Here is a 144,179-nt window from a genome sequence, read left to right as displayed (position 1 = left end):
ACTCAAAAAGACTTGACAAAAGACAAAAGGGTGTTTCAACAAAGTATTGAGCAAAGGCTGTAAAACCTTTGTACGTTATTTGTTTTTCTTTCATTCTTTCATTTTTAATACATTTGCAAAGATTTCAAACAAACTTATTTCACATTGTCAAAGTTGAGTATTGTTTGTAGAATTTTGAGGAAAATATAATGCATTTTGGAATAAGGTTGTAACATAACAAAATGTGGAACAACTGAAGCGCTGGGGATGTTTTCTGAATGCACTGTATAATGTTTCGTTTTAGAAAATGTCATTTCACTGACTGCTTTTATGTCTTTGTCTAAGAAAGACTTAACATTTTATATACGTTGCTTGCTTCTTAAGGAGTGATATACATGTCACCTCAGGGGTTGTACAAGGACAGCTGTAGGTTTGCTAAGGTGACACATCATTTGGGCCTTTTGTGCTGATCTGAAAAGCTGGATTAGTTTGAGTAGAGGACTAAAGTGACAAATGGGAGGGTGTAAGTGTGTGTGTGTGTGTGTGTGTGTGTGTGTGTGTGTGTGTGTGTGTGGGTGGGTGGGTGGGTGGACAGCAGATGGGTGGGTGACATATCCAGACAGGGCTCCCTGATACTTAACACCTTCAATTCTGTGTGTGTGTTTAGAGAAGGAAAGTGTGTCAGGTGTTGGGATACAGAAAAAGACAGAATGATGAGCTTCTTTGTTGCCTTCCCAGTGCATTGTGTTTTGTTTTACCCAAAGTAAAGCACAACACAAATAACCAATATACATGTTTGAGTAATACAGGTGCTTTTAAGCTGCTATATCGTGGATATCCTTAGTTAATGACCAGCAACAGACAATTAATTGACCTTTATCATGTTTAACAGACAAGCTAGCATGTTTTTTCATTGCTATTTAATGTTCCTGAGTTTCATGGGTCATGAGGGCACTCAGCTCATGCTACGCACTTTCTATCTTCACCGTGGTTGTGTTAGTTTATTTGTTTGTTTAATCATATTACAATAATATGAATGGAAAATATTATATACGTGACCAGTCTTCATACAAGAAAAAAACCTCAGTGAAGGACGTTAAATCTTACATGCAAAAAGTAGCAGAAAGCCAGTGACATCCTCAGCCTCCAGAAATCCTGTGACAAATTCAAAAAAGGCTTACTAGACAATTTGTTATGTTACTAGTTATATATTTTTTTAATATTACCTAAGTATTACTTTATACAGGATTTTAGAATATTTGTATGCAAACAAGCAACAAACTTTGCATTACGGCATCATTTGCACAGTAAAGTATATGATATAAAACTAGGGTTCTCAAACATTGTTAAACTAGAATTCCCTCTATTTTTGGAAATAACCTCTAAGTGCAAGTTTAGTTTTTGAATTATTCAAATATTCGGTTCATTATTCAAATTTGTACAGTAATATTCTGCCTATTTATTAGTATCATTGGGATTTTTTTTCTTGAAGTTCCCACAGACCATGAGAGGTTTGAATTAAAGATCTTCTACTCATTGAGTAGGCAGTCAAATGGGAGGGTGGTTCAATTTAGCTAGAACAAATTGTTGCCACTTGCTTAGCTTTTGCCATTTGCTTTCATTGTCATTCCAACCAATGTTCCTCCAGGACCAAGGTGCTAAATAGGACAACATATATGAACAAAAATAAAACTAGACACAAAACAATTTAGGACACATTTTAAAGTGCATGTGAACAACAGCACAAGACAGTCAGACTGTAAACACAGTAACAATGCAGCACCAACCAGTACAGTAGACTTGTACTGTAATGAATGGACATGACATAAGATAAGATAAGATAAGATAAGATAAGATAAGATAAGATAAGATAAGATAAGATAAGATAAGATAAGATTATAGGCATAAAATTATACATCATTTCATATAATTCTGAGACAATGTTCATTGTTAAAAAGTGCTAAAAATAAATTGAAGTGAATTGAACTTATTATAGTGCAATTTGTGTTTGTCACTAGTCATGTAATGACTTTTTTCTTTTACTTATTTTTTATCTTGTAACTTTTGATGCTTGTACTTCATTCAAAAACCTTACTTTTGCCTCAGCCATCCAAACACCAATAAATAAAGCCAAAGGCAGGAATCAGGTTTACTGATCTAGCATCAGGCTTAATGCTGTGATTGTGCTCAAAACAGTTATTTATACCTACATTGATTCTACCTTTATTAAACCTAAAGTCAATTATCCTGCTATAAAAGAAGATTCGAAATCAGTCTTTACCGTTGCCTAATTTCATTTTCATAATTTCGATTAGTTTTTAGAAAAATTAGTTCATTTTCTCTATTAGGCTGCATCTGCTGCAGGATTAGTGGAAGGCCTAAGTTGGGGTATAAAGGAAGACATTTGTACAACAAAGAGCAATTATTGAAATTAATGCAAGGCTCGGTTTGTACATATAAAACATTTCTTGCTTTAACATGAAAAAATAATTAGTGTTTTAGGATGCATATTGCAAAATACATATTAATATAATTAGCTCCCTGTGGATCTAATGAGTTCAAAAAAGACATCTGTGTGTGTGTGTGTGTGTGTGTGTGTGTGTGTGTGTGTGTGTGTGTGTGTGTGTGTGTGCTCTGAATTAACAAGAAACTGAGATCAGCACAGGATCACAGCAAGACCATTTCTCAAAGCAGGGGGAGATCAAAAGGAACATTAGCATGCCGAAGTGCAGCATATACAATCTCACCCCCCTAAACTAGGACTCTCTCTCTCTCTCTCTCTCTCTCTCTCTCTCTCTCTCTCTCTCTCTCTCTCTCTCTCTCTCTCTCTCTCTCTCTCTCTCTCTCTCACACACACACACACCCCTCTCAGATGCTTCCCGAAAAAAGCTGAATGAACACCATGACCTTGTTTATTCTGTTATTTAAAACTGTAAAGCTCAAAATGGTGTTAAACCGATATTCAATTATTCATGTGCCGACAAATAGATCACAACCAAATGCTGAATGAAAGTGCTGATTCATCCAAGGTATCCCTATCTGGAAATAGGTTTAAGATTGCTCACAGGCCTGCAAATAACACAGAGAAGTCAATAATGTGTCATGGTGATAGAAATGTGAGGTTACAGCAGTTGTTTATAATAGAAGACCTTTTAGAGGAAAACAGGCAAATCAGAAAGCAGCGAGCCATGCGTGTTTAAAATGATCACCTACACAAAAGTCAATTCCTATAGGCAGATCAAATGAATAGATTTTCAATGTTTTGGATAAATTACATAATAAATGAACCAGCTTTAATAAGAACACGCTTATTTTTTGCCACAGTCTTCTGGAAATCCTTTATAGAATAAATGAACTACAATGTAAAGCACTCAAATTGCATTAAATGCTTTTAATTCATAAAAATGAATGACTAGTTGATAAATTAAGAGGTTTTTATTGACAACAAACCACGTTTATGGTATTTCAGGCTAATAAATGTTAATTTGTTCAATATTACTCACTAAGGGCCAGTGTCCAAATGGCTATAAACAAGACAAACAGCTGCTTGTTTGAATTAAAAAGCTCTCTCCAAGCCAATCTTTTGCTCATAAGAATGAATAACTCTGCTCTAGCAATATGATCAGACTTATATAGCACAGATTTTAAGCTACTATTGCATTAAAAATTTGAAAATGTTGAAAACCAAGCAGCCAAGGATTTTCTCCTTTCCTTTAAAACCTGGGCTAATTGAATCAATATAAAAACTTCAGTAATTCAATTCACTTTAATTTTTTTTTTGGACAATTCTGAAATTAACAAGGCTATAGCGAATTCCCATACCCCCCCTTCTCCTTCATTTGGAGGCAGAGTGCGGAGTGAGGGAGGATAAAAGTGTCCTTTTGAAGGCCCATTCTGCCCATATGAATATGCAAATGCATTTCTCATCCTGCGTCTTCCTCACAGCTATTTCAATGTTGTGTTGACCCAATTTCACACCACATATTGCATTTTGGCACCTGAAGGGAGAGGTGACGGGAACTCGGAGTGACAAGCAACCCTTTCCCTACATTAAAAAAAAAAGACATTAATATATATTTCTTCGCTAGCCGGATACATTTCATACCCGAGCACGCATTTGGATTAGCCTGAGACAGCAGGTGCACTGGAACATGTGAAAGAAAAGATTGCACCATTTCATGCAACTGTGGAGGCTCAAGCTCTCAAGGTTGCACAGTGGATCACACAGTAAATACATCCTGAATAAACAAACTTAACAGGCACATGTCTAGCTTTTGTGACTTGGATGAACTTAATTACTTACAGGAATACAGCAAAATGCAACCAGTCTGTATCCGATACAGTCTGTATCCTAAACAATATCTGTGGCAGTAATTGTAGCCTGCTGAATGGAGCCATAATATAAAATCCCACACATTTACTATTATACTACTGAATAAAAAAACAGTGTTCTACCTTCTTATCCTATCCTATCCTATCCTATCCTATCCTATCCTATCCTATCCTATCCTATCCTATCCTATCCTATCCTATCCTAGTCCTTAGCTCTGTGTTTTCTGTCTTCTGGAATTGTTGTTGTATGTAGCACCAGGGTTGAGGAGGAACATTGTTTTATTTCACTGCGTACTGCGTCAGCTATATATAGTTGAAATGACAATAAAATCTTCTTGACTCTTCTTGACTTATGACTATCCTATCCTAGCCTACAGTATCTACCACCATAGCCTAAAAAAGTTATATTGCTCTATGCCACATATCTATTAATCATATTAAATAGTAACCAAGTGTATATTCTGACATACTTCTTAACTCTCTTTTCTATATTGCACTTAGTTCACAGTTCTCATGTTCTCCGAAGCCATATATCACCATACTAAATAGTATACAAAATATGTTCAGGTCTGTTCTCTAAATCCCGCTGAAATGCAGTCTCTAAGGGCCCTATTCCCATTTCTTGACAATTTTAGTCCAAGCCCCTAGAGGGCCTCCTCTACCTAGGGGCCCTATGTAGTCAGGTTCAGTATTCCCTCATCGGTTTGTGTTGCATGAATTCATTTGACAAATTGTATAGTATAGCAGTATGCAGTTCTGCAGCCAGTGTGTGGGATTGTGTGTGTAAAGGAGGCGGAGGTTGCAAAAGTTCACACATCCTTCACTCAAGTTAAAGTAAAGAAGTTTGGGCTCTGACATGTACCTCAGTAATAATTACTACTAGTGTCATGCTGGTAACTGGACCTTACATCATATTAATATATATATATACAAAAGAATTTCACATTTTGTTATTTAATGAACGTATCCAGGCTGAAAAACACCATATAGAACACAAGCAGAGAAAAGATTATAATCAGGATTATTCATGTATTTATTCAATTCAATTAGTTTTTATTTGTATTGCGCTTTTAACAATGAACATTGTCTCAAAGCAGCTTTACATAGATAATGTGCTTATAAAAAATGAATATGTTCTTTATAAGTAAGTTTGTCCCTGATGAGAAAAGTCGGTGGCGACTATGGCAGGAAAAACTCCCCGAGATGGCATAAGGAAGAAACCTTGAGAGGAACCAGACTCAAGAGGGAACCCATCCTCATCTGGGTTGCACCGAATGTCCATTTATAGCAGATATACGATGTTGCGGGGTGCAGTGATGATGATCAGAAGCGAACTGTAGTCCTGAGTCAATGTAGCAGACTGTTGACATTAACTACAGTCCAAATCCATAATCAAAGCTCCTGTTCTTACTTCGTAATTTCATAGAACCACCCAAGACGTTGAAGTGTTTATCTGACGTACTTTATGGATTTTACATCTACCTTTATTTTAGAGACATATAATCATGCACATATAATATCAGTGAAACACGAACGGAATATATCTCTATATAAATTTTATGACAGTGCAAATAAAAGTGCCCTTCCCTGAATGACCTCTAAGCTTTAATAAATAGAGCCCATAGCCTGATGCAGTCACTAGATGGCAGTAGTAAGCAAGGTTTTGGCCGACCAGAAAGACAAAGCCTAGCAGCAGTGTAGGCTTATAAAGGCAGAATAAATGAGTGAATCACATTAATGGCAGGGGGGGAAGAAAAGCACAGTTGCCGCTTTACATTTTAGGCTCATTGATTTCATCAAAAGCTGCGTAATGTACGATTGATTTCTGCATTTTACTTCTTCTTGCAAAGCTAATACAGTGACTTGGCCAGACACCATTGTCACATAATTACAGCTATTATAGTAATTTATGGGGAAAAAATTGTAACAATTTGACTGGTGCTCAGTATATTGACGAACAGTCCCTGCTATTTCCAAAGACGAGAAGACAGATTTGTGTTTTCTTAGCACTGTGATGAATTCGAGGTCACATGTCTTGCTCTAAATTCGTTCATTCTTTCATTCCACTTTAATGATCCTGGTGAGGGTCAGGAAGAAGATGACCAGAAACAATGGACATTGTTTCTGACCGCCAGTCTCAAGTGCATGCACATTCCCACATAGGGGCAAACTGTCAGTCAATCTACTTACATAGCATGTTTTTTGGGAGGAACCAGAAAACCCTAAGGAAACCCATGCAGACATAAGAGGAATGTGCTAAACTCTATCCAGGTGTTAACTCAAATCAAGATTAGACCCAGGACTCTACAGCTGCTGCCCTTGCTCCAAAAACAAAAAACCTCATTTGAAGTCAACATGCCCGGTGCCCATTTTGGAAAAAAATCTAGAACCCAAAATAGTAACCATTTATCTTCACTATGTGCAGTTTTCCATGTGCAGTTTTTTGGAAAGCTTGCCTTAAATATGCAACAGCATATCACAGCCATCACTCACAAAGATTTTAATATCTTCACCTCTAGTGCCTTGGGGTCTTATATATCCAAGAAACCCTCTATTGAATTTTAAGGCAAAACACATAACCTCTCTTTAAAGCTTTAGAAAAAATGATTCGTCAGGAAATATTCTTCAACTTCTGTTGCATTAAATTGTTGTTGATGTAAGCCACTTCATAAAAAAACGAGTGCTAACTCTCATTCTCATTTCCCCTTTTGTTTCCCGACCAACGAATTCTCTCATCACTAATCCCCTCGCGTCCCTAAGGGCTAGCTAGCCACCACCTTTGGCCGACGGCTCTGTTTTTCCTTCTTCAGCTCGCTGATCATGGAGCGCAGAACACCGCCAGAGGAACGTGGCATAAATCCTTTCTGTGGCCCATAGTAGCCACTCCATCTTGCAAGCATCCCCAGAGACTCTGCTCCTGCCATAACAATGGATGATGCTGTCGCAGGCTCTCTGTAGCACAGCCAAGCAGAAGCTGGAGGTGTGCTGTGTGAGAAGCAGAAGTGTTGTTTCATTGTTAACATGCTCTCCATAGGGCCTTCATTGGAGGGAGGTTGAATGGTAAAGACAGGCATTGTGTAAATGCTATCCCATGGCACAAAGAAGCAGATGTGACGCCCTTATGGGTATCAAAAACTTTCTTTAATGGCAGATCATCAAGGAAATGTAATATATATGCGACATGCGATTTATACACACATTCGAGATATTGTTTATACACACAAGTCCAGGTGTCTGCAATACTGTTGGAATGAATGTAATACAAGAGAAAGTTGTAAATAAATACCCTATTGATACATGACATTACTACATGTCCACTTAGGATCCATAAATATGGCTTTGGACTGTAATTGATATAAAAATAGTTTGCTAGAAAGGCTTAGGATTGCCACAAGCAGGTTTTGAACAGTTGATAACCTCAACAACTGTTGCCACTGTTGCCTCTTGCTTGCTTATTAAACATAAACTTGAATGTATATCAATCTATAATCTATTTATTACCATAAAACTGATTTGTGAAAAATTCCATTGTTAAAAGCACTATACAAATTAAATAAAATCCAAATCTACTAATAGCATGGACATAATAACGGTTGCGTAATGTGTTATGTCACAATGCAAACTGTTAATCACATTCACACGCACTTAAAAGCAGATCATCTGCATATGTGCTTTTAATTTTTAAGTGCTTCTAGTAACCATCTATAATAAAAAATAACAGCCATCATGTCGCACTGGGATGTCATTTTCTCCTCTCATGTTCAAATAGACATTAATCTGTCCTTTTGTGTAATTTGTACATTTTTTGCAATCTGACAGCACGTTTTAGCCTTTTTTGTTTTGCCTCCAATGTATTTTGTCAGGAAAGGCATGATAGAGTACATCCTGATATAGATGATGTAAAGGCTTTCTAAATCAACTCTGACGGCATGATTTACTGACTTATCGGAGAAGCAGGATGAAAAATATCTTGGTCAATTGTGAAAGGAACTTTACTAGGTGTTATCATTAGACTTGACTGACACTGATAGGCTTTTTGTAATTACAGAATGGGCTAGGAAAAATCAGCCCTGTAGCCGCACTTCTTGAAACCATTCTCTACATTTTTCTTCTGACCATTGATGGAGCTGTTGCATTTACAACCAGCAAAAATTGTCTACCAACAATTTTTTTTACCAGTTATAAACTTTCTTTCGGCTTCTCCAGTCAGGGGTCGCCACAGCGGATCATCCGCATGTTTGATTTGGCACATGTTTTTATGCTGGATGCCCTTTCGACGCAACCCTCCCCATTTATCCGGGCTTGGGACCGGCACTAAGAGTGGCTGGGGTTGGTTCCCTGACCGGGGATCGAACCCGGGCTACAGCATTGAGAGCGTCGCATCCTAACCACTAGAGCACCAACTATTTGTTTTTTTAAAAAAAATAAAAAATGCTGGAAAAATACTAATACTTATATCTTTTGCAAAAATAAATCTCAAGTAAAAGAGTAATTTATATAGGCAGTGTGCGTCATTGCTGTACATTAAACTGTCGTTTTTTTGCTTAAGAAGTTGGTTGAACATGCAGTTCACAATTGGAGAAGTTGAACAGTAGAATGTGCAAATAAATGATCGAAACACTTCCACAGCCTGCTACATAATGGCAGTTTCCTAAAATATAATGCTTGTTCTTTCAACAGCAAATCACACAAAAATCGTGACCTTTAAATACCAGTGTGTGAGCTTTTGCCGTAATGATAGACCTGGAAAGCTACAAGCGTCTTATTTGGTATGGGTAGCGAGGAGGTTGGGGGCGGGGGGTGGATGCAGGGGGTTACTTCTTTCAAATCTGTATCGAGACACTTGGAAAAGAAAAATAAGTCAATCACAAATGCTGTAGCAAAATTGGTTCAGACAGCTGGAGGTAATAGGGATGGTTCAGATATTCTGCAGAGTGAGAAAGAAAAAGATTGCCTGCGGGTGGTTTTTAACGCCTAGAACTATCGTCTTCAAGCTGTGGGAGCAAGCGATACAGTCTGGCTGGCAGGCTGCATCCTGAATGTCATTGAGCATGTGTTGCTGAAAGTGTGGAGATGACGTTTCTCCTCACACCATGTGTTTTCATCCTAAAAAGAATGCACTGCTATGCACAAGGATTAGCTTGGATTCTGGAAATTTCTTAATTTGTATTTGCCATACACGTACAATTTCTGTATTAGGGAATGTCATAAACAGATCATGTCATAAACAGATGCAGATCATGGCTGGCGCCCTTTCCCCCTCCCATAAAAAGAGGGGGTAAATACAATAATAAATGCACCACATGCAATGGTGCCCCCATGCACTGCATATACTGCATACCCTAGTTTTGCACCTCTGCTGGTTCACTTCAGGTCAGCCAAGAACAGAATTCTGATGCAGTTGGAACCTGCATCTCAAAACGTAAAATAAATATATTGAATGACATTAAAATGTTTGTGTTCATGCACATTAATGATATAAAACTTTCTTGCAGCTTCTCGCTTTAGGGGTCGCCACAGCGGACCATCTGTATGTTTGATTTGGCACATGTTTTTACACTGAATGCCCTTCCTAATGCAACCCTCCCCATTTATCCGGGCTTGGGACCGCCACTAAGGCTTGTGCAACCCTAATGGCTGGGGTCGGTTTCCGGACCGGGGATCGAACCAGGGCCGCCGCATCCTAACCACTAGACCACCAGGGAACCTATGCACATTAATATAAATTGTTAATTTTCATTTATCCTAAGCATTCTTCCTAACTAGATGAAAAGATTTAGTTCAAATTCAATTTCAGTTCACAAATTAGTGAAGGTATAACACCCTTGCTGATGTTCTGCACTGAGCATAATAAGGTTTTCTCAGACAAATATTCACTATATGGACAAAATATGGACACCTGACTTTTACAGAGCTTTCCTGCTACAGAGTTCTGACCTCAACCCTATTAAATACCTTTGGAATGAATTGGAATGCCGACTGCACCCCAGGCCTCCTCACCTCACCTACATCCGTACCTGATTCTAATAACACCCTTACGGCTGAATGAGCACAAATCTCCACAAGCACTAAATCTAAATCATCTTTTCAGAAGAGTGGAGGTTATTATAACAGCAAATGGAGACTAAATGTGGAAAAGCACAAATAAATCCTTTTGGTCAGGTGTCCACAAGCTTTTATCCAAATAGTGTTTAATGGATGTGAATAAAGTAATTCAATCAGCAATAATAATGTAAAAAAAATAACGGCTTTATATAGAAATCCAAAGATTCAGGTGGAACGATGAGCTTTTCTACCGCAGAGTGCAGCTTAAGCTGTCTAATTCAAAGTAATCAGTTGATAAGCTTTAGTTTTAATAAAGCATTAGCCGTCCTCTATATCTCTCTCGGTTCAATAATTACCTTTTTTTTTTTCTTTTTTTTTTTTAATATAGAAAAGCGTCTTATCAAGAGACAATTCTCATGCTCTGTCTTTTTTTTATGTCCCAATCCTTAATTAAATCAGCTTTTAAAAGTCTGATCTGAAATAATGAATTGTTCTAATGGCTAATCTTAACTGAGATAAATCCATGTTAAGGGGGAAAAAAACCAAAACAAAAACAAATATGAATTAATAAGGATTAGCTAGTGTAATAATTTAATTTCTAAAATCCCATCATGGTCTGATCTGACCTAAATGAGGTCAGGCATAAACATCAAAGGCTTAGCGGATAAAAAGCATTTGCCATCTACATGTTCCAGTCTATAATTAGGGAAAGTAAAAGATTGTATTGTGGTTAAAACAACCGGATTATGCTTGGCTAAATGAGCTTTATGCTCCCTCATTGCTGCTACTACCCCCAACCCCACCCCCCCGCTTTTTCCTAGATTTAAACTAATTAAATTGATGCACTCTGACAAAAAAAATAAAAAATAAAAATCACACCACCCATGTAATAACAGTGCCCTTAATACTCTAGGTCTTGATTTCTCTGCGTTTGCTCTATACCTAATGTGACCGGCTGTTAATATGTTTCCTACGTGCACCCTCATGAATGATCTTCGCCCCGTTATCACTCGGAACACATGTCTATTCAACTCCTCTGTGATGTTGAAGCAAAAATGCTTGAAGCGAGGACTAATAAATCGATTGAGTTGTTTCCTCAGAGATTCAGATCAGGGATCAGGGACTCTGGGCTTGGATCAGGCCTGATGCCCTCGGGCTCTGTTTAGGCTGAAGATCATAGGCTCTGGCCTTGGATTCTCTTTGATTTCATTCCCCAAGATAAATGCTTTCTTCGGATGCTTTTCTAATTTGCAGAACTTGGCCATATTTGAAAGTGGCTCAGAGCATTCAGAACATGGCCCTTTGCTGTCTTGAATACAAATATGGCAATCGCCCCCCTACTGACATGCTATATTCGCCTCTCTATGCAAATGGGTTACAAAAAAAAACACAGAATCATACCAGATTTCAATCATCATTGAGGGTCTCAGTGTATTAATATAACAATACAGCAAATTGAACTTGATTCCAATTGTCAGGTCAGGCGAATGTGACAGACTTGTCATTATGCAGCTTTTAGGAGGTGTGAAATGTTCTCACAGGGCTAGATTTGATGCTGTATGTGTGTGTGTGTGTGTGTGTGTGTGTGTGTGTGTGTGTGTGTGAGAGAGAGAGAGAGACAGAGAGAGAGAGAAAGAAACGTGAGCAAAAGAGAGAACAAGAGATTAGCGTAGAGGTACACTGGCTTGGAAAAGCTTTGTGTCCTCTGTTCACCCACTCACCCCACCCCACCCCCAACCCCACCCCTAATTCCATCCCATCCCTTTTGTGTGTGCGCAATTCTTGTGTTTCTCAAGAACCTCTCATCACGCACCGACCAATTTCAGAGATTGAGCGCAAACGGAAAGAGCTCTTCACCGCAATCACCAGGCCACTCCAGCTACACCAGTGATTATGTGACTAACTCCATTAGGTCTTGGTCATGTTGTGAAGGACGTCCATTTTTCGAACGAGTACCTACTGAATAGGGGAAAGAGCTTTAACCCATTCTGAAGATTAATTTTTTCTTTTCTTCTCAGTCCTTTTTCAATGGAAACTTGATAAAGAAAAAAAAGCCCTTCTGTTTCTTGAGTGCTGGATATTTAGCCCACATACTCGTCCCTTTCAAAAGTCTCCACTCTTAGAGAGCCAAACTCGAGGGGTGAAAAGATTTCATTAAATGCCCCACTTTCAAATTCACACTTCTGCTAACTGCTACTAAAGCTTGTTTCTGAGTGGGTGGCTGAATATTGTGATCTTTGTCCCAGGACATCGCCTACACTCGAGGAATATGGAAAATATCATGCCGTGGCTCGTGAAATTCATGGATTTATTCATGAGATGCCATAGAAAAATGGACAGATAAGATAAATCACATGTTCTTAGATGGTCGTTTGGAGAAAGTCTACATTTGCCACTGAGGTTAAGCCCAACTGCATCTTAGAAGCAAAGCTGTAGACTATAAAATTCCAATGAACCTTTTTTTTTTTTTATCTAAATGGTGCCTGAACATATTGCAAGCGATTATTGCATGTCTTGTCTATGTGCACGGACTTTTGAGGGAGAGCAATAAAACCAGAGAAAGAGAAATGATAGATGGATTGAAAATCTGCTTTTCGATGTTTGTGTGTGAAAAGCAGGGCGAGAGAGCGAAAACACACTGACAGGCTGAGCATGTAGGCAATTAGTTGGTGTTATCTTGCTTGTGTAAGGGTGTGTGGGTGTGTCACATGGATTTGAGCTTGTGTGTGTGTGTGTGTGTGTGTGTGTGTGTGTGTGTGTGTGTGTGTGTTTGTTTGTAGATATGTATGTGTGCCTTGTACACACATGCTGGGTTCATGTGCAAAGTGGAGACAGACTTGTTTTTTTTTTTAATCAGTAGGAGGTTGAAATCGCCCCAGGGTCCTCCTAGGGACTAATTAGTGCATGTGACTTGAGTTGAATAAATAAGGTGGAAAAACAGACACAAACCCAAGTGCTAATGACTCATAAATACACAAATTTGTGTCATTCTGTCCAAATGAGAGATGGCCTTTTTTATGCAAAGCACGCACGTTCATTAAAAATTATGTAAAAAAAAAAAAAAAAAAAAAAAGAGCAAGCAAGGGCCAGACTGCTGATACCGAATTGGAAATAAATACAGAACAGAACACCAGCAGTGTTGAGAAAACAAGCTGTTGAAGCCATATATCTGTAAAACCCAAAGGAGACTTGGTATTATGTGAAAAGAGAACTAATTGCAGAGATGGGGATGCACCGTTTATTATTTCCAGCAAGTATTATGTTTATGTAAAAGATGAATAAATATCCGAAGACACGATTCGATTATGCTAGACATGGCTTCGGGTCCCGTTGTGAACGGTATCCATTAAAGATGCTTGTCTTATATCCAGAAATCTAGAAATCTTCTTCTAGTCCGGTATCTTTAATTTAAATGAGCTTTGGGGATCTTTTAAAAGTGCAGTGCAGCATCTGGGCAGAGCCGGAACTCGCGTTCAGTGCATTTATATGAGAACCATTTTAATGGTTTCCAATTTCAGTCTAACAGGCCACAATAATTCCATAGAGGGCTTGATAATTATCTAACACGTTATACCAAGGTGTCAACATCGCTAACAAGAAAATCCAAGCAGGCAGAGAGTAAAAAATTAATCTTTACCATATAAAGCATACTTGTTTTTTTTAGGTGTGCGCCAAGAAATAATAAGAAAACGGCAAGTCAAAGGTCTGGTGTGAACTAAACTTAATAATAAGTAACCATAGAGGCTACAGTTTTTGCCTCTTTAAACCAAATTCTTATTGGCTCAAAGATATTCACAAAGTTCACTGTAATAAAGTCAGGACAAAGCAAAAGTAATTAATAAATTGCACTTTAATTTTAGTCAATTAGCTTGTTAATGTGTCAGGATTTCACTTAGAGCTACAGTGCTAGGTCTCCCATCAGCTTCTGCATGTCACATGACCTAGCCACATGTCAATAGTGACTTATACCTGTTCCTTGTCATCCTCATATATAGTATTGAACGCATATACTATATATACTATAAATAACTAATACGCCAATATAGCCATGCTTAATGCTCCAGCTAACCCATAGGTGTTGGAAATGCAGCAATAAAGTATTTATTCAAAAAGTAAAAGATTCCATAATTGCCTGCATAATCATGATCTTCGTAAATACATTACGCTGGACTTAAATGAACTGCTTACAAATTCGTGCCTCAAATGAATCACGCTTTTCATAAATCCCAAATTCAATTTCCAGCACAGTGAAGATAACGTATGTTTCTTTCAACTGACGTAATTAAAATTTCATGCAACATCCTGCCTTTAATCTTAAATATCTGGTTTATATATATATATATATATATATATATATATATATATATATATATATATATATATATATATATATATATAGTATATCATCAAGCATTTTAGTTTCGTGACCACCTCTAGCGTCGGTGCAGCACAGCATGCAGTGGCCTTTTAATAAATAAGCACACACCAGGGTGACTGTCACTGGTCAGGGAATGTGTATGTCAGTTTTTGTGTGTGTGTGTGTGTGTGTGTGTGTGTGTGTGTGTGTGTGTGTGTGGGGGATGCTCTTTAAAGCCTACAGTTTAGGTGTTAATATTTAAACTTACCTTGGCTGCATAGGGTACCTGAGGCAGCAACCTCACACACACACACACACACACACACACACACACACACACACACACACACACACACACATTGTGTCAGCCTGTCAGGAATCGTGAGGCCGTGTTTTTTTGCTCAAAAAGGAGTTGTTTGTGTGTGTGTGTGTGTGTGAGAGAGAGAGAGAGAGAGAGAGAGAGAGAGAGATTTCGAGTAAAAGAAAGACAGTGAAAGGGAGTGCATGAGACTCTGACAGTTGCTGCTCTCTGATTTGGTGTGAATTCCAGCATGTTTGTGTGGGTGTCATTAAATTCATGTGACAGGATACGTGTCCAATCCTATATGTCGGAGTCAATGTGTGTCACTGTGCATGATTGTCCGCGTCAGTATTCGAGAAGCCGATTTAGGGAAAGAGAAAGGCCCCGGTAGGACGGCTACAAAAATACTTTCTGGCAAACGAAATTCCTTCTTGAAACGAAAGCTCTACGCAGCTTCAGAACGTTTGAATTTTTTACTTGTGAACATACAATTAAGAAACTTGAACTGTTCCCACAACTGATTTGAGTTCTGAAGCGAGTCTTTTTCCTCTCCCTGCATCTTTGAGGCCATTATGTCTAGAGCACCGAGGCATTATCTTAAGCCTAATTGCTACTGATAGACAAGCCTTTACAAAATGACACTTGAGCTAGGATTGTGTTGGAAAGCATTTGGCTCTGATAAGTTGGCGTGGGACACAAAAAAAATTAACAACGACATATGTGACATTGGAGGTCAGCACATAGTGAAAGGAACAAAGGGCCAGAAGCACAGGACTGATGAAGAGAGGCGAAATTTCTTTGACAACTGGCGAGTGGGAAGGCAAGAGAACTTCACATCTAAAAAGGAAAGTGTCAGTGTAAAGAGGGTGTAAACAGTATATGCAGAGGAAGCAAACAAACAACCCTGTAGGACCAAAAGACTTTGATTTTAATATAATAACGTCGAGTAACAGGCTGATTAATAATGATAGTACAGCAGAGTGATGTTACATAATATATGCTACAATATATAGACAACAGTTTGTGGATACTTGATCATAAGAGTCATATGTGTCTTTTTGAAAATCCCATTGCACATATAGTCTCTATTTGCTGTTATAATAACCCCCACTCACCTGGGAAGATGTTCCACTAGATTTTGAAGTGTGGTTGTGTATATGTTGCTCATTCAGCCAAAACAGTGTTAGTAAAGTCAGGTACTGATGTGGGGTGAGGAGGCCTGGGGTGCAGTCAGTGTGGTCAGAGCTCTATAGCGGGCAACTCAAGATCTTCCACTCCAAACTTTGTAAAGCATATCTTCATGGAGCTGGCTTTGTCCAAAGTGGTATCATCATGCTGGAAGAGGTTTGGGTCTCATAGTTCATATGAAGGGAGAATGAAACTCTACCACATTCAATTTGGAAAGAATTACATATGGCTGGAAAAATCAGATATGCCTAAACTTTTGTCTATATAGTGTAACATGTTACACTGGTGAGAACAATTTCATTTTAAACTAAAGCCATGTGATCAGTTCACTAATCAGAGAGGATGAAGAAAAAAAAATCTGTGAAGTGATCTTTCTTTCTCAGCTAATGTCTCTAGCCCTGTAGCTAGTCACAGGTGCTGTCTGCTAAGTACCTTACATAAATGCATGTGAGTGGATAATCTGCTATCTGAAGGATCTGCTATAGAAACTATAATGTGTTATGATTAAAAAAACATTTCCTTTTTCCAAATCATAGGCTAATTATTGTCTTTGTCTATGTGCTTCAGTCTACTGACAAACCCGATTCCAAAAAAGTTGGGACACTGTACAAATTGTGAATAAAACCAGAATGCAATGAATGTGGAATATTTGTGTGAATATTTTGTTCAGAATACTACATCGATGACATTTCAAATGTTTAAACTGAGAAAATTTATCATACACAGCCATGATGTTGTAATTGATGCAGTATGTGGTCTGGCATTGTCATGTTGGAAAATGCAAGGTCTTCCCTGAAAGAGACGAAGTCTGGATGGGAGCATATGTTGTTCTAGAACTTGGATATAACTTTCAGCATTGATGGTGCCTTTCCAGATGTGTAAGCTGCCCATGCCACACGCACTCATGCAACCCCAAACCATCAGAGATGCAGGCTACTGAACTGAGCGCTGATAACAACTTGGGTTGTCCTTATTCTCTTTAGTACTTATGCACAGCGATTGTTCCAGATTCTCTGAATCTTTGGATGATTTTATGCACTGTAGATGATGATAACTTCAAACCTTTTGCAATTTTTCTCTGAGAAACTCCTTTCTGATATTGCTCCACTACTTTTCACTGCAGCATTGGGGGAATTGGTGATCCTCTACCCATCATGACTTCTGAGAGACACTGCCACTCTGAGAGGCTCTTTTCATACCCAAACATGTTGCCAATTACCCTAATAAGTTGCAAATTGGTCTTCCAGCTGTTCCTTATGCGTACATTTAACTTTTCTGGCCTCTTATTGCTACCTGTCCCAACTTTTTTGGAATGTGTAGCTCTCATGAAATCCAAAATGAGCCAATATTTGGCATGACATTTCAAAATGTCTCACTTTCAACATTTGATATTTTATCTATAATCTATTGTGAATAAAATATAAGTTAATGAGATTTGTAAATTATTGCATTCCATTTTTATTTACAATGTGTACAGTGTCTCAACTTTTTTGGAATCGGGTTTGTACATTGGGGTCCACATACCAGACTGCTAAATTAGATAGAGGCGTATGCTTGTTTTTTTACCTCATGTATTTTCACAATGCCTAAACAAATTTATAATTAGTTTTTCCATTCAAAAATATTGTTGTTGTTTAACCGGCTTAGTAAGCAGAGAATGGAACTTTTGTGTTTGCCTGCCCCTTATTTCATTGCCTTGGTTACTTTGTTAAATGTTAAATTGGCAATAAATATTAAATAATGATAAAGTGCACCAGTGTACATATGTATTTGACATAAAACCAGGAAAAATAAAGATTAATTCATTTCCAAAAATGAGTTCAGCTGGAACTTTTGCTAAAACCTGGCAACCGTTGATTTGCTTTTAACCCCAACAGATGTAAAAAAACAGCAAACCAAAGGTGCAAACAATGCTGCAAAGACAGTATATTTGCAAGACAGACTGCGACTACATATTGACACACACTCGGAACATGGATGCAGAAGGGAGTTTGCCTGAATTTGTAAGGTTTGGTGGAGAAATGTTATCATATTTTTTTATTAATTTTTTATTCATGTTTGTGGTATTATATCTCATAATGAATTGATTGAAAGAAAAGCACATGAATGCTTTGTCTGAAATCTCTCCCTATCTCTTATATAGTCAAGAAATTAGACTACTGTAATGCTTTACTGTCTGGGTGTTAGAAAAAATGCATAAATAAGCTTCAGTTAATTCAGAATGCAGCAGCAAGGGTCCTCACTAGATCTAGAAAATGTGACCACATCACCCCTGTTTTATTTAGTCTACACTGGCTCCCAATTAACAATTAACGGTCTCGCGCCGCAGTATCTGAGTGGTATGATCCTCTACGCCTACTTAGATCAAAAGGTGCAGGCTATTTGTTGGTACCTCAAATAATGAAGACTACAGTAGAGGGCAGATATTTCTCTTATAAAGCCCACAGTTATGGAACAGCCTTCCAACCAGTTTTCGGGACTCAGACACAGTCTCAGTGTTCAAGTCGAGGCTGAAAACGTATTTATTTACTCAAGCCTTTTATCAGCAGATTTGTCTTAGGTAAAGGAGCAGATCTGGAGGGATAATGGATGTAGAGTGTTCAGTGAACTGGGATATATTTGTATGCTGTCGCCCCCTCACTCTTACAAGTTCACTCAGGTTTGTTGACGGTGGTGTGGTGGGTCGTCTCTTATCCCAGAGATCCCTCATGTCTGTGTTACCTTCTGGTTCTCCCTTTCAGTTACGCTGTCATAGTGAGTCTTGCCAGAGTCCCCAACAAAGAACTCAGTGTTCTTAACTATCATACAACAATAAGGACACATAATAATCCATATCCTTCTCTTCCTGTCACCCCTCTTCTCTCTCTCTTCTCTCTCTCTTTCTCTCTCTCGGTCAATGTAAACATGCTCCTGAGATTCCACTGTCCACTGTTCCTGCCCCTCTTTCCTCTGTAGCTCTTCCACTTCATCCAGGGCTTCCTCTGGATAGTGTCCTCTTCAAATAAAGGCCACTCTGTGCAGCTGGGGACAGTTTCTCATCAACGCCTTGGGTGGTTCCATGAAATTCCAGAGTTAGAACGGGAGCTTTGATGATGGATTTGAAATATAGTTATTGTCAACAGTATGCTACACTCACTCAGGACTACAGTTTGCTTCTGATCACCATCACTGCACCCTGAAACATAGTTTATCTGTAATAAATGGACATTCTGTGCAACTCAGATGAGGATGGGTTCCCTTTTGAGCCTGGTTCCTTTCAATGTTTCTTCCTCATTTAGGGACAAACTTACACTTATAAAGAAAATCTTATATCACCACATTATCTGTGTAAAGCTGCTTTGAGACAAGGTTTAAAATGTTAAAAGCGCTATATAAATAAAAAATAATTGAATTGAATATAGTGCACTATGTAGGGTGTCGGCCTTTTTGTAGTGGTGTCTAAATTTTGAGTGAACAACATTCGCTCATTAGGTTGTACCCACAATGCACTCTGATTTTGAGTGAACGTTCCATGAACACTCAATACCACATTATTTCCTATAATGCCTACACAGCGCAAAAAAACAACATCTCCTCAGGAAAAGAAGTTTCACCAAAACCAAAAATTATCTAGACCAGGTAGATTTGATGGTGTGTAGCTGTGGAGTTTCCTCACACTTCTCAACAATGTTCTGTACAATATTACATTGTTTATATGCTTGTGTTTATTCTGTTTTTTTTTTCTGTTGTTAAATACATACAATTACTGTGACTTAATTATTTATATATTTATTGTATTTTTGTTAAATATATCACTGCTTTAACAACTTAAAATGGACAGAAATAACTCATAATTTTTTATATATAAACACCAATATATAAATGATTTCCTTTTTATGATTCAACAGCATATTTTTCACCTTTCAAGTCCAGATCTGTAGCAGCTTAATCTAACTGTTTTATATAATCATCACCCAGCAACATATTTCTCTGATCTCTGGTCTCTTTGCTAACTGTTCCTACAGACAAGCGTTCTTATTTCATCTATGTGAGGATTATTAAGCATAAATTCCAAAACCGAATGTTATTCTTCTTAGATTAAATTGAAATAGGAGGTCTGTAAGCACACATGATATATAAACACAACACAATGATTAGTACTTAAATCTACAGTGTGCAACATTACTGATTTGGAGGAAAAATACATGATGTTCCTGAGCTGCTGTGAGTCACTCTGGCAATTACACAGTAATTCACAGACAGAGCTATCAGGTCTGAATTGGCAGCAATTTTCAAACACATGTGCCATTCAACCAGCTCACATACGTCCTAAATCACTGTACCTAAAAGAAGTAGCGCTGAAAACCTGTCCTTTAGATTTCTGATATGGCTTTACACGAGCCATAGGCATAGTACCATAGAAGTCTTTCCAAGTTTATTTCTGGCAGATAGCCTAAAGACACACAAAGTGCCATAGAGAGCTTGTGAACTCACTTAACAGACCTGAATTACCATTGGAACACAGAGGCTTCAACAAATCCTTAAGTAGTATCAGGAATACTAGCATTCTCCGGCTAGATTGCTTTGGCAATGTCCTGTGGTCTGAGCTTGCAAAACATGTTAATAGACACCGTTAGCTCTTGTGATTAAGCTGGTAATCTTTTAATACAGTGCTAAAAGACGGAAAAAGCCAAACAAGCATATTTTCATTAATAGTTGAGGTATGGGTCAGGCTTGAAAACGAAATAAAAACAATTCAATGTCAATGCCTTAATTCACAACTATTAATAATGTATATATGTTTGTGTAAATAATTATGTAAAACCTTTTGCACATGAACAGAACCGAACAGAAAATAAATCTTTGGAGAGGGTCCCCATGCAATCTACGATGCCCGTAGTGTCTTTTCTGATCAGGGACGAATCACACAGCACAAAGAATGGCGCATTTGTTCCTCTTCAGTTTTATGCAGATAACAGACAAGTATATACACACAGTGGAAAAAACCCAGAGCCCAGACAAAGACATTCTTATACCTTACATACTCATATCGATATATAAAGATCCTATAGACACTGAACAGACAACATAGGAATGTGTGTTTAGAGATCTAGTGTGAGGCCCATTCTAATACTAACAGTTACAAAAAGGTTTACGTTTCAAGATGAATTAATTTGATGTTATACCTGTTGTTCACCAAGAATTGTTTCATACCTGGTAATTGCATGTTTCTTTCTCTTTTGCGCTTGTCTGAGGGGGCTGCTTGTTGAAACTGTGCTGGTTGTTGCATACCATCCTGGTATACAGCATACAGCAAAATGTTATTTCATTTGAGAAGAAGATTTTAGGTTATGGTCTGGTTTCTGGTTTAAAATCTAAAAGTACGGGTCAGGTTGGGTCAGTTCAAATGATCTTTGGTTTGGGCTGAGTTTTCAATTTATTTTGTATACAGATATCTAGTCAGCACACAAGCTAAAAAAGAGTAGCTTGCAATACCATATTTTTTCAATGAAGAACCAAAAGCTTATAGCAAACAAAATACAGAAATGTCAAAAGCCTCACTTTTGAAGCCTGTCATTAAACAAAACAAAAAAATTAAAAAGGGAATAAATGTATTTGGGTGCCTTCCGGAGAACAGGAGCATCACAAAATGGTTATAAGTGAACTCAATTACTGCAGCATTTGGCCATAACTACTCCTTCCACTTGAAATTCATTGTCAACTGGATGCTTTACTGCTAAGTTTCAGGATATCTCAATTTAAAACAGGTTAAAATGAAATCCGTTTTTTATCTTTACTAACATATGACTGTAAAATGAGATCATGATTGTACGAAATCACAGTGATGTTAAAAAATACTTCACATACCTATATAATATGGAGAATGCATGTGAAACTGTGTGTTATACATTATATACAGTGACCAGTGATTAAAAAAAAGTGTTTGCCTTAGACTGCAAAAAAATTGCTTTTCCACAAATGTGATTTCTAAAGTGTTTTGTTTAGGCCAGAAATTCCAGGTGTTAGCTTAATGTCAAGTCAAGTCAAGTCATGTTTATTTGTACAGCGCTTTTCACAACAGACATTGTCTCAAAGCAGCTTTACACAAATGCCAACAATCTAACAGCTAGGCCATTTATAACATTAATTCAAAAAGACAATGAGCTAGCGGGGGTCAGGCTAACACTGTTTCCTGTCAGAAAACCGTTTTAAAGAAATCAACCGGGGGATATTTTTAGGAGACAAAAAACCTGAGTCAGTGCTGTTTTATTTATCAAAAAATAAATCAGTGTTTATACACATTACTTATGCACTTGTGTATTTGATTGACAACTGATTCTGGGACTGAGAGTGTGCACCGTGGAAGCTCATGTCTGTCAACAGAGTCCTCCTCATAGCCTTCCTTGGATAGAAGATTCTCTGTCTACAGCAAAATAGACTACTGGGAGTTTCTTTCTAGGTTCAGCCCTGATCTCAGTTGCCTCCAAAATGCTAACTCAGCACAATCAAACCTATAACATGGTTGCATAGCATTTAAGTGTATAATTATCATGCCAGGAAAATAAACAATGATAATTAAAAAAAACCTAGAAAAAGAAATCATTAACCATGTAGGACTGCAATATATGGTGTATATAGTAAAAGTCATTATTTCAACCCATTAAAAAAAGTTGTATTATTAGAATGAACTAAAAATCCTTGAAAACAGAGGGTCCTGACCATGCTGTATATGTAGATCTCACCCTCCTTTTTAATTTTCCTCTGCTAACTGCGATCATACCAATCAAATTAAGAATGTGGTTATTCTTTTTGGAAGAACTCTTCCAGCTCCTTTTTTTGTAAAGGTGAAAAAAAAAAAAAGATCTAAAGCAAACCCTTCCTCCCATGACAGGAACTGGGGACTTAAGCACACCAAGGGTGTCCTCGAGATTATCCCTGGCTGTGTGCATTCCAAAAAAAAAAAGAAAAAGAAATCTAAAAGCTTTTCTATTTCAATTGGACAACCTTTAGCGTTTTCAAAGTGCTGGACTACAAATGGTGGACTGGGGGAATAAAAGGAAAAGTTTTCTGCTCCCCATTGTTTGGCGATTTGTAGAAGAATTGTAGAAGAATAGATCTTATAAAATTCTGCTTTATCTATTGCTCTAATTCTGTACACGAGGGGTGCACTGCAAAACGTATAGGCCTACGCCATAATTAATGGCTCAAAGAGCTTAAAAATCCAAACACAGCATTTTTTTAACCCTCTGTGTATTTCTACAATAGCACAGGCAAAATCAGTTGCACCATTAACTACATTTTATTTTCTATATGCACCATAAGGGTCCTTGGTTTCAGGAAAAGGCTCAGTGCCCTCAACGTGACACATTTGGTCAATTAATGTCCAAAATGATTTACTACACTGTACAAAACTAGCCATGAATAGCAATTGAGCAACTGAGGGCCAGGGAGGAGGGGGTAGTTGTGTCTTCCAGACTGTTTATTTGAGAATGGTGGAGGTAAAAGCGAGGACTTTGAGGCAACATATGGCCAGGGTGAGGGTCAGACAGATAAAATGTTGCCAGGCCAGGACAATTGTTAACCACAGCACGAATAAAATTCTCTAACACATCCACACAGAGTTGCAGATAGATGTCAGGAAGGCGGGCCTGCCTTTTTTCTATGTGCAAGGATGTGGGGAGAGCAGAGGTGTGTGTGAGAGAGAGAGAGAAAGAGAGCGAGGTTTTGAAATGGCCAGACACTCCCCTTTCCCTTCCAGCTCATTGCTGCCTTTGTGCTGAAGCAGAATGTGGGGTTTGTCTCTGTCTACCCCGCAATCTGTGCCTCTCCGCTCTGCCAGCTTTCTAATGATTTTCCAATGATTATTTAGGGGTGTTTCTATGTGTATGCATGCGAGTGTGGCGCAGCATTTATTGCACGTCCATTCTCGGGTGTCTTCCTGACAATGTGCTCCCATTCACCCCCCAGTCAAACCCTTTCTCTTTGTGTTCTTCCAAGATTGATTCAGTTCCTCCCAACAACCTTACTGACTTAACTCACTTTAACACATTAGAACGTGTTAAGGTTTGTGTATGTCTCTACAGAAATGCATGTGGCATGTTATAGACAGGCATTTAGTTAATATTCATAGCCTGGTGGGCATGCCAGATAAGCGAGCATGTGTACGAGATTTCAACCCTTGACATGACGAGTGAAAGTGTTTACAGTTCCCCACCCCCTACCTCTACACACAGAGCTCATAGGGCTCACATTTCACACATTGCACTGCTTATTATGAAGAAAAAAATCAGCATATATTATAATATATTTTCGTGTGCTTTTAGTTCATTCAACTTTAATTCAAATCCTGAGCTTTTTTTGCTTCTATAATGTAACTGATGCTATAAAAAAATCCTCACCTCACAATTCACTGGCTTGTCCTTATTTTCAACCTGATTGCATGTTGCTTTGCGCATTTGTGCCTCGTTTTCACATTGTCAGTATCAGCAACAATATTAACATGCGTCCAACTCTAAACATTGCCTACAATCACTTACATGTGCAACACGTGTGAAAAAGCTTCTGAATCCTTTTGCACCAGCCATCCATCATTTCTAAATTCCCTGTTACACAATCAGGATTTTGAGTGACGCTCAACTTTGCCTCATTTTCCGAAACTTTGACCTCTGATAGTATTCTGAAGCTCCTATCATACTTGCAGGATATCGAATTGTCAGGTGTATTTGCTGTCAGACTGTGGGGCAGATAGAGGCTGCAATCATGTTGTTCGCATTTGTGTGTGTGTGTGTGTGTGTGTGTGTGTGTGTGTGTGTGTGTGTGTGTGTGTGTGTGTGTTTGTGTATATGTGTGTTCTTCTGCACAGCATATTCACCGGGCTCCTGCAGAGAGCTAGGAGTGTAAGTATGCGGCACGATGAAAGATTTACAAAGTCTCACGTATGCTACTGCATTACAAAAGCCTTCCATTTAGTTGCCCCTTGCATCCCTAATTGGCCTCATTTCCCCCAGTGCTGGGAAGGAAGCAGACAGCAGGAGGAGGGCCGAGGTATGTTCGCTTGCATCTCCATCATATGCGTGAGTTGTTTTCCTACTTAGTGTTCTCTCTTTCTTTTTTTTTTACACTCTTTCAATCTTTTTCTCTTTGTTTTCTATTTATCCCCAACTAAACGTACTATATAAGACCAAACTTTTTTTTTTTTGTAGATAACTTGGGTTGAAATGCCTCTTTTGTTTAAAGTGTATGATCATTCTTAGCATCGAAAAGCAAATTTGCCATATTGCATGTACTCAGCCCGGAATTGTTCACAGTCCAGAACTTCTTTCTTCTGCTGAAGTGATAAGAAGACATGACTTTGAACAAAAAAATGGTATATCTCTTTGAAATATTCAAGATTAAAAAATGATGAATGGATTTCTAAGACAACCCAACAGAAGTTCAAAGGGCTGCAGAAACCATGATGGGGAGGGTAAAAAAAGAGAGCACGAGGGAGAAAGGAGTGCAATACGAACACTCCACGAACCAAAAGCTTTAATCAGAACCTGTGACCCCTCCACCCCACCACCCCCCAGAGAAGGAGTGATGGATTTTCCCTCCTCTTTATACATGGGCCTCCTTTATGCTCTGCAGTATACCAAATTTTCATTGTAAAGCCAAGGCAATACTTTCCTTACCTTTAAAAAAGTCTATTCAGAGCCTGAGTGCTGGGAGGGAAAACTCTGTACCTGGAGACCATTTTTTTTCTTGACAGCCTTCCATAAATTGCCCTGCTCGTTCAAGTCTACCCTTCCAGCCCACATCAGGTGCCCTGTCAACCACTGAAAGCATCTGAAGTCTAATTGATATCTTTGGTTTTTGTCCCAGGGATAAATAAATATATAAAGCCAACTATAAGTGTATGTATTAAATTGAGAAGCCTCAGTCAAGCAGACTCAAACTGCAAAACAGCACTACAGAAAAGAAAAGGGCACCTTTTTTTCCCCTTCACGCATTAATCTTACACCATAGCTTTCAATCCTAAATCACAGGCCAGCTTATTACTGTGTAATAATGACAACATTCTTAATAACCTATCTTAGATATCCTAGTTTAGTATGTTGGCTGTAATCATTTTAGTTCATTTGTTGATGCTAGTAAATGCTAGTTACTTACATGCTAGACACTGCTAGCTACTTACTGTTACTACTAGTTACTTACTTGCTAGTTACTGCTAGCTATTAACTGCTGGTTACTTATTGCTAGTTAATGCTAGTTACTTACTTGCTAGTTACTCTCTTTATAATGCTGTTTTTATCATCTTTATCATCAATGGGTCACTTGGTACTGGGCCGCACAGAAAGAATGCATAACTTACATTATTTCTGTTTTATTTATTATCTGATTTTGAGCAATGTTTTATTTTGTAAAATTACCAGATTCTCTTCGCCACATCTGTCTATTACTCGCTCTTGATGCATGTCATGATGCCTCGGTCACATGTCTTACCTCCATCCGCTACCTTTTCAAAGGGGCTGCTCCGGCCGCTAACACATAATACATTACCGCTAAATTGAAACCCTCAAGTTAGAAAAATGAACAAAAAACAACACAGTGTATTCACGTTTGTTATTATATTTAGAAAATAGCAGTTTTTATTCCGATTGTATCATTTTATTTTGTTGTATTTATCCGCCACACCTTAAAGGCCGGTCCGTGAAAATATTGTAACATTAAACCGGTCCGTGGGGACCGCTGCCCTAGACCACCCCCTCACCCCTTCACCAGACTCTCACAATCTAGTGATGAACACTCCTTTACACAAGTTAGAAATTATACATCTTTCCCATTTTTAAAAAGAAAATAACTTATTTTATGAAAGAATTTTATATACATATTGATTTAAAAGTAATTTCAAAAAGTTTTAAAAGAATGAGGAACAGCCGAAGATATCTATGCTGCCTCAACCTTGGTGCCAATGATCACCAGCTGACTTCCAACCTCGTATTCTCATTCATTCTTGCTGAGGTAGACCAACAGGGGATGCATATTAAACATACGCACTATGTCTGGCATTAAGTATTCATGCCTGACGTGAAGTCCCCGAATGAAGGTGGGCTCAGCATCTCCAGAAAGATTGACAGGTTCTAAGCTGGGACCTACTGCCTCCTCTCAAATATTGATGCTAATGGGAAGCGGTGGAGGGATACATGTCAGCGGGACATGCCACAAATCTACACCGCCTGTCAGGCTTGCCAAGCCAGATGGGACAACGCACTGACAGATGAAGGTCTGTTTTGTAAAAGCATTTCTGTCTCGGCCCTCTACAGTTGCCTTGACCTCGTTGAAGTTGAAGACCTTGGAGAGTGGGGCAGTAGTCAATTCGTGTCATTGATTCTTCCGGTGTGATTGTTGGTTGACCTTATACATGGTAGTGACAATAAAAATGGAAATACAATTTGAAAACATGTCTACATGTATTTTTTTTAAATGCCTGAAAGTCAGATCATGATGATGAAATAAAGCTTGTTTGTATATCTCAACGGATTACTTAGGTCAGCTTTAAACAGGGATGCCAGGCCATCGTTTTTACATGAAATCATACTACTATTGGGAAACATTGGAAGTATGCATGCAGACATTTTGGGTTAAGCTTAAAAAGGGCCACAACCACCAAGCTCTTGTTCTAAGGAAAATAATGTAAAAAAGGGAACGTGTAGACAGTGTAATTACAAATGTACAAATTAATTGCTAGTATATTCTGTTTTAGGCAGTGATTAAAAGGCAGATGCCACAAATCAAATTTTTCACAGCTGTTTTCCACATAACAACTGATAGAAAAAAGAAAAGATTCCCCCTCTGTTTGATATCCCAATTTTGGTGGTATAGTTTCAGGCCATCTGGCAACCATTCTGCCAATTTATTTGACCTTCTCATGTACACATACCAGTTTCATCTCAAGCTGCTATATCTTAAAATCTTCAACATGACCTGATTATATATAGATGAAGATGAATGCAAATAATGATATTGGTCCATAAAGCCTTCACATGTTCTGAAAGGTAACATTTAATTGCAAGTCAACGTGTTTACCCTGAGACATCTGTAGACATGTTACAAACATGGTTACAGGAAGTCTTCTGAAATACTGGCTTAATGTCACACTCATACCTTCTTGTGGCGAAGCAGGTCTCGAACAAGCCGAGACCTGCGTATTTCGTGTGGGCAAGAAAGCCCATTCAGTGGGAAGTTGCTTTTCTTTTTTTAAATCTAATTAAATGAGGTGCCACAAAGACGTGAAGATTAGCTGTGCAGTGAAAGTGCAAATCCCTGGGCAGTCAATTTTGATGAAAATTCCAGAAAATCACATCTATTGCCAGGAGCAGAAAACTGCTTGTTAGAGCTGCTTGCCTGAAGTCATCCAACCAAATGCCCCCCCAACACCAACACACACACACACACACACACACACACACACACACACACATATACACACATATACACATACACACATACAATATTGAGAATGTGTTTGACTGCTACAATTAATATTCTTATATTTGTCTTGTTTGCTTTGAGTTAAACCATTAAGTACAAGTGAGGATTTGGATTTGGACTGTAGTTAATGTCAACAGTCTGCTACATTGACTCAGGACTACAGTCACTGTACCCCTTAAAATTGTTATCTGTAATAAATGGACATTCGGTGCAACCCTGATGAAGATGGGTATGGTTCCTCTTAAGGTTTCTTCCTTATGCCATCTGGGGGAGTATTTCCTTTACTCAGTCGCCACCGGCTTGCTCATCAAGGACAAACTTACACTTATAAAGAACATACTCCTTTTTATCACCACATTATCTGTGTAAAGCTGCTTTGTAGTAGTTGTATTTTTCTTTGTCTTTCTTGTAGCCTCACTCAGCATAAATTGTAAATTTATTAATAACCTCTTCATAGTATCTCTTCATGAATCTATTTTTGTTTCTTTCCACATTATTGCACTGCAGAAAAAAAAATCACTTTTTAACCCAGTTTATATTCTTCTAAATATAAAGCATGGCCTGCTTTGTGAAATGAGCACCTCTGCTATGGTATAAAAACAATATTTGAAGGAAATTAATCATTTGTTTTAATTAGATTAATAAAAAAAATGGTTATATTTGATCTAGGAAAGTGTTCGCAAATGCTTTCTTCAGGGTATTGAAATGGGTCTAGATGTTGCTCATTGTTTAATACTCAGTCCATATATTACCATAATATTATATTTCTATTTCAGTAGATTACTTCTTAAACACAGGATGGTGTGATTAACCTCAGTTTTCAAATGTCGCTGAAAAGTGCAAAGCATTTGATGATTTGAGTAACACCCCTTCACCATCATCGCCAGATAGATGTAAACAAAAAGTCACTTGTTTACACTTTTTCAGTCCCTGCATATGAGTTGTAATGATTTTCTGTCAGGTTCTGAAATAAAAAAAATACATCACAGCAAGCCCAGAACCATATTGTGAAATAAAAAATATACTCTGTCATGTCATGTGTAAGAGTCGTATATAGTGCAGCACTGTTTAAAAGCCGCACCTGAAATAATACAACCATAATCACATAATGACTGTGGTAATTAGGCTGCTCTTGTCAGTAATTTTCAGTCATGTTGGTCTTGAATCATATGTTTGTAAAGCTATTTGTCATGCTCAGGCAGGGGGATGACATACATTTCCTTATAACAAATTATTTTCAGCTAGAATTCCGAGAAAACCAAAGTTGTCTGCCACTGATAACACACTGCGCCCTTGGTTTTTATAAGGTTCTATCTGGTTTATAAATGAATAAACCCCCGATGTTTAGTACTAAGGTCATGCAAACCACAGTAACATTTGTATTCCAAATCTTTCATTTTCTCTTGACTCAAAATGTAAAGCGATTCCTTGTTCACCTATTATGAAAATAAAGTGTGTGTCTAAAGTGGTTTCTTTTTTCGAACGGTTGGATAATTACAGAAGCTTGTGTGTAATCCCATGGGTAGCTGGTAGCATCTCACTCCTCCAGAATCCTTTGTTCAATCCTGCACTCAGATTACTATCTATGTGGACTTTCTAAATATGTGTTGGTTTCCCCAAGGTTCTCCGGTGTCCTTCCACCTCCCAAATATGATGCCGATATACACTATGTACATCGGATAGACAGAAAATAGAGGGAATGGTGTCCATTCAAGGTGTGATCCCAGAGGAGGCTCAGATCTATTGCAGTCCTGATCAAACTGAAGCACTTAATTACAATGAATAAATGATGGGCGACATGGGAATACACCCTGACTGGGATGCCGGTCTATACACACTCATTGAGAAGCGGTTACATGCAGCCAATCTTCTGGCATGTTTTGCTAGGTAGTTAGAAACTGGAGAACCCAGAGGAAACACTGGACAGAGGGAAAACCAAGGAACCCTGGAGCAACAATGGGTCAATGCTAGCTGCAGCACCTCCATGGTGTCTATTATTCGGCATAGTAAAAGTACATTTATCTCAACAAGATTTCCTAATTCACCTAAATGTTATATTTTGTTCAAAAGCTATGGCTGACTATTTGTTTCAGTGTCTGAGCATAAGTATGCAGTCCCCAATCAGAGACAAAGCCTTAACCATTGTTCCTCTGGATTGATGAATGAAACACATTAGTTAATATTTAACCCCGATAGGACTGAAATGGTGGATGAGTGTGTAGGCAACTTGTAATTTGTTGCTGTGACACACAAGTCGGCATGCAAGAACAATGGGACCATATTTATTCCCATTCCAAAAAAAATTTAAAAATAACCTAACTGACTAAATATTCTCAAAAAAAGCACACCTTCTACATGATGTCTCTATTCTACATTTTACAAAATTTTACATTTTTTTCAGTTTATTCATCATTTATGTACGCATATATATTTCTTTTTCAAAATAGCATTAAGAATAGCAGTAAGAAATCATTCCTGATCAGGAAGCTGACACAGTTTTGGGATGGGCATGCATAACGGGTTCCAAATGAATAGGCGAGACAACCATTTCCCCATGTATAAAGAGTAAAGGGACCCTCTACAGTTTATTTAAATGACCATCTTAGCTTCCCACAAGTCTGTTTTTTGAATAGCCAGCCCAAGTCAAATCAATGCTTATGCTGTATAACAATAATCCAAGCAGAATTAATAATTTTTCTTAGTTGCTTGATGGAAATTGGATTAGTTGTTCATTTAGAGGTCAAACAATTACAAAAGGCATTCATGAAATTTTTTTCCAATAACCTATTCCTTGAGGTGGGTCAACCTCATACATGCCCACCACACAAAAAAAGTCGTCTTCTATCTTCTATGTACCCAATACTTTCACCATTATGCCTGCAATTTCAATAACTCCTTTCAATTCAGAAAGACTTCTTCTAGGTTCACGAATACCTTCTCCGCATTTTTAGGCTTACCGTGCTCTAGGCCTTGACATGAGTCAACTCTCAAATACCTACCACAAAATGGTCACCTTCTATCTCCTACTCGCCCAATACCTTCACCATTATTCCTATTACATTTCCAGTTTGCACTCTTTTCAATAAAAAGGCAAATACTTTCTCCAGGTTTATAGATTCAACCTGCTCCTGAGGCCTTGAGATTGGTCAACTTGTAAATACCTACCACAAAATATCTTCTATTTACTACGTACCCAATATTTCCACCGTTCCGCCTATGACAATTTCAATAACTGGTTTTCACTGTGTCTGCGTTTCTATTTGCATTTATACTCTTTACTGTGGAAATGTTGCAACGTGCACACAGGCGAAGCTTTTTCTCAACGCGGATTTGACCACATTTATAGAAAAAAAGAGCCTGTAAATGGCATCAGACAGCCATTTATTTATAGTAATATTCCATAAGAGCAACACTAAAACAAGGACATGATTGGTTAAATGATTTCTTCAATGACTTTGAATCATCCCTCTTAGTCACAAAGCATGATGATGATGATGATGATGATGATGATGATGAAGTATTATGAGTGGTGGTGCCTTAATATGTGAGCATTTAATCAACATGCAGTTATTGTATTAAATCATGAGTAATTAATAAGAACATTAATGGAAATGCACAAGACGCTTGAATCCCATCCATACGTATTGTTTGAAATATTCTAGTGGCTCTAGGGGTTACTTTTCTTGGAGGCTTTGCTAGTTGGGGGTCTCTTAAAACACGTAATTAGGTTCTAAAAATCCTTTGACGGCTTTAATTCAGACGTTAAGTGGGCCAGTATTGTTGAAAGAAAAGCGATACCCTGCGGCTTTGTCCTTAAACGGCTGAAAGCGCGGTCCATGTGTCTTGAGTGGGGAGAATGAAGCTCCACGCTGCGCGCGCACACTGGACGCGCAGCACCCGCGCCGTCCCGCAACGCGCTTTTGTGCGCGTTAACGTGGACGAATGATAACCACGGCGACTAAACGCCTCAAGGCAGAGCTCATTAAACGAGACTAAAGTTCACCTGCTCGTCCTCTGGATTGTTAGTAACTAGATGTTTCTCCTCAAACACAACCCCCCATACACACATACACACATACACACACACACCCCGTGGTGTGCACCAGCAAGACATCACGAGCACGCTGTTGCTAAATGGTCTCACAAATATGTCCAAAGAGATGTGCACAGCCCAATATCTTACTATAATAAGCAAAAGCTCCAACATTATCTCAAGATCTTCATAAGGATCTGCATGATCATCAAGTGGTTATTGGTATCCAGAAAGAAGACAAAAGGTCATAAATGGGTTTCTTTAATAATGTGATAAAAACATTAAAAACACATTAAAAATGAACGTTATATGCAATGCATTATAAGAAATAGTTTTATCCAATTCAGGATGCACTTTGATTCACTAATATTTAGTGCATATAATATTTCCTGCTCTCAACTACTCTTGAAAATGTCACTGGCATTATCATAGCCATTCAAGAGCATTTACTAAAGAAAAAAAAAAGATTATGTCAGAATAATCACCGGATTTGGAGGTAATCTATGGCTTTGTCATGCAGGGAAAATAGAGGTTCTCTTTTTTAGAACTATTCCATCAATGCGTCATGAATATGTCCACATGAGGCCTTTCATGTCATGGGGTAATTCATGCAGTAATGACCCAGTGGCCTCAGAGAGCCGGGGCAATAAAACGTGCATTATTGTTCCTGTTGTTGACACGGTGCATTACTGATTTTACGCTCCATCTTGACCGGGGTTCTCTAGTGGAACATGTGGACAGAGGGACTCTGTGTGTGTGTGTGTGTGTGTGTGTGTGTGTGTGTGTGTGTGTGTGTGTGTGTGTGGAGGGTTGCCCCCAAGATCTCGGTCCATCTGCCGAAAAAAAATGCTTCCCATCACATGGAGCTCGATTTGCATAATTGCATTCAGTCGTGCATGTTTTCACCCAGCTATTTAGGTGGCAGAGGAAATGCAAACGAAGCAAATCAAAGCTAATCCCTCATCATATGTTCAGCACCAAGTTTCTAAGATTTATAATGATTTATTTTCTATACCTGATTTACACAACTTTGTGCAAAGTCCATACTTTTACCCATCCTGTACGCACCTTGTGCAGCTCTCAGCATCGTCGAGACTCACTTTGGGATTGTGGATGAACCCTACAGCAGGACAGGCTTTAGACCTACGTATGCGTCTTAAATTCCCATCATTGAGCAGATTCGAATGGAAATGACTCCGAGACCCAGACTGGATGCAATCGACATCACTAGACTAGACAGCAGGAGTCTGTGCAACATTACGTCATGCGCGTTGAGGACAGAGGGAGGGAATAGTGTGGGATGGAGAGCTACATGGTCATGATCTGTTGTTGAAAGGAAAAAAAAGCGGTGAAGGTGTGGGGGTGTTCGAATCATGCTTAGAATCTTTGAACTGCAGTAAATATTAAACGAACCTATAAATCAGGGAAGAAAACACAAAGTCTTGAATAGATCTGGATAAAGATCAACTTTGATTCCTCCTTGGTGGGGAAATGGAAGTGTTAGAGCAGCATGTGTTGCAGATAAGATAAATAAATATACATATTACAGCAGTATTGTGAAGAATACCAAACGAATGGAAGCAAGGTGAAATGAAGGGCGGTGAATACCGTATAGGCTTTAGCAGCAAACTTTTTAGTGCTAGATGCTTAACACAATTAGCAGAAAAAGGAAAAATGGCCAGAATGATTTAAATTGATAAAGTAATTTAATATAGAGTAGCTTTTTCCCTTTGATTTCTTCAAATGCGTGAATGTTGTTCCAGTCAGTGTTGATGGATTCAAGGAAGTGATGAGAAGACTATTGCATTATCCATCTATACGCTTTTGAATTATTGCGAATTCACCCTTGCGAATATCAGTCTTTATAGCTTTTTCCTTAAACACTTCGCTGCAGCAAACGGTGGCACAGGAGGACGCAGGAGTTTCATTCCTGCTAATTTATGACCAATTGATTTGTTGCTAAGACCATTAAAGGCTTAACAATCTCCCATTTGTAAATGGCTCAGTCCATTTATTTGGACAGGAGTGTACATTGAAGGTGTGCAATATGTACACAAAAGTGCATGCTTCTAATTGAAAAATGCTGATTCGACACTTTAGTTTTAAGTCGAGTCAAGTTTATTTCTATAACGCTTTCCACAACAAACATTGTCTCAAAGCAGCTTTACAGAAATTAACCGTTAAGGTGATTGGTGTGTATGTATCCCTGATGAGCAGCCATGGTGACTGTGGCAAGGAAAAACTCCCTTAGATGTAATTAGGAAGAAACCTTGAGAGGAACCAGACTCAAAATTGAAACCCATCCTCATTTGGGTGACATCAAGATTGTGATTATAGTTTATTCAGTGATTATTTAGTTTTGGTACTTTATAAACCCAGCTTAGGCCCTGGTCTGTTGAGAAAGACTTTTGGTCATTTATTCATATGAGAGTTTTGGATGTTGTCTTGCTTCCCTCTGTGGCAAGCAGTAGACAAAAAAAGGAGCATTGGGTGGAATCCACTCAATTCAAAGGCCTTGTCAAAGAGTGAAAAGAGATGAGAAGGCAACTAGGGCTCCCTTAAATCATCGTTGGAAAGTCATTAGAGATCTGGCGGGGAGGACCGCACAGCTTGCGGTGCATCACACAATGTGCGGCGCTCTCTTACGCACAAAGCCTCAAATGAAGCGAGAAAGAGGAGGGAGTGGTTGTGGGACAGCTTCCTTAGGGCCCAGCAAGCACATAAAGTTTCCTGCTCATTCGCATGTGTGAAGTTATATTCATGAGTTGTTAACTGTTTTGGGCCCTTAATGGGGAATTTATTCAAAGTGATCTTTTGGGCTGCTGGGATGGCCAGATGTTTGTGAAACATTACCTAGTTTTGGGTTTGGGTTGGTTTGGTTTATTCCAACATGAAGAATCCTGGCTCTTTTTTTATCATCCATCTGAATAATATCATCCACGTGAAGGTATCTTTAGCAGGATTATAGCTTGCAAGATAAAATGTGAGATTTAATAAGTATTTTAGACACTCTATCAGAGGTCACCTGAGATGTTGAGATGAATCTGAGACAAAGAGACGTTTTGTATGAAGTAGAGGGGATTCTTGCATTTCTTTTCAGAAGTAATTGGGGTCACCGTTTTCCTTTGCTCCACACTTTTCCAGAGGACTAAAGAGCACAGCCTGTTATTTAATTACTTGGAGATGTTTTTTTGGTTACAGGTCACGGGTCAGGAGCTGTTGATTAAACAGAGCTAAATTACTCAGAATACACGAGAGGGTAAAAAAAAGGAAGAAAAAAAACCAGGATCCGCTCGAGGGGCTTTTCATCTTTCTCCAAACTGCGCCAAATGTCTGCAATCAAACCAGATTTTCTTTGCTGTGATGGTGCGGGGGTGCGGTAACGAAGGCGCTCTCGGATCCGCATCAGAGAAGGTCGGACTAATGACTTGTGAATTGCGTTGAGGGGGCAATTAGTGAGTGGAGTGATGGCACGCGAGGCGAGAGGGGGATACGGACAGGTGCGCGCGTGCGTCAGGGTGCGAGCGCGCGTGCGTCAGGGTTCGAGCGCCAGAGACTTACTTACCCTCCTTTCCTACTGTCCCCCAACACACACACACACACACACACACACACACCATCCGCGATAACCGCCAAGCAACCCCGACACACACCCACACAAATACGCACATACACACATCTCCCTAAGTTCCCATCCCCAAAATGCAAGAGGACAGAGGCCAAATCCCCTCGTTATCATACGAAAAGACTTAAGCCCTTGCTTAAAAAAACGACTCAAACGACCAACTTCACACAACAACGACCAGGCGTTCATGAGAACAAATGCCATGACAATAGCACGGCCACTCCGCTTTTCTCTTTCGCCTTACAAAATGCAAATAACAGCTCACCGAGATGGGATTTTTCGCAGCTCTCACTAATTCCACCTTTGTTCAGCTCGCGTGCAGGCGCCCAGACTGACACGCAGGTCACGTGAAGGTCCACGGCTAATTCTTTTTTTATTTAAAAAAAAAGGGGGTTTTAAAATACACTTGCAAATGTCCATTAAAAAAAAAAGCCCATGACAGCCTGAAGAACCTTTTAGAAGAGTCTGGTGGTAGGTTCAGTGCTGAGCATATCAGTAAAGGATTTGTTTCTGACGTCATAAAATCCTCGAGATGGGTGGTAATGTGCAAAGTTATATATAAAGAAATTGGATGCATTTCTTACTAAAAAAAAATAAACAGCATTTCCTTATTTTAAAAAGTTACAAGGTAGATTTGGGGGTACCGCCATTTCTGCATTAAAGGTAGGGGGTACCACTATTTCCATGTTTAGATTACTGGAGGTGCCACTTTTTCAGAATTGAAGGTACTGGGGGTTCTGGGGGAAACCAAAAAATATATATTTTTGGAAGTGAGCTTCAGTTCATCTTTATATGTGTGCCTCTGAATCTACCACACCTCTGATTCCCCCTTTATATGAGAATGCAGGGAGAAAGAATTGTCAGTATGATAGGTCAAAAATCAATTCTATTTAAAAAAGAAAGCTGCAAGAGTGAAATAGTTCTAGTGATTTTTATTTCAATGTAGATAAAAGCTTGGATTCAACCCAACACCATAACCATAACTTTTATACAAGTATAAAACGATTTGGAGAAAGCATTATAGGGCTATATATATACACACACACACACACACACACACACACACACACACACAGGAATGTAAAACTTTTTTGTCTATAGCATGATGGTGGCAGATGGATTTACCCTCTTTGTCCTTCTGTTGGACGGCAAGTGTTTGTTCCGCGGATGGAAAAAAAGCACAGAAGAGGAACAAAATCTCTTAAATACCCGTGACCAACCTCATCGCTCCCTAAACGCATTTTAATACGAGGCACCCCAAAGCCCCCCTCTACAAAGCCCAATTCATCGAGCATCTTGGTGCGGTGAAAAGAGTTATATCGGTGATCGTGGCATGCACAAAAGGAGCGCATGCGGAGGCGCTTCATTATGGTCCACTTAGGCGCGGCAGTGTGTGTGAAAGCGCTGCTGGATGCCTGATGTCTCCAATGGAAAACCCTGCCATGCCATTATCATCAAGGCGTTAACGAGGCCTTCATATGCCTTTGATATAATCTGACTATACAGATCTTTTATTTTTTTTTTAAATCTGCTCGGCCTAAATCCTATTGGTAACGGGGTATTTTTGTTCACCTGGCATAGCAGGCGAATGGGCATGAGTAAGAGTAAGGGGAAAGGAAGGAGGAGGCGCGCAGACAGCCACATGCTTCATGCATGCTAAACGAGTCCAGAGATTTCGAATTACAAGTCAGCTCACACGACATCTCGTGAGCTGAGGATTTCTAGGAAATAAGCATTTCGTTCGAGATCTTCTGGATTGACGCACCTGACGCTGCGCAATGTTTACAACGTCTGCGCGTTGGCACACACCGAAAACATGCCCAATCATTTGTTAAACACTTTCTAAAAAACAAAAACAAAAATCTGTAAACAAAGCAAGACTGAAATCATTATTAAATCTGCTCCTTAAGTGAATGCGCTTCACCTAAAAGCGTATAACCTTGTGCGCATTTTGGAGAGCTGGAGAAAAGGTGAAAAAAAGATCATATAGTAAAATCGAGCGTTTGGTACTGTTGTGGCAACTCGTTTGCTTTTATGCAACGTCTAAATAAGCTTAGGTGTCTTTTTAAAAGTCCTATTTTCTCCGTCCAAGACGCGGATTGGTCACACTGGAGCTCATTTGCATGCGCGCGTCTATAAACGGGGCTGTGCCACTGCAGGTTTCTCGAGTTGCTTATTGGAAAAGCGGGCGCTTGTGTCTGAGCGCGCAGAGGAGACACACACTTTGTCCTCTCTGATTTCAGGAACCTAATGATAAGACAATAGGATCAAACTTTCGATTTTTTGTGTGTATGTCTGGTTTTATTACATTTCAGTGAAGTGGAGTGACAGATCAGATCATCATGGGAAGGAGCGCATGTGGGCACTGGTGGATGCGCTTTTTCACCTTGCTGGCATTGCGTGTTCTGGTTGTGCGTGCCGCGGGAAGGACCATGAAATATGAAACGTACGAAGAGGACGCACCGGCTACCGTGATCGGAAACCTGGCCAAGGACATGTCCTTAAGCTTGTCCGCGGGCTCCAAGACTAATTTCAGGATGATGAAGCAGGTCAACGCGTCTTTTGTTCGCCTCCGAGAAAGCGACGGACAGCTGACTGTGGGCGAGAAGATTGACAGAGAGAGAATTTGCAAGCATGCTCTTCAATGTGTTCTTGCGTTCGACGTGGTGAGTTTCTCGAAAGACCAATTCCGACTGATACACGTCGAAGTCGAGGTGAAGGACATCAATGACAATGCGCCTGAGTTTCCCAGGAAGGAGTCCACTCTGGAAATCTCGGAAAACACAGCACCAGGGACCCGAATCCCACTCGACGTGGCTGTAGATGAAGACGTGGGCACGAACTATATACAAAGCTACCAGATTTCAGTAAACAGTCACTTTACGATCGACGTGCTGAGCAGAGCGGATGGGGTTAAATATGCGGAGCTGGTGTTAATGAAAGAGCTGGACAGGGAGACCCAGGCGTCCTACGCGCTGGAACTGGTGGCTACGGACGGCGGAAATCCGCCCAGGTCCGGCATCACCAAGATCAATGTCAAGGTGAAGGACTACAATGACAACAGTCCGATTTTCGAGCGCAGCCACTTTTCCGTGGAGATCCCAGAAGACGCGCCGGTGGGCTTTCTGCTATTGGATCTCAACGCAGTGGATCCGGATGAGGGTTTGAACGGTGATGTGGTGTACGGACTCGGTAACCAAGTGCCTTCGGAGATCAGGCAACTTTTCCGCGTCGACCGCAAAAGCGGCCGCGTCACACTCGAGAGTCCGATGGATTACGAGAGCAAGACGACGTATGAGTTTGACGTCCAGGCGTCCGATCTGGGTCCGAGTCCGAGTCCGCCGGCCATCTGTAAAGTGGTCGTGCAGGTGCAGGATGTGAACGACAACGCGCCCGAGATCACCATCACGCCAATGACGTCTATGGCAGCGGGGGTCGCGCATGTGACCGAGGCGGCCGCCAAGGACACTTTCGTGGCTCTGATCAGCACTTCGGACAGGGACTCGGGGGTCAACGGACAGGTCCACTGCACCCTGTACGGCCACGATCACTTCCGGCTCCAGCAGGCGTACGAGGACAGTTACATGATCGTCACCACGGCGCCGCTGGACAGGGAGAAAATAGCCGAGTATAATCTGACAGTGGTGGCGGAAGACCTCGGCTCTCCGCCGTTTCGCACAATCACACAGTACACCGTGAAGCTGACGGATGAAAACGATAACGCGCCCGTGTTCAGCAAAACCTCCTACGAAGTGTCGCTTGCGGAAAACAACGCACCGGGGGCGTACGTCACCACGGTGGTGGCGCGCGACTCGGACGCGGGGCAGAATAGCAAAGTGAGCTATAAACTCGCGGACACCTATGTGATGGGCTCTCCGGTGTCGACATTTGTCTCCCTCGATCCCTCCACCGGCTCGCTTTACGCGCTGAGAAGTTTCAATTACGAAGTGCTCAAGCTCCTCGAGCTGCGCGTCCACGCGAGCGACGGTGGCGCACCTCCGCTGCACGGCACCGCCACGATCAACCTCAGAATAGTCGACCAGAACGACAACGCTCCCGTGATCGTACATCCGGTGCTCACTAACGGCTCGGCGGACGTCCTTTTGCCCAAAGACGCACCGTCGGGTTACGTTGGCACGCATGTCAGGGCGCGGGACGCCGACGAGGGCATCAACGCCGAGCTTTTGTATCAGATGAGCTCAGCCGAATCCAGCGCGCTTTCGATCAACAAAGTAAGCGGGGAGATCTACGTGAGTCGGGAAGGTGCGCACGAAGTGGGCGAGACCTTCAAGGTCACAGTAACTGTGAGCGACCACGGCAGACCTGCTCTCACTTCGACAGCCACTATCCGCTTCACGGTGATCGCCGGAGCTCCTAAAGGTGACCGCATCCACTATAGTGATCCTGAGGTCCACGAGTGGGATCTCTCTGTGGTTATCATCGTGGTGCTGGCTGGAAGCTGCACGCTTTTGCTTTTGGCCATCATTTTGATTGCCACCAGCTGCAACAAGCGCAAACTAGAAAAGAGGCATGATGAATTCGGGGATGAAAAAGAAGAGGACGTAAATTTAGATGTAGAGAAAAATAACAGTGACCCGCTCATTCCAGTTCACAATGAAAACGTGTTTGATGTACAGCCCTACACCAGTAAACCAGGCTTTACAGGATCTGGTCAAGTGGCCAATGATGAGTGCTGCGGCTCTGAAGAAGGGCTCGACACCGGTTACGAGGCAGAGGACAAAAGCCATGGAGCAAAATTAGATGTAAGTCTTGCTTTTTGTATGGGTTGCACTATTCAAGCTTTGTTTTTATGTGCTGCACTCCAGTCTTAAAGTGTTGATATTTCTTCTGGTGTTTGTAAAACTGTACTGGTGTGTAATTCACCTCTGTTTTTGTCTCCAGGGATATCTAACACTGCCTGGTTACGGCAAGGAAGCAGTCAGGCCGATCACAATCTGGAAGGGCAACTCCTATACAACTATTTCAGCACGAGATCCTCAGTTCAGTGGGAAGGACAGTGGGAAAGGGGACAGTGACTTCAACGACAGCGACTCGGACATAAGCGGAGACGGCCTGAAAAAGGAAGGACATCAAAACAGTGCTCCAGACGGTAAGGCCAATGAGTTTCTTGTCAAATCCGTCATATTCAGATCCATATTTTTGTATATATTTAATACCTAAGTCAGGTAAGCCACCTTTACCTGGTTCAGATTTGTGAAATATGTATGGATGAGATATCACATGGACTGAAATGGCTAAACAGAGCTTATATGCTGCGGTTAAAAGAAAAACACAGATTGCTAACCGAGCTTTGTGCGGTGTTCATTGCAGCTCTGTGGGCATGCACGAGCGAGTGCAGGATCCTCGGCCATTCAGACCGATGCTGGAGTCCAAACGCCACCAGGATGAACAGCGGCTCCAGACAACATCTGTCCACGTTCGCTAAGACAGGCTCACTTCCAAGGGACACTTTGAGAAGAGACACCTATTACCAGGCAAACATCCCTAAAACAGTGGGCTTGCAGAGCGTTTATGAAAGAGTGCTGCACCAAGAGTATGTCATCGTCCCCCCGCCTCAGCCGAGCAGAGTGCAAGACATCAACGACGTCACAATCCCAGTGTACTCTCCCACAACAGCACGCTGTTCCACAAAAGAAGTCTAATGGGTCCAACATAAGACATCTCCCTCAAATACATCTATATGGCCAGATGAAAATGTATTACTATAAATATTTGTCTATTTAAACAAACAAAAAAACATTTTCAGTCTGTGTTGGTCTTAAATTTATGACAATTTGAAGCAATCACCTGATCTTGTCAGAAATCATATATATATATATATATATATATATATATATATATATATATATATATATATATATATATATATATATATATATATATATATATATATGTATGTGTATATACATACACATATATGATGCAAGTTTGTAAATACAGAGTCTATTTTTTATATTATTAATAAGTAAAACAAAAGGTTATTAAAGATTATTATACTTTATATTAAAAGCATGTCCTTTATTTAAATAAAGACCCTTTTCGTGGTCGGAAATCCTATCAAGTTGATAAATGTGCAAACACCGAATGTATGTACGTTTTTTTTAATTGATTTTCTCTAACTGTGTTATAAAAATAAACATGAAAAATTGATTTTTCTTTGTCCCTTTTATGCTTACTGAAATAGAAAAAAAAAAAAAAAACAAAGAAAGAAAGAAAGAACAAAACATGGTATTTTTATTCAGGGACAGAAGGTGGCGCTGTTTGCATGATTTGAGGATAAGAGCATGTAAGGGCTGGAATCAGGGGTTAAAATAATCTTTATATCACAGCACATATACATTTCTATTTCCAGTAATGTAAATGTCACCGAGTTGAGGTGTGTAAGGGATGTCATTAAGTATTTCTCTCTCTCTCTCTCTCTCTCTCTCTCTCTCTCTCTCTCTTTCTCTTTGTTTCTCACTCACTGAATAAACAAATCAATGAATCAATATTTGGTTCATTCCCTCACACCAGCATTACACTCGTTCTAACCTCAGGTGCATTAAGGCATTAAGGCGATAAGACGTTAGTTAAACGTTCCGTCGTCCTGTTTGACCTTGGGCGTCTGTGGATGCTTGAAAGGCATATCATTCAAATTTGCCTTTGACCTTCATTTGCATCTCCCTCAGCATAAGAAAATCGACCAGTTTCCAGATTGTTATGATCACAACCAGAGATGAGAAGGCTACATGGAAATGGCATTTGGGTTTTGTGCATAAACAGCACAATGACCTTAGGGAACAATGCAAGTTCATTCTACACACTGTAACTGGTGTTTATTCAGCACTGCGTGCCTTTATGATCATTCAGTACAGCTGGTTTTTGCTTCTGTGTTGACAGCCCATGACAGCCTATTTGCTAACAAACAAATGTTCTGAACTCATAAAACAATCTAAGGTTTTTCTAAAAGATTTGTCCCCTTAAATTGTTGCATTGATGCACAGTTAAAAAGTGACTCTACCTATAAAACCCTTACAGCTTGCTATATAAACTTTTCTTTTTAGTTTGCTTTTATCTGTGTTGTGCAAATACCCCTATCAGTAAAACACCCAAAACTGAATATATATATATATATATATATATATATATATATATATATATATATATATATATATATATATATATATCTGACTAGAAATGTGCAATAAGTGCAATAATCTCAGTTCAATAACTGCTGCCACACATTTCACTTAATATATACCGTAATATGTGTATTTACGTATACATTATTTACATTTTTTTTACTTTAATTCGAACTTTGATCCTTTACTGTGAGCAACTGCAACCAAAAAATTTCTGTATAGGATCAATAAAGTATTCTGATTCTAAAATCCAAATGCTCAATGGGAGGATTGTTGTCGCGGTGCTTTCAAACATTTTATTAAATCCTGCAAGAGGGCATTCCCAAGCATGTGTAATCTTACACCCTTCCGTCACAAACCCTATTCCTGACTTTTTCCCCCTCTTCTTGCTAAAAGTGAACAAGTGAACACTGTGACAGAAGCTTACAACCAGCCATGGAGGATACTGAGAAGATTCCTATTGCTTTGGCCGGACCTGAGGATTTACAACAATTCATGCCACCGGTAAGTCGACTAACATGCAATAATCCCTTTGAATATATAGAATAATGGAACACATTATATATGAAATGTGTACATATAGTAAATATCTCATTAGAAGAATGCATTTTTGGGGGGAAAGGTAAAAACAGCATAAAAAAGAGTTATTTTTAAGTTATAAACTAAAATTCCTATTTCCCACTATATATTTAATACTATTGCTATGCACCATACTGTTTAACCTGAGTTGCTGGGCAGATAAAGTTCTGTGGTTGCTTTAGTGCTCATCCATGTAGGTGCATTCATGAGTCATTCATGTGTAGTTACTTGTACTTGTCTGCTATTAGACATTTCTCTGACTGGAATGCCAGAAGAGCTTGGATAAGTGTTGTGTGGCATTTGCAGGCGTACGCCGCTGTCGCCATGAAGCCCCCGAGCTCCGTGCGAACGCTCAAGATCGCCGTAGCCGCGCTCAGCATCGGGGTCGTGCTCCTGCTGCTCGGAGCCATGGGTGCCTTTTACTATTGGAACAGCAACAGCAAGCAAGTAAGAGCATCGATCCAGTTTATCACCTCATAAACTTTTTCTTCTCATTCTTCTTCTTTCTTATTATTTACATTTAAACTCACACAGAAGGAATGATTTGCAGTTTGGTTGGATATCAGTAGAAGGGGCAAGGTCTAGCTGAAGCCCAAGGACCAAGTGGTGGAGAATATTTGGGATTGTACACGCTGTAGTGTTTGGCTTTACCTTTCTTTAGCTTTAGAGTCAAGATTTCTAATAAAACGAAAGGTCACTGCTAACATTGAAGCCTTTAAGTTTACTGATAATTTTATGTAGAACACTCATAGTGCTGAACTCTTCACTTTGGGATCGAATCTAGTGAAGTGCTGAATTTACTCAGTCTCCTAAAACAGTGATTGAAGATTTGTGGCCTAAATCAAACTCGAGATGGAAAGGGTGAAAATAAAACGGCATATTTGACAGTTTTTACTAGTGAATATCTGATGTTCTTTATATATTTTCGAATTTTTTTACACGTCAAACTTTAACATCATTAGAATTATTTCAGTTTTATTTGGAGAGCACTTTTAACAATGGACACTGTCCCAGAGCAGCTTTTACGGAGTTAATGAGGTTATAAAGTTGGACATTTTAGTGCTCCCTAAGATGGTAAGAAACCATTGAAAGGAACCAGACTCAAAAAGGAAACCATCAGTGACGGTCGCTTCAATGCAGAACTGTTCATGCAAACTGCGGTCCAAAGTCCTAAAGCCAATGTAGCCTACTGTTGATATTCTTTTTAGAGTTTAGTATTTTATTCACTGTGAATGAAATTGTTGTAAAACAGTATTTCTTGTTAATATAAGAAAATGTATATATAAATGTAAAAATTTGTTTTAGGCTATTTTCAGGATAAAATATTTCACAAAACCAACAAATATTAATAATTTCAAGGTTTGATAAAAAAAAAATAAAATCCACAAATACATCGCAATAACCAAAACGTGTTTATATCAGGATACAAGCTTTTCACTTCTATACAATATGTAATGATGTGAGTGTGAGCAGAACTTCATGCCTTAATGCCTGGTTATGGAAAAAAAAAAAAAAAAAACCTGTGAAACAATCATGTTGAGGTTTGACATTTGAAATAAGTTTAAGAGTAGACATTCCAAAGATTGGAATTGAAAATTGTACAAAATGACTGATTTGGGAAAAATGAACCTTTCTGTCTCTAAATTCTTGCAGTAATTAAACCCTCACAGTGTTAATTTCCTTCTTGTTCATTTGTTTCCATCAGTATATACGCAGTCAAGCCACTGTAATGCCAATTCAGCACTGTGAGGGATTCACATTTACCAAAAGCGAGACCAATGTTCTTATAGCTCTGCTCAGCAGTGAAGCTAATGGTGTGGATAAGCTATCTGCTAATATTTTAACAGGGAAATATCGATTTTGGAGTTGCTTTATACCGTAAAATGTTGACCAGATAATAGCTTTAGTTTTAGCCGCCTTCCAAGTTGGATCCTCGCCAATAAATAATGGCATGAGTCAATGATCGTTTTATTGGCAACTCAGAAGTTTCAACTTAGAAGCAACCATCTGCATTTCTTGCTATATATCATATGGATGGTGTGAAAGGACCCCTTTATGTAACTACCACCATCCGTTGCAATAACACACAAGCCACCCTGCCAAGGAGAATGAAAAGTGAACTAGGCTTCATTCAGCTCTAAAAATCTAGCTTCAAACTTTGGTCAGGAAAGTATGCGGGTTTGGTTTCCTCACTTAGCAGAGTTACAAACACACAAGGCTGAAGGATAGCAGTTATACCAATATACACCCAAGAATTCAATGAATGCAATTAATGGAGGAGTGAAAGACGGTAACTGTTTCTCACTGCCGGTGTTCATTATTTACTCATCAACCTCTGTTTGACTTTTCCAAGTGCAGAAAACATGCAAGCAACCATTAAAAATGCATTAACCTACTGTATCTCCGGCAACAATATCTCACAGGAGATTCCTTTGCTTTTAAATGAACAAGAGGTTTCATGGAAGTTAGAGAAAAACAAAATGCGGTTAATGAGCATCCATGCTAATGACACGAGGACATTAGGGACATTCAAATGATCTAAATCGAATTTTCATCTAAAAGTTAATCTAATTATTTAATATCACAATATCATTGAATACTAATGAGAGAACATACTTTACTTTTTTTTTCCCAGGGTGGCTCATAGAAAAGGGCGCTTCAATGCATTTGTTAATAGGATTCCAACAATAATGCCAAACAATTTGAATGAATACAAAATATTTTCAAATAAACGTATATTTAATGATTTGATTTAAAGATAAGGTGTAGTTCACTGTATTTTAGACAAGGACAGGTAAACTGGGTTTTCTAAATGCTGAAGATATGATTTGTTAATGATTTTGCTGTACATTGAGATAAATACACTAGAGTTTATGTTGAAAGATTTTTTTTTACCTCTACTGTATTATCCATTACAGGTGTACAATATCCACTATAGCATGAGCATTGACGGTAAAGTGGAGAAGGGCTCCATGGAGATTGACACGGTGAACAACTTGGAGAGGTTCAAAACAGGAAGCAAAAACGACGAGGCAGTTGAAGTCCACGATTTTCAGATCGTAAGCTTTCAGAAATCCTTTTCTTCTATTTTAATAAACGCTAAAATCTATGCAGCTCTTTTGCATCTACATGAATACTATTCATTTAGCTAATTAGAATTACTTCTCCCAGGACTGCGAATTTCCCACAAAGACCTTAAAAGTACCCCTGTCCTCTTAGTTACCTTTCAAACTAAATCAATCCTTACCCAGTCCCTGACCACTGATGAACAATATCCTCTATCCTCTAAGGTATATAGACTTAAAACAATTACAGAAATGAATGATTTGAAGACACCAATACAAAATAAGTTCCATTTTACCTGTAGAACACATAAGAACTGGATCCCAAAATGCAATCCCCACAAAGATAAACAGTGGTGGTAGAACGACCGTAAGTTACCCCTGGCCTATTAGTTACTTCACACACTAACTCTATCTTTAACAAGTCACTAACCATTGGTTGACAAAATCCTCTATATATGGGTGTCGTAAGGTGTATGGACTAACAACATTTTTCAGAAATTAATGATTTAAGGTCACAAAATGAAAAGAAATCCTATTTGTCCTAAAAGAAAAACCCTGTAGAACTCATAAGAACTTTGGACTGGAGTTAAAATCCAATCTCTACAAAGAAACATGGTGGCGGGAGAATCACCTTAAAAGTCACCCCTGGTCTGGTAGTTACTTTGCAAACTAAATCACTCTTTACCTCGTCACTGATTATCCCATTGGTGGACAACATCCACCATTTATCTGTGTGAAAAAACTGATCATAATGTATATAACAACATTTTCAGAAATGGATGATTTAAGTTCAGCAAATCAAAATAAGTTTAATTTTGCTCCAGAAAATACCTTTAGAACAGATGAGAACTGTGGACTGGAGTCTAAATCCAATCTCTCTAGAAAAATGGTGGTGGTAGAATCACCTAAAGAGTTACCTCTGATCTCTCAAGTTACTTTGCAGACTAATTGACTCTTTACAAATAGTAAATGACCATTGGTGGACAACATCCTCTATGTACAGTTGTTAAAAAATTGCAACCATAAGGTATATAGACTAACAAAAATTTTAGAAATTTATGATTTGAGCACACCAAATCAAAAGTAGTTACATAAAAAATGACCTGGAGAATTCTGGACCTGAGCTAAGAACCCAATCCCCACAAAGAAAGATGGAGTTACTCCTGTCCTCTTAGTTACTTCTCAAACTAAGTCACTTTACATTTAGGTCATTTATCAGACACCCTTATACAGAGCAACTTACAATTGATCTCATCCATAACCACCTTATGGGGTTAAGGGCCTTGCTTAAGGGCCCAGGAGTGGGAGCAAATTTGAACTCAAATCTTTTGATTTAAAGCCCAAAGTCTTAACCACTAAACTACGACCTCTCCAATCACGTAATCACAAAAGAAGTCAATAATTTAGGCTGCTACATTAACACATTACTTCAAAATTATGGGCTATTTTATATAATTTAGATAATAACATCCATTTCATTTCAAGGTTGAAGTCTTTCAATTGGTTTTTTGTGTTGTGATTAAGATTAGCAGCTACTGACATTTTTATTAACACAAAATCCATCAAAAACTGTAATGGAATACTTTGTTTCCCTATTTGCCATCTCTTAACCAGTATCTTTTATACTCAGGGAATTACTGGGATCCGTTTTGCCGGAGAAGAGAAATGCTACATCAAGACCGAAGCCAAAGGTCACCTTCCAGAACTGGAATATCTGAACAAGGAGACCCTGAGCTTTGACTTGGTACCTTGAGCCACCACACTGCACACCTGAAGCTTTTCCCATATATATCACTATGAGATCAAACCCATGGTGGTGAGCACTTAAAAATTCAAGGTCTTAAAAATAATGGCTATGGTTTAATGATAAACATTTGTGGCTTGGAGAGGAAGAGTATTTGCTACCAAAGAACTGACCAAACCCCCAGTAGGATTCCGTTCCTGTTTGTGCTCTGCTTCATCCCTGCTCCATATGTTATTTTTTATTGTGAGAAGACATGAGAATAAAATTGACATGATTGAGCACACACACGTGACTATCGATTTTGGCAGAGCCCACCAAAGGACCGGCAGTTAGTGCCTGAGGCGCTTCCATCCAGTTTTTCAAACACGAACAACTCCACAGCTCGGGAGACCCCTAAAAAGCCACTCACGGCTCAATTGGGAGTTCTGCCAAGACCGGGCTCCAAATTAGAGCGCCGATGCCCTCTCACCTCACAGCTGCAGCATTCATTTTTGCATCGCACATTTAAAAAAACGATACTCTCAAAACAGCCGTGACTGTGAAGTTGCTTGGTTTTTTTTTTCATTCTTTCTTCAAGCACACATCCATCTTTAAACGATTTAATGCAAATGGCCACTTGAATATTCATGTGGCGTATGTGTTTTACAACGTGCTTGCTGGGCCGCGCTGATAAGGGTGGTCCTGTCAAAAGCGACGCTTTGCAGCATCTGAGAGCTTTATGTGTGCGGCTGGGAGGAAAGTATAAAATGGATGGGACACAGTCAGGGAAATGAATGAGGGACAGTGTGCAACTGCTAGGTACGATGCATGCTGCTTGGCACATCGGTTTTAGTGCCTTTTGAAGAGCGATGGAAAGAATGTTTCACAGTATGGAATCCATGGTCAATTCGAAACAGTCATACAAGTCACTGCTCACTTATTCACGTGAGACTGATACTATGTTTTTTTGGTACGTTTTGATACTGACCCTGACACTTGATTATGTCTAATCACTTTTAATCCCTCAGCAGTCAGGGAACATGCCATTTAGCCTTTTTCCTGTTTGGATAGTGGCTATAAAAAGCATGGGTGCAACAGTCAAATCAGTCAGTAGAGTTGCAGTGGATTTTGTCTGTACAGCTGTAAGTAAAGCATGTGTCAATGGCGCCAATGTATCAAGATCCCTTGACTTAAATGATCCATGGGATATGACTTTCAAGAACGATATGCAGAGTAAAAGCTGATTAGAGCATCAGACTCTATACTTTTTATGTTGAAAATGTTGTATCAGGTTACTTTTGCACCAGTTCATTAATGTAATTATCCAGTAAAAGCAGAAATAATGAGAAAGTCCTGCAGATAAAGGAAACGAGCTAAGAAGAGGAAATGTTCACATCAGACTTCTAAATCGAGGAGAAATATGATCTTAATGACTTTGACCATGATTAATGGTAGCTAAAGAGGCTGGTTTTCAGTATTTCCTGAAATTACACTTTGCAAAAGTTTGCAAAGTATGAGCGTTGGAAGATGTTGGAAGAGATGTTGGCTTAAGATGACAAGAAGACTAGTATTTCAAAGAGCCACTCTTTTCAACCATGGTGAACAGAAAAGCACCTTCAGATGATGGGGCACAATAGAAGAACACCGAACTGGGTTTGATTCCTATTTTAACAAGAAACAACAGGTTCAGCAAAATTAGGCAGAAGATAACAAAGTGGACAATGAGTGTTCTGTATGAAAGACAGTTTTATGAAGTATTGAAACATTCTAACAATTCTAGATAAGGAGAAATAAATGAGCCCCTCATACCACAATTTTTTTAAATGAGAGTAAACAAATCTAATGTAGCCTTGGGCCTTGAACTGCAAAAACAAAAGCTATAATGAATCGCATCTTATGCTCAAATTTCCACAGGTGGAAGAGGTCATGCCTGCCAAGGTTGAAGACTCTCTAATCTGGGTCGCTGCCGATCAACCTCTGAAAGACTACAGCATCCTGAGTGACAAAATTTTGGACCTCTGCAAAGGAGTGCCTATCTTCTGGCTGCGTCCTACCTACCCTAACAGTACAACTGCCTCTTATTGTCTTGACTCTTTGCTATCCAATTTTTGTCTAGATATTTTTTTAGATTTCCTAGGCTTAAACGGCAGCCTGGAAGCCTTGAGAAAACACAACCCAATGACATAGAAAAAGGACATGCCCTGATGTTAAACAATATTCTTTCTGACAGTAGTACAGGTACCATAAAATCTGCTGCCCTTGCTCATAAGTGAAGTGACTATTCAGTTAATTGGTCTGGAAATGAACAGAAAACAGCAGCGGATCAAAAACCGTGCCAGAAAATACAGCTTCGCCTGACAGAACAGATTGCTTTGACTCATTTCAAGCAACTTTCAAGGCTGTTATTTATTTTTATTTATTTTTTTTACATATCAGTACAGCATTACATAAATTATATATTTAATCTTTTCTTGTAATGGCTCCGTGCCATAACATCACAGAGTCTGAAAAAACTGCATAGATAGATAGATAGATAGATAGATAGATAGATAGATAGATAGATAGATAGATAGATAGATAGATAGATAGATAGTGACAGACAGAGAATGCATGCTGGAGGTTAAAGATGTCATATACAGCATTTATTATGGAATATCTAACTTTATTACTTTATTGGAAAACAAAAATGGGAAGACAGCCAGACAGATTGATTTACTGACAGGCAGGCAGAGAAAATAGATTTATAGACAGACAAACAGAAAGACAGTAAATGCATGCTGAAGGTTTAAGATGTCATGTAAAAAATATATATATATATAGTAAAATATAGTAAGGGTACATAGCAATTAATTGCATCTAGCAGAAGCCCCTGTCCTCTAAATTTGGCTCTTTCACCCCAACTACCTGCATGTCTTCCCTCATCACATCCATAAACCTCCTCCTTGGCTTCCTCTTTTCCTCCTTCCTGGTGGCTCCATCCTCAGCATTCTTCAATCGATATACCCCATTTCCCTCCTCTGAACATGTCCAAACCATCTCAATCACACCTCTCTCACCTTCCTCTGCCCTACAAAAATTACCTGTAGAACACTTGAGAAATCTAGACTGGAGATGAGAAACTACCAGATCACAAAAAATTATGAGAGAACAGTCCGATCAGTCAGCATCATGAATTGACAAGCCGCCATTAATCGCGATGCGACGTTCGCTGGTAAATTGTGCTATCACTTCACATAATGTAGAAAGATGATGACATTAAGCCACAGCGCTGGCAGGTCACGTTGTAAATCATTTGGCTAAGGAAAGTACTAGGTACCAATATACAGTACAGACCAAAAGTTTGGACACAACTTCTCATTCAAAGAGTTTTCTTTATTTTCATGACTATGAACATTGTAGATTCACACTGAAGGCATCAAAACTATGAATTAACACATGTGGAATTATATATGGAATTATATACATAACAAAAAAGTGTGAAACAACTGAAAAATGTCATATTCTGGGTTCTTCAAAGTAGCCACCTTTTGCTTTGATTACTGCTTTGCACACTCTTGGCATTCTCTTGATGAGCTTCAAGAGGTAGTCACCTGAAATGGTCTTCCAACAGTCTTGAAGGAGTTCCCCGAGAGATGCTTGGCACTTGTTGGCCCTTTTGCCTTCACTCTGCGGTCCAGCTCACCCCTAAACCATCTCGACTGGGTTCAGGTCCGGTGACTGTGGAGGCCAGGTCATCTGGCGCAGCACCCCATCACTCTCCTTCTTGGTCAAATAGCCCTTGATGCCTTCAGTGTGAATCTACAATTTTCATAGTCATGAAAATAAAGAAAACTCTTTGAATAAGAAGGTGTGTCCAAACTTTTGGTCTGTACTGTATATCCACACAGGAACATCCAGGTTCAGCGGTAGAATCTGCATGTCATATGTCCATCACAAAACAGAAAATGTGATCGATTTAATTGCTGAAATCTCGCAATGAATCACGTTCCCTTTCTGTTCCAGGAGAGCAAAAGAAACAGGTTCCCAGGGCCAGACGACAGGCTCCGGAAGACAACGTCGACAGCCCTTCATTCAACCCTAACAACCCGTACCATGTGAGTGCCATTTGGCTCGAAAAGTTTTACCACATGGTTGTGTTTTTTTGCACAGATCAACCAGACGGAGAGAGAGAAAGAAAGAGAGAGAGAGAAAGAGAGAGAGAGAGAGAGAGAGAGGAGCAAAATGGGAGAAAAAAGTCTCAGAAAAAAACGAATTAACATGCACAAGTCACATCAGATTTCAAAAAGCGACTTGTGCGTGATTGACAGCTTTAATGTAATAGTAGCTGTACTGCCTGCAGCCATACTTAACATGGCAGTAATTTCAATAAAATGTGACTATCCATTTGGCAAAACTGTCCATCCCAATTGTAATCACTCTGACCCTGAAGGCCCGATTGCAGCACAGCAATATTTCAGGACTGTCAATTCAAAGCTCACCAGTCGATACTCATCTACATCAACTGTGGACCACCAAACATGCTATTTTCTTTTATTTATTTATTTTATTTCACTATTTCTGGCCCATAGCTGTTTTTCTTTTTCTTCACCAAGGAAGAACATCATCATGTTGAGATTTGTTTTATTAATTTATTCTTTATATATATATATTTTTATATATATTTGAGTGTCCACTTACCATAATGTGCCCAATTGTATGTTCTGAAACACTATAATAATTTGGGTTTATATACTTATATATATGAACTAGTGTTTTCAATGGTCATATTTTAAAAAACACTATCTTATAAGCTCAAATTATTCAGTGTATTATTGTGGTCCAGAGTATTTATGTAACTCTTGTAACTGGACACTCCTTTTGTGAGAAAGAAGAGGGCAATATGCCCAGACCTGAAAGCCTGGGCAGATGTTAGGGTCACTGTAGGAGGCCATGCCTGTCACGCAGCATCTAATCTCCCAGATTTCCTTTCTAAAGAGCCAGAATCCTCTCATTGAACCTCTCTTTCCCCTTTCAGAACAAAAACCTTCACTATTCTGTCCATTTGCACAAACCTGAAACCCGATCTGAGGCTACATCATTACTTTTGAGTTTATATAGACTTACGAAGCTATAAACCCTAGCTTTGAGCATCCAGATGGTGCATAGTCGCATGAGATAATTGTTGTGTAGTGTTTTTTTTTACTTCCAAATCGCAATATTCTTAAAATGTGAATAACGGTAATATATTTGATTGGTGTGTATTCCTAAATAATATATATATATATATATATATATATATATATATATATATATATATATATATATATATATATATATTAACCCATAACACCCACCGATCACCCATAACATTATGACCACCTGCCTAATTTTGTGTTGGTCCCCATTCGCTGCCAAATCAGTCCTGACCCTAAGCATTAACAGTATTTTCAGCAATTTGCGCTACAAGGAGCTCGTCTGTTGGATCGGACCACACAGTTCAGCCTTCGATCCCCACGTGCATCAATGAGCCTTGGCCGGCCGTGATCCTGTCTTTGGATCCTGTTCCTTGGACCACTTTTGATAGACACTGGGAAAACCACAAGAGCTGCCGACGGGGTCTGGTTGCTAGTCCAATGCCCACCCTTCTCCTTTCGCAAACGGGCTTAGGACTATTAATGGTAGAGTACTTTATAACCATTCCCACAACTGAGCACCGAAGAGGGGTTAAGGGCTTTGCTCAAGGGCCCCAGAGTGGCAGCCTGGTATGACCGGGACTCAAACACACAACCACAAGACCAATGTATTAACCACTAAGCTTTGAATTGTAACACCAAAAGTGTGCCAATCATCTTGTTCCAAAAATCTAGTAGATAGCCATCCCAGATTAGTCTAGTCTGTTATAGCAGCTCCATAGTAATGCCGATAGTCGTGGAATAGATTGTTCAACAAGCACATCATGGGGAAAAGATGCCCGGGTGTTCACATACTTTTTGGCGTACCGTGTGGGTACTTCGAAAGCATTTATTACCTTATTTTTGAGGATCACTCACAGCATTTTCTTTACACTCGCCTAAAATTGAACACTATTCAAAAGTTTGTTTAGGGTCTGGACTGAAGCCACACAAATGCACAGAACTCTTGTGTAGTTTCTCAGGTTTTCCCCTTGATAAATTGTGTTTGGACAAAAAAAAATACAAATTAATAAACCATAATATTAATGATCAAATATGATCTATGAATAATGTGTTCTGCCCCAACTGCAGCGTCGTGAGGACGGTGAGGACGGCCCTATGACTGTAGACCCCATGTTGGACCACATGGGTGTGTGCTGCGCCGAGTGTCGCCGGAGCTACACGCACTGCGTCCGTGTCTGCGAGCCTCTGGGGGGCTACGAACCATGGCCTTACCACTACAGAGGCTGTAGGAAAGTCTGTCGTGTCGTCATGCCGTGCAGCTGGTGGATAGCTCGCATCATGGGCGTCGTGTAAACGCCCCATAGTGGAAGAGAGGATGAACTTCAACCGAAGAACAAAGAAGCCTCATCATGAGCATCGACATTGTACAAAAATACAGAAATCATACCATTAATGTGGATGCTGTTAGAATACTGGTCGTATTGCATCTTATTGAGGAAAGAGTTTTTCCTGTCGTGTAAATATGTGTTAACGTGCTCCCGGACACACCAGAGACGTCTTCGAATAGTCACAAACGCCTATATGAGATATTTAAGATATATACTTGCCATTTTGTTTTCCTGGATTTTGCTTTTTGATGAAACATTAAACGATGTCTGGCTTTTCTTTTTTCATGTGGGCTTTAGACAAATACTGCTGCTTTCAAAGTGCCTTTTTTTGTTTCGTTTCATAGCCAAAGTGTAATAAAGGTTTTGAAATTTACATGTTACATTGCTTCATTATGCTTCACAAACTCTTTCAATCAGTGGTGGAAAAAAATTTATAAATATATTTATATATTACTATACACACAATATTTCCAAAAGTATTGGGACACCTGGTCATTAGTTTGTGGTTTTTGAGAATTAAATTCCACATTTAGTCCCAATTTGCTCTTATACTTCCTTCCACTTTTCTGGGAAGATGTTCCACTAGATTTTGGTGTGTGCTTATTGATATTTGTGTTCATCAGCCACAAGGGTGTTATGAAAGGCAGGTACTGATGTAGGTGAGGAGGCCTGGGGGGTGCAGTCAGCGTTCACATTCATCCCAAAGGTGTTCAGTAGGGATGAGATCAGGGCTCTATAGCAGGACACTCAAGATCTTTCTCTCCAAAGCATGTAAACCAGATCTTCAAGGAGCTCAATTTGTGCACAGGGGCATTGCCGTGCTGGAACTGGTTCGGGTTTCCAAGTTCAAGTAAATGCAAAATTTTATTGTAGCGCATCTAAAGACGTCCTGTACAATTGAGTGCCTTCAGCTTTGTGGTAACAGTTTGGAAAAGAACCACATATAGCAGGAAAGAGCAGGTGTCCCAATACTTTTGGAATTATAGCGCATGTACACACACACACACACACACACACACACACACACACACACACACACACACACACACACACACCCATCACTAGAGGTTAATAAACAAGCTTTATTTATTTTTTTATCGCTTGGTGCTTTCACAGCTTGAGATCATACCCATAATGCAAACGGTTGAGTTCCTTTTGATGTCTGAGTGGAGACGCTTCATAAAAGGAGAGCGGAAACGACTGCGAAGTTTACGCTCGCGCCAGGAAACGGTCCTGTCTGATTAGCTTCAGAGATGAATCGTGGGACGTGAATTTATCATTTACCGTGTTAATGAAAAGGCTGAAGGGTTTTGGGAGATTCATATAAAATATTTACTAAACTATATGGAACAGAGATTTCTTTTCGGAGCCCTTTTTTTTTTTTTTTTTTTTAAACGGAATGTTCAAAGCAGCCGCTTCATGAACCGAACACTATTTCCTTCGTGAAAGATTTGCGAAACATATTCCATGTGTGACGGAAGAGATATTTTCTATCCGCACGAGGCGGCGATGAATACGGAAAATAATTAATAACTCCCATTTACAGGGCAAGAAAATCTTTATTTACATGTCTTAATATTTAAGGAAAAAAATACAACCCCTTAAAAATAGATTGCAAAATGACCTGATGCATGCCGACCTGAAGTGATGAGGGATACTTGAGAAGGTAAATAATGTCAAAGATAAGATGTTTCAGATGCCAGTGTCACGGCTAAATAAAAAAAAAATAGGTGTAGTACACATCTATAATGACAGGGGGCGGTCCTTAGACCAGCTGATCTTTCATTCTAGGCCAATCATCTATCAGCAGTGAATAGTTATGGGAGATAAAGATGTGCAGTTAGTCCCAGCTTGTGATTATGCAATTAAGTTTGAAGAACAGGACGAATAAAAAGAACAAGGCTGTCAGGTGATTATGGAACTGTACGTGTGTTGATGTAAAGTTCCTTCAATACTGCTTAAATTCCATATCATCAGGGGGATTAACATCTACTTTCCTTTTGCTCACGTCCATCCAGTTGGTACTGAGAACTGTGCCTCCCGATTCCATCTGTGAAAAGAAAACGAGAATATAAAACGAGCCGTTCATGAGCGTCTCAACAAACAAGCAATGGATGTTTTATAAACAAAGCGAGTATTAAAAAAAACTGACTATAATGACTTTTCCCAGACAAGAGCACCGTTTCCTCAGAGATCACACATGTGTACGATATATGTTTAAAAGGGAAGGGCATTCAGCATAAAACGTGCCAAATCAAATATGCGGATCACGGATCAGAAATTCACACCGTGGTATTGTTGTTAGCCGACAGGCTACTTTTGGCCAAAAGAGGAGAAGGAGAGGAGGAAGACGTCTACAGAGACAGTAGGAAAAGGAGCAGTGTAGGAGAGTGGAGGTTAGTATTGGTACTTTAAATGTTGGTACTATGACTGGTAAAGGGAGAGAGGTAGCTGATATGATGGAGAGGAGAAAGGAGGATATGTTGAGTGTTCAGGAGACTAAGTGGAAAGAGAGTAAGGCCAGGAACATTTGAGGGTGGGTTTGAACTGTTCTATCATGGTGTGGATGGAAAGAGAAATGGTGTAGGGGTGATTCTGAAGGAAGAGCACAGTAAGAGTGTAGTGGAAGTGAAGAAAGTTTCTGACAGGGTGATGAACGTGAAGCTGGAGCTTGAAAGGGTGATGATAAATGTCATCAGTGTCTATGCTCCACAAGTGGGTTGTGAGATGGAGAAGGAAATATTCTGGAGTGAGTTAGATGAAGTGGTAGATGGTGTACCTAGGAATGAAAGATTGGTGATTGGTGCAGACTTTAATGGCCATGTTGGTTCAGGGAACAGAGGTGATGAGGAGGTGGTGGGTAGGTATGGACTTAAGGAGAGGACATGTAGCTAGACAGCATCGGATGGTGGTCTGTAGGATGGTTTTAGTGGTGAAGAAGAAGAGGAGGAGAGTGAGAAATGAAAGAAGAATAAGATGGTGGAAACTGAAGGAGGAAGACTGTAGTGTGAGGTTCAGGGAAGAGGTCAGACAGGGGCTCAGTGGTGGTGAAGAGGTGCTGGCCAGGCAGAGGGACCAAGCAGGGAAGGATGTGCTGCATATTAGAGCAATAAAGGATGGAGATGGAAATGTGTTGACTAGTGAGGAGAGTGTGTTGAGAAGATGGAGGGAATATTTTGAGCAGCTGATGAACGAGGAAAATAATAAAAAAAACGAGGCAGCTGATGAACGAGTAGCTGATGAGCGAGAGGTGGGTGTGGGAGAGTGAGGGAGGCACGATTGAGGGGTATATCGGTAGGGGAATGCTGAGGATGGAGCCCCCAGGAAGACGGAAAAGAGGAAGGCCAAGGAGGAGGTTTATGGATTTGAAAGAGGCAGATGTAGAGGACAGAGGGGTATGGAGACATGACAGTTTTCCATTTTCTTTGGCCTCAAACCACACACACAAAAAAACCCCCGAAAGTTTGGCTAATTCCGACAGTTTCCTTGTAATTCCGAGTTTGCTTCTCGTAATTCTGACTTTTTTTCTCAAAAACATCCAACATTTCTAGTGCATCCACCAGCAACCATGTTGTGGGCCTGAAGTTTGAAACTGTTGGTGTATGAACGAGGCTCCTCTGCTTCATCTGTCTTGTTTCGTCTCCTACAGGGATCTCTCAATCAGTTCTCTCCAGGGATCAGAGGCTTAGTTTTTCTGTATACCATGAGATCTAATGATTTTAGCCCATTTCATTTTCAATGTGTAAAACTTTCTGGCACTACAGAGGGAGTGACTTTATTCTCACAATGCTGACTTTATTCTTTAGCCAATCAGGCAAAAAATAAAAATGTATATATATATATATATATAAAATAAAAAGTCAGCGATGCAAGCAAAAAAAAAGAATTGCGAAAATTAAAGTTGGAATTAAGAGGCAACTTTTTTGTGTGGCAGAAACAGGCTTCCATATGAATCTTCTCCTCACCCTCTGTGTTTTCTCGCAGGGATTACAGGGTGGTGTGTCAGTAATAATGGTCCGTGGGAAACACAGTGATCCGTGTGTAGTTAAACAGATTAAACAAAGCATCATTTTGCCTCTATGATTTTTTTTGTATTTGAATTACTCAAGGAATCGTTTCAATCCTAGTAGTAACTGACACACTGCTTTTACATACAACCCCTATATGACGAGTATCTTATACATACTGTGAAATGACTGTCTCAAAAATATAAGTGTACGCTTAAGACCTATATCATAGCACATAGCTGGAAAATAAAATCCTTTTCACATCTGTGGCACAACCCGAGAAGAGATTCACCAGCATGCACCAGTAACAGAAAGCTGATTGGCTGCTGCCTGTTGGCTTTATTTGTAGTCGTAATACAGCGAATTATATGTGGACTAGCGAAAGAACGAACTGCAACACGGCAGTAACTAACAAGCGAAAACGTTCAAAAGTGCTGCGAGAGCATTTCATTGGGCGCTGCAAAATTAAGATCCGTTTGAAATGATTTAATACTCAAAACAGCGAATTTAAGACTTTTAAAACGCCTAAAATTAGACTTTTTAAGACCCTGAGGAAACCGTTATAATTTTTTAAATTAATTTATAAAAAAAAAAAAAGTAGCATCAAGCCAACACACCTTCATGACCAGCAATATAATTAATAATAATAATAATAATAATAATAATAATAATAATTTAATACAATGGCAGAAACCTAAAGTTCATAGGAAAATGTTACTTAGAGACTACAAACACAATATGCTATATCAGATACATTATCAGGAGTGGCTACACAGCTGCCTGTTCCTCAGGATTCCTTGGCAATCCGAGTACTTGCCAACGCTATTATTAGTACTAATAATATTTAAATATAGCTGCAGAACAATCAAACAGCTTGTATCGAAAAGCCTTTACTTACAAAGGACTTGTTCATGGCCTTCTTGACCTCATCTGAGCCATCCGAGTAGATCTGCTGGAACAGCTTATTCAGTGCTGCATCCCCCTCCAGCTTCTCATTCTTCTCTTCCTCCTTAATATCACCCACCAACTTGTCCCAGTTGCGAGTGTAGTGGGAGGATGACGGGTATTGGTCTGAAATGAGAACGGAAATAACAGAGAGAAGCCGAAATTGAGAGCGGGGAATTGTCAGGCTGACTTTCTGTCTGAAGAGGAGATATGGGCTTCTTGATACTGACTCTGCGAGGGAGAAAAGTGCTTCAGGTCGGGAAGGATGCCTTCGCCTTCCAGCTTCTCCCACCGGATGGCTTCTGTCTTCTTCATTTTTATCTCAACCTGAGGGAGGTAGAGGAAAAAAAAAAAGCAGACAATGAGCCGTTGTCAAATCCAGTCACCTTGACTTGTCGTCGAGGCGTGTAAAATGATCGAGATACCTGGAAACCTTCACAGGCACAACGAGAAGATTCTGATTCGAGCACAATGCAGAACCGGTGCGGCACGACAGAGCTGTGCGCCACAATCGCCAACGGAGCTTACAAAAAAGCAAGAAACATACTGCGAGAAAAACCATACAGGAAATGTTTTCATATATATGGTAGCAGGAGACGAAATTCGAAATGGAGACGCCAGGGTAGGGTAGTTGTTTGGATTATTTTTTTTTTTAGGATCAAAAAGAGAGAGAAAAAAACAAACATCCCATAACTCAGTGATATGTACTCGTTCTATTTCAAGCAATTTTTCAGGTGAAAAATATATTGCATCATCAATATACACTATAAGGTTTGAAGACACCCGACTTTTCCAGCCATATGTGGTTCTTTCCCAAACTGTTGCATGACATTTTATTCACTTCAACTAGAAGACCCAAACCTGTTCGAGCATCACAATACCCCTGTGCACGAAGCAAACTCCATGCAGATATGCTTTGCATGGGTTGGAGGAAGATCCCCTGCAATAGAGCTCTGGCCTCAACCCTATTTACCACATTTGGGATGAATGTGAACGCTGACTGCACCCCAGGCCTCCTCACCTCACCTTCATCAGTACCTGAGTTTACCAACACCAGTGTGTCTGAACCAGGGCATATCTCCACAATCTTCCTGGGAGAGTGGAGGTTATTATAAGAGCAAATTGAGACTAAAATGTGGAATGCGATCGTCAAAAAGCACATACTATACTTATAATCAGGTGTCCGCAAACTTTTGACAATATAGCGTATTCTCTCGATATCCCCTCCCCCCACAAGTCATCCTTTAAGACCAGGAACAGCAATAAAAACCGGACTAAATTAAAATAGGTTCCGATAGCGCTCCTAAAAGCACTAAAGTGTCTTAAATAGTGATTTAGATGAAGGCAATCAAGCTGTAAATTAAAACCTCAGCCGAGTGGGAATGTGTAAAAGGATGGAGCAAAAAAAAAAAACCCACTATAAATAAATGAATAAATAAAGATGGATCTTCGGTGAATCGGATAAATTGGAGATGGAGGATATGGGGGTTGGGGTTGTGAGGGTTGCTCTCCGAACAGTAGGTGAACATTTTTTTTTACACCTCTCCTGCTTTTTGCAGCTTTGAGCAGTTACCAGCACTGCCATGGATGATGATTTTGAGGACTGGCTCGTTTTTTTTTTTTCTTCACTCACTCTGTGGGCTATGCAACATTAATCTCCTTCCCATATCTGTTGGGGCTGGGTGTAAGGGGAGGCGACAGGCACAGCACAACTGCTGAGAATCCTGACGGGCATCAGCGCAGCTGCCTGACAGTGCCATTATAGGACCATGAGGGGTGGCAGGGGGAAAGAAAAAAAAAAAAAAAAAATCCCACCATGCTACCTAAAAAACTGCCTGCCTGTCATCGTCACAGCCATTAGAGCAGCCAGCGGCCATCCCTGGCATGTCACGTATCCTGAGCTTCTTAAACTCGCGCCACCCGAAATACCCGAAAAGAGGTGGATGGGGGGTTGGTTGGCGGGGAGACAAAGTGTCAATGCGCAAGACACTGATGGCTGGCTTTGGATTAAAAGATATCTAATTTTAAAAAAGAGACGGGCGAGGAAATGAAAAGGGGATAGATCTGTTTGCGAGGGAAATGATTAGCAACAACAGCGCAGCCTCTGAACGTGCCCTTTGTCTTCTTATTAAGGGCGCTCCGATTCATCGGTTGGCGATCGTAATCGGCCGATAATTGCGTTGGGATGTTTGATCGCCGGTGGTCTCTGTAAAGGCAGATCGATTAAGGTCGTTTTTTGTGGTCTTCATTAATCTTTATTTATGATTTCCTTAAATGAAAATATAGTTCACACTCAAAGCAACCACAAACAAACAATTAGGTCATTGATGCAAGTAAATTAAAACATACCTAACACAACTACACTTTAATTTTCTTCATTTTTAAACTTGATGCTATTTGATATCATAAATAATTAAATGGGGGCTGCAACAACTAATCGTTTAGGGCTGTTATGGCGGAGTACAGGGTCAGCAAGAAAAAGTGTGCACCTCAAGTCATCCAAGGCATGAGAGGATTTTATATTCAACACAACAAAGAAAACTGTACCTGGAAGTTATGCAAAGCAGAGATCGTGTGGGATGGAAGTACCACAGTGATGCACGAGCACGTGAAAAGAAAACACACTGGTGTAATCTAACTAGCCAGTCTGTCCACTAAGGCAGAGACCGTACACTGAAGAAATGGAGTCTTGTGAGTGGTTAAGACAGTATACTATACAATACATCTTTAATGGGTGTTTAAAAAAAGGTAAAAGAGCACAGAATTACATGTTTTATGCAGAAAGCAAACTGATTTGTTTACCCAGTTTCATAGAACACCACAAAAAATCCTGACACACTTGTATAAAAACATGGCGGGTGCCATGCACAATGCAGTATGCTCGCATTAACAAGATTAAGTACGAAAGTCCAACTTTTGACATTCTAATTCCCCTCCCACTCGAAATGCCTGGGGCTCTCGGTTTCTTACAGAGAGAGAAAAAAACTCCTATTTGCCAACTCAGAATTCCATGTTGACATTTCATTTGAGACCATGTTCTCCTGAAAGTGAAAACCAACCCCAAGGCACTTTATTAAAAAAAAAAAAAAAAAGGAAAAAAAGAAAAAGCTTTTGCTTTAAGAGCCTGGAGCTTCCATCATTTCCAAGCTCATGATCTGTAGAGAACCACTGACTTAGATCAAGGACTAATTACACAGCTGATACACACAATGCATAGTTTACTGTTTACCTCAAACAAAATCGGTACCAAAGTCTTGCAACTTCGAGGCAGCAAACTCTTTTTATTGTTTCAGGTATATTTAAGAGCAGGTGGGACGACCCTAAAAATACATCCCTATAAATTCTTTAGATTTTTGACACGTGCCGCTTGTCAAACTCGCTCAAATCCTTACGCACGCCCATTTTTACTTGCTGCCTAATAAATCCCACCCACTAACAGGTGCCCTGATGGAGATATAATCAGTGTTATTGACTTCACCAGTCATAATGTTATACCTGGTTGGTGTATATTAAACATCATTTCCACATTAACAGTAATTGTTATTGTCGTTAAGCTAATCAGCAGGTCTGATGAAACAAAAGGTTTGTTTTCTCAAGATAACTAATTAACGTGTCAGTAGGCGACCAGACGTTTGCGTGAGTCAATCGGCTACAGGTCTGACCAACGTTCGAGTCTCATTTTGCAGGCTCGGTTGGTGCACTGAAGTGCGAACTAATGAAAGACAGTATGAGGCATTATGAATTTTGAAATGTACAGAGGCGTGCATGTTACAGGACCACACGGTGAGTGCTCTGTGCATGTTTCCATGTGAAATTAAACACTGAACACAATGTAGGATCTGAAAGCGACTGTGTGGCCAAAAAAAAAAAAAAAGAAACCGACAGTAGCTTCGGTGAAACTGCATTACAACGAAAGCAGAGAGATGATTCGGATTTGCCGTGCCGTGTTTAAAGATCGTGGGTAAGTGCTGAGCAATGCACTGTGCCAGTGTTTGCTAAAACCAGGTGCTCCTGAGGGGCCCGGCAGACCCGTGGACAAGTGGGGCTTTGTGAAGGCTTGGGTCCAGCGGCCAGGAGTTTTTTGTGTGTGTGTGTGTGTGTGTGTGTGTGTGTGTGTGTGTGTGTGTGTGTGAGTGAGGCCGAGAGAGTAAGTTGCACCTCCTTCTCCTCTTCGTCACGTTTAAACAGGGCCCTTGTTACACTAATCTATAAAGGCACCCGTGGTATGCACCTTAGTCCACTGTTGCCATGGTACAGGGTTCAGGGTGGAAGTGAGGTGAAACTGGTGGAGCAGTTCTCAGAGTCTCATATTTAACAAGCGTGTGTGTGTGTGTGTGTGTGTGTCACCAAAACAAGCATTTGCTTGCCATTTACCAGGATTTGCAAAGTGTTTGTTCTTCAGAGACTAGAAATTCAACAGCTGGTCAGCAGCAATGGCTGCTTGTTTGATCGAAAACAAATATCCGTTTAGTTTTCTGTTGCTAATTTTGTAAAAAAAAACAATGAGCAGCACAAAAGTGTTTTTTCGTGCTCGTTTGAACACATTATCCAAACTACTGCCCTTTTTAAAAAGCAACCATTCAAAAATATGATAGAGTGTGTATCTGTAGGCCAAGTGTCTAGAGAAGCTGTTAAATGTTACAGGGTCCGAAAGAGATGGCCGTTTTAATACTGGCCACACGGAAAACCTTTTAAAGTAATAATCGGTCATAAATCAATCGAGAGAAAAACCTTTTAAAACGGATATACGCATTCAACCTAACGCACATTCCCCACATTTATGGAGCAAAAGCTGCTATATTACCCATCAATGATGTTTTTCTAATGATATTATGACCTTAGAGTTAACAAAAGGTGGGCAAATCTAATTTATTAGCAGCCCGACAGGCAAGGAAAAGCTTTAATGTGCTACTGAGTCTCATGTTTGGGCTGCCCAGGAACTGGCTAGATTAAAAAGCTGGAATCTCATGAAATGATGTTTTTCTATATTATGTATATTCTATATCTGGTTTGCAGGCTCAGTGCATTAATATAGAGTACGTGGAAATGAAAAACTAATTTCAAATCAATAGGAATCTCCCCTCAACTTCTCCTCAACCACCCTAAACCCCGACCCAAACTGTTATCTCAAAGCTGAAGGGAGACAATTGTACAGGTTTTTATTTTTTTGGGATGCAGTAATATGAGATTTTCCATTCAAGTGAAACTAGAAGACCCAAACCTGTTCCAGATTGGCATTGCCCCTATCCACAAAGCAAACTCCATGAAGATATGGTTTAAATGGGTTTGGAGTGGAAGATCTCCTACTCCAGAGCTCTGACCTCAACCCTATTGAACACCTTTGGGATGAATGTGAACGCTGCTGAAGGAGCACAAATCTCCACACGCACACACCAAAATCTAGAAGAGTGGAGGGAGTTTTAAGAGCAAACTGAAACTAAAAGTGGAATGCGATATACTTATGACCAGTATGATGGCGATGTTGTGCGTGTTATGTAGTACGTTGCTTTAACGCAACACGGACTACGCATTATTACTATAAACATCCACTGAAAATATCGTAGGTTGAGACATGGCCTACACAGGAGTCTTAAAGAGTGGTGATCGGTATGGGGTAGTGTACTGTAAAATACATATTTAGCAAAACAGAGCAATTTACATTACCCTATTGTTTTAACAATACGAGGTGGTATCAGTTTTGTAACATGCCAACAGATGGCAGCACAGAGCCGCACACACGGTCACAGAGAGCACCGACCTTCATAAGTCAGTTTGCCAAAAGACATGTACATCGGCAACTGTGCAACTCGCGCTATTCTGACCACGTGCTCCCCTCGCACGTGAGTTTCTCTGGCCCGGAAACAACACGATCTCACTTTCGCACCCGAGGACTTCAAAGATGAAATTTGCCGTTTCGAGAAATTATACTTTGTTTCTAGACGGAATAATTGGCGTGCAAACGGTGACAATCGTTGTACCGTAGGGGTGTAAAGATGCATCGTGAGATATTCGCACTCTTAATTATGCATCCCCTGCAATTTCACCGGAGCACCGGAGGTCCCAATCTGCACAAACCCACGGAGTTCAAATATGTAAAACCTCAGAGCACGCTGGCATCGTCCTCATGCTCTTTTGAGGCGAGCGTGCGCGACTACCGGGAATCGTCTGCACTCTAATTGATGGCATGTTGCGCTGATACGTGACCACGTTAAAGCGGTTAAAAAAAGAGCTTTTAACGTTTTGTTTTATTGAAACATTTTGGTCAGCAGGTGAAATAAATGAAATGTTACTTTTACTTTATGAAACTGGTCACAGCCACGTTTCATTTAGTTGTAACAGTCAAGTTTACAGGAACAGACTGATACTACAGCTGTGTGTTCAAATATACGGTTTTCATCATATACATTATAACCCATCATTACCTTAAATCAAACTAAAGAATATAACTACTTAAAATAGGTTGTAATGGTATCAATTAGAGATCTTTCATATTAGGACATACATAAAAATCCTTTACTCCAAGATTATAGGACTGCATATGCATTGCCCATAAATTGGTAACCAACCTCTTTATTGCAGCAATCCCTTGGTCATGGCAACCAATAAGACAAATAACAACAAAACTGACTCTTTGTGATTCACCTATCAGTGAACTAGTACCTAGTAGAAGTCTTGAGTGACTAAATCAGAACATGCCTTGATTTGAAACCATAAAAGACGCATCGATTTTGCTTCTGCCGTTTGTTTGTGATTGATAAGTTTATTAATGGTCTGAAGTCTGAAGGTGGTATTTCACATTCAGTTATTTCTGGATCCTGCGCTTTCCTGCCAGCCGTCTCTACTCTCTCACCGCCAGTCGAACCAATGGGATGTGGAACCCGGAAAAATAAATATTCAGACGTTCCATCTTAAAATGGTCTTATGTAGTTGTTATAAATTCCAACAATTATAGGGCGGTCGGTCTTTAAGTGCTTGAGGACGAGACTGTGAGTAGGCAGAGCTTTTATATAGAAAAAGGCTTTATGATGTACCTTAGTGGAGAGGATCTTGTATGTGCTCTGCTCAGGAACCACAGGGTGTAGTAGGTGGATATTTAGGCTGCAAACCTCACCGGATGGAAGTTTCACCATTGCTTTTAACTGGTGGAGGAACAACAACAACAAAAGATTATTTTTATCAGGTTGGTCTACAGTGTGTAGTGTTAAGTTAGTCGATGTGGGTCAATGATTTGAAGATCTGCGTTCTGAAGCAAGACTGAGCCCTTTAAAATAAAGTTAAATCCAGCTCCCAAAATGACTAACAGTCACTGCTGACTAGAGATGCAGCTGCTGCTGTCGATAAGATAAAAAAAAAAAAAAGTAGATCAATGAAACTTTGTTGTGCTGAGGCGTTGCTGCAGGTGTGGTGAGGGAGAAGCCGCGAGGTGTGTTTGATGACCCGGAGTGTATCACACATTCGGAAAGAAAGCAGGAAAGAGATGGAAGCCGCCGGTCCTGAAACTTCTCCTCGGGCTTAGCTTTGAAACTCGCTTCAACTCCAAGAGGCTCCTGATCGTGCCTCCTCTCCTGTCTTCTGCTCTGCTTCTCTCCTCATCCTCCGGTCCTTGCGCATATTTCAGGAGGGGGTTTGTATGCGCTTTGGAGGATGGCGCTTTGAGCTGGCGAGGACTCCTCATTAATGCGACGCAGACTGCCTGTAGGTCCCGGCGGGGGCCGTAAAACAGCCCGCAGGCAGGTTCCCCTGATAGCGTCGCATCCATGTTTTATCTCGTCTCCAACGCGTTTGCAACCAAATTATTACACTATACTCGCATTATCCTTAATTTATTTATAGGATCCGCATCAAACAACGGGAGGAACTTTGATCCCCCCACCACCCCTTTATTGGGGAGAAAGGGATAAGATTAATGGAGGGAGAGAATTTTTTATTCCGATCTTCTCTCTTTTAATCATAATGCCTTGCATTAGGAGCGTGAGCGGTTGTTCATGACTGTGCGAGGCGAGCACGAAAGAAGAAGCTGTTACCTCGTTTTCCTGAAACATGATGCGAACGTCTTCCTTCTTGACATTTTTTACCATCAGTGTGACAGTAACCTGAGATTCCGTCTGGTACCAGTCGTGTCTGAAGGGAACGAGAGGGAAAAGTTCAGCACCTGATGCGAACGCTGTGTGTTTTATTTATTTTTTACCAACTCTATTATAGCTAAAATATTATTGCTCCAAAAGCACACATGCAATAAATATTCGTTCGACACCGGGGCCGTGTTTATAGGCGTTACAGAGCATTATCTGGTATTACAGAGCGTCTGTGAATAATTCTCTCGCACTTACTTGACATGTGGAGTTGCAGTTCGCTGCTGATGTTGAGAAATGTGGGTGTGCGTTCCGCATGAAGCAAAGGGAAAGAGAAACAAGTTACAGATCGATGAAAACACACCAGAATATAGCTACAATATTTACAACCTGCTGTATCTAATATCTAGTGGATTCAGCTCGTTTGAGGTGAGCAACAGGGGGGAAAAACTTAAAAAGTTTCCATTAAAAGAAGAAAAAAAAAAAGAGTCACTGTTGAAAAGCGTGTAAAACTTAAGTGGTCATTTGTGTGATGAAGTTAATTTCATTCATTTAACTCTGATGGAATACAGTGGTAATGACGTGGTGCAGTTTACAAGCATACGTACCAAATCTGAGGTTTCATTTCGGTCTTGTGCTGTTACAAGGAAGCAGAAAGAACAACGCATCAGCTGTCGGTAGACCTACTGCTTAATATAATATAAACGTAACTGGTCGAAACTGGTACATTGTATTGCATTAGAATGTAAATAAACACATAAATTAACCAGAAAAGTCCCGCCCCCAAACATTGTACACATACATTGTCAAAATAAAGCATACACCTTGGTGGTCTCACCCACACACCTATTTTTAAGGAAATGGATATAATTCTATAGTGTACAGAGGTGTTATGGATTTCCAGTGCATTTTGTGGCAACATAAATATGAGCCTAAGAGGTCCCCCAATCCCACCCCCACCCCGCCAGTATTAGGCTGTTATGTCTCATAAATTATTGAATATTTTCATAAACAGTACGAGATGGAGCTCGCGAGCATCCGACGGTGCATTAATGGCACTTAAAATGAGGTCACGTTCCAAAAGAAGGGGGGGGTGTAAGAGATATGATGGGGGGGCTCTAGTTTTGAGGTTTTCATTCTTTTTTTTTGTTCCATATTGTCAGAAGCTAGCAGGAGAAAGAGCGTCCGCTGGTGGCGAGTTCAGCGGTGTTGTTTATCATGTACATCAGTGCATTAACAGTTATTTGTTGCCCTCAGGCATTCATTTCAGCACGCTGCGTCTAAGAATAGACCCTGTTTAAAATATTGTGCGAGTGAGCGAGCTGCTAATGGAAATCTTGGGTCAATAAGCTCAATTTTGACGTGTGCGTTAACTAAGGGTCATTACGATGCGGCAGCCACTGAATCCATACTAATACCCCCCCAAGGTCACTTCAATCCCTCTCACAGAAATCTGCAGGGTTTTAAAAATATCTGAATATCGGGGTGAAATACATTAGATCAGTGTGTGTGTGCGTGTGTGTGTGTGTGTGTGTTTGTGGGGTGGGAGGGGGGTAATTGCAGTTAATTATCATGAGTAGGATATCTAAACAAAACGTGGCTCTGAGAAAGAAAGAGCGAGAGAGAGAGAGAGAGAGAAAAAGTCTAATCAGAAACCAGATCAATGCGCGCTGAAACAACGCCGGATGTCCATCAACCTTTTCTCCGAAAATGTCAAGTTTCTACACTGTAATTTCACACAATCTTTTAAATAGTTCGCTTAAAATTCAACCAGGGAAAGAACAAAACAAGAAAATGCACAAAAAAAAAAAAAACACAAGCTAAGGAAGGGTAAATTGATGGAAAGCAACTGTAATCGCATTGCAATCGATTAATTTGGGGCCAATCAGATGCTCTCTAAGACACCCTTAACAGCAGCAGATTGTTAGTATTAAACTCAGACTAGTGTTGCAGTTACGGTCGTGCAGTTCCACAAGATATTCCCTCGTTCGTTAAAAAGATGGTGAGAGTTTGTGTGCGCGCGCGCGCTGATCGTTCCTCCTCTGAAATCTTGATCTCGGCTCAAATATCTTCGACCTTAGTTCAAAAACATCACACGATGCCCCCACTGATCGGGTATGCTCTGCTGGTATTCACACAGCTAATTAGTCAGTGCCATGGCAGGCAAACAAGCATTTTGAAATATTGATGCATGCCAGTGTGTTTATTTTTTAAACTTTGCTTTTTTTTAAATTAAATTTTACTGCCTGGCGTTCAATCGGAAGGAAGCATAATGCCCTCACAACCTTACGAGGATTGCCACAAGAAAGAGAGGGGGGGGATTAAATAAATAAAATGCTGCAGGCGAATAAATGAGCCACGGCCCGGTGGCAATCTGAGGCTCGGCCAATGGAAAACCTCCGTTTATCGATATCAAACACAGCAAAGACGGAACGGGCAGTGAAAACACCACAGTTTAAAACAAGTTCTATACATCTCATATACATTATTTAGCTGGATTGTGCCACACACACACACACACACACACACACACACACACACACACACACACACACACACACACACACACACACACTACAAACTATACAATACATCATCATCATACTAGTACATAAAGCATTATATGGATATGTGCATAAATGAAAACATACACTGTATATAGTACATATACATACATGTGTATACAGAATATACACACAACCAGTTTTCAGGTTTTTTAAGATCATTTTAACTGGTCTTAACCAAGCCTTATATTCGGTTTCTCAAACCAAAGAATCACTAAATGTGCACTTCACCATCGCTGCACAATAAAATCACTTTTACGTCTGTGGTACAATCCGACAGAGATTCGCACCAATAGCAGAAAGCTGATTGGCTGTTGGTCTCATTTGTAGTCGTAATACAGTGAAATACATTTGGACGAGCGAAAGAAAGAACTGCAAGACCGAGGAAACAAAAAAAAAAACCAAACAAACAAAAAAGAAACGGTGCTACGGGAGCATTTTAATGAGCATTAAAGGTGGAAAACATTCACATTAGAATAATAAGACCTGTTTAACATTATTTAATAGCTAGAACAGCAAACTTTTATCTTTTTTTTCTTTTTTTTGGATTTTGAACACCTCTATTTTTCACATTTTTTTTTTATTATTTACAGTTTAATGTCTGTGCATTCTTATTAAAGAACAAAACAAATAATCAGACATCAAAGAGAAATCGCTGAATCGATTTTAATTTAATTTTGACTCAATGTTGCCATTTGTTTTTGCGCACTAAAGCCGAACACTCTTGTGGCATTCATTCTACAGCATGAACCAAATATTGTTCGGAAAATTCTTCCCAACACTGTTGCAGAAGTTCCCACAAATGTGTTGCACTTGTGGGTTTGCTTTGCTTTCACCCTTCTGTCCAGTTCATCCCAAACCCGCTCAATGGGGCTTCAGTCTGGAGACTGTGCTGGACATTCCATGGTTTGAAGCCTAATGTCTCGTACTTTTCTTTAAAAGTAGTTCTGACACAGCCTGGAGGTGTGTTTTGGGTATTGCATGATGCTGCATAATGCTGTGGTACTAGTTTCGGTTCAGGGAGCCTCTCACTCTTTGCATGTCACCGACTCTGGATTCAGCAAAAGAGCCCCAGACCTTCATGTTTCTCCTCCATGACTGACAGTTAATGTAACGAATGGTGGACAACGATAAAGTAAATGTCATTTATTACTGTACTCAAGTAGATTTTTTTTTTCACGTATTTACTTTGATGAAGAATTTCCATTTGGGGAGACTTTTATTTTAACGTCACTTCATTTCAAACGTAAATGTTTTACTTTTTACTCTTGCAAAATCAGTGGTTTCTTTTTAGTTATGAGTGGATAAAAATGTAACTGGTCAAACACGCAGTGAGCCGCCAATCAGGGTAGAGTTTTGAGCGGCCAATCAGGGTAGAGTTTTCAGCGGCCAATCAGGGTACAGTTTTGAGCCGCCAATCAGGGTAGAGTTTTGATTGGCCCTTGGTCGTACAGTTCAGCATCAGTAAAACAGCAAGCAGAACATTTTGAGAGGAATAAATTATGGAAAAAACTCCTGGCTCTGACCTGCCACAGCAACTTATTTGCGCGAGTTTTTTTTAAGTAGGTGAAAAGAAGGTTTTTGGCTCATGATAATGGTAATAGAAATCAATCAGTGTCTGACTCATTAATATCATCCTATTAAAAGATCAGTGTGCTGAGTCTTATGACAAAAATAAAAAAATTTTAAAATACGATCATAGGAACATTATAGCCTTAATAAATCATAGTATTTTGAATAGTTAAGTACATTTGAAGGCAAATACTTTTGTACTTTTAATAATTTTTCTTTTTATTATTTTCTTTTATTATTTAGTAAATTTTTTTTTGCGACATTTTTCCAGTTTTTATTGAATTTTACAGTTTAATGTCTCTGTGCGTTCTTATTAAAAACAGAACAAATAATCAGACATAAGAGAAATCCATTGAATCATTTAATTTTTAACATCTATTTTAATGTGATTTTGTCTCAATGTTGCCATTTTTGCACACTAAAGCTGAACACAGGGTTACTCTGTTACTCCAGTGAAAGCTTAATTAAGCACTTTTACTGGAGTAATATTTTAACTACTGTATCTCTACTCATCGTCTCATAAAACCAATCTTCAGTAATCCACTGGCTGCGCTCTACGTCCCAGGCAAGCCTTTTTTCTGATTTTGCTTATTTAAGCGGGGGTTTTATTACTGCCACTCAACCTGCCAAACCTGCAACTCCAAGTCTTCTCTTCACAGTTGAAACTGAGACTTGTTTACTTTGACCCGTGTTAAGCTGAGCTTGAAGCTGTGGTCCTGTGTGCCACCTATCACACGAGCAATCAGAAACTTGTCTTCTGATTCTGTTGTGGCTTCGTGTCTGCCAGAACTCATCCTGTCAGAGTTCCCTCCTGTTTCCAAATGCCTTTTGGTGGCCATGGCAGTCATTCACACTTTGAAACTCAAAGACCTACATTTTACATTATAATGGTCAGTCTGCCTTCCTTTATTAATTACCTCACTTAAAACATTATGAAAGCAATATACAACTTCCTGCAGAATAATACTGTCCAAATAAAGCTTAAAACGCTGTAGAAAACACAGTCTGTTGCAAGGCTGCTTTATACAAACAGAGGATTTGTAAGTAATCCACTGCTGCAGAAGTAAGTTGTTAACCCATTACTTCCAATTACTAAGGATTGATTTGAGCATTTCAGAAACTGTTGGAAATATATTTGCCTATTTCTTTTTCTTTGCTGCTGTAACAAATTTCTCCACTGTGGGATGAATAAAGGTATTATCTTAAACATTCACCTAAAAATGAGGAAACCATGTGGGATAAACATCAGTCTCTAAAAGATGTAAGAAGTCTAAACTTACTTGCCATTTTTTCTTCACACTTCTGGATCCATGTTTGGAAGGCTTCAGTAGCACCTGTGAAAAATAAACTTGAAACTAAAAAGAAAAAAACAAAAAAGAAAGCGAATGGAAGCCATTTTTACCCTCACAGTGCCTGACGAGGAAGTGCGCTGATCACGGCAAATTTACATTTCGTGGAACAGAAACCATTCAGTTCATTCTAAATATCTAGGGCATGCATAAACAAACAAGTCGAGCTCGACACCGACAGAAATACCTCTGCCACCATACCTAGTCCTTCTTATTACTAATCTGTGTGCCCTTAAATATACTGAAAATAGAGTAGAAGAAACGCTTGACTTTGTTGGGATCCTGGTGAAAGTGTAATGCAAATCTTGAGCATACAGTGAGAGGGTTGCTAAAGAAGGAATAAAAACTAGTCCTGGCCATATTTCTACTTTAAACATTATAGTATCGATTATTACAATTTGTTTTCTATGTGTATTTTCATGATTATGATACCATAATAGTGATTGACGTTTTGGGATCCTAATTAATTAAAAGAACAGATATTGCAAAATAAAAAGAATTTGTTTCAGGCAAATCTTCCAACTCGATGACGATAACGCTTTGGTTGCCTTCAAGCAGATTTTGACTCACCTTCAAGCCCTTTTCCAGCTGTGAAGGCCTGGTGTGCAGCACGGATGTTGTTAAGATGATATTCTGCAATTCTGAAAACAAGAATATGATCAACACTGTGATTGCATATAGATTCTCGTCGAAAGCATAGAAGCCGTGCTACTGTTCTGCTGCATGTGTCATTATAATATTACAGCATGGTTAAATCATTATTTGATATACACTGTATGGACCAAAGTATTGGGACACCTGACCGGTCCTGCCATATGTGGTTCTTCTCCAAACTGTTACCACAATTGTACAGGACGTTTTTTAGATGCAGTACAATAGAATTGTGTTCACTTTTTACATGGTTTGAAGAAGAAGATCTTGAGTGGCCTGCTATAGAACTGACTGCACCTCAGCTCACCTACATCAGTACCTCACTTTATTAACACAAATGTCCACAAGCACACACCAAAATCTGGTGGAACATCTACCCAGAAGAGTGGAGGGAATTTTGAAAGCAAATTTGGACTAAATGTGGAATGCGATGTGGAATGCGCTGCTCAAAAAGCACATACGATACTTATGACCAGTATTACAATACACTATACTCAATATTTACCAAGTGGCCCTGCAGTGAATATGGGTGATCAATCATTTAGTGCAGAAACTCACCCTGTTCTCAGGAATGCGAGTGCCATACCAGGCTGAAGCTGCTGTGCTTTCTTAGCATCATCAACTGCACCTGAAAGAACCAATGAAATGCAAATATCAGGGGTGTTTATTGCTTTTTTTGTTTTGTGCAAATGATGAAAAACCCTAAAGCCTCATGTCTCATGTGGTCATGCATTATGTTAATATGATGCTTCCGAATCACAATCGCTGGTGTTCACTGTTAACTGATTCACGAGCCGTCATCTGGACTGAAAGACTACAAACTTGAGCTCGACACAAGGTGTAGATGGTTCATTCTTTCATGAAATTAAGCATTTCCACCGATTCGAGTCAATTTTGGTCCATTTTGAAAAAACATTGCATGATATTAAGTGTATACTTGTCAAACGGTAGCAAAGTCGAACACACGTTGACGAGTTTTGTTGTGCAAATTAATGAATCCAAGCATTCTCGATTTACAGGACGCATGAGAGAGCGGTGACTCTAAAGGGGGGGTGGGTGGGGTTGTTTGACTAAAAGGTAATATCAGAGAGCTCGAAACACCTGTGCAAATATTTTCAGAGTCGTATGATGATCACCTTTATCTCTAATTTTTTATTCGGTGAACAAAGACTGCTCTGCTGATGCATTTATTATCAACACCTCCCTACCAGTGTATTGTGATGCTGAGCGGCGGAGGTCCTGCAGAAACCACTTACAGGACGGCGGGTAACAGAACATATTGGTCTGTATAATATAATTAAAGTAAACCTCGCTGGATTTTGTAGCAGAGTCAAACTATGCAGAGATATTGAATCATGAAGCCTTACAGTGTGCTTTCTTCTGACGTAACTATGTAAGCATGGTGGGTTCGCTTGTTTGTGCAGCATAGCTAGGCATCGTGAAGAAGCTGGTTATAGCTCAACGCTGTCACACTGCAATATTTGAAGCGCTTCCCCTCATCGAAGCCGAGCGTAAAAATGTACAACGCGGATCTACTCTCTGGTCCAGCAGACGATAAACTGGAGCATACTTCAACATCGGGCAGTGAGAATATAAAATTCAATCGCTTGCTTGATTCGCCACAAGTGCGAGTTCTTAAAAACGAGCCTAAAATAGTGTGATGGGCAATGGGGGAGGAAAAACAATCGTTCTGGGTGTAAAATGAGATTGCAAATACTATAAATCAGTGCATTCAAGTCAGCATAATGGTACTTTGAAGTCCTATCATATAAGCAATAAATGAAGACACAATATGACAAAAAGAAAAAAAACAAAACTTAAAATCTACTCTCGGTTTGGAAGAACATGATGCAACAGAACTGTTTATATATTCAAAAAAAAAAAAAAGCTCTGCAGGAACTTCATAATAAGATACAGAAAAATATAAAACGAACACTTACTGGTAAAGTCTTTGAGCAGGATGTGCGCGTACGCTCGCTGACACAGCCATTCTGCGTTATCGGCCGTCTCGCCTAGAGCCTCGTTCAGCTCCTGTTAAACGAAAAAGCGAGAAATAAGAACGTGCCTCGACGACAGGAAACGTTATTAGTGACTCAATTAGCCAGGTTCGTAAGTCTGTAGTTGTGTTAACAATATGATTTCACTCACTCACTGTCATTTAAATGATTGGACAGACACATAAATAGTAGGGCGCCATGAGCTGGACCAAAAATAGCACACTACGATTATATTACTACACACTGCAACTGTGATGTGTCTAGCAAAAAGCCAGGATTGTTTTTTTGTTGTTTTTTTAAACCATGCCAATGCAGCATTTTAATATGCACATGCACAGAATAGTTTTTTCAGAATACAGAGAAAAAAATTAAGTCAATTACACCGCTGCATTTCTATTATTCAAGGGATTCATTGATCCTAATAATGCAGAGGCTAATAGATTAGTAATAACCCAATATTCTGGACAGACACGTAGACCAGAAGGAGGACAGACAATAGGGTGGTACAACAGAAAGCACACAAAGCTACACAAGAGGACTGTATAGAAAACTTTTAATTAAGGGAAACAAAATGGGGTACATTGTTACATAAAAATAATCAATGTAATATGATACGAGCTGAATTTGTATGTTACCGCACTGAATTCGATTCATTTTCCGGCAATGCGTTCACAATAATGCGGTTACAATATTGAATTTATTAATAAATACTTTGGTACCATGTGCTATCCAAGTAAAAAATAACACACAACAGACTGAATTGTCAAAAGAACACAATGCAGATCAGAGGGATGTGATGGAAGTGTTCAAGCGCAGGCACTTAGATGAATTTCCAGTTAAAAAAAAAAACACCTGTGTGTGTGTGTGTGTTGTAACAGCCTATTTTAGCCTAAAATTTATAGGGAAATTTATATAAACTGTATCATACGCATACAAATATAAACATTTAGTTTGGTCAGATGCTGACATGCATGCAAACTAATACAAAAAAACTAATTTGATCTAATCGTTTTATTCTGTATTTTTAATCAAACAATCGCAGGCTTTAACGAGTGTAAAATACTTCTTTCAAAAATAGTAATGTGACCACTAGTGTACTACAGAACACATCCTAGCAGAAGGTAGAAGAAAAAGTGTCATAACTTGAGCTAGCTCGCCTCGTAAACGGTCAAAGTAATATTGCAAGCTTATGTTTAATTTGAAACAAATGCACGTCATATTTATGTAATTGACGTGAATTCACGCGAGGGTAGACACTGACGTTATCGTGTGTGCAAGGTTTAAGAACTCTGTGTTATATTATGGAAAATTGCACAGTGCAGGTCGAGGGAACAGCCTTGAAAGCCCTACAGTAAACGTGCTGTATGCATCTAATTGATCAATGCGCAGGGGAGAAATTCAAAAGTGAAAAGTGAATTAAATCTGGTTGTTTTCATCAAAATTATCCTGCAAAATTCTCTTTTTCAACTACTTTCAAGTCCCCTGTTATAGTCTCACCTGGAGTATTGTAAATCCACAGTTTATTCCCATATACTCCTATAAACTCCTATACTCCTTTACGTTCATGTTCATTCATATGGAAAGTTTCCCGTCTTGCAAATTCCTGGAATTTCACAACCCTAGATATAATCAATACTAAAGCATTTCGGGTGGCAACATGTTGAAAAGTAAACCTGTTGAAGCAAAGTGATGAGCTCAAACTACCTGATTCTCCCAAACAGCAGAATACAGGGTGGTACAAAATAAATTTATAATGAAAATAACAACCACATACTTTGAATAAGCAGACACACACACACACACACACACACACACTTTTGCTGAAGCGACTGTCTGATAGACCTGCAGTGCATCATTTTCATATATAGAAGCGTACAGCCTAGAGCGTGTTATTTCACTTATAACACCGTGATTTGTCAACAATTACGATTCATAAACTACACGTTGTGCATTTAAATGCTTTACAGTTCGGTTTAATGTGGTGGAATGTCTGAAAGGCAAGTTATTTCCTGTTCTTATTTATGTTACATAAACAGTCACCCGAATCTCCTTTTCTCATGAGATTCAACTTGATCAAATCTCTCTCTCTCTCTCTCTCTCTCTCTCTCTCTCTCTCTCTCTCTCTCTCTCTCTCTCTCTCTCTCTCAAAAAGTACAGCTCGGCATTTTACAGAGAAGCTGGTAGGTATAAACTCGTTTATCTTTTCCAGTGCTGATAAAAATGTAAAAACCTGTCATAAATTGCAAAGTGGTTACTACACAGACTATGGTATTGAATGCTAAACAAAAAGAGTCATATTTTACTGTGGTGAACAATTTTTAACCGTAACATCTGTACTGCGAGTCTACAAGCTGCTATAGAAACAATAAAGTATTAGAACAAGCACATTAACTTAAAGCTGTAGTTCATGTTACAGCTAAAACTACCGGAACAGTCGGAGACGGACTGCAGCACAAAAAGAAATTATGCACTGCTCCTGACCAATCAGATTCGAGAACTCAGCCATGTGTTAGCATAAGTGATGAGAGAGCTTATTTGTTTGCAATAAAGAAAAAAATGTTTTTCATGTTTATTTTAGAAAAGTGCTCACTGGACTGCTGTTCGTAACCAGGACATGTCCATATTACAGCCCTTTCCCAAGTATTTAAAGCATTTCTGACCAATCAGATTTGAGGATCCAAAAGCATTCAGGCAGCGATATAAAATAACCCTAAAGCCAAGTTTTTGCACTTGGCATGTGGAAAAAAAAAAAAAATATATATATATATATATATATATATATATATATATATATATATATATATATATATATATATATATATATATATATATATATATAAATTACAGTACTGTGCAAATGTCTTGGGCCAACATTAGATTCATTTAATGACCATTTGTTATAAGTTTGCACTCTGATACAACCATAAAATACATACGGTAGCTCAAAAAAGTGGGTACACGCCTCACATTTCAGCAACTATTTTAGTATATCTTCTCCAGGGACAATACTGAACATTCAGCCATTATTGTCAAAATAGCTAGCAACAAAAGTTAGCACACCCTAAGTGATAACAGCTGTACGTCGCTCAACCGTGCAAAGCCTCACGTCCTATTCATCAAGTTCATGTTTTTGTCTGCTTTACAGGACCATACACATTTATGTATATTGTATAAGCAGTGGTGCTTTGAGTACAATTCTCTCATACTGACCACTGGATGTTCAACATGGCACCTCATGGTAAAGACTGAGGATTTGAGAATTAGATTTGCTGCTCTCTACAAAGATGCCCAGGCTATCAGAAGATCGGTTACACCCTGAAACTGAGTTACAGTACAGTAGAACTCGGAACAGACCTCGCAAGGGTCAATCAAAGAAGTCGAATCCTCGTGCTGTGCATCAAGTGCAGAAGCTGCTTCAAAAAACAGACCCATGACTGCTGCAGCATTGCTTTAGAGGTTGCAGAAACGAAGGCTTGTCAGTGCTCAGACGCCACACACTGCAACAAGTCGGTTTGCATCTCCGTCGTCCCAGAAGCCTTTTCTGAAGCTGGCTCACAAGAAAGCCCCAAAAAAAGTTTGCTGAAGAAAAACGTTTAAACATAACCTTGTTTGGTTCAGATCATGTGTGGTGACAACCTGGTGAGAAGTACGAAGAAACTTGTGTCCTGTCTACAGTCAAGCATGGTGGTGGTAGCATCATGGTCTGGGGCTGTATGAGTGCAGCTGGTACTGGGAAGCTGCGGTTCATTGAGGGAAACAAGAATCCCTACACATACTGTGACATTCTGAAGCAGAACATGATAACCTATCTTCAGAATCTGGGATGAACGACATTTTTCCAACGTAATAACGACCACAAACACACCGCCAACTGTGTTGCTAAGGAAGCTGAAGGTAATGGCGTGGCCAAGTATTTCTCCATACATGAATCCTATTGAGCACCTGAGGGGCATATTCAAGCAGAAGGTGGAGAATGCACCATATGTGTAACATCCAGTAGCTCAGTGATGTAATTGACTGGAATAGGATCCCAGCAACAACCTGTGCAACTCTGGTGAATTGTAGTAGAATAATTATACATTTGTACACCAATGGATATTTTTTTTCTTCTTTTATTTTTTATTTAAGCCTGTTAGCTTGCTGCGTTTCTCTGTTCCATTCTCTTTTTTTAGCTTTTGTCTACAACAGTAAATTCGTTATCAAATGCGGTTTGCTGCGACTTTAAGTTAAATTGCTCAATGTTTGCAAATATTTCATTTATGCATACAGTGGAACATCGGTGTAAGTATATTTTGTTATACAAACAAAAATATACGTGAATTTCTGTCTCGTTATACGTATGAAGCTTCGTTATACGAACATCGCACCGGTACGTTGGTTCTTTGCGCACGCTTCCCAGCTCAGCGGCAACAGCCAAGAACTTTCATTAGATCGTTTTTTATTAAACGTTGAAAAGGAAATCGATTCAAGGGAGTCAAGAACTGAAAGGAATATAAAAAATATATATATCTTCACAACTTGTCTGTGTATTTTTTTTTTCAAACAAACGTTGTCAAAATAATGTATTATATTTTATATCGATTTCTTGCCATCTGCAAAATACAATAGAAATGTTGATTTACACAAATTGCTTCACCCTTCAAAAAAATTCAGGGGTTTTTTTTGAGAGAAAAAGAAACATCCCAGTATAAATGAATTTGTTCAAAGGAAAAATCCCCGATTCTCTTCTCAACAAGCAGCTACTATAAGCTTTAAAATGTCTAAATTAAAAACTGTTGAATTCAATACCTGGCTTTTGCATTTGTTCAAATACACTTTTATACACAAATACCCTGAATTAGGATTTTATATAGATGCAAAATGTCAAAAAAAAATTTCATGTGATTAATCAGAGAAGCAATCGTCCGATTAATCGATTATCGAAATAGTCGTTGGTTGGAGCCCTAAATATAACCAGTCTGCAACAATAGCTTAGGATTGCAATTGACATGAACAGTTCTGCATTTAAGCATCTCTTAGCGAACAGTTCACTCAACCCCACACCTCAACGATGATAGAACTGTGATGTATGATTATTGGTGCCACCCAGATGAGGACGGGCTCGTTTTTGAGTCTGGTTTAAGCTTTCTTTCTCAAAGCATTTCAGCGAGTTTTCCCTCACCACTGGCTCACTTATTATAGATAAACAAACATCTTTAAAAAACACAATTTGCCATCATTTCAAATCTCCAAGAAAACTGAAATACCCATGGATACAGTGGTCGCAAAACTCAAAAACGCACAAAAAAAAGAAAAGGATTGTAGTGGTCATTTTATGAGGTTAATATCGATGCTCCTGCTAGCGATGATGTATGCGGCTGTGGCTGCAGTGAAAGGAGACTTGTTGAACTGTGTTTGTTCGGTTTCTTGCTTTAGTAAAAGCATGCGTTCTTACTGCATGAGACACCTGGCTGGAAAGCAGCACATAGTTATTGAGCGTTTCACTTAAATATCGATTTTTTTATATCCGTGGCGTCATAACAATGATATTGAGGTCACCATTGGAGGCCTAGGTGTGATAATCACAGCCCGCCACCGATAACCCTCTACTGACTATATAACCCCATACTCATAATCCCTACACTGGCTACCTGTTAAGTTTCGAATCGACTACAAACCTCTGCTACTTACCTACATATGCTTTAGCTCCCATGTATCTATCCAGTCGTCTAACACGCTACAATCCATCAATCTCCTTGAGATCTCAAAACTCTGGATTTCAGTAGTTCTCACATTTAGCTCCTAAACGTTGAAACAGCCTTCCTGACCGTATCCAGGACTCAGACACACTCTCCCAGTTTAAGCGCAGATTAAAGACGTATCATGAGTCGTACACACACCACACATCATAACCTTGTGCTCCAGTACATCTGATCACATGCACATTATCAACTTGTGCTTGTTAATATCATGAACAGCAGCTACGCTTATTCCTCTCCACGGCTTCTTTTTCTCTACCCATCCCCAGGCACAATGAGGTTGTGTCCCACCTCATGAAGATTTTGAACCTTTGAAGAAGTAGATGCCCGAAAACATCCTGAACCATCTACGTACCAGCACCATTTGGATTCCACTTCATGTAGAGTTTGGACACTGGACCTCTTTGAGTGTTTAAAGGCTCTGGTATGGAGAAGCTGGTGTTGGATTTATGATGATCTCAAATGTTGAGCTATTTTATGAGTTGCTCAGTAGCTCCTGGTTCCATAATCTCAAATGATTTTATAAGACTGTAGAAAGGACATTTCTCATAATCTTACACTATGGTCACACTCTCTGGTGTTTTGTATTGTTTTTAAGATTAACAATCACACACTTGATATCACCCAAATGAGGATGGGTTCCTCTTTGGAGTCTGGTTCCTCTCAAGGTTTCTCTCTCATAACATCTAAGGAAGTTTATCCTTGCCACAGTCACCCCAGGCTGCTCATAAGAAATAAATACACACAATTCACTTTAATTCTAAAGTTCTGTAAAGCTGCTTTGAGACAATGCGCGTTGTGGAAAGCGATATAGAAATAAACTTGACTGAAGGTCTCTGTGCTATACAGCATGGTGAAACATGGTGGTGGTAGCACCACGTTCTGATCTAACCTGCAGGCTTCAGTTAGACAGCTGAAGATGAAGAAAGCACATTAATAAATGATCAGCACATGGATCATAGAACATCTTCACTTCACTCATTCTTCACCTATAAGAATGAAGATTTCTATGATGCAAGTGCTGATCATTTATTCATACAGACCAGAGTTCATGCTGATGAGCTCGAAAGCAGGTACTGAGGATCAAGCAGTCTAGTGAGCTCACATTACAGGCTTCAGAATCGGTGTACAAGCACATAACGTAGCACAACGATCACAAACTCACATCACACGTATTAGCATAACTATAGTGACTTAGCTAATCAGAACCCCAGCCTCGGAGCTAGCTAGTTAGCTTCCATCAGTACCTCAAGCGCCCGAGCTGGGTCCGCGTCTATGAAGCTGTCAGTAAAACTCCTGCAAACGAGAATTAAAATTAAGAATTTATTAGACTAATATGACTTTAAAACGCATTTTAACATTCCAACTTCATATCCACGCACCTGTCGCTTGCCATGAGCCCGCTTTCTCTTCTCCTGCTTCTCGAAAGTTCTAGCTTGTGCTTGTGTTTTCCGGTATTTTGTTAACCCCGCCCTCGTCCACTGTGATTGGTCGAGTCCTGACGAAAAGCCAATCACAGTGCTGCTGTGTCAACCTAACGACAGGTCCGAAAACGGGTGGAATGACATACACATAACACAGCACTTCATGTGCTTCATGTCAAAGCTTCATATCAAAACGAGGAGCAGAAATGAAATATATTTCAAAATAAAACATATATATTTTAACAGTTATTTAAAGATATATACGGTGTATGAAAATAAAATAAACCTAAAAACACGTGTGGGACTGAACACGGAAGTTGCTGTCACCTTTGATAGTAAACATAGAAGTAAACATAAATTATATATATATATATATATATATATATATATATATATATATATATATATATATATATATATATAATCACAAATTCTATAAATTATCCTTTTGACAGTAAGTTTAGTAACGATATGAAAGTAAAAATAAAAGTAAGATACAGCACATGTGAGGCGTGTAAAATTTTATAATATATATATATATATATATATATATATATATATATATATATATATATATATATATATATATATATATAAACAAATCAATAAGTGCTATTAAACTACAATCCAACTAGACCAGTTAAGTTGTAATTGGTTTGTTAATTGTTGCTACACACATTATGATAAACTACATACTATAAATTATAATGTTATGCAAACAAAAATAAAAATTGTTGCTCTGTGCATAAAAACATAGCAGGCAACATATCATAACCAAGTGATATACAGTCTGCACATTTTTCTTAAATGCCACAGCCTTAGAACCATTTAATTGTACTTCTTAACAATGTCCACACATCTCTGCACTGCTATAGCCCTTATATTTATTCACTGTACATATGTTTACACACACACACACACACACACACACACACACACATATATATGATGTACATACGCTACATAATTATCTGCATTTGTCTATTTGCACAATTGCCAAATATCTATATCTATATATCTATATATAAATAGATAGATAGATAGATAGATAGATAGATAGATAGATAGATAGATAGATAGATAGATAGATAGATAGATAGATAGATAGATAGATAGATAGATAGATAGATAGATAATTCATCCAAATGGGAAATTTACATTGGGATAAGCGATAAAGCGGCATACACACCTTTATCTTCTGCACGTTTCCTCCTACTTCTTTCCCCTTTATTTCTGAATTCGGCTCCTTTTTTTTGTCATCCATAGTTTGAATTTGGATTCAGTCTTACTGACGTGACGTCACTCCAGGTCTTAGCTCTCTTACAGGAATCCCTGAAGGCTGATGTGACGTCACCCAACCCCGCCTCTCCTTTCTGAGTGTACGAGTGAGGAAACTCCTCCGGGTGGTGAAGGTGGGCGCCAGGTTCATTGAGCGTGACGAGATACGATAATTGACGTAAAAAAAAAAAGAAACAAACAAACCACTGATCTTTTCCCAAACATATCACAAAATTGGAGGCACACATCTGTGGTGTCTGGATGCAGGAGCATGAAATTTCTTCGTCACTTGAACTAGGACACTCAAAACTACAACTTGTTGGCTGTGTATTAACAAGATAATAGCTATATAACATGTATACATATAAACATAAAATGGTTTTAAATTCAGAGTCCTAACCTACCCTAAGTTTTTGCAGGCATCGGCTGTTCAGCTTCTCAGTGGTTCTCTGAAGAGTTTTTCACATCCAGAAAAAATACTATATGCTATATTGTCCACTATATGGACAAAAAGTATTAGGACACCTAGCTTTTGCAGAAATATGTTGTTTGTCATCGAACTGTTACCACAAATTCAGAGGCACACATTTTATTTGTGTAAGGCTTTTTACAATGGACATCGTCTCAAAAATTGTCTATATCTATATCTATCATGAAGTGTGGGCTGCACAGTCGGTGTACATAAATCCTAAGGTCCTTAGGGTTCCATTCTTAAGGTTTCATTAGGGTTTTATTTCCCCTTTCCTGTTCTTTCTCTTTTTAGTACTTACCTTTTTCTCTTTTTTCCCTTCTTTGGACAAAAGACTGCAAAAAACGAGAAAGCAAGAAAATTGTCTGCAAAAAAAAAAAAAAAAAAGAAAGGAACACTTCCTGCAATATAGTGAACAATAATAAAGTAAGAAGAAGATTTTTTTTTTATATTGTGTTTGCAATTTTTTTAATTTCATTAGTTTTTCACCTCATGAAATAAAATCTAAAACCTCCAGCATGGCCTGTACACAAATCCAGCTCAATGAAGATCTGGTTTAAATGGGTTGGAGTAGAAGATCTAAGAGTGGCCTGCTACAGATCTCTGACCTGAACCCTATCTAGCACCTCCTTTCCCTACATCAGTACATGGTTTTATGTCTTTGTGGCTTAATAAGCACAAATCTCCACAATCACACTTTAAAATCTAGTGAAACATCTTTCCAGAAGAGTGGATGTTATTACACCAGCAAACATGGACTTGAATGTGGAATGGGATGTTTATATAGACATTATGGGTGTGTGCTTTATAATTTATCAATCTATCAATGGACAGTTTTAGCAGTATATCTGTACGTCTCACCCTATAATTTGCAAGTGAGACAAAAAAAAAAGAAAAAAAAAAAAAAGGTGTTGCCGCCTCTATTTTTTTTTTTTTTTTGCAGTTGCTGAGAAAAAGGGGATCCTATAAAAGGAAACTAAAAGACAATAAGAGAAAAAACACCAGGCCAAGTGCAAGGTTTACTGGCTACGCCCTGTGGTCACAACTTCACACTCAGCATGAAACAGCAGCTAACGCTCTAAAATACAGTACTCATGCTATATTGTGCAATTTAGTCCAGCAAGTCAAACAGTTAATACTCATAAAACATTACAAATATACTGATCACGGCTCCAAAACACAGGATCTGTTCATCCATTATCAGACCGCAACATATGAACCAGTCTATTCTACGTTTTATCTCTTAATTTCTTCCCCTTAAAACATTTATTGGTTTGTTTTAACTTGAATTCCGTCTGTCGCTAAATCACATTGGCCTTTCAGCTTCAAATCAACATTGAAAGCAGGCTGAGAAGACGGGGAAAAAAAAAAAATCATTCTCCTTAATGAAAAGGCGAAAGATATTTTCATGAATACATAACCAAAGGCATTAATGTTACGGCACCGGCAAAAACTAAACAAACGAACATAAGGTGTATTCGAGGTTTGTTTAATGATGTCATCAAGAAAAAAACTTCCTACTGAAAGCAAAACAGTTCCATAAAAAAGTGAAAGAAAGGCATTTTTAATGACATTTAATCAGAAACAAACATTATGGCTTTGATATCCATGAGCATTATACAGGCTTTTCCAATAGAAAAAATAAAAAAAATGATCAATAAAATGGGAGTCACATTCAACCTTTACAGTTATCAGAACTACAGCATGTTACACAGACAAAAAAAAAAGATTATAGATTAAACAACTGGCATATACAAAAAAAGAAAAAAGAAAAGAAAGAAAAAGAGGAGATATTAGTCGGTAGGTTTGGAAAAGGAATCCATCATCTTTTCAGCTATGGGGTTACTTTAATGGTTTGCAAAGTCTGTAATTTTTGACATTTTTAGACATTGTCAATATATAAAAATTTTTGGTGGGAACAAAAGACCTTATATTGAGAACCCTATAAAGGTTTTGACTTATGCATTGACGAATACAATCTGTACCTCCAGGAAAATTCAGTTCCTTGTGTTTGAAATGCAAATTGTAAACCCCAAATTTTTTTCCAGTTTATAGTGTTTAATCTAAAACCTGATTTTTTTTAGCCATTTGCCTAAATCCAGGACCCTGGACAGATCCATAAAACGTATACGACGAATACGACTTGTGATATGGAATGTTTATCGAGATTTCTCTCACACCAGGCTGCAGTGCATGATTGGGAATCTCTTTTTTGAACACGATGAACATCTATGGTAAGTAAAGCAACATGAAATGATTGTCACGTTATCGCAACACCTGAATTTTTCAGTTCCATTTTGGTCACGTAAATATATATATATATATATATATATATATATATATATATATATATATATATATATATATATATATATATATATATATATTTCTCAAACCAACAATTTACAGCAATACAGTTAACAGCACTAGGTCAGCTTTTTGAAAAATAAAATAATAATTAAAAAAAAGCTTTATTTTTTTTTTTAAGCAACATTTTATTTGGTCAATAAAAATACAGCTTTTATTATTATTTATAAGCCATTTGATCCAGGTATGAATGAACGCTTGTAAAATACCGATTTAATCAGTTACCACGTCTGCACTTTTTTTTTTTTTTTGTCTGTGCTTTTTTTCCAAAGTAGATATGCGTCTACATACAGTATCGCAAGTATTACATTTTATGCTTCGGTAATAGATTTGCTAAGGATAAAGTCACCATCCAGAAAAAAAAAATCATTAGGTCCTTCCTAGCTCTGGAAAAGGTGACTGCAGTTGGCCTTCCATTACATGGCGACGTAACCGACACATTACCCGTTGTGTCAGAGGAGAACCCTGAGGAACAACATTGCAGTACATGATTTAGGGCACTTAAGTAAGGCAAAGAGGATTTAAAGGGCAGAATAAGCTGCATAAGAATGATTGGTCCTCCTAAAAAAATATTCTTTGCATGGCATAGCAAGGCAAAGCTGGTGCAAACAAACAATGAAAGACAGATGAAAAAAAAAAAGGAGTGCCTGTAAATTCCAGTGCATGTGCAAGTCCCAAAGGAATGTGATGAGTAAGGCTTTAATGGCATTGGACAACATGAGGTTACAGTCTAGCCTGAGTTTAGCCTGACAACTCTGTGGTTTCGCTGGGAGTGTAACCCACCCATGAGTCATTAAGAATGACCACACTTAATGGCTCCACCTTTATTTCCGGGAGGTTCTTCTTTTCCATGTCTGGACTGTGTGGGACATCGTGGGAGTTTTCAGGAGTGTCCCAAACCTCTTTGGGGTCTGGGTCACTAATTTGACTTGATAGCTTTGGTTCCGTTGCCGTAACTACAGAATGAATAACGGTGCCAGAAGGCTGAGAAAGCAGCTGTTGCCCTCCGGCGAATGTCACTACCGAGGCGCCGCTTGACGCTGAACTGGAGACGACGGTTCCTTCGCACTCTTCCTTGACAACGTCTTGGCAAGAATCTGAAGACGCCTTGTCCAAGGTGACGCTCTGTACTAAAAGGGTTACTTCCTCTGGGATGGTCTCTGGTATAGCTTGCATGATATACTGAGGGGAAGTTATAGATCCCTCCATTCCTTCGTCAGTGGAAGATACAGGTACCAGTTGGAGCGTAACGATCTGAGGCGCTTGACCCTCTGGCTGAACCTCCAGCTGCTCCTGCTTGACCTCGATGCTCTCTTGTTTGTCGCGAAGGCTTTCCAACAGCTGAGCCGTGCGGAAAACCGAGCCGTGCTGGCCTGGCTGGATGGACTGGACGTTCTGGAGAGTTTTAATCATCTCTGCAGAAACAATGGGTAGATGCTGTTGCTGGATGAGACCTAATGAACGAGCTGGTTTGGTGGCTCCTGGAGCCTCACTGGGGAAGTTAGCTGGTTTAACCTGGCCTCCGTTCACAGCCTTACGGATTTTGGTACTCACAGGTGTCTTGTAAGTGTGCGATTTGGATTGGGAGGGAGGGGGGAAGTTAAAGGGTGATAGTTCAATGATGGACGCCTCACTGGAGTGATCGTCATCCTCATTTGAAATGCTGATGTTGTTGACACCGGGGCAGTCGTTATCGTCACCTATGTAGACGATGTTTTTTGGCATCTCGGCAAACTGATACACCAGTCGCTGCCCCTCGACTTTATTCAGGATACCACGCTGATAGTAGTATCTGTTAGAAGAGACAACGAGGCAAATCATGAATATATAATTTTTCTCACATGGATCCTAGACTGATGTTTTGTTTTGGTTTCTTTCATTCAAACAGAGCGTGAATGGGGAAAAAACCTACCGAAGTGCTCTTCCCATCGTCTCATAGTTCATGTCTGGTTTGTTTTTGTGTTTGCCCCATAACTGTGACACAGCCTTGGAATCCACAAGCTTGAATATGCCCTTTTCCCAATTGGTCCACTTGATGTATCTGGGACAAGCGTTCTTGTCCTGCAGCAAAGCAATCAAAAACTCCCAAAGGTACAATGTATTTCCTGCAGGTAAGTAAAAATGTAACATCCGTATAAGCGAGGACGATTATTAACATGCGTTAAACTGCGTACGCTAACATCTATATTAAAGCCTCACCTTTGCTGTCCTTGCTCTTTTTAATAGTTATATCAGGCATTGGAGAATGTGCCCTTGGTCGTTTGGTCCTTCTACCTGAGAGTCACGAAAGGCACCAATATAAATGAATAACAATAAAAGTGGATGCAATTTTTAGATCGTGTTCAGGGTCTGTATTAAGCTGCTTTCGTCACCTTTTTTAGCCTTCGGTTTGTCCTCAGGCAGAGACCCTTTTTGAAGGTGGATCCACTGTTGCTGTCCGACGACACCGTCCGTGAAATACTGGTTACCTTCTACTAGAGATGACGTCAAGAAAAACATTTGAGCTACGTGATCGGAGGAAAAACAAAGAGCGAAATATGAACATGGCTGCTAAGAATGATTGATAATGCAGGCATTTTAAAACTGGGTTCAAAAAGAAGACAAGCTGAGGTAAATTACTATGAGAAAAAAAAAAAAAAATCTGGGTTGCTCTAGTTTCACAGTTAGTCATGGTATAATTTTGGGTGGTTAACTCAATGCGAACTTTTTCCTAATACCGATTAACACGCACTTCTATTTCCAACTCGTCTTTATCAACTTTCACAAGTCTAGAGATTTTTGCCTACGATTTCTCTCAGGAAAAAAACATAAATGAATAGGTAGGATTTCATAAGCTCCTTCGTCATGAATCCAAATCATGTTCCCGCAACCTCAGTGCATTGGAAGGCGGACTGCACTGAAAACCTCTTGGAAGGCCGATTCGCTACCGCTGTAAACATCGCACTTCTGCGTCTGATATTTCTACTGTGCTTGTAACCTGACCGTACACGATGGCTAGCAAAACACGCTGACCAGGAAAGCAAATCTATATTTGGCTGCACTCTTCATCAACCTTCATCACCTTCGACTCCTCTTCCAGCTTCGAAAGACGATGCGATAAACTCTAGCACTGTAAAAGATTTGACAGAAATCACCGTCCAACGCAAAATCCGCTTTTTAAACATGCCGTTCTAAAATGTAATCCCTTTTTACCGTTATAATAACCTTGATTTTTGGAGATAGGGATTTGCAGATGCATGTAGGAGCTTTTCCGTTCATCCCGAAGTTGTATATCGAGGGTGAGGTTAGCGCTCAGTGCAGGAGTTTCTTTCACACCACTCTTGCTTAACCATGCCTATTTTGCGCATTATGTCATGCTGGAACAGGTTCGGGCTCCATAGTGAGCACAACTGTAATGCTACAGAATACAAAGATAGACTATAGAGAATAAAGAAACACGTACACCGACCAGGCGTAACATTATGACCTGTATAGTGTATAGCACGTGAACATTTTCTCCTCAAAGTTGATGTGTTAGAAGCAGGAAAAATGGGTGAGCGTAAAGATTTGAGAGAGTTTAACGAGAGCCAAATGTTATAAAGGATCAGTGTCCATAATGTTATGAAGGATCAGTGTCCATAATGTTACGAAGGATCAGTGGCCATAATGACATGAAGGATCAGTGTCCATAATGTTATGAAGGATCAGTGTCCATAATGTTATGAAGGATCAGTGTCCACAATGTTATGAAGGATCAGTGGTCATAATGGTATGAAGGATCAGTGTCCATAATGTTATGAAGGATCAGTGTCCATAATGTTACGAAGGATCAGTCACCATAATGTTATGAAGGATCAGTGGTCATAATGACATGAAGGATCAGTCGCCATAATGTTATGAAGGATCAGTCGCCATAATGTTATGAAGGATCAGTCGCCATAATGTTATGAAGGATCAGTCGCCATAATGTTATGAAGGATCAGTCGCCATAATGTTATGAAGGATCAGTCGCCATAATGTTATGAAGGATCAGTGTCCACAATGTTATGAAGGATCAGTGGCCATAATGTTATGAAGGATCAGTGTCCATAATGTTATGAAGGATCAGTCGCCATAATGTTATGAAGGATCAGTGGCCATAATGTTATGAAGGATCAGTGGCCATAATGTTATGAAGGATCAGTGGCCATAATGTTATGAAGGATCAGTGGCCATAATGTTATGAAGGATCAGTCGCCATAATGTTATGAAGGATCAGTCGCCATAAAGGTCATGGGAGACCCGAGTCTATTCTAGGAGACTCAAAAGAAACCTTATATAACAACCCATCAAAGTGCACATCTACACACACTCATTCACACACTATGGACGATTTAGAAATGCTAATCAGATGACCAGTAACATATACACCAGCTACGAGTCAGTTTCTTTGCACAACGCAAACACTTACGGATCGGCTTCTCATCCAGTGAAAGAGGAATAGCGGAATCAATGTTCATCAGGGCTTCAGCTGCTTCTGCACTCTCCATCATGGCATCTTCATTACCACTCTGATAAGCTTCCACTGAAAGATAAACAAATACATTACATCAGCAACTGATCTCTGCTTTCTTTTTTTTTTTCCTTTTGCATGTACAGTCTCCCTCCCCCCCTTTTAGCATGTGGTCTCATTTTATTTGTATTTATTGTATGTACAGTCTCTGCTTTATTTTTTTCCCTTTTGCATGTAATCTTTTGAATTTTTCATTTTGCACGTGCATTCTCTCCATTTGATTGTAATTTTTTCCCACATGCATGTAGTCTGTTTTATTTTTTCCCTTGAGCATATACATTCTGACTTTTTATTTATGTACAGCCTCATTTATTTCCTTTTGCATGTAATCTTTTTTATTTTCTCCTCTTTTTTTGCATGCACAGTCTCTCTATTTGATATATTCTTCCCTTTTGCACGCATGTTTATTTCTTTTCACTTTTTTTTTTGCATGTATGGTCTTTCTGTCTCTTTTGTGCATGCATATGTTGTGTCATACCCGGACTGTATTTAACACACACACACACAGAAGAAGAAGCTTCTAGGGGCTGAGATCAACGTCAGCTGAAAGCCAAACACTTCTCACACTTTACTCACCAACAGCTGAAGGTTTTTTATAGAGCATTTGGGTGGAGTATAAACAGCTACATGACAACTATACATATTAAGAGTAGTTTTAAAAGCTGATGAGGATTTACATGATATTATATTATATTATATTATATGCTGTATTAAGGGCAGTAGGTTAGTTCAGGCAGAAAACACACATTTCTCAGCAAAGTACTCACTCTGAAGTGTACTGAAACACTACCAGAAGTGCGAATGGACTGAAGTCTGGTCCCAGGAGCCGTAGTTTTGTTCAAACTATCTTAAACGCTTACATTTTGGCACTTTTCTCACACTCCGGCGCTCTGTAGTGGAGAAACAGCGCCGACCTCAGTGTTTATGCTCCAGGCTGCTGCGTCCTTGTTGGCCGTCCACGTGAGTACTTGGCCCGGGGTGCGGCTCTGAAGCTGTGTCTCAAATATACTCCTCGTTCACTATCTAGGCGCCCTACACAGGGTGGAACCCAAGGCTGGAGCACCCTTTCCACTAGTGCACTAGACTGCAAAAGGAAGGCGCGTAACCTCGACCTGCTGACTGCCTGCTTGTGTTTACTATGGCGTAGGACTGACTGTTCCTCTGCTACACCTTCATCAACAAAAAGTTAGACAGGGTTTTCTATATAAAATGGCTACATTTAAACACTAAAAACGTCTTGCAATGTAAATGCAATGTTTAGACACTTCATATAGACTACATTCAAAAGATTAAGCGTGCAGTTGTAGGAAAATAATCAACAGCCAAAAGGTTTTTCTTTCCTATAAATCAACATTCAGAAATGTTTTTTTTTTTTTTTTTTTAATTTCTGTTCCACTTCATCATTTGTCCATGATTTATTTTAGCAATTATCAGCCATACATCATACATTAGTTACATGTAATATGCACCTGCCAGGCGTAACATTATGACCACCTGCCTTAAATTGTGTTGGCCCCCCTTTTGCTGCCAAAACAGTTCTGACCCGTCTTCAGCAATTTGAGATACAGGAGCTCGTCTGTTGGATCGGACCACACAGGCTAGCCGTCACTCCCCATGTGCATCACTGAGCATTGGTCGCCCATGACCCTGTCACCTGTTCACCACCGTTCCTTCCTTGGACCACTTTTGATAGATACTGACCACTGCAGACTGGGAACATCCCACAAGAGCTGCAGTTTTGGAGATGCTCTAACCTGGTTGTCTAGACATCACAATTTGGTCCTTGTCAAACTCACTCGAAACCTTACGCTCGCCCATTTTTCCTGCTTCCAACACATCAAATTTAAGGACAAAATTTTCACTTGCTGACGAATAAATCCCAACCACTAGCAGGTGAATGGATGAAGAGACAATATGTTATTCAGTCGTAATGTTATGTCTGTTCGGTGTGTGATATAAACAACGAACCATGTAAGTTCCTGTTATCACTTGCACTAAAGCAGCTATAAACTGTCATTTCCTCACAAGCATCTGTATTTTTCTATATATTTTGTATACGTTTTTTTTTTTTTTTTTTCCTTTTGCATGTACCACTTTATATAGACCACATCCAAAATATAAAGTGTGCAGTTGTGGGAAAATAATCAACAGCTAAGAGAATTTGATGTGCTACTACAACTGTGTTTTTATTCTTTTTACTTTTACACTGCTTTATTTGCCCACAATTTCAATGTTTTTATGATCAGTTATCTAAGTCATACATCATATATCAGTTACATGTAATATACATGATGTTAGAATCCCGCATGTCTTCCCTCACCACATCCATAAACCTCCTCCTTGGTCTTCCTCTTTTCCTCCTTCCTGGCGACTCCATCCTCAGAATTCTCCTACCGATATACCCCATGTCCCTCCTCTGCACATGTCCAAACCATCTCAATCTCGCCTCCCTCACCTTGTCTTCAAAACGTCCTACATGCGCTGTCCCTCTAATAAACTCATTTCAAATCCTTTCCATCGAAATCACTCCCAATGAAAACCTCAACATCTTCAGCCCTGCTACCTCCAGCTCCACCTCCTGTCTTTTACTCAATGCCACTGTCTCTAAACCATACAACATCGCAGGTCTCACCACAGTCCTATAAACTTTCCCTTTCACTCTTGCAGATACTCTTCTATTACAAATCATCACACCTGCCACTCTTCTCCACCCACTCCACCCTGCCTGCACTCTTTTCTTTACTTCTGTAACACACTCTCCATTACTTTGCACTGTTGACCCCAGGTACCTGAACTCCTCCACCTTCTCCACCGCTTCTCCCTGCAACCGCACCACTCCACTGCCCTCCCTCTTATTCACACACATGTACTCTGTCTTACTCCTAATGACTTTCATTATTAGCCTGTTACTCTACAAAACCCTATAAAAATAGCCAATATTTTTAAAACCAAGATAAATCATGTCTTTTCCACCTTTAATATAAAATTCTAATTATATAATATAAGTGAATATAAAAGGAAATAAAAAAGTCACCTGTTTGCAAAACAAGTGTTTTTATAATCCGAGATGAAGCTGTGCTCAGAATGAACCAATCACATTCAATCTCATGTTTGAGAGTAATAATCATCATAAGGATCAGCTGTTTCTAAAGAATGTCTACACATTTTCTCAGTTGTTGAAAGCCATGCTCTGCAAAGAGCTTTACAAAGCAGGCACTTGTTGAAAGGTATCAATCAGAAGGAGGGTTATAAAAGAATTTCCAAGACATTAGTTGTACCATGGAAAACAAAAAAGGCCATCACAGATCAGGGCATCCCTCCAAAATGTATAAAAGGGACAAGACAAGACAAAAACTCATCAAAAACTCCTAAAAGAACCAACAGCAGCATTGAAAGAGGCTGCAGGATTATCTGACCATTATACCAAAAATTCTTGAAGATGGACATAAAACGCTGAAGAACCCATAGTGCTAGCATTGGTGTACTGAACCAGAACGGATGTACCGAAAAATTCCGTGTGCCGTTACACCCCTGATGATAATCCTATGTGACAGCAAACTCTCAAATTCCTCACATATTTCTTCATGTCTAAGCAATGGGGAAAGTTGGCTAAGAAGCTATTTCTTCCTAAACATATTGAAGTTCAGATAAATCACCTCAGTGGCAATATGTATTATGGACAGATGATAACATTTCTGCAAGGTACACCAGTTCCAAAACTAAAAAAAATGGTTTTAATGGGGAAAAACGCATATCACCACAAGAACCCACTCATCATAACCCCTTGTGTAGCATGGTGCGCTTATCAAGATTGAGGGAACCATGACTAGCCACAAATATCAGTTGATGTTGCTAGTAATGAAAATAAACTTCACCTTTTAGCACAACAGTCACCCAAATCATACTTCCAAATCAACAAACTAATAGCTTAACTAAAAGATTTTTAAATGACTACCAGAACCCAGACCTGTAATAAATGCCCTTACAATTTGATGGAACCGAATGGTTTTGCATGAAAGGGTGGGAAATATCCCATATATCATATAAACTGTTACCCAGAAAGCTACTTCAACAAAACTCCATTGTACATGTATGTATGTGCATATATGTATGTATAAATATATATACTTAGGGAATGTAATGTATGTGTAATGAATCTTCGGAAGCTTCGTCCACAATGGTTTAAATATCCTGTATGGCATAAGTTAACATTTTGTTGAATTAAATATTTGTATCTGTAAGTTAAGAAGATGAACTTGGGCATCAGCTTGCTTTAATTCCTTTTTTTTCATTTTTATTAGTTTGAATTTCACATTGAGGGTTGATTTTTACTGATACATATTTTTTTTCCTTTAATATATGTCCCGTGCATATGTCCAATTCATATTATTATATACATGTCTTTTGACTTTGTACTTCTAAATATAGACAAATAGTTTTTAGTTAGAAGCATAAATAAAAAAGTAAAATGTTTGGAGAAAAAGTATTGCAACACTACAAATTAACAAGACTTTTCTGTAAACTTGTTGGTAATTACAGCTTCAAGGTATCTATGGTAAGAAATATTGCGGCTTTTTTGCAAGCCCTGTGGTTAAATTATCATCTTGTTTGATAGATCGATCAATCGATCGTTAGATAGATAGAACTCTCTCTACCGTAACAAGAGTACGGTAGAGAGAGTTCTATCTATCTAACGATCGATTGAGAAGAAGAGCTGCCACGAGCTAGTCGTCTACCGTAACGAGTCTGAATGATGCACACTGGACTCAGGCCAATTAATGTTTTAAAGTAAAATATCATTATTACTTAATACAAAATATTGTTTGCAGTATTTCGATTATTTTGATTTGTTTAAGCATATTTTGTTGTTTATTTGATAGTATTTGTAGCTCTAAAACCATTAGGAGATAAGCGTAGTCAATAACGAACACATTAACAACTTACAAACAAATTCATGGTACGAACGGTCTTTAGGAACGCAACTCGTATGTAAGGTGGGAAGCGTCTGTATGAGTACAAAGATAAAAGATGTTTGTGTGTAAATTTGAAGTGAATTCATACAGTATGCATTGGAAGTACAGCATTCGTTTTCATTAAAAGCAATTGAATGCTTACACACACACACACACACACACACACACACAAAAAAAGTGATAAAAAATGTGATATGAAAGACTCCTTAAATTTCTGAGGAAATCATTTTGTGCACCAACCTGTCAGCTGTGTCAAGTCGTCAACAGTATCTCGGTCCAAACCCAGTCTTAATGGCTGGTCACAAGTCAGACCCGAATAATTGAGCAGGTGGCTATGTGGCATTTGCTCCACAATTACGGCTGGGAAAGAGGATGGGTCTGCCAACTGGAGGGGCAAAAAAGAAGGGAAAGGAAGATGAAATTTGGTGAATATTGTCAGACAGCTCTTCATAAAGCAATGAGTGAAAACCCCTCCTGTCATCAGCATTAGCTTACTTCATAATAGAATTGGGTTGAGTGAATCAAGGTCATGGCAGCTTTCATTATGTTGCCCACACAGTGAAGCAGCACATGAATAATTGAAAATAGAAATGGGCTTTCAGCATTTTAAACCCCCATTTCACTTTGGACGACAACTAGTTTAGTATCACTTTTGACTTATAGAAAGGCATTGTGAAATGTAGAATTGGTAATACTACCTGCAAAGGGTCGTCTTCTTGTTTGATTGCGCCATCCCAGGCGCCCTCGGTCTGCTGAACCACAGCGGCCATGTTGAACACAAGCAATATGCCTAAGAAGTCATCACAGTGGGCCTTTTTTTCGGCGTACAGGCGCTGGTTTCAGTTCCAAAAAGTTTGAATTTGACTCAGTTCACACTTCACGCTCTATGAAAAGGCAACATGTTTGAAAATCCATGTCCGAATAGCACCAGAGAGGCACTGGCAAGTTTCAGTTCATTGCTGTTTCCAGTGGTTAAGCAGCTGGGAATCTGCAAAAGAGGAACCCTACAAGTTAGTTTTTCTCCCAATGATAACCTAAGTCTGCTGTTTGCTATCATGTCAAGTTGTATTCTTTAGAACATTTCAGACTAAGAGCATATTTCGCAAGTATAAACAGTTGTACGTAACTGGTTCCACCATATCTACTCGATCAGCAGACCAAAAAAATTCAGAGTACACGTTACATTACAACTTAAGGTTGCTTCTCCTTCCCTTCACTGTTTCATCAGTCCCGGTTCTGTCGCATTGTGTAAACAGCCTTTCTCACTCGTCCTCCATGACTGCTCTAGCTTCACTAGCTCCCTTATCTTTCTTTGTAGACATACCACACAAGAAACAGGAAGGAAATGTACTGTCGACGTCACGGCAAGCTAGAGCGGGTTAAAACAGCAGCTGCAGGCATGATGGTGGAAAGGCCCTAACCAATACAAACCAAAAGCCCTAAATATACTCTATATACGTTCTCTTAAAAGCTTTAAAAAGATATTGATTCATTGCTTGGTGTTCTGGTGATCATGTTACAGTCACAGACTCTTTGGTGGTTGAAGTAAAAAAAAAAATCCATTACAGTGGCAGTGAATAGACGTCCACATAACATGTGTTAACGGTCTACTAAGTAAATAATAAACATTGTTTGCTTATAAGGACATAAAGAAACTATAATACATAATGCATGAGCGATGCTAATCGAGATACTCCAACATCAACTGACAATGTACAATGAGCTCATGATAAATATGAATTGACTCAACCAACCAAACTACATACTTTTTTTTTTTTTATAAACTGTGATTACCACCATCCAGTGAATCAAGATGAACTCAGTTCACATTCTTAGGTCACAGAGCAGTATCCTAAAAGTTAAGCAAAATACGCTTTTTTTTTGGACTACACTAAAATGATTAATGCAGATTATGAGGTTTGAACATTACCTGACATGTCAGCATACTTTCTGTAGAATCAACTGCTCCATTGACGGATTGTCAACCAAAAACAATTTTTCTTGTCCCGATTTGATCACTATATAATGACCCTCATCTCTTGTTTACCCTTTGTTTTTAACAGTCTGGAAACACACAGGCATAAGTAAATGTTTTGGGTTTTACCTGAAAATCCTGTTTTGAGCTACTCCATCGCTGTTGTCCTATGAAAATCTCTCTCTCTCTCTCTCTCTCTCTCTCTCTCTCTCTCTCTCTCTCTCTCTCGCTTGCATTTTCCCCTCCCCCCTTACCTTACCACTCCCTCGTTCCGTGTCATGTTACAGGACGTAAGCATGGTGACAGCACCTTGACAACCGAGGCACACCTGGACTACCAAAGCTGCCTCCAGCTCCGAGGCATTTACCTCCCTAGGGTTATGTTTCTGTTCTCCCATAGTTCTCCCACCTGTGTCTGTGTGTACGGTAGACTGTGGTGTAAATATGTATTCTCTCTCTTCTCTGGAAGATCCGCAGGCAGAAAATATTTGTCTGCTGCTCGTTCTATAGCAGGAAACGAAACGAACAGCGGTGCTCTGAGCGAGAGGCCTCACGGTGTGAGTCTTCTCATCAGCAACAAAATACGTGTAGATCAAGTTATTAATGAAGAGCGTTTCTGGACATTCTATACGCCTAATTTTATAGACTTTGACCATACTCATCAGGGTGTTTTCGAGAAGCTAGGGAACGATTGAAGTGAAAAACTTAGTAGCTAGAAATAATAGTACATAGATCTTAATCTCTCATCTTTTAATAACTTAACAGATGTAGTTCTTTTAAAGGAATGCAAGTTGTACACATTGATATTGTACTCTATCGTACAACCACACACCTACTACTACCTCCACCATAACTACTACTATTATAACGACTACTATTACTACTATTTTTCCCACTACTGATAGTATTGACCCCACTGATACTACTAATACCACTACCATTACCACCACTACTACTTCTACAACTACTGTATGTGTATCAATAGTGATCTCTTTACAAACATCACCTCTACTACTATAACTTCTAATAACTAATAACAATAATAATAATGATACGAAAAAGAATAAGCTACATCAGCTACAGGTAACAGATCTGATTCTAATTTGCCATCAAAAAAATACAATGCAGTCCAAATTGGGAATCACTGACTCAAAATTGCAAGCAGCAGCAGTCTACGTTTTCTCAGAACTTGCTGAACATATCAGAAATGTGCTCCCCAATTATGACAACTAAGATATCTCACATCTCGCCACAGTGTAAAATCCCTACTTCTGAAGTAGAACAGTTTTTAAGCCGATTTCAACACAGTATTCTGATTATTTAGCGTTGCGCATCAAACTATATATCTTCTATAAATAAATGCACACAAATCATTTGATATTTCTTGACTTCCCGCTTGAACTAACATGCTGATAATGTGAAATGATTGACAGAATGCCCAAAAATACGTGAAAGCATCGAATAAACCGAACAGCGCCTCAAAGATCTGTACAACCTGTATATTTTTATATAGAATGAATAGACTAGAACCATTTTACCCTGTTGATAATCTTTTTGTATGATTACTGGAAAGAATATGTTTTGAATAAATTTCAGAAGCCCTCTTATAATTAGACAACAGGATGCTTCTGAACATGATGATCAAAAATAAAAGTCCACTTGCGCTCAACTGTGTGATTATGTGGAAATAGTGTGAAATGTATGAGGCTTGTTCTGGTTTCTATCACGATACTGCACAGTTAGCTTTTAACAACCTTTTCTGGTTTGCTGTTTGTTCAGTATGGTCTGACAGTCTGACTCAAAGACCCCCACTGCTGAGTGTAAAAGTTAGAGGAAGCAAAGAAGAAACTTTTGCGCCATAACAAGCAGCCGCATAGATGCATTTTTTTTAAGCTCCTGCAACCAACTTCTACAACCTACTCATTCAATGTTAACAATGAATCCATCCTATTTTTCTGCACGGTATGGAAAAGGCAAGTAAAAACGTTCTCATGTCCAAAGATGAGCTATCTCTTTGCTGAGAAAGACCGTTTCTAAAGAACTTTTTTTTTAGTCACAATTAAGCACTATAACTGACAGAAACGGAAATGGTGGGTGGGAAAAGTTTCACTAAGTTTAACCCCCTACGTTTCTGTTTCATGTTGAGGTATGTCGGCGTAAAAATCTATTCTCCCTCATGCAATGGCTCTCACTTCAATAGTGAATTGAATGGCTGAATCCGAACTTCATTAACCTAAAAACTAGTCAAATTCCACATCATGTCAGCTCGGTATGAAAAAAAAGCTCTATGGCTTTAAAATATCCAAAACATTATAGTGCATATTTAAATAAAAAGGCCTAACATTTGAATAGCTGGATTAGGTTTGTGAAGTCAGAGGAATTTATCATTACTTTAGACCTTATGAATCTTTAAATTAAAGCGTGCCCTGGCCCTGACTACAACTTCCCCTAATGAGCATAAATAGTCTGAAATGAAATGATTTCAATGTTACTTAGCATGTCCTTGTAAATATTTTTGGTTCACATTTTTTCCACCAATGTAATCAATGAAAAATAAAGAAACAATTAAGAAAAATATTCATAAATGAAAAATTATACAGAGTATATTCTTATCTATTTTACAACTGCAATGCGCTCAATCTAAAAACCCCAGGCAGCAGGATACATTATGCAGTGCTGTACAAACATAGAGTAGATCTTAAGCAGACTTTGACCCATTGCTGCTGAAGACCACGTCTTGCATAAATCCAAGCTCGGAATCTGCTCTGCCCTGCCTCTGACATAATGTTTATCAAGTTCGAAGTCGGTCAAACTCTTGGCACAAGGCTGAACTTCTTCTGCCTATCATTACACGTTATGCAGAGCAGCAGCAACTCTTTTCCACCTCGACGTACACATACACATTACGCACACCACCCATCGCTTCTATACTCCTCATGGAAAAGCTAATGGTGCTGCAATGATATATATCAGCAGTCTTGTTATCAACCATGACCTATTTTCGGGAAACGAGGTTGTTGGATGTTTTGATTATGATGTTGAGCCTTTGCAATAAGTCCGTGTCCCCCCAAGGCCTGTTTGATCGAGCCTCGTGTCTGGTGATATACATATCAAAAGCATTCGGCAAGGCAAAGAGACGAAGCCTAGTCACACAAAATTAGAACTGAAGTATGGCCAGGTGTGGATGATGCATTCTTTCCTTTACTCACTAACCCCCACCACCCCACACACACAAACACACACATATCGAGAGAGAAATTAAGCCAGTAAGAACCGCATTAGGCCTGTAATTGACATGGTATCTCTGTCTATTGATTTCCAATAGGAATCGTTAGACTTTCAAGGTTTTTTTTTCTCCCCCTTTTATATGGAGCTTATGTTCTAATCTCTTGTAAATACTGCAACATTCCTAGAATTTATAAGGATTTAAATAGGCAATTGATTTCAAATAGAGCCATAAAGAAGCAACTTATCACATGTATTCTAATTAACGTACAAAAAGTTGTTAATTGAATTTAAAAAAAATTGTCATAGACCTTATTTTGTTGCCGAGCAGAATTTTTTAACAAATTTCAAGGCAAAATCCACACATCCATATGAATCGGAAAATTCTAAGATATCATAGTGGACCAAATCAATGTTTCAAATAAGTAACAATTGAGTAGCACAGCAGGCATTAAAAATACCATTGACTGGTTTAATTGCTTAAATCTAATTGGCCATTCGTTGTTTAGTAATTTTCTATAACAAACAACAGAACTATATTAATGCACTTGTTCCAATATATTATCATTTCTACAGTAGAAACTCATTCACATAGACTCATATAGTGGACATAAATGGATTAAAACAAATCATTCATATTCTGCAGCTTTCTGTGAGCTGATTCTCCAGTGTCAGTCATTTCTAATGGTGAGAGATATTCTATTTAACTAGTACAGTTTTGCAGGATGAAGGGTTTTGTGGTTTGAGGTTTCCCGGAAACATGACAAGATACGTTTTTTTTTTACTTAATAAAAAATGAATATTTGCAACTTTTTAGAGCTTCTCTGATGTAAGTGCCAAGAGGATTTTTTTTCATTGCCTTTCTATAACATAACTCTAGATAAAATGTATGATAGGTTGCTCTTAAGTACTTAAATACAGTTAGTGTCGGCAAGTTTTTGACATTAGAGAGAGAGAAAATGTTTGGGAATCAGTGGTAGTAGTAGTAGTAGTATTAGTGGGGGCCACTACGCACCATCCCGCATACCCTCAGGTGTTTTATTCCTTACACACAAAAAAAACAACAATCCTTTTCGTAACGTGGGAATTTCAGCTCAATTATCAACTCAGGAAGTAACCATTTTAGGTGAATACATTCTGTATTTGTACAATCAGCTACGTCCAAGTGAATACACCATGCTTCTACATGAAGCGTGATACCCAAGTTCTTTGTTTTTTGAACAAAGAAACTTGACACTTGCATAATGAATGGATAGTCGCAGTCTGTTCAACTAAATGTGTTGTTTCGTCTCAACGTACCTTGCCCTGGCCTGTCTGGTAATGTGAGAGAAAAGAGAATGTAGTCACTCATTAACCATCAAGGTAAAGTTTCAGCAGTGGAAAAAAAAAGGAACCCACTGAATAACTGACAGCCCAAAATGTCCCCTGTCAACCACAACCTTTATAGCACTTTCACTTTCCCAACTTCCTTCCTTTATCTACCTTCACTCTTGGCAAGAGACAAAACTGCACTTTTCAAGCTAAAGTTTTCATACTTTAACTAACAAATACTTTCTATCTAATTATTAAAGGTTAAACGTACCTCAATGTTTGTTTCCACAGAATTTGCCTCCCAGCCCTCTGGCCTGTGGCATGCGGCCGACACTTGTAATGCTTGTTTGCATTGTAAGGTGAGTTTCTCCTTCTGTTGCATGGAAAAGGAACGCCTACTTCTGCTTTTTATTGCTGACGTCAAACAGTTGAGTGAAAACCACATCGCCCATGGCAACTGTGAGCTCAGCCCTCATGGTGGAGGAACAGAGATAACATGTTGCTTGTTAACAGGCAGACAAGTGCAAAGAGCATGTTAAAGCAAGAGAAATAAAAGACAACCTTGGCTTGTCTCTGCTGACACCCAATGGCTGCTTTAGAGCTTCAGGGTAAGTAGGTCAATGTAACTGGACTTTAAAATGGGAACTACTATTGATATGACTGGACAAGCTGTTCGATTTTAAAACCAATACAATTCCTATTATAACCATTAAAACTTTTATGAGTTTCTATTGTATTCTTGTCACCCAAGTGAGAACGGTCCCTATTGGTGTTTTCTGCCAGGCCTTAATGGTATCCACTAGACATTACATGCCATCAGTAGAAGGCAACAAATTGCCACTACAGACCTAGAGGGACCAAATACAGTTTCCATTCAAATCAATACAATTCCCATTATAACCATTAAGATCATTAAAACTTCTATGAGGAATTCTTTAATTTTTTTTATCCAGGTGAGGATATGTAATAAGAATTAAATGAAGTGAACCATTTCTTAAACAAAAAGTTTATTATTAATCCAGAATTAAAGCTAATATTTGAAAGTACTTACTGTAGGTCAATATAACTGGACTATTACAATGGGAATTTTTAAGGTATATTTTTGGCACTTCAGTGATTTGAATCACATAATGTAGTATCCTGGGACATATTTGATTTTGCACCTAAACCCCTGATACAGGTGTAGCACTAAATATAATTTTAAAATCCAATTTTATTTAATACGTACAGTGCATCCAGAAAGTATTCACAGCGCTTTACTTTTTCCACTTTCTGTTATGTTACAACCTGTTTCCAAAATTTTTCCAGAAAACTTTCTTCAAGATTCTTCAAACAATACCCCATAATCACAATGTGGAAGAAGCTTGTTCGAAATCTTTGCAAATTTATTACAAATAAAATAACAAAAAATAGATTCATGCTTTAAGCTTCATGATTTGAAGGCACACACCTGTCTATATAAGGTCCCACAGTTAACAGTGCATGTCAGAGCACAAACCATGCAATGAAGTCCAAGGAATTGTCTGTAGACCGAGACAGGATTGCATCAAGGCACATATCTGGGCACATATCTGCAGCTTCGAAGCTCCCAATGAGCACAGCGGTCTCGTTATCTGTAAAATGGAAGAAGTTTGGAACCACCAGGACTCTTTCTGGAGCCTGGCCAAACTGAGCAATCAGGGGAGAAGGGCCTCAGTCAGGAAGGTGACCAAGAACCCGATGGTCATTCTGAAAGAGCTCCATGGTTTCTCTGTGGAGAGAGGAGAACCTTCCCGAAGAATAACTATCTCTGCAGAACTTCAGCAATCAGACCTGTTTGATAGAGTGGCCAGTCAAAAGCCACTGCTCAGAAGAAAGGCACATGTAAGCCCACCTGAAGTTTGCCAAAAGGCACTTAAAGGACAAAGATGAAACACTTCGGTCAGAATGTCAAGCGTCATGTCTGGAGAAACTAGGCACCGCTCATCACCTGGCCAATACTATCCCTACAGTGAAGCATGGTGGTGGCAACATCATGTTGTGGGTATGTTTGTCAGAGGCAGGAACTGGGAGACTAGTCAGGATCAAGGGAAAGATGAATGCATCAATGTACAGAGACATCCTTGATGAAAACCTGCTCCAGGGTGCTCTGGACCTCAGACTGGGGCAACGGTTCATCTTACAGGACAATGACCTTAAACACACAGCCAAGATAACAAAGGAGTGTCTAGACTAAGCCCAGACTTGAACCTGATTGAACATGTCTGGAGAGATCTGAAAATAGCTGTTTTTTCTTTTTATTAAATTTGCAAAGATTTCAAACAAACTTTTTTCATGCTGTCATTATGATGTATCATTTGTAGAACTTTGAGGAAAATAATAAATGTAATCCATTTTAGAATAAGGCTGTGACATAACAAAATGTGAAAAAGTGAAGCGCTGTGAATACTTTCCAGATGCACTGTATATAACCAGGATCATTCATTGAATTTTTTTTTTTATGACTGGTCAATGACATAAAATGGAATGAAGGATAGAAATTACAAATTAAAAAAAGTAGGAAAATAGAATTTACACTGATAATAGAATTATAGAAATAGAGTATATAGTATCTATTAATAGCAGCAGTTACATTCTGGGGAAGCAGAAACACTGTGACTTATGAGTTATTTAATAAAGTTGATCAGATTCTAATATAATATAACCCTTTATCCAATGAACCAAGGCAAGTACTGGAGCCACCATGTTAGTTGTATGATGACAATACTGTTTATAATGAATAAATGAACTAAGTGTGGTTATACATCTATAATACAACATCTATACTACATATTATTGTTGTAGTTAGACAGGAGCTACAATACTTATATAATGTCATTTATTTTAGAATCATTTTTTATTATATTCAATTTAAATTGTTTCTGATTCATGGACTTGCTATGATAAAATTGAATCAACTTTAATTCATTTTTATTTGTATAGCCGTTTTAACAATGGCCTTTCTCTCAAAGCAGCTTTACACAGATAATGCTTTAATAAAGAATGAATAAGATATGCTAAGTGTAAGTTTGTCTCCAATTAGCAAGCCGGTGGTGAGTGTGGCGAGGAAAAGCTCCCTGAGATGGCATAAGGCCATAAGGCATAACCTTGAGAGGAACCAGACCCAAGAGGGAACCCATTCTCATCTGGGTGGCACTGAATGTCTGTTCATTAGAGCTAAACGATGTTGAGGTGTGCAGTGATGGTGATCAAATTCAAACTGTAGTACTGAGTCAGTGTAGCAGACTGTTGACATTAAGTACAGTCCAAATCCACCCTCAAAGCTCCTGTGTTACTCTGTAATTTCATGGATCCCGAGGGCACTGATTAGAAACTATCCCCAGCTGCACAGAGTGGCCTTTAATCGAAGAGAGATGAAGTGGGCAGATCCGAGGAGAGGGGCAGGGACAGTGGTCACTGGTACCTCAGGAGCATGTTTAACTCGACTGAGAGAGAGAGAGAGAGAGAGAGAGAGAGAGAGAAAGATGGATTATTAAGTGTCCTTATTGTTGTATGAAAGTTAAGGACACTAAACAGTTGGGACTCCAGCAAGACTCGCTATGGCAGCATAACTAAAAGAGAGAACCACAAGGTAACACAGACATGAGGGATCTCTGGGGTAAACAAACCTGAGTGAATGTGTGAGAGTGAGGGGGCGACAGCATACAAATATCCCAGTTCACCGAACACTGTACATCCATGATCCCTCCAGATCTGCTCCTTTACCTCAGAAAAACCTACTGATAAAAGGCATGAGTAAATAAATACGTTTTCAACCTCGACTTGAACACTGAGACTGTGTCTGAGTCCCGAACACTGATCGGAAGTTGATCAGAAGTATAACTGTCTGGCTTTAAAACAGAAAGGTCTGCCCCCCTACTGTAGTCTTCATTATTTGAGGTACCAACAAATAGCCTGCACCTTTTGATCTAAGTAAGCGTGGGGGATCATATTGGTACAGAACTTAACTCAGATACTGTGGTGCGAGTTTGTTAAAAGCTTTATACGTCAGTAGTAGTGTTTTATAATCAATGCAGGATTTAATTGGGAGCCAGTGTAGACTGATTAATACAGTAAGGACTCTTTTAACAGTACTTACGTCTTCTGAAGTAGTTGATATAGTTTTGTCTGTATAGGGTTACACAACTTCTGACCACTTATGACCATTGGATAAAATCATACAGCCATTGCAGAATTTCAAATGTTCTCCACTATAAATACCATTGAAACTGTCCTCTACTAAGCATTAAAACATTAAAAATATGTTTCCCTTATGTACAATTTTAAGTGTACATTTCAAATCATTTCCATTTAACCAAAGAAACCATAATAGAAATCTATTGTAATCTAGAAGCTTGAGAAACCATCACCTGATCCAAGTTTTCCATTAGGCCTTAATGGTATCCACTAGACATAACATGCCATTAGAATCAGTAAAAGGTATAATGTATATGCAAGTAATAGCATACATCGTTTTTATTAAAACTAATACTAATTTCCTATAATAACTATTAAAACTATAGAAAACTTTGATGGTTTCTATTGTTTTTTTTATTCAGGTAAGGATATGTCATATGAAATAAATAAAGTAAAACACTTTTCAGATAAAAGGAAAGCAAAAACTATAAAGCTAATATTAATCCAGAATCAAAGCTTACATTTATCAGAACAGAACAGGAATATTTCCTTATGTCATCCAATAGACGACTTCTTATTAAATAACTTATTAAAGCAACATATCTGGCGCAATTCAAAAGGCATGTCTGAATCAATCATATTCTATCATACCACAACGCAGTTTCTTTCTTTAATGTAATACGTTCACAATTTATATTGCATTTTAAGCATTGCTGTGTAGTGCAATGTAATAAAAAACTATATGGACAAAGTATTAGGATATCCGACTTCCAACATCCAACAGATGTATTTATTGTTGTTGGGGTTTTTTTTTTACAGCTCTGCGGGCTTTTCACAGATTAAAAATCTTTCGAGGGAAAAAGGGAATGTAATTTCTGGCCAGTTTTTAATACATTTTTCACATATTAGAATGTTGTTTTATTTAGTATATTGTGTATTGTACAGCCAACAAAACTACAATCTGATGTTGGCTGATTAGAAACAGAACCCTTGTATCAACAAGATAAGAGCTGCAATATATACAATGGATTTTAATTCAGAAATCTACCCTACCCTAACTCTTTGCAGTCATTCAGTACCGAGCTCAAGGGCTGCATACACCATGTGGACAAAAAGGGATGTCTGAAATTTCTAGCCATAAGTGGTTATTCCTCAAACTGTTACCACAAAGTTGGAGGCAAACAGATGTACAGGATGTCTTTGGTTGCACTAGCATTAAATTTTCCCTTCAATTGAACTAGAAGACCCAAACTTGTTCCAACATGACAATACCCCTGTACACAAATCCAGCACCATGAAGATATGGTTTACATGGGATGGAGTGGCTTGCTTTGGAGCTCTAATCTCAACCCTATGATGACTACAGCCCAGGCCCCCTCACCCTACACCAGTACCTGCTTTTACTAATGCCCTTTGGCTGAATGAGCACAAATCTTTACAAACACACTCCAAAATCTATTTGAACATCTTTCCAGAAGAGTGGAGGCTATCATAACAGCAAATGGGAACTAAATGTGAAATAGGGCCATTCAAAAATCACATGAATCTTATGCTCACGGGGTCCACAACATTTTTATACATATGTATTTCCTAAATTGTAATAACAACAATGTGTGCCCTACTTATTGCATGGATTATAATGTTATAAATGTATTCAAAAGACAGTCGTTGTAGATAAGGCCTAAGGACTTCTAATCGGATGGTCATGAGTTCAAATCCCCACAGCACCAACTTGCCACATCTGGGCCTATAAATAAGGCCCTCAACCCTCAATTGCTTACATTTATAATTGAGATAATCACAAGTCACTTTGGAGGGTCCCTGTTGGTCTGGTGGTTAGGATGCGGCGCTCTCAGGGTCAGGGAACCAACCCCTAGCCACTCTTAGTGCCGGTCCCAAGCCCAGATAAATGGGGAGGGTTGCGTTAGGAAGGGCCTCCAGCGTAAAAACATGTGCCAAATCAAACATGCGGATGATCCGCTGTGGCGACCCCTAATGGGAGAAGCCGAAATAAATTTTTTTAAGTCACTTTGGATAAAGGCATCTGCCAAATTTAATACATGTAAAGTATGTAACTGTAAAAGAAACTGATAAAATCTAATTACTATCCACAAAGGTATAGAATGTGTTGCTGTTTATTTACAGTTAGATTATGAATTATAAAAATAAATCTGTCAGACTGCCACTATTGGGGGCTTAAACAAGACCTTTACCCTCAAATTCCCAGGTTCTCCATATAACGATTGACCTTGTGCTCTGATTATGGCTTTCTTTTTTTTATGTTTCACATTTTATTCAGTTTTACAAACCAGGCACAGTTTAAGGTTACAGTGGGGTCCAAAAGCCCATATGAAAAATCCTGAATTTAATGTTTTGTATATAAATTGGATATATATTAAAATAATATTTAAGAGTCAATATTTTGCATTATTTCAATTGATCCCGATTCAAATTTTAATACAATTTGGTATGTTGTCTGAGTTTAAGGTCAGATTTGTACCATGCTTAATCGCTTTTATCGAAGCATGTATTTGTACGCCACTCTGAACTACAATGGATCATAAAGATTTTAAAGCTGGTCAGACAAACTTTGGGTATTGAAAGTTAGACTGCATTATAAAATCATAAAGCTATGAGCATTTTGTTATACTGGTGCAGCTCCTCGAGGGCTTTTCACACTACACCCTGGGTAGAGGGATGTTTCACACTTGTAATTTAGAAGATGTGTTAGTACTGCTTTTTACCCAGGGTCATAAAACATTGGTCCAGAACACTGCTTTTGCAGTATTAACCTTGCATTGCAGTGCCAAACATGTACAGACTAAAACGATGCTGCGTTAGAAGCTTAGCAACAGACACCCAACTAGAACATAAACAGCACATTTATGTGAAGTCAGAAAACAATGAAGCTACAGTACAAGTAAACACAAGTCTGTGCTTCGTTTTATATTCATTTCCTTTGCCCTGTGCATCTTGAAAAAGACCTAAAACAGCCAAAGAGGTAAGATATTTGTCACTGATGCAAAAATGTGAGACAAGACTTTATTTAAACGGCTCACATGCTGTATTTTTCCATGCACGGTTGTTGACATTGCAAATATGCAAATACGAGCTTTAACATTGTTCATCAAGGGTAATGTATGAGCTGTGTGAAACGTAGAGCAGGATAACACAGGATTCCGTTTACCCAGGGTTTAAAGCAGGGGTGTCCAATCTTTTACACAATTGACTGGTGTGGATGTAGGATTTCATTCCAACTAACCAAGGGACACACCTGATAGTCATCGACAATGCAAATCATTAGATTTATTTGCTGTGGACTTGCATGTTTGGAATAAAAATGTGCACCCACACCAGCTTTTTGTGGAAAAGATTGGACCCCCCTGGTTTAGAATGACCCAGAATAAACTACTATATACACAAAGGTTCATGGACAAAAATTCCAATGTGCTTTTTGAACACCCTATTTCCCATTTAGTCTCCATCTGGGGAAGGTCTTATCTTAGTGGTTAAGGCATTGCAATTTGGGTCTGAAGGTCATGATGAAGGTCTATATTATCTCACATTGTCTGTCTTGTCTTGTAGAGTCCAAGCTGAATGTATAGTTTGATTTATGTCTGTACTTTTAGAGTCACTAACAGCTGGAACCAAATTCCTTGTGTGTCAACACACACTTGGCCAATAAATCTGATTCTGATTTTGATGAGTTCAAATCCCAGCTACACCGAACTGCCATCTCTGGCCCCCTGAGCAAGGCCCTTAACCCCATTGCTGTTGGGTTATATATATGAGATAAGTGTAAGTTGCTCTGTAAAAGGGCATCTTCCAAATGCTGTAAATATAAATTTGCTATTCTAAAAACCCATGCAAAGCATATTTTCATGGATCTGTCTTTGTGCACAAGGGCATTGTCATGCTGGTACAGGTTTGGGTCTCTTAATTCAAGTAAAAGAAAAATGTAATGCTACTGATTCTAAAGACATCCTCCAACTTATGTGGTAAAAGTTTGGGGAGGAACCACATATGACTAGACATTTCAGATGTCCCTGTACCTTTTGTTCATATAGCGTATTTTTGCTTGTGAAGCCCTTCAGAGAACCACTGAGAAGTCAAACAGTTTAAAGCTGAATGACTGTAAACAGTTTTGGTAGAGTTCTGAATTCATTTGATCAAGTTGTATTTTTGGTGGCTCTACAATGCACATTGTAAAAATTAAACATTCTTTTATGTGACAAATGTATTAAAAACTGGTCACCAAAAATTACATTCCCTTTTTCCAGAGGTTTTTAATCTGGGAAAAGTCTACAGAGCAGAGGCAGAGCTGCATATCCAACCCACAGTAAACGGTGAAACTCTAAATATACATTTACCATTTATTCTAATTCCAAATATACAATATCCACTTTACAGTATAATGGCACTTATACAGGAGTAAATAAAAACTCATTTTTAATTTTTTTCTGTGTGACTGAGCTTGAGCACATGTCTCAATTAAAAAATGAGACCAAGCAGCCAAAAGACCAATCATCACCATCTTTATGCCATGTAATTATACTGTCATTGTGCCATATCATATATTACAAGATATCAGTTTGGATTATCTATATTTCTTTGTTGCGTTCTCCAGTTTGAAATGTGGCGAGTGAGTGCATTACAGTAGATTTTCTGTATAGCTGAACAGATATCATGATGTGTTATGCAGTCAATAAAACGAGGGGAAAACAGCCTGCAACTATTTTGTTTAATGCATCAGTTCACTAGAACAGTCTGTGTTACTGTTTTATAATCAACATTAGCATGTATTCAAGTGGATATGAACATGTGATCTGCTCATGGAGAACAGGCTAATATAAGCTCCATTGACAAACTGTATCTGCACCATAAATTTACACACACTGAATTTTTGACAGGAGTCATTTTTCTATTTTTTTTTTTTTTTTCTTTCTCCCTTTCATCCTTTTAACAAGCAGATTAATATATATATAATATATATATATTAAGGAAAACAAGTATTTGAACACCCTGCTATTTTGCAAGTTCTCCCACTTAGAAATCATGGAGGGGTCTGAAATTGTCATCGTAGGTGCATGTCCACTGTGAGAGACATAATCTAAAAAAAAATCCAGAAATCACAATATATGATTTTTAAACTATTTATTTGTATGATACAGCTGCAAATAAGTATTTGAACACCTGTCTATCAACTAGAATTCTGACCCTCAAAGACCTGTTAGTCTGCCTTTAAAATGTCCACCTCCACTACATTTATTATCCTAAATTAGATGCACCTGTTTGAGGTCGTTAGCTGCATAAAGACACCTGTCCACCCCATACAATTAGTAAGAAGCCAACTACTAACATGGCCAAGACCAAAGAGCTGTCCAAAGACACTAGAGACAAAATTGTACACCTCCACAAGGCTGGAAAGGGCTACTGGGAAATTGCCAAGCAGCTTGGTGAAAAAAGGTCCACTGTTAGAGCAATCATTAGAAAATGGAAGAAGCTAAACATGACTGTCAATCTCCCTCAGACTGGGGCTCCATGCAAGATCTCACCTCGTGGGGTCTCAATGATCCTAAGGAAGGTGAGAAATCAGCCCAGAACTACACGGGAGGAGCTGGTAAATGACCTGAAAAGAGCTTGGACCACCGTTTCCAAGGTTACTGTTGGTAATACACTAAGACGTCATGGTTTGAAATCATGCATGGCAAGGAAGGTTCCCCTGCTTAAACCAGCACATGTCCAGGCACGTCTTAAGTTTGCCAATGACCATTTGGATGATCCAGAGGAGTCATGGGAGAAAGTCATGTGGTCAGATGAGACCAAAATAGAACTTTTGGGTCATAATTCCACTAAGCGTGTTTGGAGGAAGAAGAATGATGAGTACCATCCAAGAACACCATCCCTACTGTGAAGCATGGGGTGGTAGCATCATCTTTGGGGTGTTTTTCTGCACATGGGACAGGCGACTGCACTGTATTAAGGAGAGGATGACCGGGGCCATGTATTGCGAGATTTTGAGGAACAAGCTCCTTCCCTCAGTTAGAGCATTGAAGATGGGTCGAGGCTGGGTCTTCCAACATGACAATGACCCGAAGCACACAGCCAGGATAACCAAGGAGTGGCTCTGTAAGAAGCATATCAAGGTTCTGGCGTGGCCTAGCCAGTCTCAGACCTAAACCCAATAGAGAATCTTTGGAGGGAGCTCAAACTCCATGTTTCTCAGCGACAGGCCAGAAACCTGACTGATCTAGAGAAGATCTGTGTGGAGGAGTGGGCCAAAATCCCTCCTGCAGTGTGTGCAGACCTGGTGAAAAACTACAGGAAACGTTTGACCTCTGTAATTGCAAACAAAAGCTACTGTACCAAATATTAACATTGACTTTCTCAGGTGTTCAAATACTTATTTGCAGCTGTATCATACAAATAAATAGTTAAAAAATCATACATTGTGATTTCTGGATTTTTTTTTAGATTATGTCTCTCACAGTGGACATGCACCTACGATGACAATTTCAGACCCCTCCATGATTTCTAAGTGGGAGAACTTGCAAAATAGCAGGGTGTTCAAATACTTATTTTCCTCACTGTATAACAAAAAAATTACAACTGAAGTATAACATAGAAAGGAGCTCATAGATACACAAGTAGAACTGAAGTAGAAATGTGCACACATTTAACAATAACACTATTATGTCTGCTTAATAATGCATTAAAACTTATGACCAAATATTGACATTGGCAATATCACTGACAGTACCATTGACTGACATTGTTTAATTAACAAGAAGTCAGACATCTTTCTCACCCTACTGATTCTTGTATTAAGGCAGGATTAGTACACTTGACTGTTCGACAATAAGCTGGAAACACAGGGATTTTTCCCATGCTTCATCACTCCATAAAGAAAAAAAGTCTGTTCAAATACCTTATAGTCGGTCTTGCTTTCTCACGTCCCAATCCGTACGCTCTCCTGAATCCATCTTGCCATCTCACTGATCACTGTCTCGCTGGGTTGAGACTCTGCTGTAACTTTGTGCAACATCGTATAACAACATTACACAATTTGTTTTCAACCTCCCCAAGGTCTTTCACACCACCCCATTGCCACGTTCCCTCAAAAGGCTTCCTGTAGCTGCTTGCATCAGATTTAAAACACTGACGTTTGCCTTCAAAGCAGACCAGCAGCTTAATGCCTAGCTTAAAGCACTTATCACACACCCATTTTTTTTGCTAGAATATACTTATTGATAGAGACTTCAAAGCACTTCTGCAAGTCACTCTGGATAAGGTCGTCTGTGAAATGCTATAAACGGAAATAGAAATTGATAATCTTGTTGTAGACTGGAGATGTGTACACACTAAGAACTGCTGCTGTAATCAGAATAACTGTCTGTTACTCATCCCAGGGCTCTTATTCACAATCTTTATTACATCGCACTCAGTATTCTATGTCTCTTAGTACTGTTAACAGATACTCTTCTAAAGCTGTATACTGTATGGGTCCAGGTTTTTCTCCTCTGGTCATCTCAGGAAGCTTTTCTTTGAAATCATTTCCTCATATTTAGCTTGTACAATATAATATTGTAAGTATATTGTATTTTGTGTGTATTGTGTTTGTGTGTAATGTCTTTACTTCTTTGACTTTTTACATACCATTAGCTTACTCTCCCGTTGCTGTAAACATTTCAGTGTTCAAAGTTGCCATATTGTGAAAATAATAATAAGACATGTGTTGACTTGAATAGGAATCTAAAACTCAACTGAACTGACACAATCGGTTTCTTTTAAAGACAACATGTACCTTTTAGAACGCACAGACATATTTCTATATGATTTTGACACTGATTTGTGTTCACATAGACAGCAACTCACAGTGAGTGGAGACTGTTTTCAACAATAAAAGAGTTGTAAAAAAGAGTGATGAACTCACTGCATAAGTAAAAGTACTATAAAATTGATACATGTGGAAGTTTGCAGTCTGGCCAACCAGTTTAGCTCATTCCTAACCTTAGCTCCTGTGTCTCACATTCTGGGAGAAATCCTGCAATCCAATAATCATAATCTTCAATATTACATTAACATGCAGAATTTATATATATACACAATATGGACAATATGAGGTTCCCTGGTGGTCTAGTGGTTAGAATGCTGCGGCCCGGGTTCGATCCCCGGTCAGGGACCCAACCCTAACCATTAGGGTGGCACAAGCCTTAGTGCCGGTCCCAAGCCCGGATAATTGGGGAGGGTTGCGTTAGGAAGGGCATCCAGCGTAAAAACGTGCCAAATCAAACATGCGGATGATCCGCTGTGGCGACCCCTAATGGGAGAAGCCGAAAAATACACATACACACAATATGGACAAAAGTACTGGACTTTCCCAGCTTATATTTGGTTCTTTCCCAAACTGTTATCTTAAAGTTGAAGGAACACATTTGTATGTCTTTGGATGCAGTAGCATGAAATTTTCTATTCTCTTGAACTAGGAGACCAAAACCTGTTCCAGCATGACAGTGTCCCCAAACTCCATGAAGATATGATTTGCATGGTTTGGAATGGAAGATTCCTTGCTATAGAGCTCTGACCTCAATCCTATTAAACATGTTTGGGATGAATGTAAACACTGGCTGTACCCCAGGCCTCCTCACATACACCTACATCAATACCTGATACACTTTTGCTAACACCTTTGTGTCTGGATAAGCATAAATCTCCACAAGCACACTCCAAAATCTTGTGGAACATCTTCCCAGAGCAGTGGAGGTTATTATTAAAGTAAATCATGACCAAAATGTCGAATGCGATTCTCAAAAAGCGCATACTATACTCATGAAACAAATGAAAACAAACTTTTTTTCCAAATTAAATGACAACAGATCTCAAGGATTACAGTCTAGGCCTTTGAACAGGTTCAGCTTGTTAGACGTGTAATACCTGGAGCTTATATGTAATAACTGGAGCTAAACTGTTCTGGGGTGAAGAACACTAGCGAGGCAACAAAAATGGTGCAGTATGATTGGCCAAAAAAGAAACCTGTTGATTGCCCAGTAGGGGTCACTATGAGATTTGTTCATAGCCTTGGACCCTGGAGGTTCCCAAAAATGAGACATCATAAAGTTAAAAGGTGTTGAAGACTTTTTAAATGACATTTTGTATCAAATTTCTATGCTCCACAAACACATTATTCATAGAAGATCTAAGTAAAAAAAAATTATTAGTAACGTAAATTTTTATAGGTAAATAATTGCAAAAAGCAGATCTGGATTGATCTTAATTAGCAAAGATTTTAAGTCAATTCATTGTCTAGAATCTAGCATCAGAATTTGATCAAAATTTGTCTATTTATTTCCTAAGTTAATAGCTAAAAGTAAACAAACAACAGACATATAAAGTACAACAGCAACAACAAAAACCCTGGCAGCACATGTGGGCTCACACGAGCAAAGGTGATGAAAATGCTCCTTGTTATACCAGCCTTGACTTTACACCTCATCAACTTTTCCCTGAAACCTCTTCCACTTGTTGCCAACTCTCTTTTTCTGAAGAAACGTGTGTTGGGTGACCCGATTTCTGCACCTATAACAATGGCGTGGGTGGAAAGAACCTGAAAAACTCTTTCCTTCTCAGCCTGTGTCTTGAACTCAAACTGATCTCACATCTGCGCCAGTATCGCCTCCTGTCTATTCTGAACTAGCTGACCAGAAGCCAAGAGACATTAAAAAACAAATGTTTTTTTTTTTTATCGTAGGCTTTGTGCATCATAAATTTATACTTTAAAGGCTTTTTTAAGAAATGAGTTTATATTTGCTGTAGATCTGAGTGACTGGGGAAAGAACTTATGTTTTAAACGTATAGTGCCATGACTGTAAATCAAGCCAATATATGAGTAAAAAAATTATAAATGAATAATAATAGAAAAAAATAATAAAATTATATATATATATATATATATATATATATATATATATATATATATATTTTTTTTTTTATTATTTATTTATTTATTTTTTATTAATTTTTTTATTCCAGGGGCCTGTTTTGATTTGATCCCTTTCCATCCATCTGCAATTGATTTGAGTCATTTTTTTCCCTGCCAGAAAGGGAAAAAATGTGAAGAACAGAGCCTCTTGATCATCTGTAGTTTTCCCACCAGAGTCCATTGATACTGGCTCATAATGGTTTCAATTTTTTTTTCTTTTGTATATATATTTTTTCATTAGAAAATATTTGTGTTTATATGAAAGCTGTTGGAATGGATTTTAGTGGTTTTAATCTGACAAATCAGACATATGATAATCAAACTTCATATTACCAGTATAATAGTATAATAATAATTGCCATGTACAGATTTGGAATAAAATGCCGTGTTCAAACTTCCGTATCGATTTCTGAGATCTACACAATATTACGTTTGCAAAAAGATGGCAAAAATGTTTAGAAGAAGCATATTTTTTTATCTGATTAAGTCCAGGTATTGCAAAGGTTCTTACTGCTTCAGTCCTCCGAGAGCTACTGCTTTATCACATTTAAATATATATTTTTTAATCAAATGGAACGGATCTTAACGCTCTCTCTTTTTGCCCTGAGCCTTTGTGGTCTGTATGACTTCGTAAACACGACTACAATGAATTTAAATGGAAATGCAAGGCGCGGTACAACTCTGTGTTCAAAATGAGAACAACAGTCTGATCTGTTCTGCCAAAACTACACTTGCTTATTTTTTCCAAAGCTGCATTTGAATAACCAACAACAAGGCTTATCTATATATGTTTATGTATTTGAAAAAAAAATGAGAAAGAATGCTATTTCAGGTCTTTCTACACTTCCATTTGGCAAACAGAGATAGGGAGTGCACACAAAATTCCTCAGGTCCCTCAAACCTTTCTTTGGCTCGTGTTCTCTTTCCCACCACTGAGCTTTTCATTATTTTAACATTTTTTCTCCCAAATGTTTGAACGACTAACCTATTATCCCTCCCCTCTGCAAATATTAGTGCAAGCTGAACCGCTTGCTGAACTTTTTTTTAGCAGAGTTAGAATGTGTACAGAATTCAGTTTGTTAAGATAAACCATATTACTTGTTGGGGGCCATGTGTATTACCCCAAGATAATTACTGCATTTTTTTCTTTTCAGATATTTTCGGTTTTTAAAGCTTTTTTGAAAGACATTACATTAACCTTGTTTTCTTCATTGACAACTTATCAGTTGCAGTATTTAAATGATTTTGAATTCCAAAACATGTCATGGCAATGCAATCAGCTGCACCTATTGTTATGAGGCTTTTACTCGTCACGTTTACATTATAGCATAGTGAAATTCTTCCTTTGCATATCTCAGTTTGTTAGGAAGCTAGGGTCAGAGTGCAGGGTCAGCAATGAAAGCTTGGCAGTGCTGCCTCGTTGCACAATCGTTGCTGATTGTTGAAGTATTGTGTTGTAAAAGCCAAGCATCTACCCAAGAAACAAGCTAATTCATCTACTGCTGGTCATAGAACAGTCCTGAACAATGCATCTGACATTTATTATTGCGCTTGATATTAAAATACAGATCCATTTAGGAAACACTTGGGGCCCTTGAGCAAGGCCCTTAACCGTCTGTGCTCTAGGGGCACTGCAACATGGCTGATCCTGTGCTGATCTTTTTTAAAATTCAAACAAACACAAAAATCCAACAATTGTTCTAAAATTTCATATTATTCGTGTGCTTTTTCCTCGTCTTCTGACCAGGTTGTCTATAGCAGCCCATAGAACCATCTGGTAAAAACTTGTGAGATTTGCCACAGTGATTTGGAAGGGTATGAGCAACATTATGACCAAATATATACCAAGTGCTTTCAATGCTTTAACCGCACCATCAGGTCAAATTTTGGTCGTCATTTGGAAGAACGTTTATAGTATTTACTTCTTAACTCTTTTGAACGCACCCTATAACATCAATTTCTGATTCGATTTTCCACTGTATTATCAATTCCCACACTGTTTACTTTTTTCTTTTTCACTTACCACAAACTTTCCGTCATCTTCACAGTAAGCCTCACAAATTTTGCATAGTCCAGATGGTTTGCGCGTAGTGAGTTAACAAATCTGACATCGAAGCCGCCAAACAGTTTTTAAGGACGTGTCTCAGCAAAGATTTTGTGTACTGATACAAAACTTGGCTGGCGTCTTCATGACCAGTGGTTATGCTACTGTACAAATTTTTGCTGTTTACATGTCACTGCCATCAGTGTTCCTCCAAATATAGTCAAATCTACACCAGATTTCACTGACATCATCTTGACCAGCGGGGGACAAAGCACTCAAACACTCATGAATAACAAGGAATTTTTACTGATTTCTCAAAATGTAGTTGAGTAAAGATTAGATTTTTACATTTAAAGTTAAAGTCTCCCCAAATTGAAATACTTGAGTAAAGTACACATACGCAAAACAAGCTGCTCAACTACAGTAACGAATTACATTTACTTCCTTATTGTCCACCAATGATCTTGATTGCTTATTTTAAGATCCAAACATGTCCTCTTCCTTTGAAATAATCTTACATATTACTCTTGAATTCCTGCTCTGGGATTGTTTAGGCTGCAATTTTAGTGCATCTGTGCATCTGGCTCACCGATGTCTGGCTCTCCTCGTTTTTTTGACCTTGAGTTTAATTTAGTATGCTAGTAAATCCCGAATGAGTGCACAGTAGTCAGAATACATGTGGTTCACATGTTCACTGAGCAGTGTCGGCGCTACGAGCGGGCCCTGGGGGGGCGTGGACCCTTACTTCTCAAAATAATAACGAATTAACCTCCTAAGACCTGAGCTTTGGTTTGGCTTGTATTTTAGATTTCTTCCAGTTATTTGGGGTTAGGAAGAACCAATAATTATAATAGCCATATATTTTCTTTGAGCTCTTCTTGGAAAAAAATGATGTCACTTATGTGGACACTCGGTCTGTATCTACAGAAAACAATAAAGACACCATTGTGCACAATGTCCACGTATGTGGACACCCAGGTCGTAGGAGGTTAATAATTAAAAAAAAATTAACAAATTGATTTTATTATACCATGAATACTGGGTAAAAAATAGAGTATGAGTAAATAAAAAAAATGTACTAACCCATAATGCAGTGCTAACATAGAACATAAAGTTCATCTAAAACATTTACCAAAACACTGTTTTAATTAAAAAATCTTAAAAAAATTCAATCTTTCAATTCCTCCTCCTCTCGTCGTCTGCAGCTCTTCTAAAGGTAAGATGCTCTTTTGCTTTAGTAGCTACATTTGGTTATATGCTGGTGGTTAATTTGCGTGTGTTTTTAGAGTTATGATCAATTATGGTTTACAGTGAGTGATACATTTATTATGTAATGTTTATTGAATTATAATAATTATCCTAATAGTAATAGTATGTGAACGAGATAGTTAAACATGAGGCCCCCTCATTCTGTATTCTCTGGCGCCGACACTGTCATTGATTTTTGTTGACAATATAGTGGCTTTATTTCTCAGGGCGCCCTCATGTCTTTTACCTTCTGCATTTCCTTTTTGTTATGCTGTTATAGTTAGTCTTGCCAGTGTGTCTGCTTGCGCTCTCCACACAATGCACATTTCCTTAACCATTACATGCCAAGAGCGTAGCTATATTTGCTTACTCTTAAGACCGCCCTCCCTCTTTCTCTCTCTCTCCCTGTCAAGCTAAACATCCTGATTTCCCAGTGACCCCTGTCCCTTTGTGCTTTCAAGACCTGCCTGATTCATCCTGATACCCAACTTCTAGTTAGAGTTCTCATCACCTGAAATCACTTGCTGACGCTAAAATCAGCCCCCACACATGACAATGTACAGCACTGCACAAATGAATATGAATTGAAATCCCATCACCACCAGATTGCCACTGTTGAGAACATTCTGCCTCCTACTTAGTTGTATGCTGCACCATCCAAATGTACTTGAATTATTTTCATGATTGATGATGATTCAACTTTATTGTTATTGCACATTTTTACGGTACAAGGCAACGAAATACTGTTAGCATCTAACCAGAAATGCATCGGTAGCAGTGTCAAAAATGTACATATATACAGGTTGATATATAATAGATAAAAATAAATGAATATATGATGTGAATAATAAGAATATAAATAAACAGTACATGTAAAGGGTGATTATATACAATGAGTACAATGGTCATGGAGAGTGCAATGAAGGAGATATTGTATACAGTGTTTATGTAAATATAGATATATTGTAGAATTATTGCCTTGTTGAATTAAATGTATGTTGCTCGAAATATAGGGAAATATACTGTAACAATAACATGAATTGCACGATTGGGCTATTGGGACACCTGAAAGTTTCAGATTCTCTACCCTAACTCTTTGCACTGGAAAATACACTATATGGACAAATATTATTGGGACATCTGACTTTTCCAGCCATATGTGCTTCTTTTCCAAACCATTACCACAAAGTTGGAGCCTTACAATTGTATAGAATGCATGCGGTAACATTACATTTTCCCTTCACTTGATGTAGGAGACCCAACAAAAGGCGAGCTCCACGAAGATATGGTTTAAAGGCTCTGGCATGGAGAAACTGGTGCTGGATCTGTGATGATCACAAATGTTGAGCTCAGTAGCCCCTAGTTTTATAACCATAAAGACTGTAGAAGACTGTAGAAAGAACATTACTTATAATCTTATACTCCAGTACTCATATTAGTTCTCACTCTCCAGTGTTCTGTATTGTTGGAAGATTTATGATTAAACTCTTGATGTCACCCAAATGAGGATGGGTTCCCCTTTTGAGTCTGGTTCCTCTCAAGGTTTCTTCCTCATTACATCTAAGGGAGTTTTTCCTTGCCACAGTCGCCACGGCTGCTCAGGGATAAACACACACCATTCACCTTGACTGTTGATTTCTGTAACGCTGCTTTGAGACAATGTCTGTTGTGAAAAGCGCTCTAGAAATAGAAACTTGACTTGACTTGACTTGACATGGAGTGGAAGATATTGAGTGTCCCGCTATAGAGTTCCGACCTCAACCCCACCTCAACCTTTGGGATGAATTGGAACCCTCCCTGCACCACAGGCCTCCTTACCTACATCAGTACCTGCCTTTACTAACACCCTCGTAGCTGCATGAGCACAAATCTCCACAAGCACACTCCAAAAGCTTTTTATTATTACGCCAAATGGGAACAAACTGTGGTAGACGATGTTCAAAGCGCATATACGAATCGTATGGTCAGGTGTCCACAAACTTTTGTCATTATAGTGTATCTCTAGATAAGATATTTCAGCACTTTTGTGTCAAATGTATTACAGTTACTTACTGTAAATGTAAAGTACTTGGCAACTTCGTTGATTGTTTCTCAGTAAAAAAATTTTGTCAAATTGAGAACACCTGCAAGGAACGCTGGCTACACTTCTGAACATTCAACGCAACAGTTTTCACATGTTCTCCAACGAGACGATAAAGTGGAGAATGTAACACTGGACCCTCTTCCAAGAACCTCCTTTGAAGATTACCTTCTGCACAATATTAGAATTCTTTGGCTCATTGAATAACAGAAAAAAAAAAGAAAAGGAAAAGGAAAAACGTAGGAATTGAATCAGAATGGACTCGCACTATACACAGTAACAACATGTATACTAGGGCTATATCTCAATGCCTTCTTCTGTTTGTATCTGTACAGATTTGAGACTTTTCTCTAAAATGACTGAACAAGCAAGCTATACATTAGTGAATGTTAATTAAATTACAACTGACACTTGACTGGGAACAATGTAAAAAGTTGTACTTGTTATCAGACTCTATTCAAAACCTGAGACTTGCTTGAGAGTGCTGCAAGTTTCACGTATTGTAGACACATTATACACTGTAAACCAAAAAAAGTAACTTTCTTATTTGAAAAAAAAAATGCATTTACCTGTGTAGTTGTTGAGTTGTAGTGGGAATTTTGCTACAAGTGGCAATCTTTTTACATGTAAAAAAACAAAAGCAAAACCAAAAGCCCTGTACCAAAAATGTATAAATAAAAATATTTGTATTTGTTTATATTAATATTAATTACACTATATAGATAAATGTTTGTGGACATCAATCCATAAGATTTGTATGCGCTTTTTGAACATTAAATTTCTACATTTGAGGTTATAACCTCCACACTTTGGGAAGATTTTGGAGCGTGTTTGTGGAGATTTGTGCTCTTTCAGCCACAAGGGTGTTAGTGAAGACAGGTACTGACGTTGGTGAAGTGAGGAGGCCTGAGGTGCAGTCAACGATCCATTTCATCCAAAAGGTGTTCAGTAGGGATGAGATCAGAGCTCTATAGCAGGCCACTCAAGATCTTTCTCTCCAAAGCATGTAAACCAGATCTGCATGGAGTTCGCTTTGTGCACAGGGGCATTGCCATGTTGGAACAAGTTCGTGTTTCCAAGTTTGAGTGAATGCTAAATTTTATTATAGCGCATCTACAGCCATCCTGTACAATTGAGTGCCTTCAGCTTTGTGGTAACAGTTTGGAAAAGAACCACATATAGCAATATTGCCAATATAGTGTGTGTGTGTGTGTATATATATATATATATATATATATATATATATATATATATATATATATATATATACAGTGGAACCTCGGGTTCTGACGCCCGGCATACGTATAATTCAGGTTACGAATCACAGTTCATAAAAAATGTTGCCTCTAGTTACGAGAAATTTTTTAGGATACGAGCGTTGCGCACGGAAAAATCGCAGGCAGGTTAGTTTTTTTACGTATCGCCACGTGCTCTCGCTGCGCTCGTGCAGCACATACACATCCACTCGTCGCTCTAACAGTGTGGAATTACTGAACTTTAAATACTGTCGTATTCCTATCACCATGCCGCCAACAAAGTAGCCTGATGGAAATTCTCCTTCCAAACAATAACTCTCCCTCCTCCCGCTTCTACGGACGTCGTCTCCATCATGCACGCAGCGAGACTTCTTAAAGGTAAGGTACCATTTAAAGATTTATTTTTTATATGTTTATATGTTTTTATATGATACGATTTCAATATAACATGTTAAAAGTAAATAATATTAGTGAATATTGGCGTTATTTTTTTTTTAAGAAACACTTTTTGGGTGTCCAGAACGAATTACCGAAGTTTCTATTCATTCTTATGGGAAAATTTGTATCGGGATACGAGCTTTTCAGGTTAAGAGTAAAGTGATGGAACCAATTAAACTCGTAACCTGAGGTTCCACTGTATATATATATATATATATATATATATATATATATATATATATATATATATATACACACACACACACACACACACACACACACACACACACACACACACACACACACACTGGCTTCTTATATGTACTGTATATGTTATCTGTTTTTGCACTTTTATAGCTACCACCTAATTTTAACTTACTATAAAAATGTCAATACAGAAAAATTGCTGACATTGGCAAAAAATCTGCTTGTGTTTTTATTACTTGACATTTTTTAAGGTTCTATTAATTTAACAGTTAACTATTTTTGGATGCCACTGCAAGTGTACTAAACTGTTTCTACTGTGTGAACTTTTCTTTGTGTCCCGTGCTATTTCCATGGTGAAATGCCCCTGGAAAGTAATCTACTTGGTCACCGAAGGGACTTTGGCCATTCTGAATTGACAAGGACCGTGAAGGGAGAGTGCTGCTGATCAGTGGCACCACTGTTGCCAATTTCACAGCCCCTGAGGGAGGACAAAAGTACCCAAGAGAGATTTCACAGCTTTAATGTACTGTGTGTGACCAGAGAGTAAAATGAGGGAGTCTGAGAGGTGGCAGTGTATTCCATCTCTCTGACATGCTGGGAAAGCTTGTGCATGAACCGTATGACCTCTGCATAGACAATTGATTTTGGTACAACCGATTTTGTTCTATCCAAAATTAGCTGCGTCTGTGAGTATTCTAGTCACAGCCCAATTGTACATCAGATTATTCACTTCACTTCAAATTCTCTCTATTCAAATAAACAAAGGCAGGAGGTTGAAACCATTTCAAAGTTTAGTTTGAAAGCCTGACAAAAGCAGTCACTATGCCATTCTTTATGAAGTAGGTTTGCAAAGTTGGAAAACTAAATGACAAAAATAAGTTTATTTTGGTCCAGAAGTAAACATGTAAATCAAGCTGCATGGGTTCAGGCTTGGTTTTCATCAACTGAGATGAATTGAGCTTTGCCACCTGCTGATGTGTTTGTCTCCGACCCAGTTCTGTCATCGAACACCGTGCAAGCTACAGGTTAAAGATTAAAGTTAATACACGATAATTATTGATATGACTAAGAAGTTGGGATTATATGAGCAGATAGAATTCATGTCGGTCATATCTTGTCCCCATGCTAACCCAATTAAAGTAGCCTTGTTTCAAAGCAGACATATTATACTGCTCTTGCAATTGTCTGCTTTTATTTCATGGATACTTGATAGGACCTAGTCGCATTGCAAGACATATTAAAATATTACAATCTTTGCAAATTACATGCTGGCTTTTGTGTCTTGCACTAAGGAGAGGCTTCCATCTAGCCACTCTGCCATAAAGCCTAGATCAGTAGAATGTTGCAATAATGGTTGAACTTCTGCAAGTTTTTACACACTGTCCCCTTGCACAGCAATATAGCACTCCCAGCGTTCCTGCCACTTCTGGAATGTGTCGTGGGAGTCTTTTTTTTCAAAGCTTCTTAAGCACCTTTTGCGATTCGCGCTGGATCTCCGCAATGGTGTCAAAACGGCAAACTTTTAGCTGTCTGTTCATCTTTGGGAACAGGCCGAATCTGCTGGAGCCAAAGCTAGAGAGTAGGCTGGGTGCAGAAGTGGGATCATGTTGTTTCCAGCAAAAAAGAACAAGTAAGAGAGCTCGGTCACAGGATGCACGGTCAGAATCGCACCAGTTGCATAGCTTCCTATGTACTGTACATAGTACAATGTCTTTTGGCACATGGACTTCCTGTGTTTGTGTGCGCAGCCTCGTGCTCGCATCTGTCGGCCATGTTACAAAACTAGTCTTTTGATACCACCTCGTATAATGTATAATTTATTTATGTAATATGTATTTGCTTTAGAAATGAGTTTATTAGAGGGACAGCGCATGTAGGATGTTTTGGTGACAAGGTGAGGGAGGTGAGATTGAGATGGTTTGGACATGTGCAGAGGAGGGACATGAGTTATATTGGTAGGAGAATGCTGAGGATGGAGCCACCAGGAAGGAGGAAAAGAGGAAGGCCAAGGAGGAGGTTCATGGATGTGGTGAGGGAAGACATGCAGGTAGTTGGTGTGAAAGAGGCAGATGTAGAGGACAGGGGGGTATGGAGACGGATGATCCGCTGTGGCGACCCATAATGGGAGCAGCCAAAAGAAGAAGATATATATGTATTTGCTACAAGTGAACTCCAGAGAATAGAAAAATCCGATAGATTATCCAGAGAAATTTGATGCACCTGAATTCAATTTGAAATGTCATAGCAAAGGGGTATAATTAATTATACCACAAGTCAATCTTTTGCTTTGTCCGTATAAGGTATGGAGTGTCCACTGATGTGAAAAAAGTTAAGCATTTTAGTATAAAACTGCAAAATAACAAACTGTTAGGGGAAAAAAAAGAAGGGTCCAAATACTTTCTGAATGCACTGGATACATACATACAAAAAATGACACAGTTTCAATATACAAACTTGTGTAGCAACTAATATCACAACATTATATCAAATACAAATCATTTAACCAAGATATTTAATGGAAAGTCAAAATACATATATACGTAAGAAGAAAACAAATCACAGTAACTGATTTAAATATGTGATAGTAAAATAGCAACGGAGTTTGATTAAATAATAATACAACAGAGTTTGTAATAATTTTGTACAAATCGTGAACCACATAGTATATTAGTAAAAATTATACCAAGCTAATAGAAGACACATGCAAGTATGTTTGCTCTTAACGGCATTAAAAATCATTCCTGCAACTTTGAGTATGCAATGCACAAGAGAGATGATATACTGTATTAAACCTACTGTGGGAACATTTTCTTATGCCTTATATACTAAAGTGGTGTTGAATTCTTGAATCTGATTGGTCAAAACATTTCAATCTATAGATATCTATAATAAATATATACAAGTATCATTTTGATCGTATTTATAGAGTTATACTAATAAACTTACTCTAAAGACTTACACAGGAATGCTGGATACTGGACACTCAGTTTCAAAGGCATAATTGCTGATAGGGTCACTTTTTATATGGAAATGTCTTATTAGCATTCTTGAAAGGAATTTCCACTCTCAGCACTTTGTAACACTCAGAGGTAAAGCTCTGTGTTTAAGTGTTTACGACGCTGGAAAGATTGTACACTGGAGGCTTTTGTGGTTTCTTTATAAAACGACAAGCTGCTTTTTTTTGGTCTTAATAAAGTGAAAGAAAAAAAATAAACTTGGTCTACTGACATATCACACCGTTAACGGCAAATGTGAATGAATAGAATGTATAGTGTTTTTAGGTTAATGAATACAAATGGTAATTTTGGGGAAATTGCTGTAGTATAAGTGAAACAAAACACTTCAGGATGGTGAGGTGACAGTAACTTCGCTTCGTACCAAGCGGATCCTTCATTATCTATAACTACATCTGTATCAATTTTCTTAATCATGATATGATGACATCGCATGAATCAAGTGTGGGACCAATTCAGAAGACAATACCAAAACATCATTTTGAAGAACGAGTGAATTCAATACCTTTGGATTTTCAAGACATCTTTCAAAGCAACATCAACATGGTTTACACTGATCTCAGTTACATAGTGTTTACTATACAAATACTCCCAAACATGTGTTTCAAGATGCTTTTTTATACAATTTGTTAGACATACCTGCACCATTTAGCACATTGAGTGTCCTCATGTCCATCTAAAACATCATGACATTACTTTACCAGTCTGGAGATGCTGGAGATTTTGGTGATTTCACCCACCAGGTGACTCTCATTTGATTTAGCTTCATGCGAGTTTGATTTTATTATTTTATTATTTTTATATATGTGACAATGTAGGTATAATTGAATTCCTACTCCTTGGAGATGGCCTTGTCACATGTGCCAATGGGGTAGATGATGCACACTTCTAAGTGATGATTGGAAGTGAACAAGTGTGTATTGCAAACAGTACTACACTTTAAAACATACTGAATTGCCCTCAGGTTAGCACTTAAACCGAGGTGTACTTGTTTGTGACTCGGCTGCTGCTGTGTTCCAACCCATGCTCTGCCGGTTTCAGCTTTACGCAAGACTGCTGTTCATCTACTGATAGCACTTCGGGAGGTAGACACCAACAACACAGGCAAGACTAGGGAAAAAATCAAAGGGTATCTCATTTAAAGAGTTTTCTTCATTTTCATGACTATGAAAATTGTAGAGTCACACTGAAGGCATCAAGGGCTATTTGACCAAGAAGGAGAGTGATGGGGTGCTGCGCCAGATGACCTGGCCTCCACAGTCACCGGACCTGAACCCAATCGAGATGGTTTAGGGGTGAGCTGGACCGCAGAGTGAAGGTAAAAGGGCCAACAAGTGCTAAGCATCTCTCGGGGAACTCCTTCAAGACTGTTGGAAGACCATTTCAGGTGACTACCTCTTGAAGCTCATCAAGAGAATGCCAAAAGTGTGCAAAGCAGTAATCAAAGCAAAAGGTGGCTACTTTGAAGAACCTAGAATATGACATTTTTCAGTTGTTTCACACTTGTTATGTATATAATTCCATATATAATTCCACGTGTGTTAATTCATAGTTTTGATGCCTTCAGTGTGAATCTACAATTTTCAACTTTTGGTCTGTACTGTATATATATATATATATATATATATATATATATATATATATATATATATATATATATATATATATATATATATGTGTTTAAACACACAGAAAACATTTGCAAGAATATAGCAAGATGAATTGTGTAAATTTGTAGAAATACAGTACACTGTATCACATTTATAGCGAGTACATGTACTGTACAGTATACAGTGTCTCTGCTTGTTTATTGTTTGAAGTGTCCAATGCCGTCAAAAATGAGGCTGCGTTAAAGATACACGTCACCGCATTCTTTACTTTCTGTACTGTACTGTATTAACAATTTACTTCATTTAATAATGAATAATTATATTTGTAATAATACATTTCATTATTTCAACATAACTTCATAAAAACAATTCCCTATAAGTTGTTTGGTCTATCGTGCTATACGCGAGACAACGGGAAAAATCAGCGAAACAGATTAGTTATGTGACAAATGCAATTACGCGATACACTGGGGCACGAGATTCGAGACACGGTAATGTGGGGGGATTACTGTATATATAAATACATTTTCTATATACTGTTTTTGGTTTTGTTATTGTCATACTTCATTACATTCCATACAATATGTACTTTCCTTTTGCAACTCTAAATATATTTATTTTTATGTATTTTTAACTACGACTTTATCAATAGCGAATATATTTCCTCACAATTTCTTTTCTTTTCTTTTCTTTTTTAAAATTTTTGGGGATTTTATATTTGTAGACCTTTTTATCTAATGCACAATTTTCTGAGCAGCCGATCGGGTTTACATTTCACTGCGAGTTGTATTCTGTATATAACCATGTTTGTAACAAATAAAAAATCTTGAAAGTCTAATGAAAACAACAAAAATATAGTGTAATATTTATCTAAGGCCATTTATCATTTAAAGTCTTAAATTTTATTTAACCACTTATTTGTTGACTGCCTGATTAAGCAACACTACATGGCCAAATGTTTGTATTTTGTAGCTTTGTAAATTAATTTCACTGAAACTAAGAGCCCCAAATATGCTCCAGCATGATAACGTGGACAAAGTGAGCGCCCTGAAGACATGGTTCAGTAAAGTTGGTGTAAAAATCACCTGCACTGAGTTTAACCTCAAACCTACTGAACACCTTCGGGATGAACTGAAAAACTAACATTACTTATACTGTTATGCTCAAAATCCTGGTGGAAACCTTCCCAAAAGAATGAAGAGGCAATCAATCTTGAGTGGGATATTCATAAATCACGTATGATAGTGATGGTCAGGTGTTCACAGACATTTGGCCACACAGTGTCCCTACATACTAAGATATACTATGTTAATAGTTTGTCCTATTTCCTTAAACCAGGCCAGTCGTTGGATTTTATATATTCTGAAGTGTCACTATAGGTGTAAATAAAGACTGTAAAAAGGCCAGAAAGAGTTTTCTTACCCTGAAGCAGCTCTTAAAACGTTTGCTGACCATATATAATGCTATTGGGTTGATGCAAGAGTTCACCGAAGCCATGTTGATCCCGATATAATCGAGGACCAGGAAAAAACTGGAGCAGAAGTTACACATCAAACACATTAAAAGAATACAAACATATACAAATATATTAGTCAGTAAAAAGGTTTTAATTTAAAAATAATAAAAAAAATCGGCAACTGGACACAGGTATGTGTGTTCTATGCTTTTCATTAATATGTGTCTGGAGCTCCTAAAGTCTGATAGGCAGGAACATACACTATATGAACAAAAGTATTGGGCCACCCGACATTTCAAGCCATATATGTTTTTTCCCCAGTTGTTACCTCAGAATTGGAGGCACACACTTGTTAAACGTTCCCTTTTCTTAAACTCAGAAATCCAAACTGGTCGTAATCGAGCTCCGTGAAGATATAGTGTGCATGGGTTGGGGAGAAAGATCTCGAGTGGCCTGCTACAGAGCTTGGACCTCATCCTTAATAAAAAAAACACTGACTGTGCACCAGGCCTCAACTTAAATCATGTAACTGGCTTTACTAACACCTTGGGGGATAAAGGAGCACAAATCCTCACAACCACAATCCCAAATCTTGTCAAATATCTTAAAAAGTAAAGGTTATTATAGTAGCAGATGGGGACTAAATGTGGAATAGGATGCTTAAAAAACACATAATAAACGTTTGTTTACCGTATTTTCCGGACTATAAGCTGCTACTTTTTTTCCACTCTTTGAACCTTGTGGCTTAAACAATGAAGTGGCTAATTTATGGATTTTTCCTGGGTTTTTCTCGGGTTCACAAGCTTTAAGCCAAAAAACTGAGCCCCGTAACATCAGACCAATGAAATTGCCGAACGGGTTAAAGTGAACCAATGAAACTCTTTATATTAAATCAGATGCGCTCCCACTGAATCGGACCGCACCACATCATAAATATGGATGAGGTTCCTCTGACGTTTGACCTGCCGCTCACTCGGACTGTCTACAAGAAATGCGAATCATTCGTCACGCTGAAAACAACCGGGCGTGAAAACACACTTCACCTGTGTTCTGAGCTGCACAGCATCGGGAAAAAAACTTCACCGATGGTGATTTTTAAACGCACGACGATGCCAAAAGATAAACTCTCGAGATAAATTGTTGTGAAAGGAAGGAGGAAGACAGTGAACAATGACTTTCTTGGTAGGCTACTGTTTAGATACAAACCGTGTAACAGTCACTGTCTTTCATTAAAGCCTGTGTAAAGTTCATTAGTTTCGGCTTATAGACAGGTGTGTCGTATTTATGTTCAAAATAAAAATCTTTGTAAAATTCAGTGGGTGCGGCTTATATTTGGGTGCGCTTAATAGTCCGGAAATTACGGTAGGTGTCCACAAACTTTTTTCTCTACCCATATTCTTCTGAAAACTTAAATCTGATTTAAAATATATCTGGTGAGCTGATATGCGTCAGAAAAGTGCCATTTAGCGATGCTAATATGTGTATGTTTGTGCGTTACCTCAGAAGCTCACATCGGTTTGGATCGTCCTCATTATAAAGGGTGAGTTTGAGAATACGGCTCAGATGCAGAGGCAACCAACACAAAGCAAAGACCAACACCAAACAGAAGACGGTCTTGGCCACTTCACGTCTCTACATTGAAAAAGGAAAAACACATTCAGATATCGATGTTGTATATGTAAAGAATATTTTGCAGTATTAGCAAGCATGATACTAGATATGGGTGATGGGGGGGGAGCTGATTATTTTTTAAACTTTGAAATGGGTAACATAATAACTGCTTCTCCTGCTGTTTGCCTCCTCATCGCTCTCCCACAGGAGCATGCAGAGAAACACACAGACACATGAGACGAGTTAATGAACCGGCGCTTCTCTCGTACACAGAGATGGAGAACGAATGATCATTTGGAGTGATCTCACTCCATTTTTTCCATTAACTAGCAATTTATCAAAGTGTGGTATGTGCCAAAAGACTTCACAAACACAAGAAAATCAGCCACATAAAGAGCGTGATGAGCTCAGGCGGGAAGATCAGAGGGGGCGAGGACACAGGAAAATGACTTCGTGAGTGTAACAGTGTTCGCTGGTAGAATCCTTTCAGGGAGCATTCGTGTAATATAAAGATCTATTATTTAGCCGTCATGATACACTGGCACTTTTGAACTTTCGGTTTTGAAACTAGATAATTTTATGTTATGCTATTATTTTTATTAATACAGTAAATATACAACAAGACAAAAAAAAAACCTGCTCAACAAAATTAAGGAAACATTTAAATCACACATTAGATCCCGATGAACAAAATAAAGAATTGTATTATCTTTACTTTACACATTACACCATGTTATGATTTATTTTTATTAAATTAAAGCCAAAATGAAAAAGTCATGTGTGAAAAATGAAGTACACCCTTAGTGCTTCCATAGGATTTAAGAGGTTAAGCAGCAGCCAGGTGCAGTTAATTGAATGCAATTGATTGATTGATCATCGGCAAGTGTTAGCACCTTCTCTAAGTTCTAGCAGTTTGTGTTCTGGAGCATTCAGATGTAAAGACTTCAGCAATGAGCAGTCTTTCAAAATAAATTGTTGCTGCCAAACAATCTGGGAGGGTTTATAAGGCCGTTTTATATTTAACATCCATCATACTATAGTGAGGACCATTATTTACAGATGGAAAGCATCCAAAACGGTTGCCAATCTGCCCAGAAGAAGAAGTTTAACTCAAAGTCAGACAGTTAGCATGTTAAAGGTTGAAGTTAATGACAAAATAATTAGAAAAATCCTGAACAAGTATAGTTTGCTTGGAAGGGTTACCTCTTTTTTCTATTAAAAAAAAATTACAGCACAGCTTAGGTTTGCAAAGTCGCATCAAAAAACAATTAGATTGATTGAAAAAATCTTTTGGACAGATGATACCAAAGTGTTTTGCCATAACGTACATAAACGTACCAAAATCAGCCTATCAGCACAAACACCTCATCTTCACAGTGGTGAATGGGTGATGATTTGGGCTTAATTTGCAACCAAAAACCTGTGCATTTTGCAGTCATTGAATTGACCATGAACTCTTCTGTAGACCAAAAGTATTCTAGAGCCTGACAGCTACAGCTTGGCTGAAGATAATCTATAACAATCTGGCTGCAAAGGAAGAATCAAGGTTTTACAATGGCCCAGTCAAAGACCAGACCTCAACCTGGCTGAAATGCTGTGGCAGGACCTTACCAGAGCTGTGCATAAACAAATGCTGGCAAAAATAAATGCACCAAAGCAGCAGTGTAAAAAAAGAATGAGCCAAACTTCGACTACAGTGCTTTAAGAGACTGATAAAGACACACAGAAAGTTCGAGGTATATTTAGAACAATAAAAAATGTGTGATTAAATTGTGATTAATCACAAGTTAACTCATGACAATCGTGCGATTAATCGCGATTCAATATTTGAATCGATTGACAGCCCTAATTTTTTTGTAAAATCAATAATGGCACGCTGTAATTGTCATGTGTTGTTCATCTGAGATTGTATTTTCCAAATTCTAAGACCTTTTATGGACCAGATGATTTTTATTTTGTCTTTATACTTAAAAGACGTCTTTTTCACAGTAGTGATGGAAGATCGGATTGAATCTCATTCATCAAAATCAACAAAACAAATCTTTTTTTGAGTCATTTAGTTAGTCATTTGATAAAATGTTACACTTGCAATAAGGAGATCCTTCAAAATGCCAACATACACAAACTTTTAATATAGTTTCAATAATGAAAAAAATTGCAATGCAGCTAAAGACAAATTATAATAAACAGGATAAATAGCTCACCTATCCTATATTCTGGTCCGTGTCATTGGCTCTTTTGTCATGTGACTCCTATAATTATTGTATCATTAATTTCAAGATTCGGACCAAAAAAACCCTGAGTCACGTGACAAAAGAACGAACGCCTCAGACCAGAGGACCCATGAGATCTCAATTCTGTTTCCTGTACATAACCTACAGGAAAGAGATGCTTTGCTCATGCGTGTCCAGTAGAAAATGAACAAATCACTCATTGAGAGTGCACTTTTGTCCGAGTCACATTAAAGTCTTATTCGAAATGAACGAATCGTTCATAAACGACTCGTCACTATTTCACAGTACTGTATATACATTGTGTAATTCTTTGAGAATAAAACGGATGGGACAATGGCCAATGGACACCAATATCATCAATCCACTGACGGCTATATTCAAAATCTCACTAAAAAAAAAAAAAAAAAATTTAATTTCAAGCAGATTCAACTTGCACCTGGAGGACCCCAGTGCCCAGTGCACCAGTGTAAGGTCTAAAAAATGGACTTTGGTAGGGGTACTGCTGGCTAACACATGGAGGTCTGTGCAACCCTCCAAGGCTACTCCTCCCCAAACCATGATTGACCCAACGATAAACCATCATATCTGTTTGCTTAGTGTGAACTTGCTTTCATCTTATCCATAAAGAATCAGGGTGTTATAGCCAAACCTGCCAATGCTGGGCTGTGAGCACATAACCCCCTAAAGCATGCTGTATCTTACACACCCCTTATAAAGACAGAAACATGCACACCAGTAGTCTACTGAAGATCATTCTATAGGTCTATGGCAGTGCTTCTCCTGTTCCTCCTCACAAAAAGAGCAGATACAAATCCTGTTGCTGGGTTGTTGCCCTTCTTTGGCCCAATCTAGCTCTCATCGTTAAATGGCCCATCTCCATAAATTATCTACAGGCACTGTCTACATGAGTGTCAAGGACCCTAACAAAGCACATAACTAGATACAAGTCAGTCAGGATGCATAAGTAGAGAGCAATTGTCTGTTGCCACCACTTGCAAAACCATTTTCTTTTTTAGCGCTTGTCTTGCTGCCGCCTCTCCTGTGCACCAGTTGTCACTTTCATTTGCACCACAGCCGTCGAAACGGCTCACAGACGCTAATGCTTTCTAACGGGAGAAACTGATTTTCCTTATTTTTGAACATACTTAGTGTTATACTGTGATAAATAACGAAAATGCTAAAGACATTGGAGATGTGCAGTATTTCTATAATATTTTTATAGTATATTTATATCGGTGGTATCACTAATTCATAACTGATACATAATTAAAACGTTATTTATTGTTACTATAGCGATTATTTTTTTAATGATTATTATTTTTACAGAGCTCCAATCAGCAGTGGTCTCAACAATGCTTTGTCCACACAGGAACTTCATTTAGCTGCCATGAAAAGATGAAAATGTACTTTAAAGGCCCAAACTGCCATTTACTGATTGGGGATTAGGGGTTTTAGAGCACTGGATTTAGAGTTCGTAACCACTCATAGAGTATACCAACATGTTTCAGGTGGTCGTTCAGAGCAATCTGCGCACTGTTCTTCTTTCGCAGCATTTCACAGGTCATGAGGGAGTAGAAGATGGCAGTGCAGGCCAGCGGCATGCAGAAGTAAAAGCTGAAGAGCCACCAATCTTTTGCTGACTTATAAAACTGGGAACAGATGAACACACCATATCAATAATAAGCATCAGATGAATTCTTGACTGAAGTTAAATGAAAACTTATGTCGTTTCAATGCACTCATTTGCCAAAAACATTTCCTGGCAACATACATATTCCACTGTGTCTCGATTTGAAATGATTTTCAAGAATATCAATATTTTATAATATAGATAAAATGGATTGACCTGGTTACTAAACATTTCAGGAATCTCAGGAAAATAATATGGATGATTGTCCATTAGAAAACTTGGCCCATGCACATCATAATTTATTTAAACCATTTGCAAAATTGCGCATCAAAATGAGTCATTTTCACTTGAACACACTTTACAAGGTGAAGTGTGTAATAATGTAATGGCTGTCCATTTAAATCTGACCTCACACAGCGACTCCATTATACATTCAGTGCAGTCAGTGTATGACATAATTCCCATCCACTGTGTGCTTGTGTGAAAATGTGTATATATTCCCGTACAGACTAAAATCAAGATACATAAATCTTACTTTAAAAGCTCATGAATTCTGAACTCAAACCATTTTACAAAATGCAACTTGCTTTGTACATTTAATAATCACACACACACACTGACCTTCATAAACTGGTTCTTCTGCATGGGATGCAGCAGGCAGATCCTCAAATGATCTCCCTTATAATCCATAGTGATCATGTCAAAGGCGATGACCTCGGGCACTGCCAGAATGATCGAGAGCAACCATATCAGTATGATCTCGATGGTCGTACACTTTGGCACACCGATTCCTTTAAGGTTGCTCCAGGATGCTACTGCGCGGTATCTTGAAAAAAAAAAAAAAGTCAGACAGTTTGATGATGATTTACAATAGATAAATGAATAAATACAATCTCCTCATTCATCACCACTCTCCACAATAATATCGTCAAGGCTGTGCTCATATTTCTTACTTGACTTTCAATGTGATAGATACTTATCTACAAGCACTTCATTGCATGGACTGCATGTTAATAATGTTGAATGCTGGAGACTGTTTTGTAGCATATCTACCTTTAGAAAGTGTTGTGTATAAAGTAGAAATATGTATTTGGAGCATATTATGGAGCCCAACACAAAAGAATAACTCTTTATTAAGGTACACAGTGTACACATTTCAGCATTCTTCAGGAAATCAAATTCACTGTGGTTTAAATTCTCAAATGTTTACAAATGTGAACAATCTCATTTAAAATCATTTACAAGCTGGTAAAAACCAAAAAGCACCTATGAGACACCTACGAGGGGCATTATACTATATATAGCATATACTTCATACTTCAGCATTCAAAACTGACATTGTTCATCGCTTGGTACTGAGTACACACTTGAAGAGACCAGATCATGTCTTATAGCAGTCAGCCAAAGTAACTGAAAGGCCTTTGCCCAATTATCACTGAATTTCTCGACTAAATTATTTTGGTACATCAGAATTAGTGTACACTGTTGCGATGTCACTTTAAATTACAGATATATGCTCTACATGCATTTGTAAATAATGTGAATTAAGACGTACCTGTCTATGCTTAATGCACACAAACTCAAGACTGTGATGCCAACTGATGCCTTTTGCACAAAAGGAACCAGTTTGCAGATTCCAACACCAAAAGGCCAGTCTTCAGCTAAAAGCTAGAAGGAAATACAGTTAATTTATAAATGTGCACAAAAAAACTTACTAAAATATCAAGTGAACTCATAAAAAAAATTCTAAATTTTTTCAATTTTTGGAATAGCAAAATCTTACATAAATATATATATATATATGGATATCTGATTATAATCAGCATGGGAACATAGAATAAGAGTAGCACAATTGTACAATATCTTCCATATTATATTGCAGACATTTTGGAGAAATTGGAAATTATAGGGACTGACCATAAACCTGCCTTACGCTGCGAAACATTTATGAAATTACTGAGCAAAGTTAAACTCAAAATCCATGAAAATGGATTTGGACTGTAATTAATATAAACAGTCTGCTTAAATGGCTTAAGACTACAATTGCCATTAACAGCTGTTGCATTTAAGTGTCCCATCAGTGGACAGTTGATAACCTCAACGATGGTGGAACGATAATGAATGGACATTGTGTCACCCAGTAGAGGATGAGCTGAATCTGGTTCTTCTCATGGCTTCTTCCTCAAACCGCTTCCTTGCCACTATCACCACTGGCTCACTCATTATGGAAAGTCTTATAAGGAATAACATGTAACATATATAGGGACTGATTATACTGATATATATTAAAATTTATATTTGTAATCTATTTAGTTCAGTAATGCTGCTTTGGGACGATTGTTAAAATTACTCTACAAATACAATTGAATTGAACTTTGTCTACAATACAAAAATATTCCTAAATCCAAAAGAATACAAGAACACCATGATACCAAGCTAAAGATCTGCAATATCAATTGATGCAGCATAAATGAGCAATCAAACTGGCATTTAGACAAATTTATCATCAAAAAAATTTATATTTAAAAAGACATTTAGTACATCCATAGCATATAGATCAATAACCTACCCGTGCATTTCACCTCAGCATTACCCTATAAACATATCACAATACACACAAAACCATCTTTAGTCTCAGTTTGTAGGGGATTGCACTGATGTGACACCTGAGGTATCACAAACATTCAATGAACAGTCCCAGGACTGTTTAGTTTCACTAAAGATCTTTGATAGGTCAAAGTAGAAGCCTGGGACCCTTGATTTCTTCGACATCTAGGCTCATTTTGGGCATCAAGATATCATGCCATTAGTCCATGAGATACATGGTTCGTTATCAATTGTATATTTTGTGATCATTTAAAAAAATCACTTTGTTTAACCAATGCTCTGTGGAAGCTTTTATAAAATATGTTCTTTTTCTATATACATAACACTTAACAGAGTTACATAACAAAGAGTAATGTATGCTAATGCAATTTAAACATGACGTCACTGCAACTAATCACCTCAAATTCACAAAGTAAGTCTGACATCATGTTCATGATATAAATGTACAATGCAAGAAAATCTAATTATGAATATATACGTACAACAAACATAAATATGTTTTATGTTGCATTCAAAAAGCATAAGAAAGCAACTTTAATAATATAAACAAACAATAAAATTATATATATATATATATATATATATATATATATATATATATATATATATGTATATACAAAAATATTTTTTAAACAAATATATTGAATATTTATATACAGTACACACACACACACACACACACACACACACACACACACACACACACATATATATATATATATATATATATATATATATATATATATATATATATATATAATTTTATTGTTTGTTTGTTTTTTATATGTTTTTATAAAACATTGAAAATAGCCAGAATTATATATTTGTTTTTAAATCTTATTGCATTATTTTACTTTTTTAACCTGTATAAGTTAATATGATGTTTTTCGATTCAGTAATTATCGCCAATGGTAATCCTAATGCATTAATTAATTTGTTTACTAATTAACTGATTAATTTTTTATAATAATTGATACAAATCATTAAAGAGATCACAGCTTAATTTTCTGGTGATCTCGACATAACAAAGGTTGTATTCTCGTGATCACGACTTAATGTTCGCGTAATTTTGATATTACGAATATTGTTTTTTTCGTGATCTGTACTTTTTTTTCTGTATTTTCATAACCATAACCATCTGTAACACGTTAACGAGTAACACAACTCCTGAAGAATAAAATATATAGTTAGTTTAAATTTTAAGTAATATAAACAAACAATAAATAAAATAAACGTTTCCTTACTTTCTGTAAAAGAAGCTGAGTGATTATTGAGTAATGAGTGCACAGAGCACGTGAACGCACCCACCTTGTACACGTTCACCGGGATCCCGATCACGACGTGCACGAGGTCGCCGAGCGCCAGGCTCGCGATTAACAGGTTGGGCCCGCTGCGCATGCGCTCGTTCGCGTGGATGATGCGCAGCAGCGCCGAGTTGCCCACGAGTCCCGCGGCGAACACGAGACACGACACGGCCGCGTTGACGTACTTGAACGCGTCGCGTACCTCCGTGGGGCCCGTGCACATGGGCGGCGGCGCGCGGGGCTGCCGCGCGGCCGTGACGTTTAGCGCGCGCCGGGCGTGAGGGTTCCCTTCTGCGCTTCCGACTTCGGCGCAGGTTAACACCAGCAGCGCGAGCGCACAAAACGCCACTCTAAACTCCATTGCAGGCATTTTTTAATTAATTTGTTAAATCAGGAATGAAAAAGTGTTTTTATTTAATGTATATATTATCCGAATACTATCATATCAGAGTCATGTGGCGTGAGGAAAACTGAGGTCCTCCAGGGTAAAAAATGTTTCCATCAAACACTTGTTGCTCCTCCTAATGTTCCTGAAGTGACTACTTCCAAAATGTCCAAAAGAAGAAAAAATATCTATAAATATATATATATTAAAAAGCAATCCCTAGTTTTTCCTTTCCCTTGAGTTTCTAATGAATTCGATGAAAATTTGGAAATCATGCAATGTTTTTTTCTCCTCTTCCTCTCCTTGTTCTTCAGAGTACAAGCTGCTGATGTATGTTCTCCTTTCCAAAGACATGGGTTGTGCTGAAGTCCTCCTTCGCAAGAAGTTTTGCAAAACTTTTTTTTTTTTTAGCTAAGCTCCATCCCACATGGCTGACCACGACCAGAGGGTGCTGTGGGGAGGAGGATGAGGAGGAGACACAAGATTTAATGTGTACATGTTCTGCAGAGGTTAGGAGACTTATCATTAAACCCGAACCAACGTATTGTTACAAAATAAAAAATAAAAAAATAAAAATAAAAAACTATTGTGACTGCTGACTTTTACATTCAGTATAATAGAAGTGCAGAAAACATCTGTATGAACTGTAACAATTTATTCCACCATCATTTAAATATTATTATTTCTACTTGACCACATTACACTACCTGCTGTTTTTTTTGCACCTCTCGACTGCATTATACTGTTTACATGCAGTTTTTTACACCTCTTGACTGTATTATACTGTTTACATGCAGTTTTTTACACCTCTGACTGCATTATACTGTTTACATGCTGTTTTTGCACCTCTGGAATGTATTATACTGTTTACATGCTGTTTTTACACCTCTCGACTGCATTATACTGTTTACATGCTGTTTTTGCACCTCTGGAATGTATTATACTGTTTACATGCAGTTGTTTACATGCAGTTTTTTACACCTCTGGAATGTATTATACTGTTTACATGCAGTTTTTTACACCTCTGGAATGTATTATACTGTTTACATGCAGTTTTTTACACCTCTCGACTGCATTATACTGTTTACATGCTGTTTTTTACACCTCTCGACTGCATTATAATGTTTACATGCTGTTTTTTGCACCTCTGGAATGTATTATACTGTTTACATGCAGTTTTTTACACCTCTGGAATGTATTATACTGTTTACATGCAGTTCTTTACACCTCTCGACTGTATTATACTGTTTACATGCAGTTTTTTTTACACCTCTCGACTGCATTATACTGTTTACATGCTGTTTTTGCACCTCTGAATGTATTATACTGTTTACATGCTGTTTTTTGCACCTCTGGAATGTATTATACTGTTTACATGCAGTTTTTTTACACCTCTGGAATGTATTATACTGTTTACATGCAGTTGTTTACATGCAGTTCTTTACACCTCTCGACTGTATTATACTGTTTACATGCTGTTTTTTACACCTCTCGACTGCATTATACTGTTTACATGCTGTTTTTTGCACCTCTGGAATGTATTATACTGTTTACATGCTGTTTTTTGCACCTCTGGAATGTATTATACTGTTTACATGCAGTTTTTTTACACCTCTGGAATGTATTATACTGTTTACATGCAGTTGTTTACATGCAGTTTTTTTACACCTCTGGAATGTATTATACTGTTTACATGCAGTTGTTTACATGCAGATTTTTTACACCTCTGGAATGTATTATACTGTTTACATGCAGATTTTTTACACCTCTGGAATGTATTATACTGTTTACATGCAGTTTTTTTACACCTCTCGACTGCATTATACTGTTTACATGCATTTTTTTGCACCTCTCGACTGTATTATACTGTTTACATGCAGTTTTTTGCACCTCTTGACTGCTGCTACTGCTGTTTTTTTTGCACTGCATTGTGTTTGTTTATATATTCTCCCACTTTCAGTTTTTACAGTTTTCTCTGCACAGTATTGTATAATCAGAGTATACAGTAGGTTTACTGTCGGGTCTTTCTTGGGTTATGTGTTCTGTCTGTCTGCAATGTTTTTGTTTGCACTAGGTTGCACTCAATGCACTTTACGTAGCTTGTGTTGTGTTGTAGCTCTATGTTGTTGTTGTTGTTGTTGTTCAGTGTAGCACCAGGGTTCTGGAGGAACGTTGCCTCGTTTTTACTGTGTACTCTGTACCACTGTGTATAGTAGAAATGACAAAAAAGCCACTTGACATGACACTAGACTTGAAGAAAATGTGCTGGTTAATGCAACAAATGTTGCATTAAAACCAACCAAACAAACGAAGAATGACAAACATGGAGCAAACATAAAAATGAATGAATAGATTCCTCATTTATCCTTATTACACTAAGAAGGTAAGATACGTAAAATATAAAAAGATACAATAATAATTTAAAGTGTTTATTATCAGAGCCCTGAAAAGATATATCAGTTTCTTTGCACTCCAATTCCATTGATTCTAAAGACATTTGAGACTTATAGGGTTTAGATTTGTCTCACTGAGTTTAGCTGATCTCTAGAAAAAGCACAATCCAGACAGTAGCATGCTCACACATCACACTCATATCTACACACTCTATTGCTGAATCTGGCTTTAGACTGCGATTACAGCTGCATTTATTTAGGATTATTACAGGCCACACTGAAACGATTCAAATAATCTCTCATGTAACACGTGTCAGATTTACAATAAAGATCCTCTAATGAAAGACTATAGTTCGATTAAGGGAAACAGAAACACTGTTCAGTGCGTGTTTGAGGTAATAAAGATATTTTTTCTTTCCTTTAAGCATTCAAATGTTTCTTTTAGTAAAACCGCCATTGCATTATCCTGTGAATTCCATCATCCATTGCTATCGACGGCTTTAAGGCAAGTGACAAGGCAGTGGATTTTTAGTTAAACGTTTCTGACAAGGCCAGAACTTTGTTGTCAGATGCCTTTAGTCACAATGGCACTAAAGAGGCTGCTTTAAAGTGGGTGAGTCTGTCAGATCGTGCTTTCTGAGTGTGCCAGTCTCCACTCTCAGCCAAGGAATTATTTAACGCTACATGGTTTTTGTTTTTAACAGCGAAATCAGGCCAATAAAAAATACAGTACAAAGCTGAAAGTTGCTTTTATTCTGAT

General features: G+C 38.6%; 5 protein-coding genes across 16 annotated transcripts; 2 read left to right on the top strand and 3 right to left on the bottom strand.

The window, feature by feature from the left end:
• Positions 1 to 38,475: 38,475 nt before the first annotated feature.
• si:ch211-199f5.1 (protocadherin-8) lies at positions 38,476 to 42,427 on the top strand. Its single transcript, XM_046837463.1, has 3 exons — positions 38,476 to 41,073; positions 41,213 to 41,420; positions 41,642 to 42,427. Exons 1-3 carry the CDS (start codon positions 38,653 to 38,655, stop codon positions 41,971 to 41,973), a joined length of 2,961 nt encoding a protein of 986 aa, XP_046693419.1. The 5' UTR covers positions 38,476 to 38,652; the 3' UTR covers positions 41,974 to 42,427.
• Positions 42,428 to 43,818: 1,391 nt separating this feature from the next.
• Positions 43,819 to 55,842, top strand: cnmd (chondromodulin). The gene is made up of 7 exons (XM_046837497.1): positions 43,819 to 43,956; positions 44,338 to 44,478; positions 46,950 to 47,090; positions 48,727 to 48,840; positions 50,734 to 50,884; positions 52,822 to 52,913; positions 55,062 to 55,842. Exons 1-7 carry the CDS (start codon positions 43,888 to 43,890, stop codon positions 55,284 to 55,286), a joined length of 933 nt encoding a protein of 310 aa, XP_046693453.1. The 5' UTR covers positions 43,819 to 43,887; the 3' UTR covers positions 55,287 to 55,842.
• A 1,018-nt stretch (positions 55,843 to 56,860) lies between these two features.
• sugt1 (SGT1 homolog, MIS12 kinetochore complex assembly cochaperone) lies at positions 56,861 to 83,721 on the bottom strand. 4 transcript variants are annotated; one of them, XM_046837491.1, is made up of 13 exons: positions 83,599 to 83,721; positions 83,464 to 83,512; positions 76,422 to 76,512; positions 75,040 to 75,109; positions 74,401 to 74,471; positions 73,762 to 73,836; positions 68,954 to 68,982; positions 68,604 to 68,629; positions 68,298 to 68,394; positions 67,305 to 67,412; positions 60,504 to 60,600; positions 60,227 to 60,399; positions 56,861 to 57,371 (listed from the first exon to the last, which is right to left on the bottom strand). In XM_046837491.1, the coding sequence occupies exons 1-13, from the start codon at positions 83,610 to 83,612 to the stop codon at positions 57,270 to 57,272; spliced, it is 1,002 nt and encodes a 333-aa protein (XP_046693447.1). In that variant the 5' UTR covers positions 83,613 to 83,721; the 3' UTR covers positions 56,861 to 57,269. The 4 variants fall into 4 exon arrangements, with proteins under 4 accessions (XP_046693447.1, XP_046693448.1, XP_046693450.1 ...); XM_046837492.1 differs by having other exon boundaries at positions 68,604 to 68,626; XM_046837494.1 differs by having other exon boundaries at positions 68,604 to 68,626; positions 73,762 to 73,815.
• Positions 83,722 to 87,839: 4,118 nt separating this feature from the next.
• On the bottom strand, positions 87,840 to 104,303 carry LOC124378025 (ETS-related transcription factor Elf-1-like). 9 transcript variants are annotated; one of them, XM_046837481.1, is made up of 8 exons: positions 104,040 to 104,303; positions 97,957 to 98,246; positions 97,499 to 97,643; positions 92,184 to 92,297; positions 90,127 to 90,225; positions 89,954 to 90,028; positions 89,667 to 89,859; positions 87,840 to 89,546 (listed from the first exon to the last, which is right to left on the bottom strand). In XM_046837481.1, the coding sequence occupies exons 2-8, from the start codon at positions 98,026 to 98,028 to the stop codon at positions 88,496 to 88,498; spliced, it is 1,749 nt and encodes a 582-aa protein (XP_046693437.1). In that variant the 5' UTR covers positions 98,029 to 98,246; positions 104,040 to 104,303; the 3' UTR covers positions 87,840 to 88,495. The 9 variants fall into 9 exon arrangements, with proteins under 9 accessions (XP_046693437.1, XP_046693436.1, XP_046693432.1 ...); XM_046837480.1 differs by having other exon boundaries at positions 90,127 to 90,228; positions 104,040 to 104,302; XM_046837476.1 differs by having other exon boundaries at positions 90,127 to 90,258; positions 104,040 to 104,298.
• Positions 104,304 to 127,243: 22,940 nt separating this feature from the next.
• On the bottom strand, positions 127,244 to 141,348 carry ednrba (endothelin receptor Ba). The gene is made up of 7 exons (XM_046837490.1): positions 140,646 to 141,348; positions 138,286 to 138,398; positions 137,352 to 137,556; positions 136,600 to 136,749; positions 132,754 to 132,887; positions 131,222 to 131,330; positions 127,244 to 129,299 (listed from the first exon to the last, which is right to left on the bottom strand). Exons 1-7 carry the CDS (start codon positions 141,009 to 141,011, stop codon positions 129,162 to 129,164), a joined length of 1,215 nt encoding a protein of 404 aa, XP_046693446.1. The 5' UTR covers positions 141,012 to 141,348; the 3' UTR covers positions 127,244 to 129,161.
• Between the last annotated feature and the right edge of the window lie 2,831 nt (positions 141,349 to 144,179).

This window comes from Silurus meridionalis, chromosome 24, assembly GCF_014805685.1.
Source record: "Silurus meridionalis isolate SWU-2019-XX chromosome 24, ASM1480568v1, whole genome shotgun sequence".
Classification (NCBI taxonomy): Eukaryota; Metazoa; Chordata; class Actinopteri; order Siluriformes; family Siluridae; genus Silurus; species Silurus meridionalis.
The sequence above is the reverse complement of the archived record's forward strand: the minus strand, read 5'-3'. Positions and strand labels throughout refer to the sequence as shown.

Coding starts and splice junctions, on each gene's coding strand:
- si:ch211-199f5.1 (XM_046837463.1), top strand. CDS start 38,653: ATGGGAAGGAGCGCATGTGGGCACTGGTGGATGCGCTTTTTCACCTTG. Junction 41,074..41,212: donor GCCATGGAGCAAAATTAGAT/GTAAGTCTTGCT, acceptor TTTTGTCTCCAG/GGATATCTAACACTGCCTGG. Junction 41,421..41,641: donor TCAAAACAGTGCTCCAGACG/GTAAGGCCAATG, acceptor TGTTCATTGCAG/CTCTGTGGGCATGCACGAGC.
- cnmd (XM_046837497.1), top strand. CDS start 43,888: ATGGAGGATACTGAGAAGATTCCTATTGCTTTGGCCGGACCTGAGGAT. Junction 50,885..52,821: donor GCGTCCTACCTACCCTAACA/GTACAACTGCCT, acceptor TTTCTGTTCCAG/GAGAGCAAAAGAAACAGGTT. Junction 52,914..55,061: donor ACCCTAACAACCCGTACCAT/GTGAGTGCCATT, acceptor CCCCAACTGCAG/CGTCGTGAGGACGGTGAGGA.
- sugt1 (XM_046837491.1), bottom strand. Junction 76,513..83,463: donor ACCCAGCTCGGGCGCTTGAG/GTACTGATGGAA, acceptor TTCGTTTAACAG/GAGCTGAACGAGGCTCTAGG. Junction 68,630..68,953: donor GAAATGAAACCTCAGATTTG/GTACGTATGCTT, acceptor TCTCAACATCAG/CAGCGAACTGCAACTCCACA.
- LOC124378025 (XM_046837476.1), bottom strand. CDS start 98,028: ATGGCCGCTGTGGTTCAGCAGACCGAGGGCGCCTGGGATGGCGCAATC. Junction 90,259..92,183: donor ACTGGATGAGAAGCCGATCC/GTAAGTGTTTGC, acceptor CCGATCACGTAG/CTCAAATGTTTTTCTTGACG. Junction 89,860..89,953: donor AAAGAGCAAGGACAGCAAAG/GTGAGGCTTTAA, acceptor ACTTACCTGCAG/GAAATACATTGTACCTTTGG.
- ednrba (XM_046837490.1), bottom strand. CDS start 141,011: ATGCCTGCAATGGAGTTTAGAGTGGCGTTTTGTGCGCTCGCGCTGCTG. Junction 138,399..140,645: donor TCCCGGTGAACGTGTACAAG/GTGGGTGCGTTC, acceptor ATTTCCTTCTAG/CTTTTAGCTGAAGACTGGCC. Junction 137,557..138,285: donor TGTGCATTAAGCATAGACAG/GTACGTCTTAAT, acceptor TTTTTTTTCAAG/ATACCGCGCAGTAGCATCCT.